General features: G+C 42.1%; 2 protein-coding genes and 1 long non-coding RNA gene across 5 annotated transcripts; 1 reads left to right on the forward strand and 2 right to left on the reverse strand.

The window, feature by feature from the left end:
- Positions 1-19,166: 19,166 nt before the first annotated feature.
- Positions 19,167-28,221, reverse strand: NOPCHAP1 (NOP protein chaperone 1). 2 transcript variants are annotated; one of them, XM_075856649.1, is made up of 5 exons: positions 28,066-28,221; positions 27,448-27,621; positions 26,403-26,489; positions 23,873-24,006; positions 19,167-21,828 (listed from the first exon to the last, which is right to left on the reverse strand). In XM_075856649.1, the coding sequence occupies exons 2-5, from the start codon at positions 27,521-27,523 to the stop codon at positions 21,661-21,663; spliced, it is 465 nt and encodes a 154-aa protein (XP_075712764.1). In that variant the 5' UTR covers positions 27,524-27,621; positions 28,066-28,221; the 3' UTR covers positions 19,167-21,660. The 2 variants fall into 2 exon arrangements, with proteins under 2 accessions (XP_075712764.1, XP_075712762.1); XM_075856647.1 differs by having other exon boundaries at positions 27,448-28,221.
- On the forward strand, positions 28,066-104,883 carry SLC41A2 (solute carrier family 41 member 2). The gene is made up of 11 exons (XM_075856646.1): positions 28,066-28,267; positions 59,327-59,895; positions 65,022-65,129; positions 68,579-68,650; positions 69,690-69,834; positions 71,393-71,539; positions 74,471-74,618; positions 80,857-80,936; positions 89,336-89,467; positions 90,200-90,348; positions 103,442-104,883. The coding sequence occupies exons 2-11, from the start codon at positions 59,377-59,379 to the stop codon at positions 103,625-103,627; spliced, it is 1,686 nt and encodes a 561-aa protein (XP_075712761.1). The 5' UTR covers positions 28,066-28,267; positions 59,327-59,376; the 3' UTR covers positions 103,628-104,883.
- LOC142749080 (uncharacterized) lies at positions 54,950-68,784 on the reverse strand. 2 transcript variants are annotated; one of them, XR_012882369.1, is made up of 4 exons: positions 68,714-68,784; positions 67,907-68,008; positions 55,777-55,918; positions 54,950-55,072 (listed from the first exon to the last, which is right to left on the reverse strand). It is a non-coding gene; the product is annotated as an uncharacterized LOC142749080 (long non-coding RNA). The 2 variants fall into 2 exon arrangements; XR_012882370.1 differs by lacking the exon at positions 55,777-55,918.
- Positions 104,884-144,179: the final 39,296 nt, after the last annotated feature.

The raw sequence follows: 144,179 nt of genomic DNA on the forward strand, positions 1-144,179 counted from the left end.
CCGTAATTATGGGCGTTTTTACGTTCGTGTGCATGGGCAAGAATTACCTGCCTTTTTTTTTTGCTTCTGATAGCAGCTATACACTTCCAGGTCCAAGTAGGTGGAAGGATAAGCCCGCTTACATTAATTTGTAGTATTACACGAAGACCATTCAAATGCATGACAACCTTTTAATACATGATCGTATCAAGTTTATCAGAGTGGGAGCAGCTCTTTGCAGAGACTCACTGCTCTAGCTAATAGAGGGTGGGCTAAAGTGGAGGCTTTTCTTCTAAGATGTCCATATGCCCTAATAGAACATATGAACAGGAGTTTAACGCTTCTAGGGTACACTATCTGTATTTGGTTCAGTATGGCTCTCATTCACCTTAAAGTTTATGTACACTTTTGAAAACTTTTTTTTTTTAAATAAACGTGTATCAGCGTGTTTGGTGCAACTTTCGAATTCCTTTTTAATAAAAATACTTTTTACTTCTTGAGATGCAGCTGCTTTGTATCCTGTATACAGAGCAACTGGATCTAGCACTGAGACCTGAATACGCCAGGTCAGCGGGACTTATGGGTTAAGTGTCAGCGGGTCCTGTGTCTCTGACACACTGGTTCCACCTGTAATCAATCACATCTAAGTTACGAACTTAGATGTGATCGGTAAGGGTATGTTGACACGGCCTATTTACGGACGTAATTCGGGCGTTTTACGCCTGGAATTACGCCCGAAAATACGGCTTGAAAGCGTTGACAAACATCTGCCCATTGAAAGCCATGGGCTGACGTTTGTCTGTTCACACGAGGCGTATATTTACGCGTCGCTGTCAAAAGACGGTGCGTAAATAGACGCCCGCGCCAAAGAAGTGTCATGTCACTTCTTCAGACGTAAATGGAGCCGTTTTCCATGGACTCCATGGAAAACCAGCTCCATTACGTCCGTAATGGACGTGGCGTTCAAGCGCCTGCACATGCCGTTACGGCTGAAATGACGGGGCTGTTTTCTCCTGAAAACAGCCCCGTCATTTCAGCCGTTACGGACGCTGCCGTGTGAACATACCCTAAGGCTGGATTTACACGAGCGTGTTCGGTCCGTAAAGGACGGAACGTATTTCGGCCGCAAGTCCCGGACCGAACACACTGCAGGGAGCCGGGCTCCTGGCATCATAGTTATGTATGACGCTAGGGAGTCCCTGCCTCGCTGCGGGACAACTGTCCCGTACTGTAATCATGTTTTCAGTACGGGACAGTAGTTCCACGGAGGTCCGGGACTTGCGGCCGAAAAACGTTCCGTCCTTTACGGACCGAACATGCTCGTGTGAATCCAGCCCAACAGCTCGATACTGTGTGTCCGAGACACAGGACCCGCTGACACTGAATCCTGGCGTATTCAGGTCTCCGTGCTAGAAATAGCTGCTCTGTATACAGGATATACTCAAAAAGTAAAAAGTATTTTTATTAAAAAGGAATTCGAAAGTTCCAAACACAAAGATACACTTTATTTTAAAAAAAAACTCTGAGACTTCCGGTTCCGGCGCTGATATGTGAGGACGTAGCGAAGAACTCTCCTGATCTACCTGACAAGTTAGACCGACTACCATAGCACACAGGACAGAGAAGACACACCATCGCTAAAGGAGGTGACCGAGAACACACCGAAAGAGACTACGGAGCAGTCTTGAGGAGACAAACACCCCACAAACAGGAGCGCAGTGAGTAGTATCTCCGGCTCGCGCTGCAGAGCAGAAAAGAGCAGGGGAGACTGCACGAGACAAGGAGACAAGTGAGGGAAACCTCAGACCCCTAGGAGAAACGAGCAAACCGGGCAATAAAAGTAGAACTCACCGCATATAACCCGAACGGTGGTGCCGACGTCCCGCCTCACAGCACCATTGTCACGTGCTCTTCCCCCTTCCTGCTGGTGACTGGCGCCATCTTGCACACGTGTCGAAGCTTACAGTGTGACTGCACTGAACGACAGAGATTTATATTGTCAAACAGCACAAAGCCAGATACAAGGGAGATTAAAAACAGTTGAGTCTCAACGGCCAAATATGCCGCCAGTGACTCGCAAACAGAAACAGACGTTAAGCCGTCCTTCATCAGACCTCGAGGATCTGCCATCGGATGAGGAGGGGGTAAAAGCAGAGTCAGTGTCAGGTATGGCGACGCTGATAAATTATAAAAAACTGGCAATTGAGGTGGCGAAGAGAATAACGCCGGACATTCAGGACACCCTGGCAACTGCAATAGCAACTTCCCTGCAAACACTACAAGCAGATATTGCCCAGCATGGCACGAGGCTAGATGAAGTAGAACAGCGCGTGTCAATGCTGGAAGATGAAGCCGCAGACACGCATGAGAAATTACAAGAGCTGCTAAATGAGAAACAAAAGATGGCTATTAAACTAGACGACCTAGAAAATAGGTCAAGAAGAAACAACATTCGAATAGTGGGCCTCCCAGAAAGCATACCAGCGCTACATTTAAAACGCATATGTGAATACGACTTACCCAAAGTCCTAAATATGAATGGCCCATGTAAGGTTGAAAGAGCACACAGAGTGGGTCCGGACCGCCAGTATCAGCAACCTCAATCTGGTTTCAACAACAAAAAGGCCAGACAGGTCATAGTGCGTTATTTGGACTATTCAGACAAAGAAGCCCTATTACGTGCGTACAAAACGCGACAGGGACCCACAAAGTTGAACGGAATATCAGTGATGCTATTTGGTGATTACTCGGCAGAAGTCTCTAGAAAGCGCAAGATGTTCAGCAAAATATGCACTGCATTCCATAAAAAGGGACTGAAATTTCAGTTACAATATCCGGCGATTTTGCGAGTCACTACTCCGGGTGGAACCCTACAGACCTATAGTGACCATCAAGAAGCAGAAGAAGTGTTTCGGGACCTGCTCCGGGAAAATACCCAAATCGATACAGGAGGAAACATAGACAAAGATCAGAGGGTGAAGACACTCTCGGCAGTAGACCAAACACCAAAGGAAAAGAGACAAGTGCAAACTCCGCGGTCAACAACGCAACGAGTGTGAAAAGATCAAGAAACAATGGGACTGTAGCAAGCTGGAAACTTTTATTTATTCTTCCATATGCAAGGGTAACAGGTAAGGAAAAGGGAAGAATAAAAAAAAGAAAAAAAAAAAAAAGGGGGAAGAATAGAAAATATACCACCTTTATGCATGTTTGTAGTACTTAATGACAGGATATGCGAGCAGGGCCGCCATCAGGGGGGTACTGGGGGTACTGAAGTGAGGGGCCCGGGCATAAATTTAAAAAAAAGGGGCCCGCACTTTGCCGCTGGAATTAATATACTCACGGCAGTGTGGCTCTTACGATTTCATTTCGGTGAAAGGAACAGGTCCCATCACGAAGCAGGGGCCCGTTCATTACATCAGAATGAAACCGTAAGGGCCCGCTGGAGAGTGAGATGTGCCCGCCCCTCCTCCGCCACAACAGAGTGACAGGATGTGGGGAGGAGACAAGGGGTGGAGACATCACAGCAGCGGGAGTTATGAGCTCAGCCTCGGAGGATACGTCCAGCAGCAGCAGCAGTCGTCGTCGTCTTCAGTGAGTACTAAGTTATGTCTGTGTCCGGCTGCTGCTGCCCGGAGCCTCCTGAAAAAATCTCCTCCTGCCCCCATAGAAAGTAAATATCTTACCCACGTCTGTATTATGTTAACACCGCAGCATAGGATTGTATCAGCTCTACGGCTCTTATCTCCCGCCCTGTGTAACATGTGGCAATAAACCTGTCTTCTCCCTCTGTTTACACAGGACAGGAGAAAAGATCCGTTGTAGAGCTGAGTGATACAATCCTATGCTGCAGTGTAAACTAATACAGACGTGGGGAAGAGTTTTGCTTTCTATGGGGATGGGGTAGAGTTAGATGATAATGGGGGCAGGGAGATGATAATGGGGCAGGGAGATGATAATGGGGCAGGGAGATGATAATGGGGACAGGGAGAAGATAATGGGGCAGGGAGATGATAATGGGGGCAGGGAGATGATAATGGGGCAGGGAGATGATAATGGGGCAGGGAGAAGATAATGGGGCAGGGAGATGATAATGGGGGCAGGGAGATGATAATGGGGCAGGGAGATGATAATGGGGCAGGGAGATGATAATGGGGGCAGGGAGATGATAATGGGGCAGGGAGATGATAATGGGGCAGGGAGATGATAATGGGGGCAGGGAGATGATAATGGGGGCAGGCAGATGATAATGGGGGCAGGGAGATGATAATGGGGGCAGGGAGATGATAATGGGGCAGGGAGATGATAATGGGGCAGGGAGATGATAATGGGTGCAGGGAGATGATAATGGGTGCAGGGAGATGATAATGGGGGCAGGGAGATGATAATGGGGGCAGGGAGATGATAATGGGGGCAGGGAGATGATAATGGGGCAGGGAGATGATAATGGGGGCAGGGAGAAGATAATGGGGGCAGGGAGGTGATAATGGGGGCAGGGAGATGATAATGGGGGCAGGGAGACGATAATGGGGCAGGGAGACGATAATGGGGCAGGGAGACGATAATGGGGGCAGGGAGACGATAATGGGGGCAGGGAGACGATAATGGGGGCAGGGAGACGATAATGGGGGCAGGGAGACGATAATGGGGGCAGGGAGATGATAATGGGGCAGGGAGATGATAATGGGGGCAGGGAGAAGATAATGGGGGCAGGGAGATGATAATGGGGGCAGGGAGATGATAATGGGGGCAGGGAGATGATAATGGGGGCAGGGAGATGATAATGGGGGCAGGGAGATGATAATGGGGACAGGGAGATGATAATGGGGCAGGGAGATGATAATGGGGCAGGGAGAAGATAATGGGGGCAGGGAGAAGATAATGGGGGCAGGGAGATGATAATGGGGACAGGGAGATGATAATGGGGGCAGGGAGATGATAATGGGGGCAGGGAGATGATAATGGGGGCAGGGAGATGATAATGGGGGCAGGAAGATGATAATGGGGGCAGGGAGATGATAATGGGGCAGGGAGATGATAATGGGGGCAGGGAGATGATAATGGGGCAGGGAGATGATAATGGGGCAAAAAGATGATAATGGGGCAGGGAGATGATAATGGGGGCAGGGAGCTGATAATGGGTGCAGGGAGACGATAATGGGGGCAGGGAGACGATAATGGGGGCAGGGAGACGATAATGGGGCAGGGAGACGATAATGGGGCAGGGAGACGATAATGGGGCAGGGAGACGATAATGGGGCAGGGAGACGATAATGGGGCAGGGAGACGATAATGGGGCAGGGAGATGATAATGGGGCAGGGAGATGATAATGGGGCAGGGAGATGATAATGGGGCAGGGAGATGATAATGGGGCAGGGAGATGATAATGGGGGCAGGGAGATGATAATGGGGCAGGGAGATGATAATGGGACAGGGAGATGATAATGGGGGCAGGGAGATGATAATGGGGGCAGGGAGATGATAATGGGGGCAGGGAGATGATAATGGGGCAGGGAGACGATAATGGGGCAGGGAGATGATAATGGGGACAGGGAGATGATAATGGGGGCAGGGAGATGATAATGGGAGCAGGGAGATGATAATGGGGGCAGGGAGATGATAATGGGGCAGGGAGATGATAATGGGGCAGGGAGATGATAATGGGGACAGGGAGATGATAATGGGGGCAGGGAGATGATAATGGGGCAGGGAGATGATAATGGGGCAGGGAGATGATAATGGGGCAGGGAGATGGCATTGGGTAGGGAGGGAAATGATGCTAGAGTGGGAAGGAGATAATAATGGAGGGAGGATTGCACTTGAGTAGGGATGCACGATGCATCAAAACTTCGATACGGTTTCGATACCGTGCACCCCCAAACGGTTCGATACCGTTATTTCATGTATTTTGATACTAAGCTGTGCGACCGCACAGCTCAATATTGTAATACATGAATGTATGGGAGCGGAGTTGCGGCTGTGTAATATAGTCACGGCCCCGCTCCGGAGTCCTGACATGTGCGCGCCGCCAGGATTATGTGATGCGGCCAGCACTGCACTAATGAGCGGCGGCACTGAAAACAGAACATGGCGGGCGCACTACAAAACACCCCCACATGTTCTGTCTTCAGTGCCAATCATGTACCTTACACATTAACCCATTATAATTGAGGAACATGATGGGGTTAATTACTATTAATGTGAGGCACATGGAGGTTAAATTTACCATCACACCTCGCGCCTCACATAAGAAATGGAAGAACTGTTTTGTTTTTTTATTACTGTTGGCAAAGTATCGCTTTGTTATCGAAATCGCAATACTACACAAAGCATCGGTACCGAAGTCCAAATTCTGGTATCGTGACATCCATCCACTGGAGGAGGCATTATACAATGGGGGGGGGGGGGGGGGGTAATAATTGGGTGAAAAGTGATGATATCTGAAGGGAGGGGAGAAATTATACATGGGGAGGGGTAGAGGAAGGAGAGAGTATACCTGGGTAGGGGGAGAAAGCTTATACCGGAGGCATAGTTAGCAACAGTCCTGAATTTGCAGGAACTGTCCTGAATCTACAGAGGCAGTCCCGGCAAATTACTGTCCCAGACGTGTCTCAGCCACTGCCATATTCAATTGTATCTGCGTCCACAGGATGCAGATACAATTGAATACTATGGCAGAGCAGGAAAGTATCAGCTTCCTGCTCTGCCATTCACCCATCCAGGAGCGGAATCCCCGGCCAGAGAGTTGCCGACATTATGGCCGGGGATTCCTCTCCTAGAGGTAGCCCCTGAGGTCACGGTCCATATATGGACAGTGAGGTCAGGGTCTCCTCCTGGACTGGAATCCCCTGTAGAAAGTGCCACACACTCCCCTGTAGTTAGCGCCGAACATACCCCCTGTAGATAGCGCCACACACACACTCCCCTGTAGATAGTGACACACACTGCCCCCTGTAGATAGCACCACACAATCCCATGTAGATAGCGCCACACAATCCCATGTAGATAGCGCCACACAATCCCATGTAGATAGCGCCACACCCACCCTGTAGATAGCGCCACACACCCCCCCTGTAGATAGCGCCACACACAGCCCCCTGTAGATAGCGCCACACACAGCCCCCTGTAGATAGCGCCACACACAGCCCTGTACATAGCGCCACACACACCCGCCTGTACATAGCGCCAAACACACCCCAGTACATAGTGCCACACACACCCCTGTAGATAGTGCCACACACCCCCTGTAGATAGTGCCACACACCACCCCTGTAGATAGCGCCACACACCCCCCCTGTAGATAGCGCCACACACAGCCCCCTGTAGATAGCGCCACACACAACCCCTGTAAATAGCACTCCACACCCCCTGTAGATAGCGCCACACACACCCCCCTGTAGATAGCGCCCCACACCCCCTGTAGATAGCGCCCCACACCCCCCCCTGTAGATAGCGCCACACACACCCCCCCCCTGTAGATAGTGGCACACACACCCCCCTGTAGATAGTGCCACACACCCCCCCCTGTAGATAGTGCCACACCCCCCCCCCCCTGTAGATAGTGCCACACACCCCCCTCTGTAGATAGTGCCACACACACCCCTGTAAATAGTGCCACACACAACCCCCTGTAAATAGCTCCACACACAACCCCCTGTAAATAGCTCCACACACAGCCCCCCTGTAAATAGCTCCACACACTGCCCCCCTGTAGATAGCGCCACACACACTCCCCTGTAGATAAAAGTCTAAATGCTAAACTCTGGCCACAGGTAGGGGTCTGGTGGAAAGGTGTCTGAATTACCTAACAGGTCTGGTCTAGGATCTGAATTTTTTTCTGGTTTGGTGTCTGAATTAATTTTGTTGTGTGGTTTTTACACAGATAACGTGTGTGCAGCGTGTGAAGAGAATGCAAAAGCATCATCCAGGCATGCCCGTGGCGGTGGGAGATCTTAGGGACTACATTTTGGTGAGTGACTCTGCTGTGTATAGGGCTTCAGTGCAATGATTTTTGTTTATATTGCCCTCCTACACCCTGACAGATTCTATACACACACATATACACACACACACACACACACACACACACTTTCCCTTTTTGCCCCCCACAGAGCCGCTGTCTCTTGTCTCTTCCCTGTCACTCCACAGAGCCCCTGTGAGGTTGCGTCTCCCCCCTGGCTACCACTGCTACCTTCAGTTCTCCCAGCCCTGGCACTTAGTCTCTCCCCTTTGCCCTCCGACACCCACCTCCTGTCTCTGCCCTGCTCCTCCAAAGAGTTTTCTTTTTAATGTGCCCTACCTCCTGCCCCTTTACATTTCACCCCCCCTCCTAATAACGAGGGGGGCGGGGGCCCAGACTCATTGGCAGTATGGGGCCCAGAAATTCCTGATGGCAGCCCTGTATGCGAGACATTGTGTGACTTAACGGGAGAATATATCCGGAATATGCGCTTTTTGTTGAGGGGGCAGGCATGGAGAGATACTGAAACAACATATTGATTGATGTGAGGTCATGTGTGTTTGACGTTTTATATCTCAAGGTAGATTGGTGAAAGTCACATGTCAGAAGAAAGTGAAGTACAAGAATACGATGAAGCGGGGTCCCTGGAGGACATAAGGGACGGTTATATTGGTGTTAACAGTTTTGGTTTAATGTTAAATAACAGACATATAGAGAAATCTAACATTGAATCATTGAGGCAACAGGCATATATCGTTATATTAACAAGGTACAAGATTAGAACCAAAGCAAACTATCATACCTTCATACGCGTGTGTCTTTTATGAAAATAGTGTCTTGGAATGTTAAGGGACTATTGTCCCCTCATAAGAGATCTATGGTACTGAGACACCTAGCAAAGTTGAAGGCAGATATAGCCTTACTTCAGGAGACACATCTGGAGGAGACATATTTTTTTCGCATGCGGAAATATTGGGTGGGAGAGATTTACAGATCATCAGCTAGCCACAAAAAAAACGGGGTAATGATTCTGATACATAAGAATTTGACATCCACGTTACGCTCTAAACAGGTGGACTCAGAGGGACGCCTTATACAGATCTTATTAGACACACAGATGGGGGAACTGAGTATCTATAATGTATACGCACCAAATTCAAATAATCGACAGTTTTTCCAAACACTTCAATGTTTTATTTTGGCGGACACAAACGCGAAGAAAATAGTGGGGGGAGATTTCAACTCGGTCGTGCAAATAGATGAAGACAGATTGCGCAGTGCACCAGCACAACCACTGGCCACAGATAGGATATTACCTGACCTGTTACGGGTCACGCAATTGCGAGATAGCTGGAGACATACACATCCTGATGGCAGGGAATATACTTATTATTCAGCATGTCACAAATCTTGGTCCAGACTGGATTATATTTTTCTAAGCTCGCATTTATTGCAAAATCTGGAACTGGCTGACATTACGGACTTGATCATATCTGATCATGCCCCTATGTGTTTACTTTTGGCCGATACTTACCCAAAAGGAGGAGATTTTATTTGGAGATTTCCAACCTTTCTAACAACGGATGACAATGCAGCCCACAAAACAGATCAGGTCTTGTTTTGGGAAACAGCTAAAGCAGTCCTGCGGGGGAGGCTCATCGGTTATGTTTCATTCAAAAAAAAAAAACAGACATATCAGAAATACAGGGAATATGGCGATGGGCTTAGAAAGGCCTACTCTCTCTTCCTGACAGATCCGTCATCAGACAATAAATACAAGTGGTTAACAGCCAAACGAAACTTCGAAGAATGGTTAGACAAGAAAGAAAGATTCGGTAGATCAATTTACGAAGCCGAGTTGTTTCGCTTTGGAAATAAAGCAGGGAAGCTGCTGGCAGGGCTCTCCAGAGGATATCGCCCAAGGACACATATAACAAAGTTGGCAGATCACACAGGGCATTTACACACTGACCCTAGGAAAATAAATGACACTTTAAGGTCTTTTTATCAGAAATTGTACGAAACAGATCTATCAGTAGAGGACACAAGGGGGAGCCAGTTCCTCTCAAATTTAGACTTACCTAATGTGACATCGGAGCAACTAGAAAATCTGAATGCTCTGATAACGGTAGAAGAGCTGCAAAACACTATAAAAGGCTTATCAAATGGGAAGGCCCCGGGGCCTGACGGATACCCGGCTGAATTTTATAAGATATTATTACAACAATTAACCCCAACTTTATTGGCCTACTTCAATTCATTATTACAGGGTACCGACATACCAGCAGCGGCAAATACTGCATACATAAAAGTCATACCCAAGGCAGGAAAAGATCTCACACAACCAGGGTCGTATAGACCAATTTCGCTAATAAACCAAGATCTGAAACTGGTATCCAAGATCATGGCGGATCGACTTGCAGCTCTGATGCCCCAGCTGGTGGGATCATCCCAGGTGGGATTTATTAAGGGAAGAGCTGCGGTGACTAACATTAGGAAGGTTTTGGGGGTCATGGATGAGATCAAGGCTTGGCCATCGCCATCCAACCATCCAGCATTAGTGCTGCTAGACACAGAAAAGGCATTTGATAATGTTGAGTGGCGATGGCTGAACAAGGTGCTAGATAAGTTTAATCTAAAAGGTAGTTTCCGAATGTATTTAAAAGCACTGTATAATACTCCCACGGCAGCGGTGTGCACACCGGGATTTCGATCCCAAACTTTCACATTACACAAGGGAACGCGTCAGGGATGCCCTCTGTCACCCCTACTTTTTGATCTGGCGTTAGAACCATTAATACGTGCGTTAGAACGGGAGGATCTGTTTACTGGTATAGCAATAGGGAGAAAAGAAGTGAAAACCGCAGTTTTCGCGGATGACATTCTACTCTTTCTCTCGCATCCAACACAGCATTTACAGAGAATCTTTGAATTGTTTCAACATTACAGGTCCTTTACGGGGTTCAAGATAAACCCAAATAAATGTGAAATACTGAGCTTGTCAGCGTATAATCTCTCTAGAGACCGAGAAATACAGGAAATGGGCATTAAAGGGAATGTGTTGCCAGAAAAACATGTTTGTTTTTTTTTAATTAAACATTTAGTGTGTAGGTGATTAAACATTGTTCAAATTTTTTTTATTTTTTTCACGAGTCAGGAAATATTATAAATTAATTCTAATTTATTATATTTCCCATTGCTGGTCACTAGATGGAGCTATTCCCAAAATTGCAGCATTGCAAAATTGGGTAAAAAGCCCTCGCTCTAGTGAGCTCTCAGCATCCCCCCCTCCTTTATCCTGGCTAGTGCCGGGATAAACGAGGGGTTTGAACGGTGTATCCTCCTACACTGTGTGTCGCCATTTTTTGAGCTAACACACAGTGTAGTAGGTTTACATACAGTAGTAAACGTACACAAACACGAACATACATAGAAATCTCTTACCTGCTCCTGCCGCCGCGGCTCCCTCCGGCCCGTCCGCTCCGTCTGCTGCCGCTGGTCCAAGTGCACAAGTCTGGAAGCCGCGACCGGAAGTAGTAATCTTACTGTCCGGCCGCGACTTCCGGTCCACAGGAAAATGGCGCCGGACGGCGCGCATTTCAAATTGGACTGTGTGGGAGCGGCGCATGCGCAGTTCCCACACAGACGGCGTACACAGAAGTGGATGGGACGGGACCCGTTCGCAGTCCCTATGGGACTGTGGCTGCCGTATTCCATGTCTGTATGTGTCGTTAATCGACACATACAGAAATGGAAAAAAAAATGGCAGCCCCCATAGGGAAGAAAAAGTGTAAAAATAAGAAAAAGTAAAACACAAACACACAAATAAATATAAACGTTTCTAATAAAGCACTAACATCTTTAACATATTAAAAAAAAAATTGTGGTAACACTGTTCCTTTAAGGTTGCAAAGACTCACATCACATACTTAGGGATTCAGATAGGGAAATCACCAGGATCCCTGTATAAATTAAATTTTGAACCGTTGTTTTATAAAATAAAAGGAGAACTGGAGAGATGGGTGACATTACCGCTTTCAATGTTTGGGAGATGCCACTTGGTTAAAATGATATCTTTTGCAAGATTATTATACCCACTACAAACTATACCTGTTCTCTTGAAACATAAAGATGTTAAAAATTTTAATACTGCTATCTCAAAATTTATATGGCGGAATAAACGTCCTCGCATCTCCTTGGCTAAGTTACATGGCTATCATTGGCAGGGGGGTTTAAATATTCCGCATCTGAGGGGATATAATGTGGCCAGTCTCTTCCGGCATGTCTTGGATTGGATGCATCACACCGAACATTATTCAAATTGGGCACTGGAAAGTGCGCTAGCAGGAAAATATGATCTCACCGCATTATTACACACCAAGCTAGCATCTCTCCCAAGACATGTGAAGGGCTCTTTACTATTGAGGGACACCATTATGTGCTGGAAGGAAGTGAGAAAACAGTTAGGGTTATCATTCCAGCTATCCAAGCATCTGCCACTGTGGTCTCATATAGATTTTGCGGCCGGGAGTTCCAGCTCCCTTTTCACCAGGTGGAAACAACAGGGGATACAGACAGTAGGTCACGTTTTGCATGCCACAGAACCTAGATTAAAAACTTTGCCTGAGTTGGTGGGAGAGTTTGGGATATCACCGTGTCATTTCTTACAGTATCTGCAAGTGAAGTCCTTCTGCACTAAATTAGTAAGAAACCTGGAACCAGAAATTATAGATAATTCCTTTGATGTGATCATAGGAGAAGGAACACATAGGAAGTCGTTGTCAGAACTTTATAAAACAATTAAAGATTTATATACAAAAATGAGCCCGGGGAACCATTTCCCTTACTGGAGACGCATACTGAACACACCAGACATTAATACTTCCATCCTGAAAGGGTGGGAAATGGTTCGAAAACATGTAGTGAATGAGGTGTGGAGGGAATCACAATTCAAACTAATGTATGCGGCCATTTACGCTTTTAATATACCACCCAATGTAGACAATCTCGACAGACTGCAAGCATGTCCGAAATGTAACCAACCACGCACTGATTTATATCATAGCATATGGTCATGCCCGGAGACCCAGCGATACTGGAAAATAGTGTTAGATTACATACAAACGCTATGGGGGACTGCACTCCCAATGGATCCTATGAAAATTCTCTTTCACCAAGCGAGCTCAACTGACAAGGTGGGAGAGGGACTTTTGACACACCCCCCCCCCCTGGTACATATCATACCTAAGAGGTGTTTGTTGAGACATTGGCAGGAATCAGACATACCGACTCTAAGGGTATGTGCACACACACTAAGTACGTCCGTAATTGACGGACGTATTTCGGCCGCAAGTACCGGACCGAACACAGTGCAGGGAGCCGGGCTCCTAGCATCATACTTATGTACGATGCTGGGAGTCCCTGCCTCTCTGCAGGACAACTGTCCCGTACTGTAATAATGTTTTCAGTACGGGACAGTAGTTCCACGGAGAGGCAGGGACTCCTAGCATCGTACATAACTATGATGCTAGGAGCCCGGCTCCCTGCACTGAGTTCGGTCCACTACTTGCGGCCGAAATACGTCCGTCAATTACGGACGTAATTAGTGTGTGTGCACATACCCTAACACAAATAACACAACAAATGAGAATTTGTCTGTTTTCAGATAAGATAGAAGCAGCAAAGCACAAAGGGGAAAGGACAGCAGGTTTTTTTTGGGAAATGGAAGCCCGTTCTTGGACAATTACCAGATGCGGAGATTGGGGAGGTAGTAAATAGCTTTAAATACACAAAGTGGTATCTCATGGAAGATCTAAAAGGAACTTTGGGCAAATTAAAAAGGGCTTAACGAAGCTAGGCCTTGGCACTTAACCCCTTCCCCCTGCTGGCATTCTGGGCCCTAATGTCCAAGCCATTTTTTAGATTTTTCCATTGTCACATTCGAAGAGCTGTAACTTTTTTATTTTTGCGTCGGCATAGCTGTATAAGGTCTTGTTTTTTGCGGGACGACTTGCAGTTTTTATTGGTACCATTTGAGAGTAGATGCGACTTTTTGATCACTTTCTATCACATTTTTTTTAAGTCAGGATTAACAGAAAACAGCAATTTTTCCATTGTTTTTTATTTTATTTTTTACGGCGTTCACAGTGCGGGTTAAATAATGTAACAGCTTTATAGTCGGGGTCGTTACGGACACGGCGATACCAAATATGTGTAACTTTTTTGCTTTATTGTAGTTTTTTTTAATAGTAAAGCATTTTGTAAGGGGAAAAGCTGGGTTTTTCATTTATTTTTTTTCACTTTTTTTTAAAATTAACTTTATTAAACTTTTTTTACTTTTTTACTAGTCTCACTAGGGGACTTCCCTATCCTCCGATCGCTATTATAATACACTGCAATACTTTTGTATTGCAGTGTATTACTGCCTGTCCGTTTAAAACGGACAGGCATCTGCTAGGTCATGCCTGCGGCATGATCTAGCAGGCATTCGCTGCAGGCAGACCTGGGGGTCTTTATTAGACCCCCGGCTGCCATAGAAGACACAGACACTCAGCGATTTTATCGCCGGGTGTCAGTGAGATGAGAGGGAGCTCCCTCCCTCTCCAAAACCACTCAGATGCGGTGCTCGCTATTGTGCACCGCATCTGAAGGGTTAAACAGGTGAGATCGATACTAATATCGATCTCACCCGGCAGAGCAGGGACGCTCCCAGCCCTCAGCTGCTTCTGGCAGCTGAGAGCAGGGAGATTTCACGGCTCCCTGCTCTGTTTACTTTATTCTAATGCAGCGACGTAGTTTGGCGGCGCTCTAGAATAAAGCCCACTAATGACCGCCGTAAAAAGACGTATCGGCGGTCATTAAGGGGTTAAATAAGGTTGGTTTCAGAAAGGGGAAGATTCACAACGGTAAAATAACGTTTTGGACAGAAGGGAAACTGCACAGTAGATCATTGTTGTGAGTTGTATTAAAAAAGACCTTGCTTTTGTTTCTACTTAATGCTATCCAATGTAAAATGTCTGTTTTTGATAAATGTATTTGTTGTTGATTTGTTATGTTTGAAATAATAAAAAATTGTTTTTAAAAAAAAAACGCTTTCCAAGGTGTACATAGTCTTTAATAGAAACACTATTGAAGGGAGTGCAAGTCGGCCCAGAGTAAAGGACAGGACTACAAAGAATTTTAACATGTACGCAGGAACAGAAAATTGGTGTTTTATTTTAAACAATTATAGGATATATTGAGAAAATGCTTTTTAAAGGTTACCCTATAACAGCCAATCAGATAGCATTGCTTAGGAGTATGGTTCTCTTTCACTGCACAGACCCTTTAGGGTATGTGCACACAGGGCGGATTAGCTGCTGATTTTCCGCAAGGGATTGAAGTGCAGAAAGTCTGCAACTTATCACAGTAGCAGCATAGTAGCGTAGATTTGAACAAATCTCATCCTCACGCTGCGGAAATAAATCAGCTGAGAAAACGTTCATAAATTGAACTGAATTGCAGATTTTTAATCCGCTGCATGTCAATTTGTGCTGCAGAATCGTTGCACTTTTGTTGCGGATTTTCCCTACTCAATTCATTGGGGAGGTAAAAATCTGCAAATAGCAAATCTTGCAGGTTTTTTTTGCGCCGGAAAAGCTGCAAATCCGGCATAATAATCTCAATGTCTGAGACAACGAAACAAAACCTTTTTCCTGTTTAAAGTGAATATTTACCTCCCTGGCATTGCTACAGGTGGCCAGGCTGTGGGGAGCAGGGATGTGTCGCTATGGCAACGCAGGTGAGGCAAGTATTGATTTTTGTTTTTCCCCCCTCGGCTCTACATTCCGCAGTAGCAACTCCGGACGAACATCTGCACCCAGGGCAGGACTGGGACTTCAAATCATCCCTGGCATTTTTATGCACACAGGTCCACCGCAGGCCATACGCAGCCGCCAGTGTTGGGCTGGAGTACATGGGACCACCTTTCATCTATACAAGACATGGGGAGATTTATTAAAACAGGTGTAACTTAAAAGAGGGATAGTCCTGATAGCTCCAACTCCAAATAATCCACTGCTTTTCCATGAGAATAATGTACATGCTCATTATTCTAGAGGATTTTTTTGTATATAGTGCCCCACATATAGCCCCCCCCCCCTGTAGATGGTGCCCCAAATATAGCCCTCCTGTAGATCGTGGCCCACATATAGCTCCCCTGTATATAGTGCCCCACATATAGCTCCCCTGTATATAGTGCCCCACATATAGCCCCCCCCCGTAGATAATGCCACTCACACTTAAGTGGGAAAAAAAAAAAAAAGAACAAAAAAAGCACAACTTTACATACTCACCTCGATCCCGTGCCCACGTCATCCTATGTCAATGCAGGCCTGCTGGGAGTGAACCACGGCGCTGATTGGCAGGGCAGAATGACTTGCCCCGTCAATCAGCGCCTTTCAACAACAGAAGCGGTGCGATATAGTCATCGCGCCGCTAGCATCGTTGAAAGGCGCTGATTGGCGGAGAAAGTCTTTCTGCCCTGCCAATCAGCGTCATTGTAAGGCAGGTACAATTAGTGCATGAGGGGCCAATTCTAGTTTTTCTGCTTTAGATTTGATCTATAAGGGTATGTTCACACGCACTATTTTGCGGACGTAATTCAGCCGTTTTTTTCTGGAATTTCGGCCGAAAATACAGCTTGAAAGCACCGGCAAACATCTGCCCATTTTTTGAATGTGTTTTACGATGTACTGTGCCGACGGTCATTTTTTTTTACGTGCCACTGTCAAAAGACGGCGCGTAAAAAAAAGACGCCCGCGTCAAAGAATTGCCTGTCACTTCTTGGGACGTAATTGAAGCCGTTTTCCATTGACTCCATAGAAAAACAGCTCCAATTACGTCCGTAATGGACACTGCGAAAAATGCCTGCACATGCCATTCTCCTGAAAACAGCTCTGTAATTTCAGCCGTAACGGACGTGCACGTGTAAACATACCCTTATAGGTGGAACCTGCGTGTCCCACGCACCGGACGTGTTCAGGATTCAGCGTAAGATACAGCTGCTCTGTATACAGGATACAGAGCAGCTGTATATCAAAAACGAAAAAGATTTTTTTTAATAAAAACAAATTATAAAGTTGCACAAAACACACTGACTGACATTTGATTAAAAAAAACAAAAAAAAAACACTTCAAAGTGAAAACAATCAGATCTTTACTAACAACCATCGTCCAGTACAACACGCAGCACATGCAGTTTTACCAAAAGTCGGTGCGGTTTTCAAATGATTGTTATGGTTTGCAAAAACCTGCATGGACATAGGCCGGGTAAGTATAAGATTTACATTTTTCCTGAGCTGCGATTTTTTTGCTTCAGAATCGCTGCGTTTACGCCGCAAAAAACATCTGCTATTTGTTGCGGGTTGTACGTCCCATTGAATTAAATGGGGAAAACCCGAAACAAATAAGCAGCGTATATGCAAATACGATTGACATGCTTCAAAAAAAACGGACCACAGGTCAATTTCCAAGCTTTTTTTCCCGCTCATCGTGTGCGTGAGATTTGTTCAAATCTCACGCTCTGCTGCTACTGCATTAGGGCTTGTCCACACGTAACGGAATTGCTGCGTATTTTCCATCCGGAGTTGCGGATGGAAAATACGCAGAACACAGCAGCAAAGTGGTTGAAACTTATCAAATCCTATCCACGCGCTGCGTAAAATTTCTGACAAGAGGTTTACCTGCGGTGCGTATTTTTCGTACATGTCAATTCCTGCTCCGGAAAGTGGAATGAATTGCTGCGTTTTTCAGAGATGTCACCATCTCCCAACATTGAGAAAAACGCAGCAAAATCCACTCCATTTTCTGCAGCAATTCCAATATGTGTGGAGAAGCCCTTGTGCTGCGGATTTAGGGCTTGTCCACACACAACGGAATTGCTGCAGAAGATTTCTGCAGCGATTCCGTTTGAAAGTGAAAGGCTTTCCGCTGTGGCAAAAACGCACCATTTCCTGCGGTGTTTGTGACAAAAAATGGTGCGTAAATTGCTGTGTTTTTCTCAATGTTAAGAGATGGAGACGTCTCCTATGAAAAACGCAGCAATTCTGCACTTTCCGTAGCGGGAATTGACATGCTGCGGTCTGTAAATTACGCACCGCAGGTCAATTTCAGCTCGGAAATTTTACGCAGCGTGTGGATGAGATTTGTTAAATGTCCCCCACTATGCGGCTACTGTATTCTGCTGCGTTTTTTCCGGCTGGAAAAAATGCAGCAATTCAGGAGCGTGTGGACGAGCCCTTACGACAAAGAAATCCATTGGTAAAATCTGCAGTATTTAAACTACGAGTGAAATAAATACAACAGCTATAGCGCTCTCCACATATATATATATATATATATATATATTTATATACACACACTATATACACATGTACACTTCACATACACTATTTTATGTGTATATATTTTTTTTAAATAAAAAGATCAGTATTTGGTGCGACTTTATAATTAGTTTTTATGAAAAATTATTTTTACTTTTTGAGATACAGCTGTTCTGTATTCTGTATACAGAGTAGCTTATAACTTATGCTGAATTCTGTACCTGTCAGGTCCGCGGGACAGACTGGTACAGAGACAGCGGGTCCTGCGCGTCTGACATTCAGGATCCATCTGTAATCTATCACATCTAAGTTATAGACTTAGATGAGATTGATTTACCGGGGGATCCTGCGTGTCAAAGACATGCAGGACCCGCTTTCACTGAACCGGTCAGGTCCGCTGGACTGACAGATTAAGGTCTTCGCACACGATACAGATGCTCTGTAAACAGAATGCAAAGAAGCTGTATCTCAAAAAGTGAAAATAATTTTTAATCAAAACTAAATTCTAAAGTTGCACCAAACACACAGAATTTTTTTTTTTATATAAAAAAAAACACCTTTCGAAGTTGTACACAGCCTTTCATTTTCAACTGTTAGCGAGTGACGAGTATCAGTTATGTAAAGCAAAAATAATGCATTTGGGACCACATACATCTTTCTCTGTACAGGATACAGTGAGCCTCATTGGTAAAACTAGTGCTAGGGAAAGGGAGGCAGACAACCGGTTCCAATGGTCATTCTAAAGCATGTTCTAAAAGCAGTAACCTGATCCTATTACCAACTTCTCCACTTTTTCAAAATGAAGCCGAATGAGTTAGGACTTACACACAACCGTATTTTGGATCAGTATCACACAGAGCCCGAGTAAAATTAGTTTTTTAATAAATAGTATGTCACACAACTATAGTTGGATCCCAAATATGGTAGCAATGCATTTCAATGAGGCCATGCTAGGTCAGACTAAGTTTTTCCCTAGCAGCATGAGGCCCTAGCTTTAGTAACAACCCCGCAGATTGATAGTTGAAATGTTTCCGTAAACATTATACTTGCTCAGATATAGAGTATTTATAATATATTTCCAAAATTTTTTTTTATTTTAAGCAATAAAGAAGAGACGTTACCATGGTGGAGATGTAGATGCCCAATGGTGACATTCTTGAGGGATTCTTTCACCTCATACCACTAAAGATCATTCTCAAGTATGATGTTACCATGGGGTATGGAGCATTAATATTACAAAGCATATTATATTCTGGCATCCACATCTCAGACTACAGTATTAGGCGCTTTTACATCACGTTTGGGAGATCTGTTCTCGCAGCTCAAGGAAAAGGGGAAACATTTTCCCAATATGTCCTTAGGGAATGTTTCCATCTGATCTAAAAAGACGTACGGGAGAAGGGATCTCCTATACACGATATAAAATGGGTTTTAAAAGATGTTCTTTTTTTTTTTATTTAGGTGGAAAACCAGTTCAATGGAACAGATACGATTCAACAGGAAGTCACAAAAATAACATTTAATAAGAGTAAATTGAATGTACAATTCGGTATAATGAAAAAAAAAATAAAAAATACAGTGGAATCTGTTAGGACAAGAGCACATTTAGGTTAGGGCTACATGAAAACTTTGGCCACGACACAGGTAACTTAGACAAAGATTTATTTTGTCGCCCTGCCTGCATTGCAGGTAATGAGAGCCAATGTGGTTACTTTGCCATAACTCCAATCGAAAGGAAGCCAAACTCGCTGGACGTCTTGTGACTGTGGTGTCACGGTAAGGGTATGTTCACACGGCCTAAACGCCCGAAAAATCGGAAGAACGCCTCCAAACATCTGCCCATTGATTTCAATGGGAAAAACTGCGTTCTGTTCAGACGGGACAAACGGCTGCCTAAAAAAACAGCCACGAAAGAGTGCATGTCACTTCTTGGGACGTTTTTGGACCTGTTTTTTTTATAGACTATTGAAAACAGCTCCTAAAACGGCCATAAAAAACACAGCAAAAATCACGAATGGCTTAAAATCCGCCTGAGAATCAGGAGCTCTTTTTCCTTGAAAACAGCTCCGTATTTTCAGACGTTTTTGAGTTTGTGTGTGAACATACCCTAACTTGCGGGTCGCAAAACTAACACATTCACTTGCGATATACGCAGTGTAACGCTGGGTTCACACGACCTATTTTCAGACGTAAACGAGGCGTATTATGCCTCGTTTTACGCCTGAAAATAGGGCTACAATACGTCGGCAAACATTTGCCCATTCATTTGAATGGGTTTGCCAACGTACTGTGCAGACGACCTGTCATTTACGCATCGTCGTTTGACAGCTGTCAAACGACGACGCGAAAAAATACAGCCTCGTCAAAAGAAGTGCAGGACACTTCTTTCAGACGTAATTTGAGCCGTTCTTCATTGAAGTCAATGAAGCACAGCCCAAAATTTACGGCTGTCAGAGAAGCCTCGCAAAATGCGAGGAGGAGCATTTACGGCTGAAACGAGGCAGCCGTTTTCTCCTGAAAACAGTCTGTCATTTCAGACGTAAAAGCCGTGTGCACATACCCTCACAGTTCTCTTTGGACGTACGACTTATGCCGCGGCCAAAGTCACCTTGCAGCCCTAGCCTTAATGTTCAATCGCCAGTTTAGGATTGAAACCTTAAAGTTATTTTTACACAAATCTGCCTCAAGCAAATATTACATTTCTGTAGGTGAAAATGTAAATGAAAAATCTTGTGCTTTTATAAAAAGCTAACAGCCATTTCCCTAATAAAATGATCAAAACCACTAGATATCATTATTAGTGAACCAGTCACCTACTCAAAATGTAGTTATTGTGTTTGTGAGTAGCACGGACTGTCTAGGTCCATATTTACACTTGAGGGCTCCACACAGAAAATCCACTGTACTTTTGAAAGGTTTGAGAGTATCCTAAAGGATTTTCATTGTTTTATTCTTTTGCCGATTTGTTCAGGATTTTACCTTTAGAGAGTGAAATCCCCCGCCAAATTTGGATGTCAGTAATGCAGATTTTGGCCAAGGACGTGTTGTGAATTTACTGGCCTGTTAATTTTCCCTGCATGCGAGCATAGCCGATCAGTTTTCTAGAACCCCTTCTGAGTAGGACAATGAATGTTCATGAAGTCTATTCACACTGGTTCTTACATTTACATTCTTCTGAGAATTATATAAACCCACACTAGTATATGAAGGATTCAGGTCCAGACCTTCTTACAAAGCGACTCCACCTTTTAAGCCCATGGGTTTGTAGAATTGTCTTCAGACCTCACCTCCACACCAGGGTCTCTCGGAAAACCAGTGCAGAACTCAGGGATGTTTAAAATGTGTGTACGTCTTATCAATTAATTGTTTGGCGCCAGTTCCTCTATCTTGCCTTTCTTTCCTTTTTCTCTCAGTCTGATGTTTTGCGTTGTAACTTCTCCTTCTGAATCAGAGTCCGAGCTTCCATCTGAACTATCGGACTCCTCTTCACTTGAGTCAGAGCTGTTCAGTTCAACTAAGGCCACATTCTAAAAGAAAAAGTTCCAGTATTAGATTTATATGCAGTAATCTGAAGAGCTATCAAACCAGATGTCAGCTTCTACCTGCACATTAATCTAGTGCTACTATTCACCTAAAAAAAATAAAAAAAATAAAAAAAAGCAGCCAAAAAAAATATTCTGGCCAGCTGCAGATATATAGCATTTGTTGGACTTCTCGGTCTAAAACTTGCAAGGCAATATGTGAAACTGTAAACACTGAACACTACGGCTATGTTCACACAGAGTTTTTCTACGCGGAAACTCGTCAAAAACAGCCCGTTGATTTCAATGGGAGGCGGGGGCGGGTTTCTCCTGCGAGCAGTAAAACCGCCTTGCAGGAGAAAGAAGGGACATGCCCTATCTTCGGGCGTTTACGTCTCTCACCTCCCATTGACATCAATGGGAGGCAGAGAAAGCGTATTTCGCGGCGGTTTATGCCCGCGGCCCTCAATGGCCGCGGGCAAAAAACGCAGCGAAAATCGGCGTGCAGGGAGAGGAAAATCTGCCTCAAACTTCCAAACAGAATTTTGAGGCAGAAATTCCGCCTGCTAAAAACTCAGTGTGAACATAGCCTAAGGGTATAGTCACACAAGGCTGATTTGTTGCAGACATTTCTGCAACTGAAAATCTGTTCCATACATTTTAATAGGGTTGTTTCTGCAAGCACCGCTCAGATGAATAGGAGTTGCAAACATTTCTGCCGTGTGAGAATTACCCCAAAGGTCATACCTCCAAACTCAAGCAATATTTACCCACAGAATAAAGCTTTATGGAAAACAACAGGATCCTGAAACAAGATTTTGCCAAGTAAAATCCCCCTACAGGCTCTTGACTCTTTCCATAGTCATACTGCAAGGCTTTAGGTCATGTGGCATAAAAGATTGTTATGTTGGTTTTTTTTAGAACGATCAAGGTCACTTATTACAAAAGCAAAGTCATATCATTTTACAAGGGTGACCTCTCCAGTGGTGTTCTAATCATACGAGTCCTTGAAAACTGTACAGTTCTCAAGTTAGGCCCAATGATGCATCTTTGGTAAGTGATTTTCCCACCAAGTGCAGAGATTGTCAAAATCAAGTCTGTATAGGAAAAAAAGAGTAATGGTAAAATAGAACGTTTGACATACATTCACTGGCATAAAAATGTATGTATCATGGTAGCAATAGCCACTAGAATGTTGAAACAACATTGTAACAGAATACAAGTAGCACAAAGCCTGCACGATGTGCAGGAAAGCACTAAAACAAACCGCAAGAAATTATTTCTAATTTTTTACTGGAATTTGCCTAAAGAAGGATAATGTAGTGACAGACACACAGATTTTAGTGTCAGTGACTCATTTGCTTAAGTTAAGCCATTTATGAGAACTTACCTGCAGAGCCGGGCCAGCCCCGACAGAGATGAGCCCCTGTAACTAGCCCTGCCCACTTTCTGCTAGCTCCACCCACTCACCACTGATTGACATATCTCCCTATGCACCGTAATAGGGAGACATCGGTTTATCAGCAGAGTGGGCAGAGCTAGCAGCAGCTCATCAATACGCCCGACTCAACTCTTGCAGGGCTGGTCAGGCTCTGCAGGTAGCTCTCATAAACGGCTTAACCTAAAGGGATTGTTTGGGCACAAGACGTTCTTTTTCATACTGATGACTTATCTACAGGATAGGTCATCAGTATATGATCAGTGGGTTCCTGACACCCGGACCCTGCACCCATCATTTGTTCCGGGCACCAGATGTTATGCAATGGTTGGTGTCGGAAGCAGATGGCTCCGTACACTGTATAGCGGCCGTGCCGCAGCTCTGCTCCTACTCACTTGAATAGGAGAAGAGCTGCCGTACGGCCGCCATACTGTGACATCTGCTTCAGACACCGGCCACTGCATAACATCTGGTGACAGGCCGTTTAAATTAGAATGTCTGTCACTACATTATGCTGCCCTTAGTGAGGGGAGCATAATGTCCATGACCGGTTCCCTTTAAATTATTTGGGGAAAATAAAATTGCACTTGGTATTTTAAGTATGCCACTTACCATTTCTATTATGTTTTCCTCACCCTCAATGTTTTCTATGTCAAACTTTCCATCAGAACAAGACTGAATTTCCCTGTTGAGAACATCATTGGCTTGTGCCATTTGAGGCAGGAAGTTCTGTACTCTATTAAGTACTAAATTGACAAGAAGATAAAAAAAAGATACAAGATGAAGATAATATCGTAGTAAGACGTCCTAGCCTTTAAGTGACACCGGGATCAAATCACTTTAATATTTCGGGAGAATCACTAGTTAGAAGTGAAAGAGCAGGATGAAAAGTTGTACTACGTGCTAGCTGTGTGTCCATGTAGGGCGTGTGAAGAGTTGCAAGTGGGAGCAGGATGTAAGAACAGAGTCTGTAAGGCTGAGTTCACACAGAGTTTTTTTTAAAGGCAGAAAATCTGCCTCAAAATTCTGTTTGGAATTTTGAGGCAGATTTTGTTCTGCCTGCACGCAAATTTTTGTGGCGTTTTTCGCCCGCGGACAAAAAACACAGTGAAATAAGCTTTCTCTGCCTCCCATTGATGTCAATGGGAAGTCAGGGACATAAAAACCCCCCAAGATAGGGCATGTATATTCTTTTTCCCGTTAACCGTTTTTTCCGGGAGGCATATTTGGCCATTTTTTGGCACGTTTTCCGAGTCAAAAAACACTGTGTGAACTATCCCTTACTGGGATTTCTACCACTGTACAGCCTTCTAATGACCCCAGGAGTGTGATACATGAACTTTTATGTTATGACCCACACCCCTCTTTACTAATTAGGGAGGATACTTGCTCTCCGAATGTCACATTGGGATGAGGTTAGAATTTGCTCTTTAAATCCTTTCCCCCAGCCTACTATGTTCACTAGCATCTGCATTGTGGAGATTTTTGGTCTTTTCAGTTTTAATGACTCTGTGCAGATATGTAAACGTAGACATAGGTAATGGAATGTATGAACTCTGCACCTTTAATTTAATTTCTTCTTTTTTTTTTAAGGAGATGTTGTATGTTCAAGGCCCTGCTTGGGTTAGACTAAGGGCGTATTTAGACGAACGTGTAATACATCCGTGCAACGCGCGTGATTTTCACGCGCCTCGCACAGACCTATGTTAGTCTATGGGGCTGTGCAGATTGTCTGAGTTTCCGCTGCGTAAAACTCACAACATGTCCGATATTTGAAAATCACACGCAGCATACGGAAACACTTCTGTGTGACGCGCGTGATTCGCGCAACAGCAGTAAAAAGTATGAATGAAAACAAAAGCACCACGTGCTTTTCTGTTTCCAAACATACAAACAGTGTGTCATAATGATGGCGGGGGTGCGAAAATCACGCAGCCACGCATCACACGCGGCTGACACACGGAGCTGTTAAGCGCCTTTTGCACGCGCAAAACGCTGCATTTTTTGCGCGTGCAAAACGCACACGCTCATGTAAATCCGGCCTTATAGCCACAAACATGACTAGAGCGTCCAGGTGTCCATAAGCGTAGAGTGCTGGTTGTCATTTTTACAATGTGCCTGGTGTCTACTTTCAGAAAAAAATATGCGTATGGGGGTATAATATGATTTTTGACATTTAGCAAAAGGGTTAAAGGTTATGCCAACATGTAGACACAATATAGAGACAAAACACTAGCTTAAAAGTTGCGTAACTTTATAAATAAACACCATTTCATATCTTGTACTGATCCTGATTCTTATTATAGTGCATCACAATTCAGACTGTTACTATTGGAAAACCGTAGACAAGCTTGTCAATAAAACCCCCTCAAGTTCAGATAGTGCTGTTTTTTCCTACATAAGATCAGGGCATAATGCCTGTGGTCAAAACTACACCCCCCAGAATGCAAATCACTAGAGCAAGTTCAGTGCAGGCACTGAGATAGAAGGGGGTGCTGGATCAACGGTGACTGCAGTTGAATACTAGAATACAAACTGTAACTCAGTCTTTACCCAAGATAAGAATGTATTTACTAAGTCTTACTTTAAAACCTTTGGGTTCACACAGAGTTTTTAGCAGGCGGAAAATCTGCCTCAAAATTCCGTTTGGAATTTTGAGGCAGATTTTGCTCTGCCTGCACAGAGATTTTTGTGATTTTGAGCTCCGCGGGCAAAAAATGCCACAAAATACGCTTTCTCTGCCTCCCATTGATGTCAATGGGAGGTCAGAGACGTAAACGCCCCAAAGATAGGGCATGTCGCTTCTTTTTCCTGCGAGACGGTTTTTCCGCTCGCGGGAAAAAACACCTCCGCCTCCCATTGAAATCAATGGGACGCATTTTCGCCCGTTTTGCGACGCGGTTTCCGCTTCAAAAATCTCCGTGTGAACTGGCCCTATGTAGATTCATTCTTTATGTAAACTGCGAAAAGGAGTTCCAAGGTATGCATACACTTTAAGAATGTGTTTTAGATATAAAATACATTAGTATAAATGCTTGAATATACATGACATTGTAACCACCACATCTCTAGATCGTGATATAGTAAAATACATGCAGCACTATAAAGAATAGCGCAGAATACAACTTGAAAATCCACTTACAGCTGCTTCTTGGCATTCTAGTTATCGTAGGACAGGAACCACTTTTCTTGTTCTCCTTTGAATTTATAAGTAACTTGCTGTACAAACCTAAAAGGGCAAAGAATTGAAAATGACATTAATCTGTAAACCAGACTTAAAAAAAATAAAAATGGAAAAGTTCCTTTAATCTGGCATCTAATAGCTCAGAAAATATTTAATTACTGGGAGCCCCCAGTCCTTAGCTTCCTCCTCATCAGCATGGCCTCGGTGCGGAGAAGGTTGTATGGGGCGGCGATCTCTATGGGAGTTATGGAAACAGGGTTATGTTATATAACTAAATTAGAGGAACACTAAGCATAGAAATGAGAAAGCTTTGGTTTCAACTATTTTATGTTGTGTCCCATACAAGTCATTTAGGCATGTTAGAAGATAATAATCGATGGAGGTCTGTGGCCCAGAAGATGGTTAAATAGACATATTCTGAGTTGGCAGTGGATGGAGAGTTATGGGAACAGATAACTCTTAGGGTCTATTCAAACGTTGCGGTAAAAAACGTAACCGCATAGAAATCCGCAATGTGGGTCTCTTCCCCTGTTCAGCAGATGCTGCCCGGAGGAGTTCACAGGACCTCCGATCTCCCCAAAAGAGGTCTAGCAAATAGGGCAACAATAGTTGATCTGAAGACGTGTAGATATTTGCTAGATTTTCATACAGACCCACAGATATGCCACAAATGTCTAAGAAAACCCCATTTAAGGAACGTGTTTTAAAGGAGCTAAGCCGCATTATTAGTCGTGTGTCTCACAACAAGCTTATCAAGGCAACCAGCAGAACTGTGAATGCAGCTCTGGACTACAGAATGGAACTCAGGATCAGTACAAGGTAAGTAAAGTAAGTTACAGAACTTCTAATGTACTTTATATCTATAGATCAACCGTAAAATGGTCTCAAAGGTGAACATACTAGAGTTTGCCATGTCGGGCGATATGGAAATGTTTCCACTGTTGGGCTACTGCTACAGCTCCATCAATTCCTCCAGTGATATTCTATGCAGGGTTTCACTCACCACCGACCGAAGATCCGACATCCAGCAGTTCCCCGGAGCGCACAGGCTCCACTCTCTGTCCCTCAGCTGTCTCCATGTCTAACCGTGCAGATCCGTAATGAGAAGCATGGGAAAGAGAAGCAGCACCAGGACCGGAAGCAGGCAGCACAGTGATGACGTCACCGAACGCAAAGCCTTCCATGATGATTATGGGCAGAAATCGAATACAATTATTCATTAGAATATCTAGAATTGGATAGCATCGCTGTTCATGTAAAAGTAGCAGTGTTATATAAAGACAATAATCTGATGCATATTTTTATTTCTCCAGTAGAAATATTTTATAAGAAAAACTAGCAAACATTGAGGGCCTCTGCTGGTCAATTGTATGTAAAAAAAATAAATAAATAAAAAAAAAATACAAAAATGACACTGCTGTCCTGGATCGCAGACCCGTGTGAAAGCAGTACACAGTATCTGATTCTCCTGTGCGCCTATAAAACTCGATTGTGATTGGCTGGTATGGGAACAGTGTAATGTAGAGTAACGTATAGTGTGCACCGTTTCAACGAGGTGGACACAACTAGATCAGCAGTAAAGCTCATCTCTTGTTGCTCTGGGTGACGTGTCAGTGGTTACCAGGATACACAAGCCCCGCCCATACGCGTGGATCCTGGAATTGAGAAGCGGTCTAGTGACGTCATTGCATTTCACTACGCCTATTCCCCGTACGCCTGCGTAGCGGTGAGCCGTCAGTTCGGCTGTCTGGTCACCGGAGGAGAGGCATGACCTGGGCGGATAACGGCACCATGGAGCGGGAACAAGCCAGGTTATCTGTGAGGTAATAGCGAGATAACGGGTTCTGTGATATCTTATAGCGGATACTGCTCCTGTCCCTGAATACTGCTGGTAGATCTGTCATATAGAGAAACCCTGGCGTGTCCCCCGCTGTACTGCATGGTAATGGACACTACACCTGTGTACTGGCTCCTGCCACCTGTGCTCATGTCACTAGTTCCCAGCTCGTGATGATGGCGGTGCCCCTTTACATGCTTCTGGTCACTACACACGTCTTTATGCCCATGCTTTATCAGCTTCGTATATGAGAGGAGGTGAAACTGCCAGTCACCTCTTCTCTTTGTGTAACCGTGGTGGTGGGAGATGTCACTAGTGCCTAGTTGATAATTGTGACAATGGTGGTGCCCTCTTCCATACGTCTTCATGCCAATGATTTGTCAGCAATGCATGACGGGAGGTGACAGTGACATTCACATTGTTTGTTTTGTAACCGCTACGACCTGTTCCCGTGTCACTAGTGCTTAGCTGACATTGGTGATGACCTCTTGCTGATAAATTCACATGTCTTTTTGCCAATGATTTATTAGCTGTGTATATGCCAATGAATTTTCTACATGGCAGAAATCCCCACCACGGCTCATGTATGGCACAGAGTCCCTGCAGGTCCTTTTTACATACTCATAGGCATCCCTTCTCTGTTTTTCTGGCAGAAAATATTCACCGTGATACAGTCGCAGAGAAGTGGATACGATTTTAACAAATAAAATATCCAGTACGGTAGTCAAAACGACGTAACCCTTGCACAACGGCGACAAACTGAAACCATTGGCACCGGATCCGTCACCATTGAAATCAATGGTGATGGAAACGGAAACCTCTGGTTTCAGCTTGTCGGTCAGGGCTACGTTCCGATGGAAAGCTCAGTCGGAACGTAGCCCTGACGCAGATGTGAACGAAGCCTAATGTAGTAGATGTAACCTGCAGTCCTATGTAACGGCACAGATAACCGTGATAACACTGAGTACAGATAATGTAGTAGATGCACACACAAAAATACACATACAGATCCGTATATAGGCACTTAGACACGCAAATCCACACACACACACACACACACACACACACACACACACCTGCAGTCCTGGCACGCGTTTTTCCGTTTCGGAGTCTCGCTGCGTGAAAGCTCATGCATGTGTGAACAGCCCCATTGAAATCAATGAGTCCGTATGCTGTGCATTGTTTCAACGCACAGCATACGGATGTGATTCACGCTCATCTGAATGAGGCCTTAGTGTTCCCTTCATTCCTACGTAACACCGCAGATAATACACAGTATTAACTCTCTGATTACAGATAATGCATTTGTGTTACCTGCAGTCCTACGTAACACCACGGATCTGGTGCAAATGGTCTCCGTTGTGCAAGGGTTTAGTCGTTTTGACTGAATCAATACCGTTGTAGACTACGCTATTCATTCCGTCTAAACAACGGAACCCTTACACAACGGGGACAAACAGAAAACATTTGCATCGGATCCGTCACCATTGAAATCAATGGTGATGCAAACGGATACTCCGTTTGGTTCAGTCTAGGTTCTGTTCTGACTGCATCGTGTGAACGCAGCCTTCGGGTATGTGCACACGACCTCTTTTCAGACGTAATGGAGACGTTTTACGCCTTGAATTACGCCCGAAAAGACGGCTCCAATATGTCGGCAAACATCTGCCCATTACTTTCAATGGGTCTTACGATGTTCTGTGCAGACGAGCTGTCATTTTACGCGTCACTGTCAAAAGACGGCGCGTAAAATTACGCCCGCGTCAAAGAAGTGCAGGACACTTCTTGGGACGTAATTGGAGCCGTTTTTCATTGACTCCAATGAAAAACACGTGCACTTGTAAAAACGTCTAAAATTCAGGAGCTGTTTTCTCCTGAAAACAGCTCTGTAATTTCAGACATATTTGTCGTTGTCGTGTGCACATACCCTTAAATGTAATTACAAAGTTGCACCGAATAGATTTTTATAAAAAAAAAAAAAAAAGATTACAAAGGTACATAGCTTTTAACAGGGTTTAAAAAGGCAACAAATGGTAAATGTGCTCTATGAAGGCACTGAATTCTGTGCCCATTTGATATTTATTAACACTTTAGTATCCTTCAGTGCCACCATGGTGCCCATTTGCCACTTATTGCCTCTTTAGCGTCCTTCGGTTTGGTGGCCCCTTGATGCCCATTTGCCATTTACTGCCCCTGTAGCCTTTAGCATCTTTTGTGACAGCAGAACAATAAAGGGGAAACAAAATGGCAAATGGGCATCAAGGGGGAACTCAATAGAAGGACACTAAAGGGGCAATAAGTGGCAAATGGGCACCAAGGTGGCACTGAATCCTCTGTACATTTGCCGTTATTGCCCTTTTTAGACCCCTATCAGTGCCCTGATTCAAACAAAGCCCACAGTCACTGACTGAACCACTGGGCTTCTGAGAAACACTGCAGAAAACGTTATTAGCATATAAGCTTTTTATGTCTCAGAGCAGCATCTCTTAAACCCTGAATTTTATCCCAAAAATCATTAGTGTCTCTAAGACACTGTCCAAGTGTGAATACGATCTTCTGCAAAAAAAGAATCAAGAAAAATAGCCAAGGGTTGTAGTACGGATCCCACACCTAACACGATAGGACGTCATGGGGGGATCGATTAGACTCTTCTGCACCTTTAGGAAGCAAAGAATAAATTAATATTTGTAAGTACATATAATAGGTGTACAGTAATAAAAAGTATAATGTGAAAATAATGGGGGATATTAAAACAAGACCCCAAATATCGATGACGGCGTGCAATTTACAGTTCATAAATTAAAATCCATAAGCGACCATCTCATTAGAACTGATGCGAAAAAGAGAGGCCGTATGAAAATCTAGACAAAAAAAAATTTCAAAGTGACATTTGCATGTCTCAATTGTCAAAATTTCCACTCCTTTATGAAGGGGAGTGAACATATCGCCCACTTAGTGGAAAAAAAATAGCTATTAACGGATTCTTTACATGCAATACATGTTCGGTTATATACCATTTAAAATGCCCATGTGGATGTCATACGTGGAACAAACGTCCCGAACCATTAAATTCAGGTAGTATAAACATAGATCAGCAGTAAGGTTATACAAAGAAAGATGGAATAAGGGCTTTATTAAGGATTGGGATAAAGTAGACTACGGTATTGATTCTGTCAAAACGACGGAACCCTTGCACAACGGAGACAAACGGAAACAATTTGCATCAAATCCGTCACCATTGAAATCAATGGTGATGCAACCAGAAACCTATAGTTTCCGTTTGTTTCCGTCAGGGTTCCGTTCATGGGTTCCCCTGACAGAAGGCTCCGACGGAACCCCTGAACGAAACCCTGAACGGATCCCTGACGCAGATGTGAACGAAGCCTAAGTGATTTGCGCTGGCAAGTCCTACAACACGTTGAACCAGTCTCTGGGAATGTTAGGGTTAATAGCATGCGCCTACCGCAACATGAAGTATTTTGGATCCAGCATCTTGAAATGCAGAGTCCAAAGGGCATAAATGAGAAATGTAACTTTGATGTTTTTGTAGAGGAATGTTGTAACTCTGGATTGAATGTTTTATCAAATTGGCTGTGTAGTGTAGTAATGCGTAAAAATGTGAAGCTTAGTGACGCGTCCACCTTTGATAAAGAGGACGTGTTAACCTGGGAACGTCTCATGTTGAGTGTTTGCTGCCCGAACGCTAAACAGACTGGCTTGATGGTCTGAAGGGTGGGACCAGGCTTGATGTCCAGTGAGGGCACGGTGATGGCATAGTGAATGCACTTGTTTCGCTCCTCATAAGAAGTGTTGAACACCAAAGGATTGAGGTCTGCTATTTTATTACCTTTTTGTATTATGTGCATGTTTGCAATACATGGCCCTTGTTTAATAACAAGAGGTGAAAATAAGAATAAATATTATCACATGAAGAAATGATTGAGCTTGGATTCAGGACTGTATTATATTGTTTGGATAGAGGGAGCTGGTGGGGACTCTGTCGGTGTTCTGTATAGCACCAGGTCACATTACTCTAGATTGGAGGACAGTTGGCTGGAGATGACATTCGGAGGTAAAATGTCTTTAGGGCAGTAATAAGGTTTTGTTAGCTTTGGATGTCACTTTATGGTGTGTTATCTTGTGTGTCTTTTTATTTGCACATGAAAGTATTTGAGGTTTACGTTTGTTGCTCTGTGTATCATGCGGGTGTGCTGCGGAAGACTGTTTACTCTCTGGAACAGGTTGACACTATACTAATAATTGTGAATTAGGTCAGGATCACACACACGCCGTTTTTGGCTCCGCTTTTTAAGCTAAACGCTGTAATGTACACAAGAGAAAGGAGATGTATTAGTCTTTTCTTTATACCTTTCCTTCCTTTTGGATTCACTTCTGGCTTTGGCTAAAAAAAAAACGGAGGAAAACACTGCATCAAATTTGCGTGTTTGATTCTGGCCTTAAATGCTATGTAACTTTTGTTAAGAATTTTTATTTTTTAATTCAATGTTATGTGTTTTTGAGCCATTTTCAAATAGACTTTTTCTAAAACCTTTTTTACGGTGCATTTAGATAAGAAGTTTTTGGCCGCACAGTTAAAAATACACATCAAAAATCACGGCAAAACCATACACCGTATGGTAAAATAAATGTGTTTCACATATTAAAATCACATAGGTGAAAACCACAATGCAAACACATCAAAAAAATCGATGCAAAAACGTATGCAAGTTTTTTTATTGCGTGGCCAAAAAGTCTCCTCTAAATGCACCCTTACGATACAGCTTCTATCTATACTGTATAAATAGAAGCTGTATCGTTCTCTCTCAGCCGATTCCATCAGTTCAGCTGAACTGACTGTTCGGCTGAGAGCGGGTTCTGCGTGCGTCTAACACACAGTATCCAGGTAATAACAATCACATCTAAGCTCACAATAAGGATGTTGTCGATTTTATAAGGCTCTATTCACACAACAGGGTCCGAGTGTCGACCGATAAAACGGCCGTTTTAGATCATTTTTCCCGGGCGTTTTGCATCCGTTCCGGTTCAAGTTGCCGTTTTTAACGGCCGATTTTGACCTGTTTTGCATTCGTTTTTTTCCCTGTTCGTTTTAAAATCGGATGAATTTCATTTGTCAATTTTTTTGCCACACTCTTCCCTCTGTAGATAATGCCACACACTGCCCCCCCGTAGGTAGTGGCACACTGCCCCCCCGTAGGTAGTGGCACACTGCCCCCCCGTAGGTAGTGGCACACTGCCCCCCCGTAGGTAGTGGCACACTGCCCCCCCGTAGGTAGTGGCACACTGCCCCCCCGTAGGTAGTGGCACACTGCCCCCCCGTAGGTAGTGGCACACTGCCCCCCCGTAGGTAGTGGCACACTGTCCCCCCGTAGGTAGTGGCACACTGTCCCCCCGTAGGTAGTGGCACACTGTCCCCCCGTAGGTAGTGGCACACTGTCCCCCCGTAGGTAGTGGCACACTGTCCCCCCGTAGGTAGTGGCACACTGTCCCCCCGTAGGTAGTGGCACACTGCCCCCCCCCCCCCGTAGGTAGTGGCACACTGCCCCCCCCCCCCCGTAGGTAGTGGCACACTGCCCCCCCCCCCGTAGGTAGTGGCACACTGCCCCCCCCCCCGTAGGTAGTGGCACACTGCCCCCCCCCCCCCCGTAGGTAGTGGCACACTGCCCCCCCCGTAGGTAGTGGCACATTGCCCCCCCCCTCCCCGTAGGTAGTGGCACACTGCTTCCCCCCCCCCCCCGTAGGTAGTGGCACACTGCCCCCCCATAGATGGCACCCCCCCTACCTGTCTGTAGATAGCGCCACCGTTCCAGGAGAAGTCCCTGACTTCAATGTCCATATATGGACTCCGTGAAGTGGGGACTTCTCCTGGAGCGGAGACACCAGCCACAGGGTCGGGGATTCCGCTTCAGAAGTGCCTTACGTCACTGTCCATATATGGCCTAGTGAAGTCAGGGACTTTTCCTGGGGCGGAAACACATTTCATTATTTATTTTTTTTGCACAAATTCAATTTGAATCCATTTTTTTCTGTAGCACAAAGTGTTAACAGAAAAACACAACTCGTCATCTATTGCCCAGATTCTGCAGTTTTCAGAAACATCCCACATGTGGCCCTAGTGTGCTACTGGACTGAAGCACCGGCCTCAGAAGCAAAGGAGCACCTAGTGGATTTCGGGGCCTTCTTTTTATTAGAACATACAGTTAGGTCCAGAATTATTTGGACAGTGACACAATCTTCATGATTTCTGCTCTGCATGCCACCACATTGGATTTGAAATGAAACAACTGAGATGCAATTGAAGTGTAGACTTTCAGGTTTAATTCAAGGGGTTGAACAAAAATATCTTGTGAAACGTTTAGGAATTGCAATCGTTTTTCAGGGTTAAAGGGGTTATCCTGTGTCCAAAAATTGCTTTGCATTCATATTTTTATGTAAAAAGAAGTCGCTTACTAATGTACTTAAATTAAAAATGTTTTTTTTATGTTTTTCGCCTGATGAAGAGGTCGCTCCGACCTCGTAACGCATAGCTTATTCTGATTAAAACATATAGTATTTTATCTCCTGCCTCCTATGGACTGATTGCTAATATACACTCTGCATGTGCCTTCTATGCAAAGAGACCACGCTGGGGAAGTATTCCTATTTTTCTACCTCCTTCTACACTTTTCATAACCCGGTGCCCATGTGGTTCCCGGATGGAATCCTAGCTGCAGTCTCCTATCCTGTCAAGCACAAGAGGGTGTTGGGCCCCCAGCACAACACCTTTTGGCAATTGTAATTCTTACCCCCAAGCCCCTATTGCCTTTCCGTTTTAATGATGTGCGCAGGGCATTCTCTTTCTTTTTTTCATTCCTGCGCCTTTTAGATATTAATTAAAAAACTGACCTCTCCTGCCCTGCTTGCCTCCTACTCCCCAGTTCTACTAGCTGATGCTCTGCCTGGGGACTCGCGTATTGCTGCCGACATCACTGTCCATATATGGACAGTGACGGTGACGTTAGCCGCAATTCTGGAGTCCCCAGGCAGAGCATCAGCTGATGCTTTGCTCGGGAACTCCAGTTATAGGAAACCCCTGAAGTCACTGACCAAATGTCGGGAGCAGTGCTGGAGTCCCGAGCAAAGCGCTAGCTGATGATCTGCTCGGGGACTCCAGCAATAGGCAGTGTGACGGCCCCTTGTGGTCATGCCATTGATAACACGCCGACACGAACAGCACAGGAAGCAAGCCCTTAGTCACGTGGGGCCGTGTTGGCACGTCGTCAATATTAGAAAAGCTCCAGGACTTCTGGGAACAGCACCGGGTTTAGTACCGAATTTTTTATTAAAGTACGTTAGTAAGTGACTTATTTTTACATAAAAATATGAATGCAAAGCAATTTTTTGAATTTTTGGTCCCCGGGTAACCCCTTTTAAGTGCAGGGGGAGAGAAGTAGGAATAGGGGGAGAGAAAGGGTTACATGCAGCGTTAAGCTCGTTGGTGCTGGGAGTGTCCGTGCAGGAAGAAGCAGGATGATGTCCGTTGGTGGAGCAGGAGGCAAGCAGGGCAGGAGAGGTCAGTTGGTGGTGCTGGGGTGCAGAAGAATGGCTCGTCGGTGGAATGGTGAGGGAGGCAGTTTTCAGCTACTGAGCGTACCGACGCGGGGCTATTTAAACCCTGCCGGTACGCTCGTAACTGGGTGCGAGTGGCGCTCGCCCCTGGCTAACATGGGTCGGCGCGGTGATATGACCTCACCAGCCCATTCATGAGCGCGCGAGTGCCCACGAGAGCACCCGGGAAGTTTAATATGGTAACAGGAGATTAAAGGCTTTGTCTCCTGTCTCCATCGGTTTTATCCAAAGCAGGACAATAACTAATTGTCCTGCTTTGTTGTGAAGCAGTTACTCATGCTCAGGGCTGTGTCTCCGTATATAACACTGGTGGTATTGAGCTATTGGAGCATGCCACATCTAGCTGCATTGTTTACATTGAGTTGCAGGCACCAGTGGGGGCCCGGTACAGAAATTTGATTATTTAATTAAGAGGTACTTGACATTATATCCCTAAAGTACTATGGCTGGAAAACACCGTTAGGGTATGTTCACACACAAACTCGAAAACGTCTCAAAATACGTAGCTGTTTTCAAGGGAAAACTCCTGATTTTCAGACGTTTTTGAAGCCACTCGCGATTTTCGCTGCGTTTATTTACGCCCGTTTTTGGCGCTTTTTTCGATAGTCAATGAAAAACTTCTCCCAAAACGTCCCAAGAAGTGACCTGCACTTCTTTTTCGCCGCGTGTTTATATTAGCATTAACAAAAATCACAACCACGTGGTTTTCTGACACACCTTTGTACTGTTCTGTTTGGTAGGCGCATCTTTGCACAGTTACTAGTATTACCCCCCCCCCCCCCCTGTAAAATAACTCTCCTATCGTCTTTGGGAATTAAGTCCCTGACCAAGCGCAATTTAGCAATTTCTAACCACCTCTCTGCCTACGCTCTTTCTATGGCTACCACCACACCGATATTTGGCCATAACACAGATCACCCAAGTTGTCTAACTGTATCGTACAGTTTTATCTTTATATGTGGTTCGTCTGTTTGGATAACTTAATAAAGATTAGTACTAAACCAGAATTCAATATTAGGATCTTGTATTTGTTAGTTGGGAAAAACGGGCCTTATTTGCCTTTTGTCAATAAGCGCTGTGATCTGTGACTTCAGCTTAGGCCTTATTCACATGTGTTTCTCTTATTTGACGAGTGTCGCGAAATGTTTTTTTTTATATCAATTTGCTTTTAGTGTTTTATTAAAAAAAAAAATTATTTATTTGTGTTTGTGTTTTACTTTTTTTATTTTTTAACTTTTTCTTGTCTATGGGGCCTGCCATTTTTTTTTAAATCTCTGTATGTGTCGATTAACGACACATACATAGATGGAATACGGCACATACAGACTCATAGTGAATGCGAACGGGGCCCGTTCCATCCACTATGCTGTACGCCGTCTGTGTGGGAACGGCGCATGCGCCGCTCCAACACAGTCCAAATTGAAGGTTTTCGGCCGAGCGACGTCTGGCGCCATTTTCTTGTGCACTTGGAGCGGAGGGAGCAGACGGACCGAAGGGAGCGGCTGCAGCAGGAGCAGGTAAGTTAGGTCTGTGTATGTACGTGTTTTAGTGTGTGATTACTACTGTATGTAAGCCTACTACACTGTGTGTTCGCTAAAAAAATGGCGACACACAGTGTAGGAGGTTTGACCGTTCAATCCCCTCGTTTCTCCCGGCACTAGCCAGGATAAGGGAGGGGGGATTCTGAGAGCTCACTAGAGCGAGTGTGTATTCTCAAATTTTGCAGCATAAAGCAATGTGGTTGCTTTACCATATGCCAATGCTGCAATTTTGGGAATTGCTCCATCTAGTGACCAGCACTGGGAAATGTTATAAATTAGAATCTAATTTATAATATTTCCTGACTCGTGAAAAAATTCGAACAATGTTTAATCACTTATACACTAACTGCTTAACTAAAAAAAACAAAAAATTTTTTTTTCTAGCGACACATTCCCTTTAACTGGTTGCCGACACAGGACGAGTATGCTCGTCCTGAGCGGCGAGCACTTCGCGCATTAGGACGAGCATACTCGTCCTGTGTGACAGCCGTCCCTGCCGTCTCTGTGTGTGCGATCGAGAGCGGGGCAACGGCTGTAATACACAGCCACGGCCCCGCTCTGACAGCGGAGAGGAGAGAAACATCTTCTCTCCGCTGTTAACCCTTTGAACGCCGCGATGACAGCTGATCGCGGCGTTCAAAGAGAGGGGACTGCACATTGATCGCGTCACAGAATATAACTGTGACGCGATCAAAGCCCACAACTCGTATGGCCAGACAGCCCAGGGTCCAGTGAAGGACCCCAGGGCTGTCTGAACATATTTCCTGTTGTTAGGGCATACTGAGGTATGTCCTAACAACTGCCTGTGTACGATCAGTAACAGGCTAATGTACTGGCATATAGATCTATGCCAGTACATCACAGTTACAAAATAAAAATCAAAATGATAAATCCCTTTATGGGATTAACAAAAAAAGTTAAATGAATGTAAAAAAAAAATAATGGTAAATAAATAAATAAAAAGTCAAAAAAATACAGAGAAACACACATTTTTTATAATAAATAAACTTTTTAAAATATAAGTCCCAAAACATGAAATAATATAGACATATTTGGTATCGCCACGACCGTAACAACGTGTACAACAAATGTATACCATTATTTATGATGATCGGTGTATGGTGTAAAAAAAAAAATATTAAAACTGCTGCGCAACTGCTTTTTTTCTTCATTTTAATCTAATTAAAAATTTATAGAAATTAAACGATAATGTATTTGTACCAAAAAATGGTACGTACATAAAGTACAACTCGTGCCGCAAAAAACAATGTCTCATACAACTATGTCGTACAAAAAATAAAAGCGTTATGAGCGTCGGGATGCAAAGAGGGAAATGTAAAAAAAATTGCTCTGTCCTCAAGGCTAAAATTGGCCGTGTCCTTAAGGGGTTAAGTGTGCTGTCTGTTTTAACCCATGCAATTCATCTTTGTTTTTTTCATGGAGCGTGTCTGTTGTGAGAAATTCACTGCATGTCCTATTCTAGTCCATTTTTGCGTACCAGTCTCGCCTATAGGTGCGTGAAAAAAATAGACCCCACACGGAGGACATCCAACAGCAGAATGATTCTAACGTACAAACTACTGAACTACCAGTGAGAAAAAGACGAGCATCATGTAATTGTCACATATACTAAGGAAAATGATCCCTCGTCAGGGGGAGCCTAGAGGGTCGCTTCAATATTTCCTGAAAATCCTCAATAGGGAAACTGCAAAAAACATGAGGTCATTCAATTAGAGAATGGACTATAAACCCACCATTCTGGGGATGGCGCTTTGAGAATATCAGCAGGACGTCATGTTCACTCTTGACCCGCGGTAAACTTGATTGGTCACAGCCTAATTTTAATCTACAAGCTCCACCCTATAGACTTTTTCAGAATGCAGGCAAACCCTATAGATTCTTTCGCTCTGAATTCCTATATTAGGCTGAAGACCATGTCAGTGCAAGAAACAGCCAGGTAGACCATGTGTCTAGCATGGCTACTAGTGCCAAAGTTTTTGGATTGTCTTATGTTGATGACTTCTAGCATGGCCACTAAAAAAATCACTGACTCCTGAACTCCTTATGTCCCAGATATAGAAAGGATCATGATTGGATACACTATAAAAATGTGAATTTGTAGATGGAAGGTTATTTTGTCATTGAGCCAGGTCTTAGTAATGCGCACAGATCTTAGAATAATACTGACTAACCACTAAGAACGCTTCTGGTTTTCCTTTGAACTAGTTCTCAGAAATGAGTGTTAGGAAATTTCTGGTTTTACCACTTTTTGACCTGTTTTTGCCTGTGGGCCAACATACTGTGATCCTGTCTGTGTGAATTTATAGGAACGGATAGCTTGCAATGATAGATATGTATTTTCTGCATTCTTCTGGTGTATTTGTGGTGTCAGTGCCACTTTCTGGCCCCATAAATCATGGACTATGCCCTAGAGCACAGTTTATTAATAGAGAGGACTGTAGCATACTTTAGACTTAGGGGATCACAAGAGGGGGTCTCAAAGTGTTTATATGCATATTGCCAGGGAGGAAGCTAGGCTTTTTCACTTTAAAAACACAGTTTTGTGTCCCTATCCCACAAGGTAATACATACAATCCCTGTATGCTGACCGGCATTCATGAGTTTGTACTTCAGTAGCCCAATTATTAGTCTGCCGTGCTCCAGTACTAATGCTGCCCGGTGGTGGCCCCACTCTTTCACCAGGCAAAGTGAGTGTGCTGCCGCAATAGTATGTATTAACCTTAAAACATGCCAGCAGTGCTGCCACCTACACCCAGCTCCAAGGGCTTGTCTTTACAGCCGCTCCCCTTGAACAAACCTGAATAGGGCACACTCAATATTTTATGCTTTATTTTTAAAGATTGCATTAGGATATTTCCACCACCAAGTCTTTTTAGATATTTGCCCCACAATATAGTACTTTAATCGCTCATGTGTTCAGCTGAGTAGCAAGTCGGACTGTAGGGTTGTTGGACCGGCTAAGACTTTACCATTTGAAATATGTTTGTTGTAAGATGGATTACTTTGGAGTTTAGGAGTTTGGCGGTGTCTGGAAGAATAGCTCTGAAAACTAGGTAAGAAATCCGATTTACAAGGTGCTCTTTAAGCTGGAACAGCTACAATATGTTCATGAAGGGTTAACCTTGTGGCTACTCACTATAAGGCTAGATTCCATTTTGCGTCTGCAGAAAGCGCAGCTTTTTTCCTGCGTTGCAGTCCCGTGTGGCATCGGTGTGTGTGTTCCTTGGGGCACCAGTTTTTAATGTTCGTGTTGGTGCACATTTTGAAAAAATGTTTTCTCTCCATTTCTTTAGCAACTGGTGCGTGTATCACGGACGGCACACAGAAGACGTTCCTGTGCTGTCCGTGATTTTTACGCACCCATTGACTTCAATGGGTGCGTGATCCGCGAAAACACACCAAAATAGGACATGCACTGAGTTTCATGCAACGGAAACATGCTGCGTGAAAAATCACGCATATCTGAATAGCCCCATTGAGTTGCATAGGTCCGTGTGCTGTCTATTGTCCTTATGCACAGCACACCGACGTATACAACGTTCATCTGAATAAGGCCTAAGAGTACAGTCACACGTAGTGGCGTGCCAATGCGACCGTAACCCTGCTCATTTGTGTTGGCCAATGACCGTGCTATTTTTGCCGGTATTAGTCTTCGTTCACATCTGCGTTGTCATCCGTTTTAGCAGGTCCATTGAAGTAATAAAAAAACGGACAGACTGATGCCAGACTGAATTCAACGGAATGTACTGCTTCGTTCACATCTGCGTCCGGGTTACGCTCTAGTGTTCCCTCGAAGCTTTCTGTCAGAACGGAACCTTGACTGACACAAACGGAAACCATAGATTTCCGTTTGCATCACCATTGATTTAAATGGTGACGGATGCGGTGCAAATGGTTTCCGTTTGTCTCCGTTGTGCAAGGGTTCCGTCGTTTTGACTGAAAGCTCTGACGAAATGCCAGAGTGGAACCCTGACGGAGATGTGAACGAAGCCTAAAATGTTAGTTTTTTTTTCGACGGATACGGTAAACTGATCTGTCCAAAACAGACTCTCTTTTCTTTCATTTTGTCATCGGTTATACTCCGTTTTTAACGAATCCGTTTTTATCTTTGCATCTTTCTTGCCTTCATTTTTAGTCTGCACATGTGCAGAAAAAAACGGATCCGTTAAACGTATGCGTAACTGATCCAAACGGATGCCATATCGGTTTGTATTTGTCATTTTTATTGATGGAAACAATAGTGCAGCATACTACGGTATTTCCTCTGTCAAAAAATGGAAACCTGTGAACCTACAAAGAACCTCAAAACAGGTTAAAGCAATAGGTTAACCAAACAAAAGTATAAGTAATATATAATTTAATATTAATAAGTACAATAAATAGAGATACTTATACAAAAAAAAAATATATATATATATATATATATATATATATATATATATATATAAGATAAAACGGATAATAAATGAAATAAATAAATAAAACACATGTAAATACAATGTCTAATCAATACATAATAGATCGATTTGAAATTTCATATAATTCATAAAGTATAAATATATAAAAAATATATATAAACAAAATATAAATATATGCAAAAGGTGACACAAAAAATGTGTGTATAAATGTTACCTAAATGTGAAAGTGTATTATTAACACAATAATAAAAAAATAAAAAATAAATAGTGAACAAGAGTTGTATATAATAGGATAACAATAAAAGATAGCAAAATAAGAATGAACGTGAATGTAAAAAAGAAAGTGAGACATAAATAAAAATGGAAACCTGGCAGAACGGAGCCTAAGGCCTCATGCACACGGCCGTGTCCGTAATCACGGCCCACTATTGCGGTCACGGCCGACCGCCAACTGCCGCAGCCAGCATTTTCGGCCCATTCTCCCATACAAAGTATGGGAGCACGGCCCATAAAATATGAAGCGTATAGCGTTACGGAAAGGTGTCCGCGGCCAATAGAACTGAATAGGTCCATATTTGAGGACCGTATTTCAGTCCGCAATTACGGAGATTTTTTTACGGTCGTGTGCATTGGGCCTAACTGAGCACAACTGATGCAAAAATAAAACCCATTGAATTCAATGACTGAAACGTTAACTTCCGTTCTTGTGGTCCTCTTATGGATACGCTAGAACGGAAGTCACAACGCAGATGTTTTCAGTACGGGACAGTTGTCCTGCGGCGAGGCAGGGACTCCTAGCATCGTACATAAGTATGATGCTAGGAGCCCGGCTCCCTGCACTGTGTTCGGTCCGGGACTTGCGGCCGAAATACGTCCGTCAATTACGGACGTAATTAGTGTGTGTGCACATACCCTTAGATCGCAAATTACAGCCGTAATAGGACATGTCCTATCTTTTTGCGGTCCAGGCTCCTGGGCAATGCACGGACCGTGGAAATGATTGAAGTGAAAGGGGCCGCAATTTACCCACAGATTTGCGGGTGAATTGCGGCTGCAAAAATACGTTTGTGGGGCCTTGACAAAGGCTGCATTGAGCAGCTGAAATGTTGCATTCTATTGCACAGATGGGTGAATAAAAATCCCTTTTTTTGACCTTTGGAGTGCTGCCTCTATTTCTATTCTGCCTTTCCATATATGGACAATGGCGTCAGGAGAGCGGAATCCCCTGCCAGAGCGGGCAGGGGATTCTGCTCCAGGAGTAACCCCTTGACGTCACTGTCATATATGGATAGTGACGCCTGGGGCTTCTCCAGGAGCGGAATCCCATGCCAGAATGGGGTATGGCCGCCTACAAGGAGCTACAGTGGTTCTATATATGGGGGGGGGGGGGTGGGGTGGGGTGGGGGAGGCTGGCTATCTTAAGACGGGGGGGTGCTACCTACAAGACTGGAGTCCCCGGCCAGAGATCTTGCGATGCTCTGGCTGGGGATTCCTTTGTTGAAAGCCCTGACTTCGCTGTCCTTATATGGACAGTAATGTCAAGGGCTTCCCCGGGCTCAGCGCTCAAACTAGCGCTGTGTGCGGGGAGTCGTCGGCCAGGGTCAGTTTTTATCGGCCGTTACAAGGATTGATTCCTGAAAAATGGCTGGTAAAAACGGATCCATGATGGCCAATATTCACGGGCCATTAAAAAAAACAGCCATGTGAATACACACCATAGAACGTCATTGTTCTGAAAACGACCGTATGACGGCCGTTAAAAAAATGTCCGTCACACGGCCGTTACTCCCTGTCGTGTGAATGTAGCCTTAGGCCTTGTTCACACAGTTTTTTGGCGCTGTTTTTGACTCGGAAACTGCACCAAAAAACGGCTGAAAACACCTCCCATTGATTTCAATGAGAGACGGGGGCGTTTTTTTTCCCGCGGGAAAAAACGCTCACGGGAAAAGGAAGCGTCATTCCCTTTCTTCAGGCGTTTCCGTCACTGACCTCCCATTGACATCAATGGGAGGCAGAGAAAGCGGCAAAAAAACATAGTGTGAACTAGGTTTGATGCAGTTTTTGGATCAGGTTTTTTTTAGCCAAAGGCAGATGTGGATACAAAAGGAAGGAAAGGTATAAAGACGCATCTCCTTTCTTTTGTGTCCACTCCTATGTTTGGCTCAAAAAAAACTGATCGAAAAATTGCGTCAAAACAGTGTGTGTGATCCTGGCCGAAATGTATATTCCCATTGTGGTGCAGTTAAAAACTGCATAAAAAATTCATCTGAAAAACCGCAAACTTTTTTTTACCGCTAGATGGGTCGTGTTTTGATGCAGCTCAGATCTTAACCGCATTGAAAAGCGCACCAAACCAAGGTAAAAAAAAACATGCGTTTTTTCAAGTGCATTTTTGATGCCATTTTCAACCGCTACGTGTGATTATATCTTTACGTTTAGAGGGTCTGTATAGTGGGTGTGGTAAGTGCCCACTAGGTTGACCCTTCATTGGCATCATGTAGCTGTCACTGTTTAACCCCTTAGTGACCAACAGTACGCCTTTTTACGTTCCTCACTAATGGGCTTTAGGCTAATGCGACGCCTTTTAACGTGATCGCATTAGCCTAAAGTAGCGCCTAAATTAAAGATCGGGGCTCCGTTCTCTCAGCTACCGGAGGTAGCTGAGAGTTCGGGGCAACGACCAGAGACCATAACGAGTGGTCTCTGGTCACGTGATCGCCGTGAATCGCTATTTCACGGCGTTCACGCTAAACCGGCGGATAATCGCCATTTCTCTCTCCTCTCATGGAATAACTCCTTAGAGAGGAGAGAGAACGGGTAAATAGTGCGCCCCCGATTCCCCTTCATGTCCGATTCCCCCCCCACGGTCCGATCCCCCCCCCCCCCCCCCAAAATGGCGCCCGAGTGCGCTTTGCATAACTTACCTGTGTCGTCATCTGGCACAGCAACAATCAGGGACCGTTGTGACTGGTCCCTGATCAGGTGATCTCTGTGATAAAACCTATCACAGAGATCACTGACAGTTATTTTCAAAACACAGCCAGGACATGGGCTGTGTTTCTCTCTCCTCCCATTGTAGTTGTTCTGAGAGGAGAGAGAAATCAGTCTAAGTCCTGTGCTGTGAAGAAAGAAAGTGATAAAAAATCATAGTTCTTATACATACATATATATATATATATAATATATCAAATCTATATTAGCGTCAGCGCTAGTTTAGCGTCAGCGCTAGTTTAGCGTTAGCGCTAGTTTACCGTTAGTTCTAGTTTAGCGTTAGTGCTAGTTTAGCGTTAGTTTAGCGTTACTTTAGGGTTAGGGCTAGTTTAGCGTTCGTGTTTAGGGCCGTTTAGAATTAATTTTACGTCTGTTATATAAAAAAAAAAAATATAAAAAAAAAATATATATAAAAAAAATAAAAAATAATTTGTGTCGTTTTTAGGATTTTAGGTTTACTTTAGGGTTAGGACTTATAGGGCATATATATATATATATATATATATATATACATACACATCTATAAATATGTCTCAGCGTATGTACAGCGCGGAGCAAGCCTACGCCTTGCTATGTTCCGACACTTCTGAAAGCGAAACAGACACCGCTTCAGAATTTGTTCCAGACAGTGACAGTGACGATTCTAATTCCACCGCTGAACCCCATAGTCCTATGGTGGTGGATACGTCAGTCGCTGTAGAGGTGTCAAGTGCAGGGCCGAGTGTTGCAGTCCCTCCCGTGATGTGGGATCCTGCACTATCATTTTCCCCCCAAGTACCCCAATTTGAAGCGACCCCAGGAATTAGTGTCGACGTCCAAAATTTTACCCCCTATAATTTTTTTAATTTATTTATATGTGATACGGTCCTAGACTTGATAGTCCAGCAGACTAATCTGTATGCTAGGCAGTTTGTTCTACAAAAGCCTGCGTCTATGTACTCCAGAATGTGGAGCCCCACAAGTGTCCCAGAAATAAAAAATTTTTTAGGCATTACCCTCAATATGGGTTTGGTTAAAAAACCCTCTGTCCGGTCCTACTGGACTTGTAGTGCTGTCCACGCTACCCCTGTATTTGCAGCAGTGATGTCCAGAAACCGCTATGAGGCCCTAATGCGATTCATGCATTTTACTGATAATTCCCAAGTCCCCCCAAGAAGTGACCCAGCTTATGATCGGCTTAATAAATTAAGGCCATTAATCACCCTTCTAAATGATTTATTTTTAAAGTTGTACACCCCTGACAAAAATTTGTCAGTAGATGAATCGCTCATGAGCTTCAAAGGGCGTCTTTCCTTTCGTCAATTCATCCCTTCCAAACGAGCCAGATATGGGGTGAAATTGTACAAAGTTTGCGAGAGCACAACGGGTTACACCTGCGGTTTCAAAATCTATGAAGGCAGGGACTGCCAAATTTATACCCCAGGCTGCCCAGAAACTATTGGCACCTCTGGCAAAATTGTGTGGAACCTAATGGAGCCATTTCTGCACAAGGGGTACCACGTCTATACAGACAATTTTTATACCAGCGTTGCCCTTTATAAAGCCCTCCATGCTGCAAATACAGGGGCCTGTGGGACAGTACGGAAGAACAGAGTGGGACTCCCACAACAGTTGGTGTCCAGGCGTTTGGGAAAGGGAACATCCATGGCCCTTGCAAGTCAGGAATTGCTTGCAGTGAAGTGGGCCGACAAGAAGGATGTCTACATGCTGTCCACCGTACACACGGACACCACTGTGGCAATTACGGAGAGGGGGGCTACCACTGCAAAGCAGAAACCTGTCTGTGTAACAGACTACAACAAATTTATGGGGGGTGTAGACCTTTCCGACCAGGTGCTTCAGCCTTACCTGGTGAAGCGCAAAAATAAGGCCTGGTACAAAAAGGTAGCAATCTACCTCATCCAGGTTGCTACCTATAACAGTTTTGTTATTTTCAAAAAAGCCCAAGGAACGCTCACTTTCCTTCAATTTCAGGAGAAGGTCATTGAGCATCTCCTTTTTGAGTCCACTATACCGGCACAATCCTGCGAATCTGAGGATGTGCGCAGGCTTTCAGAGCGCCACTTTTTACACCCTATTCCCTCCACTGAGACCCAAAAATATCCCCAAAAAAGGTGTCGGGTATGTAGCAGGCATGGCAGGAGGAGGGATACCCGCTTTTATTGCCCCATGTGTCCATCAAAACCAGCCCTTTGTAACTACCCCTGTTTCGAAACCTTTCACACGGTTGCAAATTACTAGAATTTAACACAAAAAAAAAAAATGGGTTGGGGGCCTTTTTAGGGAGTCAATTTCTTTATATTTTCTTTTTAGTTCGTGGGCTTTCCAAGTAGGGATTATTTCTTGTGGGAGAGGTTGTAGAGCACATTTTTTTCAGACCGTGAAACTAATTTTACCCCTTATGATTTTTTTTATTTATTTGTGGGTGATCAAGTGCTGGAATTAATTGTCCAGTACAAAATCCCACATCCACAATTTTTTTATTTTGACTGTTCTTATGACTATGTCCTGCCACATACGGCTGTTACATTCCTAATTCTGTACCGTGATACGGGCATGATCTTTTTTTTTTATTTGGAGGATCTCTAATAATTGAGCTGTTCCTTATCAATACACCATGGGCTTTGTTACGGTTCTTCTGGAAATACTGACATCATTTTGGGGATTAGTGATCCTTTACTGTTCCTATAGATGGTTTTGGACACTGTCCTTTTATATATTCTGTAGGTGATTGGTTGTTTTGTGCACATAGCGGTTCCTACCTTGCCGGGCAGGGGTCTGTTATGGTGTACCGCGTCACTTGGCACATTCGTCCCTCATAAGGATTGATGGAGCTAAAGAGATGTTGTACAACCAGTCACTGAAAAAAAAAAATCCTTGTCATGACAGCCCTGCAGGTGTTCTTCTATCTAGTGAACAGACTCGAGTTTGCAACATAGTTGGATACATTTTCCTCCATTTGTTTGAAGATATTGCCCGTCACTCCAGTACAGTTTATTTTTTCCTCTCTGACTGATTTTATATTAGGACAGAATTCTGTCCACAATGACATCATAATGGCACCAACTGCTTCTTCAGCAAGACATAGTCATAAGTACAGGCAAATACGTCTATAGCAACATGTATCCGTTATGAATACACGGCTTCACTTCTATTCTGTGCCGCACAAATTTATTAATGTGGCGTATTTCTAACAAAATAACCTTCTACCACGTCTCCTCTATTTCATGTGGAAACGTAATAAAAGCTTGAAGAAAACATTATATACCTATAGTGTCTGAAATGATACCCATTATTTCCTCCTTTAAAAAATTTTTGGTCCGCATGCCCACTACACCACTAGATGAATACCTTTAGGGGTTTAGTTTTTAAAATGGGGTCATTTCTGCGTGTTTTTTTTTTGTTCAGGCAGCTCAATGCCTCTAAATGCATGATATGGGGCCTAGAATTTATTCAATTGTGCCCTGAAAGCCAAAGGGTGCTCCCTCTCTTTTTGGCCCAGCCACACGTCTAATAAGCAGATTATGGCAACAATGAGAGTATTTTTGAAAACAGGAGAAACGGGGTGATAGATTTTGGGGTGTGTTTCTTCATTTTCATGTTCGCTTTACAAAGAAATCGGTCTTCAAAGTGATACTTTTATATAAAAAGTGATTTTTTTATTTTATTTCACCAGCTATGCATTAAATTTAGCAAAAAACTGTGGGGTCAAAATACTCACTACACCCCTAGATAAATACCTTAAGGGGTCTAGTTTTCTAAATGGGGTCGTTTATGGGGAGTTTCTATCGTTCTGGTAGTTCAAAACCTCTCCAAATATACAGTGGGGCCTAAAACATTTTCAAGCAAAATATGAGTCCTGAAAGCCTCTGGGTGCTCCCTTCCTTTCAAGCCCTGCTGTGTGTCCAGGCAACACATTAGGGTCACAATGGGGGCATTTTTGAAAACAGGAGAAACAGGGTGATAGATTTTGGCGTGTGTTTCTTCATTCTTATAGTCGCTTTACACAGAAATCGGTCTTCAAAGTGATACTTTTATTAAAAAAGTGAATTTTTTTTTTTTTTCACCTGCTATGCATTAAATTTAGCAAAAAACTGTGGGGTCAAAATACTCACTACACCCCTAGATAAATACCTTAAGGGGTCTAGTTTTCTAAATGGGGTCGTTTATGGGGAGTTTCTATCGTTCTGGTAGTTCAAAACCTCTCCAAATATACAGTGGGGCCTAAAACATTTTCAAGCAAAATATGAGTCCTGAAAGCCTCTGGGTGCTCCCTTCCTTTCAAGCCCTGCTGTGTGTCCAGGCAATGCATTAGAGTCACAATGGGGGCATTTTTGAAAACAGGAGAAACAGGGTGATAGATTTTGGGGTGTGTTTCTTCATTCTCATGGTCGCTTTACAAAGAAATCGGTCTTCAAAGTGATACTTTTATGAAAAAAGTTAAATTATATTTTTTTTATGCCTGCTTTGCATGAATTCTTACAAAAAAACTGTGGGGTCAAAATACTTACAACACCCCTTAATAAATACCTTAAGGGGTCTAGTTTTCAAAATGGGGTCACTTGTGGGGGTTTCCACCATTCTGACACCTATGAGCCTATGAAAACCTGGCTTGGTGCAGGTAAACAAAATGTACTACAAAATTTATAAAATTATTACTTAACTTGTAAGTCCTCTAAATTGCTCAAAAATTATTTTTTTCAAAAGTGCTGCCAAAATAGAGTAAAGAGATGGAAATATATATTTAATAAAAAAAATTGTACAGTATGTGTGTACATATGTGACATATTGCAGTTAAAAATAGGGAAAAATGATAATTTTTACAAAATTTCTTCAATTTTTCTTTTTTTTAAGTTATTTCCGCAAATCGTATCAGTCTACTTTTACCACTAAAATAAAGTACAACATGTGACGAAAAAACAATGTCAGAATTACTTGGATATTCAAAACTTTCACAGAGTTATTCTCTGATAAAGTCAGACATACCAGATTTAACAAATCTGGCTTGGTCATTAAGGTCCAAACAAGCTTGGTCACTAAGGGGTTAAAGTGTCCTTCCCTGACCCCCAGCTTTCGCTCGTTTACATTTGTCTCTCATACTGCGCTAGAAATCTCCAGAATGTCTTCATGTCAGCTGTTGCTAACGGTGACTATTCAGGGATTGCGCCCTAGGGAATTCCATAACTCAGTAAGGGGGTTAAGGCGAGGAACAGGTGATCCCTTTGCTCCTTGGTCTAGCCTATGCCAAACCCGTAAGTGACCCAGTGAGTCCGTCATCTGTCGGTCGGATTCTGTGGCCATAAGAAAACTGGCGTAATTGCATTGATAAATATGCCCCAGTGTTTTTTTTCCATTGCTTGTATATAGTGTTAGCACGGTTTTTGTATCTTTTCAGGTGTTTTCTTTTTTGGCAGGTAGTAGTCAAAGAAAGTGATGCAATAGGTCATGATACTGGTAACACTGTCACCCTATGAGCTGTATGTGTAATTGTTTGGTGCGGTACATGACGTTGTTTGTACAGACATGGTTTTGCAGGTATTAATGCGTATTTCAATAACAGCCTATTTGTATTATTAATACTCCAGTCAGTAGTGATGAGACGCTTGACCTCTTAAATACAGGCGTGTAACTGTCCAATGCGTTTCTGTTGCCGCTCCTTATAACCTAGTGGTTGGTTAATGATAGTCTTGTACTCCGAGTAAACAGTATGGATTCCCAATTGTCATTGCATCAAAGTAAATCAGAGAATTAGCTTTAAGTCCATGCAAACAGTTTTGAGGTCATTTCATAATGTAATACTGTATAGATGCCAAAAATAACAGCTGTTATCCCTCACACCAACAGTTTAGGTCACACACTTCTCTGATGTCTTTTATTGGATCTTAATATTCCGCTTTTGATAAGTTCTTGTCGTTTCTGGTAATGTAGTTGCCGTTTACCTCCTGTACTTTCTTAGGGAATGTTATACTTAGTGTGGAATTACCTGTAATATGTTACTACTTTGTTACTGGGTCTCGTGTATATAACTAGTACAGGCAAAAAGTGGATGGATTGAATATAGGGCAATAAAATTAATTAAAAAAAATCTCCCAAATAATGATTTGCTTGTTTTCGTCAGCAGGAACTTTTATGTGTGAGACCCGCTACCTCCAGATATTGGGGCTCCATTAGCTGACCGCATCCCATACCAACAGTCTGACTTTCAGAGTCATATTAGAAAGTTTGTGTTCACTCGTCAGCCAGAATGTGTTCTTGGCAGCGAGTTTACGAATATTGTGGCAAAAACACGCTTTGAACACGACGTGTGAACACCACCTAAGAAATCAACTGAGAGCGCTTCCTATATCAGGAGAGGGGCGTCCTCAGCCTTTATCTGCTTTGTAACCACAGCTGCCCATATTGGACCCCAATTTGCACCTAGCCATTCTGCAAAAGTGGTTGGTAAAGATGGCTCCTGTTGCTGCTGGCCTCAGTGCCCAGACCAGACCCCCTCATAAACTTTTGACATGTCAGAACTTTATTGATATGATCAGCCTAATGCCGCGTACATGTGCGCGGCCACCTCTACTTTCATTCCGCCCAGGATAGTGATGAGGGGATCCCTGTTTTGGAAATAGGTGCAGGTCTCAGAGCAGCATCTATCAGACATTTATGGCATATCTGAGGATATGTCCTGAATGTCAAGATTTTTAAATACTCGCTTCCAGCCCGGTTCTAGGTGCCAGCAGTGCCCAAGTGTCTACAGCGCATGCACAGGAATTGGGAAAAAGCAGGACCAAAATTTTAAAGGTGGCGAAGAGCCAACCATCCCTGGTTCTACTGTGGAAAGAGTCGTAATTTCCCATACTAACAACGAACCGTGAGTAATATAACACACCAAATCATGTCACCTGAGAAATTGAAGACCTGTAGGTGTTGTTTGTGTTGGCCAATAAGTGGCATTGAGGAGAGGAGTTGACACACTTTTTACCAACCATATACACATGACTGCTGTATTCAAAAGAGGGGCACAAATGTATATCTAAAAATATGTACAATTTTGTGACGTTAGTGGCATTGTCTTTTTTAACCCCTTCAGGACACAGGCTGTTCTGGCCTTGTGGATACAGATGATTTTTTTCAAATCTGACGTGGGTCTTTATGTGGTAATATCTTGGGAATGCTTTAACTTCTCCATGCGATTCTGAGATTGTTTTCTCGTGACATATTGTACTTTGTTAGTGAAAAAATTTGGTCGATAAATGCAATATTTATTTGTGAAAAACTTCAAATTTTAGCAAAAATTTGCATTTTTGTAAATGTATCTACTTGTAAAACAGATAGTAATACCACACAAAATACTTACTAGTTAACATTTCCCATATGTCTACTTTATGTTTGCATCAGTTTTTTTTCACGTACTTTTATTTTTTCTAGGACGTTGCAAGGCTTAGAACTTTAGCAGCAATTTCTCATATTTTCAGGAATGTTTCAAAAGGGTATTTTTTCTTTTCTTTTGTTTTTTATATTTTACTAATTGTACAAAGAAAAGACTTTGTTAAAAAAAGAAATAATTGTTTTGTGTCGTCACATTCTGAGAGGCATAACTTTTTTTTTTTTTGGTCAATTGAGCACTGTGAGGGCTTATTTTTGGTGGGACAAACTGTAGCTTATATTGGTACCATTTTATGGTACATCCAACTTTTTGATCACTTTTTATTCCATTTTTTTTTTTTTTTTTAGAACTGAGGTGACCAAAAAACAGAGATTTTTTTTGCGTTTTTTAAATTATTTATTTCTTACGGCGTTCACCGTGTGCAATAAGTTAGATTTTACTTTACTCTGCGGGACGGTACGATTACGGCAATACCATATGTATATAGTTTTTTTTAATGTTTTGCATCGTTTGCTCAATAAAATTACTTTTCTATAAGATGTATTTTCTGTGTCGCCATATTCTGAGAGCCATAGCTTTTTTTATTCAAAAAATCTTGGTGACCAAAAAATAGTGATGCTGGCAAAGTTTTTCATTTATTTTGTTGGCAGGGTTCACCGCGCGGGGAAAAATAACGTTTTTATTTTTCTCCTATAATCAGTGACTTATTATAGGGGAAAAAAAACCTTTTATAAAACATTTTTATTAACTTTTTTCTGTTTTTTCTTTTTACACTTTTTTTCTTTTTTTTTTACCTGCAGCTCTGATCGCTGCTAGAATACATTACACTACCTAGTAGTGTAATGTATTCCAACTGTCAGTGTGACGTCAGTCACTCTGAGGGTATGTTCACACACAAACTCAAAAACGTCTCAAAATACGGAGCTGTTTTCAAGGGAAAACAGCTCCTGATTTTCAGACGTTATTTATGCCACTCGCGATTATCGCAGCGTTTTTCGCTGCGTTTTTTACGGCCGTTTTTGGTGCTGTTTTCAATAGTCTATGAAAAACGGCTCCAAAAACGTCCCAAGAAGTGACCTGCCCTTCCTTTTAGCAGCCGTTTTTTATGCGGACGTTTTTCAAAACGGGCGCATAAAAAAACGGCACATCGGAACAGAACGCCGTTATTCCCATTGAAATCAATGGGCAGATGTTTGCAGGCGTTCTGCTTCCGATCTTTCACCTGTTTTTCTGGCGTTTACGGCCCGAATAGCGGCCGAAAATAGGCCATGTGAACATACCCTGACAGTAAGGCTGGGTTCACACGAGCACATACACGTCCGTAATGGACGGACGTATTTCGGCCGGAAGTCCGGGACCGAACTCAGTGCAGGGAGCCGGGCTCCTAGCATCATAGTTATGTACGATGCTAGGAGTCCCTGCCTCTCTGCAGGACAACTGTCCTGTACTGTAATCATGTTTTCAGTACGGGACAGTAGTTCCACGGAGAGGCAGGGACTCCTAGCATCGTACATAACTATGATGCTAGGAGCCCGGCTCCCTGCAGTGAGTTCGGTCCGGGACTTCCGGCCGAAAAACGTCCGTCCATTACGGACGTTAATGTGCTCGTGTGAGCCCAGCCTAAGTCTACGAGGCTGGTCCTCATAGGCTTCCATACATGGCTGACCCGGAGGCAATTGTCTGGCCTCCAGATGCCATCACAAGCATTAGCAACCCCCAAAATTGCATGGGGGCTGCCTATGTGCTACAAACCCCCTAAATGTGGCGATCGCAATTGATCGCCGCATTTAAGGTGTTAATTGTCTAAATTAGTGGCGATGAGCCGCTGATCGGCAACAATGGAGTGTCTGCTGTCGGGGACAGCTGACCTCCCGGTTCCCGATGCACACTTTGTCGCCGACAGTGTGTATCGGGAACGACACAGTGACTATCTCGAAGCCTATCGGGACCAGCCGGAGGTCCTGATGGGCTTCCGTCCATGGCAGACACGGAGGCCATTGTTTGGCTTTCGTTTGCCATGCTAACTATCGGCAAACCCCGTGATTTCAGACCGGTGTCTGCCGATATCCTAGAAACCCCTAAAATGCGGCGATCGCAATCGATCGCCGCATTTAAGGGGTTAATTGACTAAATCAGCGGCAAAGGACTGCTGGCCGGCAAGAGTGGAATGTCAGCTGTCGGTGACAGCTGACCTCCCGGTGCACACTGTCGGCGACGACTTATAGTTACTGCCAAATCCGGGTAGGGGTTTATGACACCGTGTGAGCTTGGTGGTGGTCTGTTTTTTTTTTTCTCTGGATGTGGATCCCTAGTATAATGATTATATTTTCCGCTATTTATCAATTGCACTATTGGTAATAAGTGTTCAAAACGTGCAGGGTTAACAACTTGTAATTACTAGATTGTTTTATTATTGGTTATTTCACTGTATTTTGTTTTGATGCAAGCAAGCTACTCTTGAGGGGAATACTTTTTTTTTTCTAAATTTGTGGAGTTTTTTTTTTTTATTACGGGGATGTAGATCTATTTACTGTACTCACAGAGAAGACCAAATAGAGGTGTGTGTGTGTGTGTGTGTGTGTGTGTGTGTGTATATATGTGTGTGTGTATATGTATATATATATAAAATATTTTTTTGTACTAGAACGGTGTGTTATTTTTATGTTGAATTATATTTATATGGTGCTCCCAAGGAATACTGTAGCTGATGGTGATTTATTCAGTATTGGTGCCTAGGCCAGCGTAACTGTAAGTAAAACACAACATGTCCTCGTTGAATGCAGACACTCTATGCTCCTTATGTCTAAAATTTTATCAACCTATGGATGAAAGAGAAACAAAACCAAAGAAACGGGTTAGAAACATGAGAAGACTGCAGAAAGACAAAATAAATTTCTGTATAACAAAAAAGAGATTTGTTAGTAGAAAACAAATAGGGATGTAGATAGAATACAGGTGTGTAAAGATAGTGAAATTTAATAAAATCTTCATCTTTTATAGTAAAAAGTTGTGTTTTCTTTCTGGTTATGTAACTTTGGAGTATATTTATAATTCTCTTTTTCCATTCATAATATATAACCTATTTTAACATAATCTTGAAATGGCATTATTGCCTTATATCTCCTCCAAATAACTGCTTAGTCCATAAATAAAGTAAAAATAGTTATTTCTTTAACATTACATAAACTATAAATACAAAATATATTAATAAATTCAAACATGAAATAATACTATGTACTCGAATATTGAGACATTTCTAATTTTACATCTGATTTACGGACTATTGAATTAATGGATTGGTATATATATATTAGAAAACTCCTACATGGAAATAACAAAGGGAGAAAAATAGGGGACCTTTAACCCTTTACTAACAAAATTTGTTGAAACATTATGAAAAACCTTTAAACAATCAATTTCTCTAATATTCAATGTGACACTCAATGCTTGTTTTGAATTATTTACACATTTTTAAATCTTCACGTGTTTATAAAATGTGGTATATTATATTGATTACAATTACCATAGTCGATCACTACTTAAACGAGCACGGAACGTCTGACTGGTATGCTTGAGAAAGGGGGCGGTCTTCTGAAACGTCGCACAGGTGTTGTCAGACGCCAATCCTCCACACGTGGTGTCTCTTATCGGTAAGAGCCCTGGATCTAACGGAGAAGACTATGAAGGAACTCTAACCAGGACATTTCCAGGACTCTAACCTTTAGATGGGTGATATATTTGATTCACATTTGGCAATTGTATTGAATTTGTTTTCTATAAATTGACATTGAAAAAAATATAAAACACAATTTTCTACTTTCTGATATTACGGTCTGAACTAGTGCTTATTTCCCCATACGCTGTATCTAAAAGGTTGAAAACACCTTTTGTTGCACTACCTCACCCACAGGTTAGTTCACTATTAAGGTCCGAAACGTCATACCTAAATGTTTTCTTTCTGGTCGTCACAATTTCCAAAATCTTGGCATATAAATAAAGCCCTATCCAATGCCATAACTAGATTGTTTTTTATTCAGTTGGCACTTGATGGGCCGATCTCTCTTTCTGCTTCATATGAATTGTTCAGGGAAAGGAGCAGCACAGTGTTGTAACGTACCTTGGACTCTTGAAAAACCTACTTTGTCATTGAGATGAGTCTCTCACAAACTGATAGTATATTTGTTATCATAGGTCATGGGGAAATTGCTCCTGTGGATGGTCCATAAAGGGCAAGGTTTCGCTGCTATTGACTGTTGTATAGTTTTGCGCTGTAGTGTGTGTGTGTGTGTGTGTGTTAACTGTGCTGGTGTATTTTAAAGCTCATGGCAAGGCTTACGGAAAGTGCGAGATATATATCTGGGTAGATGAGAGAGTTATCTTGTGTATTTGTTTGTGTTTACCAGTGTCTTGTCTTGTTTTTGTTATTTGTATTATAGTTATACTGCAAGATACTATATGCACCTGATAAATCAAGGGTCTGTACTTTTATAAACATTTGGATAATACTAGAGCGATATGTAACTATTACCACTCAAAACGACGGAACCCTTGCACAACAGAGACAAACGGAAACCATTTGCATCGGATCCGTCACCTTTGAAATCAATGGTGATGCAAACGTATGGTTTCCGTTGCCTTCAGTCAGGGTTCCGTTCATGGGTTCCCCTGACGGAAAGCTCAGACAGAGCGCTTGAACGGAGCACTGACGCAGATGTGAACAAAGCCTTAGACACACTTCCCAATGTTTTTGTGTATTTCTTGTATCCTTTCTACAAATGTTAATAAATATTTGTTATATTTAGGTATTTGCGATTTTATTTTGGAAAGTTTAATACGCAAATTGAATTTATAGCCTCAATAAGTATTATAACATGTATAGGACGGTGGGGATGTTGTACTATAACTTTTTATTTGAATCGCTCAGTAAAATATGATTTGTCCATTTCTGTTATCTTTCATTGAAAACTTCCCTCCGACTGCCGCAGTTTTTTCATTTAGCATGATCTTCCTTAGGCTATGTTCACACGGAGTATTTTGGGGGAGGAATATCTGCCTCAAAGTTCCAAACGGAATTTTGAGGCAGATATTCCTCCCCCAAAATACTCCGTGTGAACAGCAATTATCGCGCCGTTTTTCGCCCGCGGCCATTGAGCGCCGTGGGCATAAAACACGCTTTCTCCTGCCTCCCATTGAAGTCAATGGGAGGTCGGAGGCGGAAGCGCCCGAAGATAGGGCATGTCGCTTCTTTTTCCCGCGAGGCAGTTTTACTGCTCGCGGGGAAAAAGACGCCGACGCCTCCCATTGAAATCAATGGGAGGCGTTCTCGGGCCGTTTCTGCCGAGTTTTGCGACGCGGTTTCCGCGTCAAAAAACTCGGCAAAAGACCCCGTGTGAACATAGCCTTACTCCTCGCACCTAGGTATAAAAAAGTTTTTATTTACTGATGCTGGGTCAGATCTTCAGTTTGGGAGGTTCTGGCTGCTTGTGGGTGTTGGGAAACAATCAATGGGTAAATGGCTTAAACCAAATTAGCAGAGGAGAGCGTATAGCAAGCTAAAATTATAAGTGGTGTACCACTTTAGAAGCTGCTTAGAGTATTCGCATATTTGTGTCTTCCTCATTGCAATACTTATCAGCTGTAATATATTCCTATCTATTTAGTTAGGCCTCATAGGAGGCCCTGCAGCACTGTATTATAGCACGATAGGGACTATGTGTGCTGTCGTTTGATGCTTTCCTGAGGGCAGTGCGTTGGATATATTCTCCCTTAGAAGCAATGCTGCTAGAGAAGAATACCTGTCTAATATGACATGCGACGGTGTGAAGTTTTATTTTTATTTGTCTGAATCGTATGTTGTCTGAAAAAACCTTTCTATGCCTTTGTATGAAATTGGGGACATACGAAGGTACAGTAAGTTCCCATGCACCCTTATGGTTGCCCTATTCTGGCACTGTACTACACAACCATAATACAGCCATGTGCATGAGTCCCATATCCAGTATAGTTCTTACTGTTGGTTGACTGTAAGTTCACTTATTGTAAACTATGGATAACCACAACCTTGTTGCTCTTTCCTTGAATTCAAAATCATTTCTGTAGGTATCCAGATACATATATAAAGTATATGTACGCAGTGATGCTTTTGTTAGATTAAATAAGGCAGACTAGAAAGGATTGGTAACCAAGAAAACACACAAACCACTATATGAGATTAGTACATTTCTATATGAGTTTTAAAGATGTATCCGTTAAAGGCTTGTTCACACAGTGCCGATTTTGCAAGCATAATAATTGGGTCCAGGAGAGGAGACATTTTAAGTCCCTGCTTTATATATTTTTTTTCTGTTTTAGGTTTTGAAATAGAAAATAATTACCACTACCAGCCACTTCTTTTTCTAAGGCCCCATGCACACGACCGTAAAAAAAATTCAGTTTTTTGCAAAAACTGACTCATTTCATTTCCATTGAACGCGGACACCTTTCCGTATCGCTACGGATGGGTGTCCGTGCCGTAGAAATGTTCAGAAAATTATGGAACATGTCCGTTCTTTTGCATTTTACTTAGTATGGGAGCACGGTCTGAAAATGCGGGTGGCAGTCGGCGGCAGGGCGTGCCCGCAATCGCAGGCCGTGATTGCGGGCACGGCCATGTGCATGGGGACTTAGGCCCCGTGCACACGACCATAGATTTTTTTTTTCTGTAGTTACGGTCCGTAATTATGGATCCATTCATGTCTATGGCCACCTGACACCTTCCCGTATATCCATGGGAAGGTGTCCGGGCCGTAGAAACCTTGTGTCTTTTTTTACAGGTCTTGCTCCCATACTTTATAATGGGAGCACGGTCTGCAAATGCCGTCCGTGCCCGTAATCACGCACTGTGATTACAGGCACGGTTGTGTGCATGTGGCCTAACGCTGTATATACACCTTAGCTCATACCTTATGTCTATAAGTGTTTACAAGTACTATAACAAAACTGTGGAAAACACACTAATGGCGTTAACCCGTTCATGTGTACTTATTTTGTAACTTCACACACATAAAAAAATGTTTCTGTTTGTTTTCGTTTAGGGACCAGCTCAACAGTCTTTCACCGTTCCTAAAAGGGACATTTCAGCAGAATGAGTGACAGCCATGGGAGCTCATATATGATATTTTCAAATGAAGGTCCAGTGGACTGGAATGTTAGCTTGAAATCAGTTCAGTCTGACAAGTTCTTATCTCTTCTTCTGAGCATGGTTCCTTTAGTGTGCCACAAGGGCCAGGAAGACAGACTGAAGAAAATCAATGGCTTGTCACCAACAGGACATGCTTTTAACCTCCGAGCTGACCAGAATCTTGAGTACCATCACTTTTCTGAGCCAAGCTATCTTGGAAATGGCCCACACTGCTCAAATATTTGCAGTACGAGCTATGACTATGACACTTATGATTACTGTGATGGGAGGGATGTCTCCGAAACAGATGCAATGCTGCAAGACAGTCGAAATCCTGGAGACGGGGACACTGATGCCATACTTGAGGGGGGGAAAAAAGTGCCAAAAGAATCTAGCTTTACTATGGCACTCCAAATACTTGTGCCATTCCTCTTAGCAGGGTTTGGAACGGTGTCAGCCGGAATGGTTCTGGACATTGTACAGGTCTGTATACATATGCATTATTTTTTTTTAATTCTTAAATGCATGCTCCTACATTTTATGTATGAAGTTATGGGGAACGAAGTTCCTCAAAGTTTTCTTCTTTGCCAATTCTCACTCTCCTAATCCTTTCAGATTTTTTTTTTTTGTTTTATTTTCTTTGTTTAATTTTAAATTAATTTTATTAAAGTGACTATAATCTGTTAATAAACTATGACGTTTTGTTTTTTGCATTATTTTGATGTGTTCCGTCATTTCCCTGCAAAAGTTGTATCTGAAATCTTCTGGTCAGTAATGGAAAATATTTTTTTTTCTAGTATTAAAGGGATATTCCAGCTAGAAACATGTATTGCCTATCCACTGGATTGGTGATAATCTTAGCTTGGTGTGATAAAGTCCTTCGACAACTGCAAAACCACGGTGGGGAGGAGTTTGCATGCAGGGGTTGAGCATGCGTGCTGCCAATCAAAGCAGATTCTGTGGGCGTTATGGAAAAACAGCTGAGCGCAGTTCCCCACACAGTGACTCAGTTGGGCCTCCGCACAGTACCGTGTACATTGCAAGAAAGGCAACAAATGTCCCCCTTTTGTAACCCTGCTTTAGCCACAGCCTCACAATGAACAGGCAACATCTCCAAAATCACACCTGTTATACAATGTCTATGTCCAGAAAAAAGCGGCCATAACATAGACGTAAAAAAACAAACCATTGTATACACAACCAGCAGCTCTTTCTGGTTGTGTATACCATAGTTTTCCTCCCAACTTTATTGTATGAATTCCTTGGTGTACAGTCCAGCACCTCATTTCATTAGTTGGGCCCACTCCTTTTACCATGTATCAAGAGAACGAGGAGCACTCACCATATCCTGTGGATATTCCATAAATGTCTAAGTTGGGAATAACCCTTTAAAGCATACATAACTTTTCTGAATAAGCTGCTATGTGTGTACATGAGGCATAACACTATTTCTGGCCATTCTATGACTTGTATTCTGCATTTATTCTTAGCAGTTTTCCCCTCTGCAGGCTCTATCTCTAATTCTCAGTAGTCTCTGAGCTAGTGGGTAGAGATTAAACGGCTCTGTCACCACATTATAAGTGCCCTATCTCCTACATAAGGAGATCGGCACAATAATGTAGATGACAGTAATGTTTTTTATTTTAAAGAAACGATCTATTTTCACCACTTTATTAGCGATTTTAGATTTATGCTAATGAGTTGCTCAATGGACAACTGGGCGTGTTTTACTATTGACCAAGTGGGCGTGTTTTACTATTGACCAAGTGGGTGTTACACAGAGGAGTGTATGACGCTGACCAATCAGCGTCATTCACTCCTCTCCATTAATTTACTCAGCGCATAGGGATCCTTTTAGATCTCTATGTGCTGTCTTATACTAACACATTAACAATACTGAAGTGTTTAGACAGTGAATAGACATTCCACGGGATGTCTATTCACAATCCCTGCACTTCGTTACGGTTTCTGTGGTAGTTACAGCAGCGCAAGCGTAATCTCGCGAGATTACGCTGTAAATGACAGGTTACAACGAGATTACGCTTGCTCTGCTGTAACTACCACAGAAACAGTAACGAAGTGCAGGGATTGTGAATAGACATCCCGTGGAATGTCTAGTCACTGTCTAAACACTTCAGTATCGTTAATGTGTTAGTATAAGATAGCACATAGAGATCTAAAAGGATCCCTATGCGCTGCCTAAATGAATGGAGAGAAGTGCATGATGCTGATTGGTCAGCGTTACACACTCCTCTGTACAACACCCACTTGGTCAATAGTAAAACACGCCCAGTTGTCCATTGAGCAACTCATTAGCATAAGTCTAAAATCGCTAATAAAGTGGTGAAAATAGATCGTTTTTTTTAAAATAAAAAGCACTGCTGTCACCTACATTATAGCGCCGATCTCCTTATGTAGGAGATAGGGCACTTATAATGTGGTGACAGAGTCTCTTTAACTGCTGTCATGTCTCTTATACTTTGTACACATAGAAGAGGAAAATCCTGCTCTACTATCTCTAGCTATCACATATATAGATATATAGAAGCTGCAGCAGCATGGAGGAGATTATACAGCAGTGTAGCTTAGAATCCAGCACTGGTGTAACGTATAAATTTTACCAGCATCTGCAGCATGTCTGAGTGTGCCTGTGTCTTTTACTCTGCTCCTGCTACCTCCTCCTGCACCCTCCTTCCCCCTCCATAGACTTGCATACAGCATGTCTGTGTCTAACTCAGTCTTTCTCTGCTCCCACCTCCTTCTCATCCCCTCTCCATAGACTTTGATGGTCAGCTCTCTCACGCTTATCCTGCATTACCTCCCCTCTTCATAGACTTTTATGGCAGCATGTTTTTGTTTCTTTCTCTCCCAGCACCCCTTTCTTCTCCATAGACTTGTATATGCATGCAGTGAAGAGACCCACCCTCATCTTCTGCAACCCGTCAATTCTGCTCTGTAACTTGAGATGGATTTTTCCTGATAATGGGGGTTCAGCAGATTACAGGAAGGGAGACACCTAGTGGCAGTAACTTTACACAGAATTTGCATGGATAAAACTACATTTTAATAACACGGCCCGATATGGGTACATGAAAACGATCAAAGAGACAGCTTGTTGATCGTCACTCATTTGCCCCTTTCACAAGGAGCAATGCTGGGTTATGTGTAGGAATGAGCGATCCTTACTACACAGGGAGATGTGCTGCCGGCAACGATGATTTTTAGTGCTGCATAAACTATACAATCAGCCGATGAACTAATGTTTGCTTATCATCGGCTGATCGTAGCCCTGTGTAAACTGGAATGAGCGTTCAAATGAATGCTTGTTTGCCCAATAATTGGCCCATGTAAATGGGATTTAAGTAAAATAAAAAGTTGACATATCGGGTATACTATTAGATTAGAATACGTTGTTTAGAAAGTTAGGGTCCGTTTAATACTTCCTCCTTGGAATTTACTAAACTGGAGGGGCCTACAATAAAAAGCTACATGCAGTATGACAATCCCTATATTAATAATCTTTAGTTATATAGCGCCAACATATGTACAGACAGCATCAGACTTTACATAGTGAAAAAACGAATTAATTCAAATAAGCTGGGTGAGTACCCTGCTCGCAAGAGCTTACAATCTATGAGGAAATAGGGAGTGACATGAGGTAAAAAATGCTTGTTTTGTACAATGGTCTAGGCATCTTTTATACAAAATAGGAAAGTATACCTAAAGCTGCGTGAGCTGGACACCAGCCGTTATCTGTGTGTGAGAGCTATAAAGTGCAAGAAGTGTGGGGGATATTGCGGAATGAAATAAGCGTTTCGGATTCTGAGTAATAATGTGGCCCCACTAAAATGGAGAGTAGTCGAATTAGGGAATGTGATGTGTCTCCCTAAGGCTGGGTTCCAGGAGTGTGGACGCAGTGCGACTGAGATGAGCCGCAGTGTGGCTGAAACCGCACCAACATATATATCGGCGTGTTTTTCAAATTCACTTCAGGGCATAGCACTTTCATTGTTAAAGGATGCGCGGTTATGCAGCTAGACTGAAGTTTACCGCGCAGCCATTAACATTTAACGTTCTTTCCCCTGCAGTGAATTTAAAAACTGGTTTGGCCACATCATGGGCTCATCTTGGCCGCGATGCGTCTGCATTGTCAGAACCCAGCCTGAAGGGATATATTTTCAGGGCTCCTTTAAAGCTGAGGATGTTGGGATCTATCCAGATTGTCTACGGTAGTGCATTCCAGAGAAGGTGTTTTCCAAACCATGTCCTGAGGATTGCTATAGAGAAACCCGTGCTGATTATTAATTTAGTGAAACTAATTAAATCACCTGTGCGATATTCAGAAAACCCTCAAGACATGACCTGTAAGGCTGGGGCCGGATTTAGACAAATTTTTTTCTTGTAGTGAGCGATTTAATCGCTGTCCGTAGGAATGCATCAGGCTAGGGTTACACACCGAGTATCTCACTGCAAAAATCGCATTGCGTAGCCTGAAAATCTCTACAAATTGGGAAACCCTGCTTTACATAAATGAACACACAAAGGTTAAATGCATACGTAGCAAAAATGCTGTGGATAGAAAATTTGCAGCAGATTACATTACCAGCCATATGGATGAGATTTGAACAAATTTTATCTACATGCTACAGAATTTTTTCGCACAGTAATTTACCTGCGGTGCAGATTTTTAAATCCGCAGCGCGTCAATTGCTATTATGGGTTTTCACCGCGTATCTTTCCCCTTTCAATGAGCGGAATGAAACTCTTTGTTTACATATAACTGAAATTTTGTTAAACAGGTGCTGTATAAAAAAAAACCATAAAAAACAATGAAACTATAGTTTGGTTTATATTCATGCATACATAAAAATTATAAACGCCACTGGCGAATGGATGTTGCATGTATTGACATCTACAGTACGGTAGTACTGCATTGCTGTCAGATTGAAGTCCCGTTCCATGTTTACATTTAGAAATAAACTGGAAAAGAACATATTCATTTACATAGAATCTTAGATTGCAGCCCTCCATGTGTTGGACTATGTTCACACAGTGGATTTTTTAGATGATCTGTAACTGAACCTCTGATTTTTTTCCTGTGGATTGGCCAGCAGATCTGCATGTGGGTAAACCCCATTGTATTTCTAATCCGCAGCTTTTCAGCCCTGGAGCCGCAGCAATAATGAACATTGTTTATAGTATAAAATAGATGCCATCATTGCAGGCGGATTGTCAGGATTTAGAAATGGAATCCGCACCTAAATCCTGACAATCCTGAATGTGTGGCCTAGCACCTTCTCTTCAGAATGGCTGTTGTGTATAAGCAGAATTCCATCAAGGGCTCAACCATACGGCCGTGCGTAGAAAACAGAATCCCGTTAGAACGATTATAAACTACAGGCAACTAAACCATCGGTAAGTAAAATATTATCAATATTCGGTAATTGCCACACACATACGGAGGCAAATGTGCTCAAATAAAGGAGGATTTTGTTTATTGGCATTCTCCCTTTTTTTTTATTTTTTTAATATAAGAATACTTATCTGTTACTAATCATAAAATAGGTGATGACTTACTAATATATTTTATTTATTCGTTCTTTCAATAGCACTGGGAGGTGTTCAAAAATCTTACAGAAGTGTTCATCTTGGTTCCTGCATTGCTTGGCCTTAAAGGAAACCTAGAAATGACATTAGCATCCAGACTCTCAACAGCAGTGAGTGAATATTTAGAAAAATGTTGATATTTTAAATATTTCTCATGAATTTCAATAGTATGTCTGAAACCCACAGTACTTGTAGGTATTAGTATGCTTCTAACGTTTGCTTTTTATTTATTGTAACTTCTCTACGGCTTCACATTAAAGGTTATGTACACCTATGCAACCAATGTATCAAAAATAATAAATGATGCAACTTTAAAAATAGTCTTTGTTAAAAAAAATATATACAGTTCCTATATGTTTCTATGGTTACAGAATACAATTACATTCGGTGTGTAGTCTGATTCTGCACTCATGTTACTTCCTTTCATCTGCTCCCTCCTCTTGCTGACCTAGAGATGGTAGAAGTGGTGGAGGAGATGAAGGGCTGTTTGTAGTCTATATCCATGGGGATATGCTGATTTGCATAGGAGCCATATACCTAAAACTGTAGGATATTTTTTAGTAAGGGTTGTTTGTAAAGTTGCTTCCTTTTGATTTCATTGTGCATTGGTGTAATAATAGTTGCAAAGGGGTAAATAGCCTTTAAGACTTTTAAGGCCCCATGCACACGACCATGTATTTGCATCTGCATACTATCCGCAATTACGGATAGTATAGGGCACATTATATCCTATGGGCCATCGTTTCACTACCAAGGTTTCCACAATCTGTGCATTGCACGGAGCCCAGATCGCAAAAAAATAGGACATGTGATTTTGCGGTCCGGGCTCATTAAACGCAATGCGCTCTTGTGTGTACCGGTCCGTGATTGCAGACGGCCCACGGATGAGACTGCAACTCGGCCGAACATGCATGTTTATGTCAATGAGGAGAGGGAAATAAGCTGCCACCAGACACCTCCTCTTCCGTTGGAATAAAGGATCGTGCGAGTTCATATCCACTATGTCTGATCCTTCTTTTTCCCCCGATATCTGCCGCCAGGGAAGAGTCATGACAAAGAATATGAAGGGACCTCTGATTCCCTGTGATTTTTCTTTCCCTAATCAAATCAAATAGTGGCTCTACAGGTCCAAAGAGACAAAACGTTTTTAGTTTTTGTTTTTTAAACCCACATGAAAAAAAAAAGCAAAAAAAAAAACCACCAATGACCAATATGGTCCCGTCGTCTCCCAGATAGTCACAGGGACATCTAAAGAAGCTCTGTAGTGCTTTCGGCTCTGTACTATGTATCCGCAGGGGCATTGTGTGCCTCCGGATAGCCTCTTGCACACAGCAGTACGCTATAACACAGAAAATGCATCTGTTTACAATCTGCTTTCGCAGTAAAAATTAGGTCCACTTTTTTTAATCATAATAGAAAGTTGGAAAAGTTCAACATACATTATTTTTCCATTTGACCTTGGAAAATACAAGACATGGTCCAGTCTATTATGGATGTTGAAATGCCTAGACTTCTAGTGATTGGGTAGAATAATATGTTGCTGTCCTGTAATGTGCTCAGGGGAGAGCATCTTTACGATTTCCAGAGCCACGTGAGGCAGATTGCGGACACCATAACAAGAAGGTTTTACTGCCATTCCAGCCTCTTGTTCACAGTGGAAAAACTGATTTGTTCAAGGTCACCCTCGCAAAGACAGGCATTGTGGATGGAAATACAGAGGCCAGCAATTTAATCATAACTCCTCTGAAATGGCTCAATGCTAACACAATGCTACTCACGTCTAACATGATCCTGACAATATGTTATATGTGCGGCAGAAACCTATCGCCCAGAAAATCAATGCTCCAATTAATTGCTTCAGGTAACAAATGCCGGCAGGTCCATTTCTCTTTTTAATGTCTATGCCCCCCCCAATCTTGCCAACAAATGTTTGTATCTGGAGGTACGAGATAATGGCTTATGTATGTTGGATGATCGCACAAATTGTTAAACAAAGGGATCACATGAAATAATCAATCTCACAAAAATGCTTAGCAGACATGGAGTAATTCCCAAGAAAAGCAGTCAAATGAATTATGGCGCATAATGAAATAGAGGGATTTTACATTTGATGTATTACGCTCACTGGACTTAATATCCGCTGCTGGTATGGGTTTGGTAGAAAGTTTTTAGGTAAAGTGATACATTTAACAACATTGGCTAAGAATCTTTTGAGGATCAAACATAAAGTGCCTGTGTTATGGAGCAGTATGTAGAAGTTTTTCAGTATAATTGGCATTTACATCCCGTAGCAGAAAATTGGGCCTATCTGAATGGTGTGTGTGTGTGTGTGTGTGTGTGTGTGTGTGTGTGTGTGTGTGTGTGTGTGTGTGTGTGTGTGTGTGTGTGTGTGTGTGTGTGTGTGTGTGTGTGTGTGTGTGTGTGTGTGTGTGTGTGTGTGTGTGTGTGTGTGTGTGTTGAACTATGGTAGTGTTCAAATATAAATGTAATCTAAAAATGATCTATAAAAGATGATATTGACTTGTATAACTTGTCGAGTCCTGTATATTTGAAGAGTGCCATAGTTCACATGAATGATGAGGACTTCCAGGGGCCATCCATGTCATTCTGAATTTTCTTCTATGGGATCTAAGAGCAAGATATACAGATAAAACATGTTGTAAAACTTCTACGTACTGCACCATGGCGTGGACACTTTGGGCTTGATGTGGAACATCTGAGTAAATCCGGGATTGCCGATGTTTTTCCACGTGGAAAGTCCTAAAAATATTTTCCCATCTCAAGCAAAACCTTTTCATTCTTTGTAGGGGCAGGAAAGCAATCCAGTGCTATATAATGAACCAGATTCGTTTACTGCTTTGCTTACGCTCAAGTAAATGTCTCTTACACGAGTGAGATCACTGCCATCTCTACTGTAAAAGTGATAGGCCTTGCCAGTGCCTTCTCCTGTAGAATCCGTCAACATGCTTGGGAACATGGTTGTGAAACCCTGAAGAAAAAAAATACATGTAATTGACTATTTAGTGTTCAGACTACACCACGGGCTCTCTGATTTCACTATTTTGCTGGCTAAACCGTGTTATGAGACGTCTTTTATTATGCCACTTAGGACTAGTTGCAAATTATATTTTGGGTACATGTTCCCCTCTTGTCCATACATTTTTTTTCTATTTTTTTTTTAACAAAATAGGGAATGGATTTTTTTGGGAGGAATGAAGGGAAACCTTTCCAAGGGGGAAAAAAAATGGCATGTTTGAACAAGTTCTTAGTGTGTGGAGCTCAATTGGTTCAGTTTAGATACCATACCATCAAGAGGGCTGATATCACTGGTCGTTGAAAAGTTAACATTTGTTGCAGAAATTTCTGCGACTAAAAAATAATCATTTGATTTATGTGCATGGGGTTGTTTCTGTAGCATGTACATGGATTTCTACAAGCCCCATTCACATGAATGGGACAGTCGCAGACATTTCGGCAAACAATCTGCCACGGGTAAATATACCCTTCTAAGATTAGCAATGCATTGGTAAAAGTGATGGCATATCTGTGTTTATTTTAGGTTAATGTTGGGAAGATGGATTCGCCTATTGAGAAGTGGAATCTTATTATTGGTAATCTGGCTTTAAAACAGGTAATTCAACTCTTATTACATCTATTCATTTATATCTTATCAGTTTATATAGAATTTGATGACCTTATTTTCCTTTAGTGTTTAGACTACAGGAGGAACTTGATTGATGCCTATATACACTATATATTTCTCTTTTCAGCATATCATTAAATCTTTTACTGCTTTTATTAGTGTTAACGTGAATCGAACCTAAGTGCTAAGAGTTCTACAACTTACAACAGGCTATCAATGTTTTATTAGTGGGGATCCACATAGAATTGTCCATATGGGCGGCCGTGACGGATACTGACGCTCTGACTGATTTACTGGAATTGGAGCACCATGACCCATTTATTGTGCTGATTGGCAGGGGTCGGACCCCCACTAATAATACATGGTCTTTACTAAGGATAGGTCATTAATGTTTAGGTACCAGAGAGCTCCTTTAAGGACTGAAGCTAAACAAGCTGTAGTTCAGGTGATCCACTATGTGCTGCAAATGAAACGAAAAACAATACTTACTTATCCTTACCCCGGCAATCCAGCGCTGTCGCTTCGGTGGTAGTCCCAGTGCTTGTTTACGTGCACATAGCATGTGACCGCTGCAGCCAATCAATGCTCAACTGGGCTCTCTGGTAATGAATCAATGCCAGAAATACAACATTCAGCCGCTGAGCCCTCTGATTGGCGGCATGAGTCACATGCTACATGCATGTAAACAAACGCCGGGAGTACTACCGGACTGACGTCGCTGGATCGCCAAGGGCAAGGATAGGTAAGTATTGTTTTTTTGTTTTTCATTTGCAGCACCTAAGACAAAATGTTCACATCCTGAATAACTCCTTTAAGCCAAGTGCTAATTAAACTTCTGTAAAGTACAGAAATTAGGGGGGGGGGGGGGGGGGGATTGGATTGTCTTACAACCTGACATGTAGCTCTGTTGTAAAACATTGAGAAATGAACATCGAACATTCTACAGCATGCTGTTCCAGCCAAGATGAGAATGCATAGTCTGTTTTCAATAAAACATAAACAGCTGTTTGTTTGTCTCTTTTTGTAGGTACAAGCGACAGTAGTTGGGTTTTTGGCTGCTGTTGCAGCAGTTATATTAGGCTGGATTCCAGAGGGCAAATACCGCCTAGACCATGCAATACTTCTCTGCTCCAGCAGCGTGGCCACTGCTTTTATAGCTTCACTTCTTCAAGGCAAGTGTGCTGCCAAACAGAATCTGGCTAATCGATGCCAGCCTGCTACTCTTATTAGGATTTCTCGTTAATGATGTGTCAGTATGTGATATGCCACTAAACGGAAAAGGAAACATTTCACAGGGTGTAAAGAGGCTGAATTTGGTATTTGTGTGTGTGTGTGTGTGTGTGTGTGTGTGTGTGTGTGTGTATATATATATATATATATATATATATATATATATATATATATATATATATATATATATATATATATATATATATACACAAAATCAAGCAAATAGTAGGAGCAGCACAGTGTAAAAAAACAAAAAACGGTTGGTGCTAGCTTCAGATATCAAGGAGTGACGCACTCCCCATGAATATACCAAAAATAGAGCCCAGAAGCAGCACTCAATAGCAAAACATATGAATTTATTCACCCAACACCGCAACGTTTCACTTCCTCCATGGAAGCATTTTCAAGCTTGAGTGCTGCTTCTGGGCTCTATTTTTGGTGTATATATATATATATATCGGTGCCCCCCAAAGCTCCGGAACACCCTCATAACTTTTGAACGGCTCGAGGTAGAGGGTTGAAATTTGGAGGGATTTAACAGGGTCATAAAATCTACCAGTTAACGCAAAAAAAAAAACACCCCCACCACCTTGAGGGTGGACGGGGGCATCTAAATCCTAAATGGCACAGGGGGTGGAGTGGGGGCTCATTTGAAAGCACTTTTCAATACAAAAACGATTTTATTTTTTTTAAATGTTACTAAAGTTTTCAATAAACATAATCAAACATTTTGTCATATCTCAAGTGAAACATCCACATATCCTATGGGATAAACAATGGACCAGTTGTTGTGCTGGACCTATCCTCTGCCCCACCCTGAGACCCACTGGCGTCAGATGTTATATGTTGTTACTCACTGTCTTTGAGACTGCTTGATACCTTACTATAATATGACCTGATTAATGTAACTTGTATAATCGAAGCTCTCTGACTGTTTCTTAGTTCTTTGATTTTCTTATTGTCATAGCTGGTGCGAAACCATCTACTGTCTGAATGCAATATCGATCTCTAAATGTACTACTGTTCCATTGTTTATCCCATAGGATGTGTGCATGTTTCACAAAAACTGTTTGATTATGTTTATTGAAAACATTAGTTACATTTAAAAAACAATTAAATCCCCAAAACAATTGCGGGATTTTTTTTTTCCCCTAATCCCTTTAAAAAATAAAATAAAATGAATGCACTTCTGCAACACATATATTTATTTTTTTATATATATATATATATATATATGCCCCAAAATGGTGCCATTAAAAAATACATATTGTCCCACAAAAAACAAGCCCTTATACGGTTAGTTTGATAGAAAAATTTTAAATGATGGTTTTCGGAACGTAGAGCTGAAAAAAATAAAAACAAATAAAAAACGCTGCATCCTTATCCAAAATAGGCGCGTCCTTAAAGGGTGAATATACGTTCCCATGGTAATTTCTGTTTGTATAGTTTATGCATATTTTGGATCTATATAATATACATTTTTTTTGTGTGATATTTTAGGTATAATTATGGTAGGAGTAATTGTTGGATCCAAGAAAACCGGAATAAATCCAGACAATGTTGCCACGCCTATTGCTGCCAGCTTTGGTGATCTAATCACGCTTGCCATATTGGCATGGATTAGCCAGGGTCTTTACAGCTGCATAGGTAAGATTATTTTACTTTAATAAAAGCATAAAGTGTTGTATAATACAATGCAAGAAGCATGTTTTGAAATATTCAGACATTTATATTGCTAGGACTAGATGTGGTAGATCAAAGGGAACTTGTTACCAGACACAATTACTTTAAATATCGGCATCGGTAAGATGCACTAGTTACGATAAACCAGTGGTAACTAGTAATGCTAAGTGCAGTGCCTTTTTGTCACCAGACGGCTCTTGGGCAGACATATGGTTAGCCATTAACTATAAGGGGCTGACCATGTGCCAAGCAGACGTGGCACAGCACTTTCCTAGCACAGCTGCCACTTTGTTCCAGTAATGAGGTGTCACTTAGTGATATGCCATCAATGTCTATCCTGAGACTAAATAAATATCTATCTGTCTATCTAGATATAGAGATTTATATATTATGGTATGGATTCCCTTTAGGAAAATTTCATTTTTAACATTCCACTAAAAATATTTCATTGTAATTCTTTCATTGTGACGTTTAGTTGGATAATAAAGTAAAATAAATGGTAAGTGGCAAATAAAACATTTATTAGGTAGTGGATGTACTGGCTAACTTTGTTTTTCGCATGATCAGTATCTGAGTCAGTTTTTTTTTTTTTTTTTTTTGAGGGTGTATAAAATGTCTAAATGCTAACTTTGACATCACATTTCTAGAAAGCCAATTTCATGGAACGTGACCCGACTGGAAGTAGATTTTTGTTTTCTTTCTCTACCACTGGAGGTCTCTATAGTCCATATGACATGCACAGTTGTGCGGATTCAAGTTCCACAGTGGCAACAAGATCAATCTTCTACCAACAAGAAACAGGGTTTTTAGAAATTGTTACTTTCTCCACAGCTTTATGTACTTCTGTATATGACTTTAGGCTCTGTTCCTATCTATATCATGGCTTCCATTTATCACAGAAGCTGTAACGCAGTGCTCGATCCACCGTGCGATACATATCACATGAGCGGAACCCGTTGACTTTTATAATAGGGTCCGTCCAGGATTCATTGTCTGTTATTTTGACCAGAAGCTATTCTGACTTCGGCTCGCTGCTGGATGTCAATGAATGGAAACATTCATTATTTACATCCAGAGCCTGAGAACCTTTTCTGATCATCTCCAGCAATTAATGTTTTACCTTCTCAGACACTTAACAGAGATCTTAAACATTGTGATAGATTAAAACAAAAAGTTTCAATTCCATTTAACTGCTTCACATATATAGTTGGCCTGTGTCCTATAGAAATTACATTTAACATGGGACAATTGTTTCCTTTAGTCATTTTAGACAAGAAAATTACATTTTATATAATTTATTTACTCCCCCGCCATTGGCCTAGGGCTTTTTTATGCCTTTGGCGTCTGAACTAAAAACTTCTATGTCATGTGACATTTCATGGTGCTCTGTCATTGAGACTGTTTTAGTATAATCACGAGAATATTAGTTCTTCAGGCTCCAGATTCGGCTAAATTCACACTTGCGTTGTATAATCCGTTACTCTGATCCATTTTTTGATCAGACTAAGGATAAAAACGGATCCGTAAAAAATTCCATTGAAATTAAGAGAACGGATGCAAGTGGATTACAATCCATTTGTATCCGTTTCACTTTCACACTAATGATAAAAATAACCCATCCGTTAGAAATCCGTTTTTCTGCACTTTTTTTTTTTTTTTCTCCGCCCCAAAAAAATGGATGACAAATATAACGGATGCGAACGGATGCAATTAAAAATCCCATTGATTACAATGGGATTTTTAACAGATTCGGTGTTATATTGCTCTACAGCCCCTGAACCCCTATTGACCTGAATAGAGGCAATAAAGCAATTTGCGTTTAGAGCTGAAATCCAGAGGTTGTCGTTTCTGCGCCCCAATTCAAAATCTGCAACAGGGTTGCCCAACTATCGTGTCATTTTTAGTACTGGTATGTTTATGTGGCAAAGGGGCCCCCTCCAGGCACAAGACTGTAACTTCTGCACCCTCTATAGTTTAGCCTCTCTTAAAATATAAATGTTGAGAGAGGTCTGTGCGGATATTTTCGTCGGTAACTACGTGTCTCAATGCCTTGTCTAGGTATCACAAAAACTGTGGTGGCCGGATCATATCTAGCAGAAACTATATAGTTCTATAGATCATTCCAAGTCCTGATTCGTACCACAGATGTAGCGCTAAGGCCCAGGAGAGGCTGCACACTATTCTTTTGCAGTAGTATGCATGTCACATGCAGCGTGCAAACTCTGGCCCACAGTAGGGATGGGCGAGGATTACTGTATGGCAATAGCCTTGCATCATCTATACGAAACAAGAAGAGGCCTTGATGAGATTGAGTGACAACAGTCGAACACTAAGCGCTAAGAAAGTTGTCCCCCAGTGCATTCTTGGATTGATGCTTGGCAATGGCCCAGGCACATTCTACCTGATATCTTATTATTCAGAAGCCTAGAAGATACATAAGTGACATCAGATCGTAAATTATGAAGATCTGCACTGAATTGGCATAAAATACCTTTATTGTATCCATTTAAAAGCGACAAAGAATTGCATGAGAAAGTAACCGATCCAGCTGACACGTTTCAGACTGACGTGGTCTTTATACATAACCTGAGATATCGTGATTACAGGTGTGAATTCACATAGGAGACCACCTTTTTAATCAAGCAAGGAAAGGGAAATTAGCATCCGTTACCTGAAGATGGGAGCCATAGCCCACGATCACTTTGCCAAGGAAGGAGGATGTCTTTTTGTATAGTCCCCTTCAGTAAGACTGTATAGGAGTGCCTCTTTTGACGATTTGGGTCTGTGCTTTTGTTCTAGATTTGTACATATAGCTATGATATTAGGTAATTGATTGCAAAGTGCTGAATCTTGGCATGGAGAATCCTCATATTTAATATTTGTACTCTGTTCTAGATTCCTACTCATTTATTTCACCCCTGGTTGGTTCTTTCTTCTTTGCACTAACCCCAATATGGATTGTAGTGGCATCAAAACATCCGGCTACAAAAACTGTTCTGCACTCTGGCTGGGAGCCAGTCATTACTGCAATGCTTATTAGCAGGTTAGTACTCCCCTACTTTTTTTTTTTTTCCCTTTGCTTATTTTCAGACAAATATATAAATATTTTTATTGTTAGTTATTAAATTTAGGCTATATTCACACGACCGTGCCCATGTAGATAACACCAAACCCTGTGGGTAGCGCTACACCCCCTCTTTCTAGATAGCGCCATTAGGGCTACTCTAGGAGCGGAATCCCCTGCCAGAGCATTGCCGACGCCCTAGTTGGGGATTCCGCTCCAGGAGGATCCCTTGACATCAGTCCATATATGGACAGTGACCAGGGATTATGCTCCTAGGGAGAGTCCCTCACAGCAGAGCGTTGCCGATGCTCTGGCCGAGGATTTCGGCATCTGAAATCCCCTAACTCCACTGTTCATATATGGACAGTGACGTCGAGGACTTTCCCAAAACAAGAATCCCCGGCCAGAGAGCTTGCGATGCTTTGGCCGGGGACTCCATAGTTGAAAGCCCAGACATTACTGTCCATATATGGACAGTGACGTCAAGGGCTTCCCCGGTCTCCGTGCTTAAAGTACCAAAGTGCCCTGGGAGTCCTCTTGGCCAGGATCAGTTTTTAACGGCCGCCATGAGGATTGATTCCTGAAAAACGGCCAATAAAAACGAATCCAAAAAGTTCTATGGGGCCGTCTGATTGTGAAAAAAAAAAAAGAAATGGCCGGGTGAATACAGCCAAGGAACTACGTTGTTCTGAAAATGTTTTTGCTGTCGTGTGAATGTAGCCTTATGAAAAACCAGACGGTGAAGTTTCTGCGCATTATATAGCACATTCATGAAGCTGTGGTGTGTTGCCTAAAATATCCAAAAATAATCCAATCCCATTTTTACTTTGGATGCCACTCATTTTAGTTGGTGTGCACTATTTTTAGTAAATAGCAGTGGGGTATCCATATTTCATTTTGAACTACGCATCTCTTTATGTGCCTGTACAACATGTCGCTATGTAAATCTCAGCCCATCAGGAGGCCGCTGATTCATGCGGCTATATACAGATGACAAATATCAATAAATATATAGAGATATATTCACTTACTTTTCCTAGCATATGGTTTAACTCTCAGCAGGAGGCAAATTAAATCACTAATGTTTTTACAACCATAGTCATGTTCTTACATTTGTCATACGATGTGACAGATTGACAGGGGCTGTTTATGTAGTATATATAGGAGACCATAAAAGTGACATCCTCTATTCTTTGCCTGAGATGTGTTTTAAAGGGGTTGTCATTTTCCTAGGGCTATGTTCACATCTGCATTTCTTCTGCTGCAATATGAAAAAGTGAGTTTGACCTGTATTTTTGAATGGGGTTTCCCATCAACAGCTCTAATAAAGCAAGTTGCGGTAGCTGCCAGAGCATTGAGACAATGTAGGCGAAACCAATCACAGCGCAGCTTTCATTTCTTATATGCTTTTGAAAAATGAAAGCTGCAATGTCAATGGTTGCTATGGGTAACAAAGATCGGTTGTTAGACAATTTGCATAAATCTTGCCCAAAGAGCTTAAAGAGGACCTGTCACTAGATCCTATACAGTCGAGTCACATTATTATGACCACCTCCTACTTTCGACATCAGCCCATGCAGGAAGTAATGTGTTGTGGGCTGGAATGGTGGGTATATAAGGTGTGTGGTAGGCTGTCTGATCACATATACCATTCAGTTCTATTGGTCGCAGACACCTTTCCGTATCGCTATGGATAGGTGTCGGTGCCGTAGAACTGTGGCGGGAATTATGGAGCATGTCCTATTTTTCGTACTTTGCGGGCCGTGCTCCCATACTTTGTATGGGAAAACGGGCCGAAAATGCTGGCTGCGCCAGTCGGAGGCCAGCAGTGATTACGGGCACGACTGTGTGCATGAGTCCTTAGGCTCCGTTCCGTCAGGTTTCCGTTTTTTTTGACAGATTAAATACTGTAGTATGTTGCGCTATTGTTTCCACAAGCGTGTGCATGAGGCCTAAAAGGGGTGATTTATCAGAGTTGCAAAAAGTGATAATTATTGGCTTCCGGGCAATGGGTGGCACTATTTATCAAACAGCACAGTTTGTGAACTGTTTCTTCTACTGCTTTTGTGAAAGTGCATGGTGAGTGGCAAATGGCACCATTGTGAATAACTCACGTGGATACTGCAGAGCACTATGTGCCAGTGATGTGAGAGGTGAATGTTGGCTACGTAGGTGCGTGAGGGCCGGATAACATGCTACAGTGGAGCATCTCACCGTGAAAATCAACCAGGGGGCTACTAGAGGTGTGTCTAAAACAGTTCAGCGAATCCTACTGCGTATGTGGCTCAGAAGCAGACAGATGGTCACTGCTCCTATGCTAACAAAGGTGCATCGGAAAAAGGCTTCAATTTGCAAGGCAGTATTGGAATTGGACCACCGATGATTGGCAAAGCGTTGCCTTCTCCGATGAGTCACGTTTTCTGCTTCATCGAATGGATGGACGTCGGCATGTCAGGCGAGAAACATCAGAGAACAAACAACCGCTTTGGGTATGAATCCATCATTGCCGATCACGTCCACCCATACATGCTGTTAGTCTTTGCTGGGGCAGATGGTATCTTCCAGCAAGACAATGCGACATGTCACATGGCTATAAATGTCTGACAGTGGTTGGAAGAGCACAACCAAGACTTCCAAGTACTTCCCTGGCCCCCTAATTTGCCAGACTTGAACCCTATTGAGCATCTGTGGGACCACCTCAATTTTCTTGTTCGTTTTATGGATCCTCCCCCACGCACCCTAAAACACTATGCCAGAACTGCTGTTTTTTGGTCACCTTGCCTCCCAAGAAGTCCGATAAAAAGTGATCAAAAAGTCGCAAGTACCCCAAAATGGCACCAATAAAAACTACATCTCATCCCGCAGAAAAACAGCCCTCATACCACTACGTCTATGAAAAAATGTAAATAAGTTAAGGCTCCAATAAGTTAGGAATGAACAAATATGCAATTGTACAGGCTCAAAGGGAACAATTCTTCTGTTTCAAGAGATTATTTATCATGGCCCTAAAATTAGGGAACCAGGAAGGAGAGGGCTCAAACATATCTCTGCTGGAAGCGAGGGTGCACGTATTCTACCAGGACAACAATTTCCTTGCGAAATTCCCCAAACTGCAAAGGTGCAGAGTGTGTACGAAAATGGGGATAAGAAAATACATCATTTATCAGTGCAACAATGGCCTGTGCAGAAAGGATTGCTTCACAGCGTAACACACATCTATGGATTATTTTATTGTTTTGTTTTTTTAGCCCATTATTATATAACCTGATTATGCCCTGATGTACTCTGCACAGCTTACATATGTCCCCACATTAATAACTGAAATACCAGCAATACACTTATGAGCCCTACACTGTTCCCAAACAGGAGTTTACTTCGACATATATGGCATCGCCATACCCGGGAGGACCCTTTTAACAATTTTTGGGGTGTCTATCTCCGGTGGCACAAACCTAGCACAATATGTTTGCACTTGAAATGGCATATCTATGGAAAATGTTTTACTTTTCCATAAAATGACTGCGCTGCGGATGGTGCAAAGACCTGTGGGCTCAAAATGCACACTACACCCCTTAATAAATGCCTTGAGGGGTGTAATTTCCAAAATGGGGTCACTTCTCAGAGGTTTCTTTTATGATTTCACATCAGGGCCTCTGCAATTGTGTTCCAATACTTTTTGTAAATCGCCAAATCAGGTCTCCATTTCGCATGGTACTCTTTCACTCCTGAGCCTTGTTGATTGAATGTCCAGGCAAAAGATTAGGGCCACATGTAGGGTGTTTCTAAAACCCTAACCCTAATTACGGGAGGACCATAGACTTCTATGGGCCTGCCCGTGCCGTTATTACGGCCTGAAATAGGACATGTTCTATATTTTTCAACGGCACGGGCACCTTCCCATAAGCATACGGGGAGGTACCCGTGGCCAATAGAAGTCTATGGGCCCGTAATTACGGGCGTTTTTACGTTCGTGTGCACGAGGCCTCACTCTGCAACATTGAGTGCACACTGATTTCTGGGAAAAAAATTGTGGGGTTAAAAAGCTCACTACACCCCTAGGTGAATACCTTGAGGGGTGTAGTCTGCAAAATGAGGTCACTTCTGTGGGGTTTCCACTGTTTTGGTTCCACAGAGGCTCTGCAAATGTGACATGGTGCCCAGAAACCAATCCAGCAAAATCTGCACTTCAAAAGCCAAATTGCGCTCCTTCCCTTCTGAGTCCTACTGTGTGTCCAAACAGCAGTTTATGACCACATATGGGTATTGCTGTACTCAAGAGAAATTGCTTTACAAATGTTGGGGTTATTTTTCTCCTTTTTATTTGTTGAGAAAATGAAAAATGAGCTAAAGCTACATCTTATTTGAAAAAAAATATTTTTATTTTCACTGCTCCATTCTAATAAAATTTATGGAACACATGTGGGGTCAAAGTGCTCACTACACCCCTAGATGAATTCCTCCACGTGTGTAGTTTCCCAAATGGAATCACTTTTGGGAAATTTCCACTGTACTGGTATTGGTGCCGAGCAACCAATCCAGCAAAATCTGTGCTCCAAAAGCCAAATGGTGTGCCTTCCCTTCTGAGCCCTGCCGTGTGCTCAGACAGCAGTTTATGACCACATATGGCGTATTTCCGTACTCTGGAGAAGTTGATTTACAAATGTTGGTGGAGTGGCTTTTTCTGCTCTATTCCTTGTGGAAATCGTTTTTTTTTTGTTTTTTTTAGTTAAAACGACCTTCATTTTCATGTTCAAATTCTAATAAAATCTGACACACCTGTGGGTCTAAATTCTTACTACACCCCTAGATGATTTCCTTGTGGTCTGTAGTTTCCAAAACTGGGTATTTTTGGGATGTTTCCTTTGGCACCAGAAAACCTCTTCAAACTTGATGTGGTGCCTAAAATATAATAATAATTAAAAAGGCCCCAAAATCCCCTAGGTTCTCCTTTACTTCTTAAGCCTGTGTTTTAGTCCAATAGCATACTATGGCCACATGTGGGATATTTCTAAAAGCTGCAGAATCTGGGCAATAAATATTGATTTGTGTTTCTCTGGTAAAACGTTCTGTGTTAGCGTAAAAAAATGGATTCAAATTGAATTTGTGCAAAGAAAAAATTATTGAATTTGTAAATTTCACCTCCACTTTGCTTTAATTCCTGTGAAACGTCTAAATGCATAAGAAACGTTCTAAATGCTGTTTTGAATACTTTGAGGGGTGCGGTTTTTAAAATGGGGCTATTTATGGTTGCTTCTAATATATAGGCCGCTTAAAGCCACTTCAGAACTGAACTGGTCGCTAAAAAAATAGGCTTTTGACATTTTCTTAAATGTGAGAAATTTACAGATACGTTCAAAATGTAGAGAAAATTTGCAAAAATAAACCTTTTTCTCAATTTAGTGTTTTTCACAAATAAACGCTGAATGTATCGGCCACATTTTACCTCTGACATAAAGTACTGATAGTCACAAGAAAACCATTTCAGAATTGCTCGGATAGGTAAAAGCATTCCAAAGTTATTACCATATAAAGTGATACATGAGGCTCTGTCAGAAGGTCAAAGGTGGCTGCAGCGAGAAGGGGTTAAACAATAAAATATTTTTCATGTTAAAAAGCGTGAGTATTCATTTTTAAATAACCTATATTATAGGTTTTGTTTTTCATTCTTCAATGCAATAGCTAAAATAAATATATAACAAATGTTATAAATCTAGTTAGAAAATACACATTGAGCAGGTACACTTTAATTCATTAGGACATATGATTGAAAACATGTAAATATACTGATTCGTCATTCTTTTAGACCAAATACAGTACCATGTAAATTATTTGATGTGGGGTTTCTGTGTCATCCCTTAGAGCCTATGTTTTTCCCAGACCACCCATTTGACTTTACCCTGATATAAAATAGTTTAATAGTAGCTGCAAGACACACTTTTGAAGGTTTTCTATATCCAGTCCTTATCTTGTAAGTTACTTGGCTTTGCTCTGCCGTTAATTAAGAAGAGGCCTGCAGCCGCTCGCACATCCCGGAGACTGACTACAAAGGAAGTCTCACATCTGGTAGCATAGCTTGTCACACAAGCTCAGGGAATCCCACAAGATCTACCATCTTATTTGAACTTGTAGCGCTTTAAGATAAAAATCAAGTTGTTAAATAAATGATTAAGTACCTAGTGCGATCTGCTTCATTAAATGAGTAAAATTTGTTTTTCAGTGTTGGTGGCCTTATACTAGACACAACTGTATCCGACCCCAATTTGGCTGGGATTGTTGTCTTCACACCAGTAATAAACGGTACGATTGCAATTTACTGCTCTTTATTGCCAATATATTTTTCAGCCGTTCTACGAGTATGATTACTAAAATAATGTGTTGCTTTATGTATGAATTGCACGCAGGTATATGAAGTGGTCCCCACTTACCACTTATGTGTTTATTCAAGTACTGTTAATACAGTATGTGCCTGTGAAAGAACTGAATTTCTCAAAGAGCTACCACAAATAATTTACAAGCCCCTCACCCGCACGCATAAAGATAACATTTGTGTCACAGCTGGTGAGGGAATTTTCATAACCATCAGCTCCTTGCCATGCACTGTGATTATTGTGCTGTAGAAAGCAAATCAGGTTATCAAAGAAAGAAAGAGAAAAAAAAATCAGTCTGTTCAATGTTTTACTTGAGGGCTGGTTAACTGGCTTATTCATTCAGAATCTGAAACTATTCTGCAAAAAAAGGGAAGCAAACGTATGTAATAGAAACAGTATAAAAATGGATACTGCTATATAGGCTTTTTGACAGTATGTATATGTATGTATGCATGTGTGTGTGTCTATATATATATATATATATATATATATATATATATATATATATATATATATATATATTTACTCGAAGAAACCACGGCACTCAGTATAGAAGGGTGCTCAGGTAGGGTTCAACTATAGTATTTTGGAAGAAATGCCAGGTTTTCTTCCAATAAAAAAATAAATATGTATGTGTATATATATATGTGTGTGTGTGTGTGTGTGTATATGTATATGTGTGTGTATATGTGTATATATATATATATATATATATATATATATATATATATATATATTTTTTTTTTATTTTTTTCATATTCTAATATCTTTTTGGTATTGATCTGACGTAGGCCACAAACCGAGCTATTAAGACCTAGTTCACATCATGTTAAATGGTCTACATTTGAGGTAATCCCTGGGAAAAGCTCCCAACGTACATGGTGAACTTAGGCCTTGGCGGATGTCCTGACAGTATTATCCGTCACCGTAGACTTTAATGGCATCTGCTAAACGAATACATCATGAACTGGGGTCATGACATATCTGTTAAATGGATACAATTTATATTTTATGGATGACTAATGCCACTATTAGGGTAAGTACATGCGTAGCGTTAACACTGCTGCGTAATATGGTAGCAGCAGGGTGGATGAGATTTAAACAAAACTCATTAAGGCTAAGTTCACACTAGCGTTAGTATACGTTTTACCTCTCCTCCGTCAGAGGAAGAGAGGATCGAAAGACTAAATGGAAAGAAACGGTTCTGTTAGAATTACCATTGATTTCTTTTCTGTCAGTTGCTTTCTGTTTGTCTCTGTTCGCCAGGTTTCTGTTTTTTTTTTTTGTTTGTTTTTTTACGCAGCCCAGTCTGCAGAACTTTTGCTTCCGTGAAAAAAAAACAGAAACCTAGCAAACGGCGACAAACAGAAAGCAATTGACATAAAAGAATTACCTTTGTATTCCATGGTAATTCCAACGGAACCGTTGCTTTTTAGTCTTTCGATCCCCTTTTCCTCTGAAGGAAAGGAGGTAAACGTATACTAACGGTAGTGTGAAAGAAGCCTTACACGCTGCGTAAATGATGAGCGCAAAAAAACATTCAGAAATTAACCTGCGGTGCAATATTTTTTAACCTGCATCATGTCAATTGTATTTGCATAATCAATGCTTTTTTTGTTGTTGCAGGTTTTCCCCATTGAATTCAATGCGGGAGGTAAAAACTGCAAGAAATAGCAGATGTTGCAATTTTTGCAGCAGAAAAGCTGTGTTTCCACTGCAAAAAATCGCAATCTCAGGGAAAAAAAAAAATCTTATCCAGAATTCTGTACTTATTTATCCAGGCTGCACTCCTGGGATGACGTTTCATCCCATGTGACCGCTGCAGCCAATCACTGGCTGTAGCGGTCACATGGGATGAAACGTCATCCCAGGAGGCCGGTCTGCAGGACGAGAGTAAGTTTTTTTTTCTCTTCTGTTTTTCGCAGTGGACATTCCAGACAAAAAACTTCACCACAATTTGGTACAGTTTATCGGACGGAATTCCCTGCAGCCGCCAGGGCAGATACGCTGTGTACCTTTTACCCAGCGTATCCTCCTGTGTAAGCTTGCACTTAGGCATCTGTTTAAAATATCCGTCACCTATATACTGAACCTCAATAAAGCAAGAAACAAAATATTAATATAGAAAGGGCATAAAAAAAAACACAGATGTGGAACAAAAAAAAACCGGTTACTCTGATCCTTATGGAGTTTAAAAAAAAAACAAAACACCGTAAATCTGGTCTCCCATGAGTGTTAAAAACCCATCTTTACTTGAGTCTTGCATGCCCTAGTTATGTATAGATACTGGAGCTAGAGATGTATCGCTGCATAACGGCATATTTGTCAGCCAGGGTACTGCCAGAACTGAAGTGGCAGCTAGAATTAAGAAATGGTTGGACTAAAACCACGACTAAAGACAACAAAAGCACGTGTAAAAAACAAACAAAAAGAAACACGTTTTTATTATAACAAAAAATGCTCTTTAGTACGATAAAAACAGATTGAGGTGATCTAAAGCTGCTCGAAATGCTCTTTATAAAATGAAATATCACATCATAAGATAACATTTAAACTGTTTATGCTCAGACAGTGAGATTTACAGGCTGTCATTTTGAGCTGACAAAGCGCTTCCTTCACACACCGTTATCCTACCGGGCCGAGGTGTGAGTGACCCGTCTCAGAGATTTGTGCGTTGACAGGCTCCGCTCTTCTGCTCCATGTGAACCCAACATTCAGAGTCAATATTCCGTTCTATACTTAAAATAATTGGCTCCTGATCCATTCTAGAGGAACATGAGGAGAAGTGTTTCATTTTGAGTTTAGTAGGTAATAGTAGGAACATGTCTGTTTGCTCAAGTGTGTGACTAAACCTTGTTTGCTGTAGTTTGCATTTAGTAGGCGCTTATTAAGCAACATTTACATGTGTTGCTGGTAAACACCGCAAATTATAATGACCGTGTTTTAAATTTTCAGTAGCACTGCCCAATCCCACCCAGATGTCATGTGAGAGCTGACGTGACACCGTATAGAGGGCGAAAAATTGCCACCTCTCCAGGGGTAGTTTGAGATTCTAAGAGCATGGCTGCTTTCTTCCAGATATAACCCTACAATTGTCCATGGGTTGTGTCCGGTATTGCAGCCTATGCACAACACATGTACAAGAGTGGCGCTGTTAACGGAAGAAAGCAGCCATGTTTTTCTAAACCTATATAACCCCGGTTACAGATTACATTAGTAGCTCTTATATAATGAACATTTTTGTTGAAAGTAAACAAAAAGTAAATGTAAATATAAGTAATTGATTTGTCCTTATGTGACCTCTTTTATTCGGCTGCTCTGCTTATGTGTCAGTTTTTACTGTAGTTCTGACATTCTGTTTATGAACCTTAAAGCATCAGATGAGCAGTGCCATAGGTTCAGACTAGATAAGGGGTGTTAAAAACTTCTGCAGTTCAATGAGTTATGAGAAGTCTTAAAAAGGATCTGTCACTAGTTTATTAATTCCCTATGTCCTAACTAATCTAAGAGGCGCTATAATGCTGATAACTACAGGGTGATTTCAAAAACGTTTATTTGCAAAGTTATGTGCAGTTTCCTAAATATGTTAATATGGCTCTAATAGCCAAATAGGAGGTGACTTTCTTTTCACACTTGGTATAATGTTTTCTGTATGACGCTGTCCAATCAGCATACAGCTACTCCCCCCTTCCCTGCCCAGTAACACAGCCTGATCATATAGTATACAGCTTCCATTCCCGACTGTGTTTTCTCCGGTTGTTTCACAGCTAAATCTACTTTTTCATGTGACACCAGAACCGCTGTTCTAGGTGGTCCACAGCCCAAGATATGGCTATTTGAAGTGTTCCCCCTTCCCTCCAGCCTCAGTCTCTCACACTGTGTGAAGCAGCTTCATGCTGATAGGACAGCGTCAGGGGTTGTGATATAGCTCCACCTTTGGAGAATCGCTGGTATTGACACCATCTTGTCTAGTATAAACTCATTTGCATATTTAGAAAAAGGCTCATAACTTTTAAAATAATAAAATGTTTTGGGACACAATTTCACTAGCATTATCTCAGCGCCTATTAGATTAGCTAAGAGATATGGTATTACTAAACTAGTGAAAGAGCCTCTTTAACCCCTTCCCGACGTTTGACATATCCATACGCCAAAGTCTGGTAGGGGAAGTATGAAGCGGGCTCACGCAGTGAGCTCGCTCCATACGATGCCGGTGTCAGCTGTATGTTACAGCCGACACTTCAGAGTAACTAGCGGCATCGCGCTCGAGCGCGATCCCGCTAGTTTAACTCGTTAAATGCTGCGGTCAATACCGACCGCAGCATTTAAATCGTCAGAAAGAGGGGGCGACCCCCTCTAACAGCTCATCGCACCCTCCGCAATGCAATCGCGGGGGGGGGGGGCGATGGTTGCTATGGCTGCCTGGGGGTTCAATGAAGGTCCCCAGGTCCGCCATCTTTGTACACCTATTAAGCCTTGCCTCCGGCAGGGTTTAATAGGTGCCTGTCAGAATCACGATATACTGCAATACATTAGTATTGCAGTATATCGTGCAAGCGATCTAACAATCGCTGGTTGAAGTCCTCTAGGGGGACTAATAAAAAAAAGTAAAAATGAGTTAAAGAAAGTTTTTTTTTTTTTTTTGTGTCAAAAAAAATAATTAAAAGTTCTAAAAAAAAAACCTTTTCCCATTCTCCCCCTAGAGCATAGTAAGAAAATAAATAAATAAACAGAATTGGTATCGCCGTGTCTGTAAAAGTCTGAACTATTACAATATATCATTATTTAACCCGCACGGTGAACGCCGTAAAAAAAAGAAAAAAAATTGTCTGTCTGTTTTTTGGTCACCTAATCTCCCACAAAGAATGAAATAAAAAGTGATCAAACCGTCGCATGTACCCCAAAATGGTATTATTAAAAACCACAGCTTATCCCACAAAAAATAAGCCCTCATACCACTTAATCGATGGAAAAACAAAAAACTTATGGCTCTCGGAATTTGGCGACGCAAAATTAATTTTCTTTTTTACACAAGTAGTAAAACATAGAAAAAACGATATATATTTGGTATCGCCGTAATCGTATTGCCCACAGAATAAAGTTAACATGTTGTTTTAATTGCACAGTGAATTCTGTAAAAACGGCGCGCAAAAAACCATGGAGGAATCGCAGTTTTTTTCATTTTCTACTCCACAAATAATTTTTGCCCGTTTCCTAGTACATTATACGCCAAAATAAATGGTGCTACAAAAAACTACAACTCGTCCCACAAAAATCAAGCCCTTATAGTACTATATCGACGGAAAAATAAAGACGTTATGGCTTCTGGAATGTGGGGAGGAAGAAATGAAAATCTGAAAGTTGTTTACGACGGGCAGGGGTTAAGAACATCAATTTAAATAATCGAATGAAAAGGAATCAAAATAACATGTGATTATAATCCGTAATGAAAGTTACAACCATAGCTGCATCTATGGGGATCACCTTGAATAGTTCTTTAATAAATGTGACTTCAGAAGTCTATGAATACTTTATCTTAAAATAGATACACTTCCCAAGGATCATTCCATGATATGTGTTGTATCTGTCTGGAGCAATTCTCGGGTCATCCGCATTTGATCTTCAAGTAACTCTGTGACGAAGTGAATGTCAGGGCATCAAAGCAGCATCTGTTCTGGTCCCTTATGTCAGTCTGAAATGTTTGACTTTCCGCAAACCTCTTGAGTGGCTCAAGAAGATAGTACTTATGGTAAGAAATGCAGGTTCTAGTCCAACTCCATCTGTAATTTAACACCTAACTTCTTTTTTTTTTCTGCGGTTGGCAAGATACAACGTATATTTATTTATTTCTGTTACTTATATAGCACCAAAATATTCTACAGCACTGTACAAAGGTCCACCCTTACTGTACCCATTGGGGCTCACAATCTAAGTTCCCGATCAGTATGTTTTTGGGGTGTGGGAGGATACCGGAGTACCCGGAGGAAACCCACGCAAACACTGGGAGAACATACAAACTCCATGCAGATGTTTGATTTGAACCCAGGACCCCAGCGCTGCAAGTCAAATAATGCTAACCACTGAGCCACCGTGCTGCCTATAGCAGTCAGCCCCTGTTCATACACAGATGTAGCAGGGTTGGATTTTTTCATATAAACGTTTCTTATTCGCACCATGTAGTTTCATAAAGAACAATGTGATGTGAATCTCCAATTTTCTACATGTTAATGGCTGTTGTAATTTACATTTTTTGCACTTTCAAAATTCTATTTTGATTCTGTATATATTACTTTGTTTTCTGTTCACATTACTTCTGCTACAGAAGAACTTTACCTGTCTGTATAGAAGTTGACTGTATAGGGTGTACTGGAAGTGCTTTACATATATCTGTTATTTTTTTTCCTAGTACATAATGTTAAAACTTTAAACAGAGTCGACACTAGGACCGCAGCGAATGAGAACAATCAAGGCTGTGGCACGCACAGGAGTGCCACAGTCCCTTCATCGTGTTAATCAGAAGGGGTCTTTTGAGGTTATAACCCCCCCCCCCCCTCATTTAGATATTGATGGCCTGTCATTACATATTTACATAAATCTAAATGGGTGCCGTGTAATACCACATTTCCACTGCAGTGGCTGCCCGCACCATCAGAGCAAAGAGACCCACGATGATCAGCTCATGCCTGGGATGGCTTCATTTTGGAAAGCCGTTGTACAATTGGGACAACACCTTTATATCATGTTATGTGGACAAGTAACAAAGAGCAGGTGTCATAAGATGCCCTAATAAAGCTGCACTAGTTACTGGCGTACAAAGATTTTTATGTGCACGGTATGCAGATGGCGCTCCACATATTAGTTGCTGAGATGATTTCATGCCCTTCAGACTTGTCCATACTATGAAGTGCTTTAAACAAGTCTGAGGGTGTCATGTGACCACAGGTTCCCTATGCCCAAAACTGCTCATTGACAAACGGAGCATGCTGTTTTTATTTTTCATGCGCTACATGTTGTGCTGCTAATTTATTGGCTTCTTTTATGACTGTTTAGTAGATGCAATTGCATCTCCTATATGTTTTTATCTGCAGGAGTATGTCTGTTGTTCTTAAAAAAAACATTTATCAATTTTCTGATCTAATAAAGGATTGGCAGAAGAAATATTTAGCAAATTTTTTTTTTTATCACAAATAACGATCTTTTAACTTTTGTATGTTATTGTAACTCCATTTCGCTGATATAAAAAATGTAGAGCTTTCTTGTTTACATCTTTATTAGATCACTCCAGTGAATTAGCGTGAATACATCAAAGCTAAATTTCCCAGTACAATAAAACAGGTGTAAAATGCTACCAGTGACACAATGAGACAATACACCAGACAGTACAAATTATTGACCTGTCTGCAGCCACTAGTCTTGCTGCTGCTGTACTGTCTCCTGTTCAGCAATATGTTAAGCCTGGCTCCGTGGCAGACTGCCAGCCTACTTATTTAGGCTACTCATGATCTAAACCCAGCGTTGGCAGATGACCTATATGGAAAAGGATAAAAAGCTTAGGATAACAACAACTGAGAAAAAGGATGCTTTCAGCATCAAAAGGAGGGCACCCGCTATCATCTGTACATACATAACAGGATGCTTTGCACTGAGGATTAAAGGGAAGAGGCTTCAAATATTGTTTGAAGCCAACTGGATTCTTTCGTAACATACCACCGGCAATTCAGATGAAACATAACATATGGATGTAATGAGCAAAGAAACAGTTGTCCAATAATGTGCACTGGCCACAATGGAAAAAGCACAACGTGTTAATGTCCCTTCAACGCCATGATATCATGAGCGGCGGTCCACCTGTACAGGCATTAGAATCTTCCGGTGTCATTTTGCCTGTGCTCGTAATTCTACTGGACCAGACTGGTTTACGTAATATCGTCCTCTTCCATGTAGCTCATGCTGCACAGTACAGCAGATTTAACGTCTTCTCTTTATTACATCCTCTGAATGGGGTTTGGGGGCTGCAGATTTGATGGCGTGCCTTTTCCAGGTTGTTGGCTGCTACCGGGCCTTGTAGCAGTAGTTACTCCCCTGCTGTGTGGCGGTACCGTCTCTTAGACACCGTGTATGTTTGTACTTTTTGGCAATTTTTTATTTTGTACTGTGTGAGAATTTTTTAAAAAAATGCGCAATGTTCTAAAGATTCTACAAAAGTGATCATTCACTATTGGGGTCTGCGTTTGGTTTCTTTTAGCACCATATGTTAAAGGTGAAAGATATGATTACTGTATAAAATCTATTTACTATGATTTATTAGTCTCTTTCTAATCTCCGTAGGTATTGGAGGAAATTTGGTAGCCATACAGGCCAGCAGAATTTCCACGTATTTGCATTTACACAGCATTCCTGGAGAGTTACCTGATGATACCACAGGCTGCTTCCACCCTTGCAAGACCTTTTGTGGAACAGGTAAACTGAAAATGACTTCTTTCTTTTGTTTTTCTTAATTTTATTATTTTTCTTGATCAGTGGGACGATGACGACGACTAGGTATATATATCTCCTTTTTGATGACATTTGTGATGAAAACACTGTATATACAGTGCATTTGGAAAGTCTTCAGACCCTTATGCTAATATAAAAAGTATTCAAATTTTTCTCCACTTTGCACTCAATACCCCATAATGATAAAGTGAAAAAATAATTTTAGAAATTTTTGCAAATTTAACAAAAATGAATAACTCAAATTTCGCATGAACATAAGTATTCAGACCCCTTACTCAGTACTTAGTTGAAGCACCTTTGGCAGTGAGAACAGCCTCCAGTCTTCTTGGGTATGATGCCACAAGGTTTGCACACCTGGATTTGTAGATTTTCTCCCATTCTTCTCTGCAGATCCTCTCAAGCTCTGTCAGGTTGGATGGGACTGCCGGTGGACAGACATTTTCAGGTCTCCAGAGATGTTCGATTGGGTTCAAGTCAGGGCTCTGGCTGGGCCACTCAAGGACATTCACAGATTTGTCCCTAAACCACTCCTGTGTTGTGTTGGCTGTGTGCTTAGGGTCATTGTCTCGTTGGAAGGTGACCCTTCGGCCCAGTCTGAGGTCCAGAGCACTCTAAACTAAATTTAAGCAGGATTTTGTTACATTAATGACTTTATGACCTGCAGATTTGTAAATGCAATTAATTTTCTTTTCACAGGGGTGAATAAGAAATCGGCACAAGTTCTTCTCTCCCTTGTCATCCCTGGACACTTAATTTTTTTATACACCATCTATTTAATGAAGAGCGGCCACACATCCCTGACGCCCATCTTTATATTGACTTATTTACTGGCAGCTCTCCTACAGGTAGGAAATGTGACATTGCAGTGTTTTGGCGGTAAAGTGTCCTGTGTCGCTTCTCGAATCTTCTGTTTACTTAATGGGACATATCAGAGTATGTGTGTCTGTTATTACACTGCACAACCAACCCTCTCACTTCTTCCGAGTGGCCCCCGTAACTTGCAATAACAGATACAGGTTTGTTTCTGATAATATCTATTTAATTGATTTCGGCTAAGTTCAGAAGTGGCAAATATTTTCTGCTGCAGGCTTTGCCACAAATAATCAGTCAATCTGTGGTGAAATACATCTTTTATAGGTGGATTTTGCAGTGGATTTGACCCTTTGCAATGCATTAGCTTTGGAAATCTGCATGCCCTAAAATCCCCTTGCATTTATTTTATTTTCTTAATGTAGCGTGTCAATGGGGTTTTGTATGCAGAAATCCTCTATGGATACTGTCATAGATGTCATTTAGTATTACTGGTTATTGCCAAGAGGTTATCAGGAACTGCAACTACAGGCTGGTGCTGTTTTGTTTTTTGTGGTTTTTTTTTGCAGACCACTATATGGACTTGAATATGTAAACAAATATAGGTACACTTTTGTACACACTGGTTCCCTAGTTGAACCCGTTAGTGACCGGCCCATCGTGTTTTTACGTCGGTCACTAACGGGCCTTATTCCGATGTCATAGCCTTTTTACGTCGCGGCATCGGAATAAGTAAACAGAGCAGGGAACTGTCAGATCTCCCTGCTCTCAGCTGCTAGAGGTAGCTGAGGGCTGGGAGCGTCCCTGCTCAACCGGGTGAGATCGATATTAGTTTAGACAGCTGTCTTTAATGCAGGCACCAAGTTGATTTGAAGCGTGTAACTGGTCTGGAGGAGGCTGAACTCTTAATGGTTGGTAGGGGATCAAATACTTATTTCTCTGTGCACAATGCAAATAAATATATATAATTTTGACTATGTGATTTTCTGTTTGTTTTTTTTTTATATATAATCTATCTCTCACTGGTAAAATTAACCTAGCCTAAAAATTCTAGACTGTTCATGACTTTGACAGTGGGCAAACTTACAAAATCAGCAAGGGATCAAATACTTATTTCTATATATATTATGCAAAATTGGTGTCATATTCCCGCCCTTTGTGGTACCATTCCCTTCGAGCATAAAATCAATCCCTAAATGGGAAATCTAGTGGTTCTACGCCATAGTTAAGTAGGCGGATCACAAACTTGACTACCGCATGGGGCAAACCAACCTCATTAAGTGTAAGAATCACTGTTTTAATTCTGGCCTCATTTTCCATTAATGTGTAGAGACTGCTTACATCAAATGATACCAACCAGCTTTGTTCAGTGATGTTTATATTTTTCAACCTGGACAAAAAAAAAACTTTGCAGAATAGCATAGCCCCTTAGTACCTGATCTTTAGAGCATGAAACTGGACTAAACAGAGTCTGTGCCTGCTACTATAGGTCATTCACGGTTTTGTTTTTTTTGTTTGTTGTTTTTTTTAAATTAGGTGGTGTATTGGTGTATACAGGACAAGGGTAATTGGATTCTGTGGTACAAAGAAGCATTTCAAATCATCCTCCATAATCTAATCGGCATGTGCTTGTTCAACTATCTGGTTGATTTGTTCCCGGATATAAAATTTTGGGTCACAATCAAGTAATGCATAGCCCTCAGGAACAGACCAATAATTCAATACCTTTAGTTATATAATTATCCCTGTCCTAGACTACAAGGGCACCCTTTTTTTCAGCGGGTTTTACTTTTACTGCCGTGTTTTTAGACAAACGTTACAAAGCTTTTGCGCAGAAGAAATAACAAGTGGTGCTGAGGTCTATTTTCCCACGTCTGTTAATTAAATACTTGCATTCCCCATTAAACTAACAATGCTGGAACATTTTTTCTTAGAACTCTGCGTTGTTTTGTTTCTCATTCATTCAACATGGAAATGTATAAATAAACTGAAAACTAGGTATTACCATTACCCTAGATAATCGTGCTGTCACTGTCCGCACTGACTTGGTAGTGTCATTGTGCAGTGATATGCCCTATTGTCAAGGGAAATAATAGCATGCATTTGTCGATTTTAATCACAAATTTCAAGGAGGAATAACAGAGGGCTGGCACAATACGGAGTTCTAAGAAAAGATGCTCTAGAGTTGATATATTATGGAGACTGCAAGTATGTACTAAAACAGACATGTCACAGCATCATGGTATGTAATAAATTAAAGCTTTTATGTTAGTGTGAACAGAGCCTAATGTCCACTGTAGTATTTTTGCTAACAATACAGTCAATCTTGTTTTGAGGCTTGTCAAAGGTATAGCAGCCAGGTTAATAAATGAAGAATTTTGTTATGTACATATCCCATCTACCTTTATTTTGTAGTTTTGTATTATTCTTACTATGTACAAATGTTCTATATATTTGTTTTAAAAAAAATATACATATAATCTAAAAATGAAAAAAAAACAATTTGGAAATCATAATGAAGATTGTACCTTGATTTTTAAGGTGACTAAATACGTGTAACCTTATGGAAAAGAATCAGAGTGTAGAACTGTTAAAATCTGATCCAGACACAATTTAGATATTTTGCATTTAAAAAAAAACCACTGAATTATAGCAAGAAAGGCTTTGAGCTGGGCGGGATATTAAAGCCATTTAGCTTATTCGTGTCAGGAGCGAGACACTTTATTTTTTTTAATTTTTCAATGGTTTTTAACCAGAAAACAAAGTGCTTTCCATAGAAAAAAGAAGAATGGCAGTAATGATACAGAGGCTACAGATGCTTCACGTGGGCCCGCTAAGTACTGTACCACTTATATTGGTCCTTACAGACTTGTATGCTTTATTATTCATAAGACGCACCTGGGCTGATGTGCCCTTTTATCTTGTTTATTATTCAATGTTTTAGTTCCTTTTCTCTGGGAAAGCAACCTTTATAGTGTATAAATGTGACCGCACTTGTTTAGCGGTCTATTCCATATGCATGGGCTTCAGCACTGTGGATCATCTTGCAGAAAAATACTTCTCTCTCCTTTTTTTTTATATATATATATATATATATATATATATATAAATAATGCAAAATTGGTGTCATATTCCCGCCCTTTGTGGTACCATTCCCTTCGAGCATAAAATATATATATATTTATTTGGATTTATTAATCTTTAGAGGTTGGGATAAGCCAACGTTATCTAACGGATATGGCAGTGGTAACAAGCTTGTACGTTTAGTGAATCTTATCTGGATAAGACCGAGAAGATACAGTGCTATATGTCATAGTAGTATATTTACTTCTAATGAACAAAGATGTATCTCCAATATAGACTGTAGATAAATAAGGAATGGGGCTTGGGTATTATATATTAATGATAAGTTTGTATTTGTAAGTATGGCCTTTTTCGGTGTTTTTGAATAAATGTCCTTGTTTTTATCTGTTTTGTCTATATTAATGATAGTCTGAGCACCAGATTTGCGTGTGTGCGTGCGTGCGCGTTTGTTGCCGGGAGATATACATCTAAAACTTCTGTCTTTAGACAGCAGAGCCCCGGCTCCAGCCTGCACGGGACACCCGTGCAGGGCTTAGACTGGGCCACCGTGAAAAGGCGACGGTCTAGCCTAAGGCCCCTTAGTGACCGCCATGAAAAGACGTATTGGTGGTCACTAAGGGGCTAACACTGCGGTCGGTCAGTAAAGCACAACAAACTGGTGGTAAATATTCCTATTCTATCAATTGTCTTCAAAGCAGCTTACTCTTTTTTTGATTGAATCTATATACTGTAGAACACAAGTTATATGGCAGGCATACTATAAAGATCACCAGAGGACATACATTGAAACGTCTAGCAGTGGAAGCTCTAAATTTCATCTGGACTATCATGATCCCTAGGTAAGCTGCATGCCAATCCCCTAGAAGGCTCTTTGCTCTATGAAAGGTCCTCAGTCTTGTTACAGATGGCTGCTGAACTTTGTCAGGCTGCATCAATCAATATTAAATTCCACATTTTACAAAGTGACATCAATAACGCGCAGGTTACGTTTTTAGAATTGTGGCTTTACTCGTCTTCGCGGATTATCGGAGCTACAGAGTGTACAGAGTGTATGGCATTGATTGTATTGTATTTTTGTAGCTAATGCTATATGTGTTCTAAAGATGATTTACAGTGTGTTCTAGAATAGAAACAAGCCATTATTCCTTGTTCTAGTGCACTTTCTATTCCAACATCTTGGATCTCCACATTGATCGCAAATGATCTTTGAGCTAAGGGCCCTTTTACACCGGCCAATTATCGGGCGTTCACAAAATGCTTGTTCCTGATACTTGCCCTGTGTAAACAAGGCAAAGATCAGCCAATGAACGAGCAAACGCTCATTCATCGGCTTTATTGTTTACGCAGCCTAAAATATTATGGCTGTCGGCTGCAAACAGGGAGATGTTCTGCTAAAATTATAGAAATGCAAGGGGGCGAGTCATCGGGGTAACGAGCGCTCGTCCCCATACATTACTGATGATTGTTCCTTGTGAAAGGAGCAAACGAGCACCGATCAACGAGCTGTCTAGTTGATCAGCGCTGGTTTACGCAGCCCTCGTCGGGCCATGTAAATGTACCTTAGGTGTCAGCTGGCATTTCTAGCTTCATTCTTAATTTTCTTATTTTGTAATTAAGGCCTCATTCACACGGCGGGGTTTCCCGGCCGGGTGCCGGCCGTTCATAAATCACCCGGCTGCATTAGGAATAATAGACCCCTAATGGGGCTATTCACACGACCGATTTTTTGACGGCCGGGAAAACCGGCCGTGAAAAAATAGGACATGCTCTATCTTCGGCCGGGTACCCGGCCGCACGGCTCCCATAGAAGTCTATGGGGCCGGGTATTACACGGCCATCACCGGAATGTGTCCCGAGTGATGGCTGGGTTTTCCGGCGCTTGCGCTCTATCTCCTCCTCCTCACAGCGCAGAGTGCTTGTGAGGAGGAGGAGTTGATGCCATTCGGACGGATGCCATCGCTGTACACTGTGTGGCCAGGCCGGGGTGTACAGCAGGTGGAAGGGAGCGCTGCGCTGGCTCCCTTCCCCTGCTTGTTTTAAAAGCACCCTGGCCCGGGGACACCTTCGATGGCGCCGCTAGCAGCTGCTGCTGCTGCGGCTGCTACTACTGTAGCGACGCCACTATAGCAGAGCGGGGAGGTATCTCTCCACTCTGCTATGTGCTAGCCGCACTTTAGCTCCTTGAAGGAGCGGAATCCCCGTGTTTTCGGGGATTCCGCTCCTGGACAGAGCGCTTGATGTCTCTGTCCATATCTGGGCAGTGACATCAGGGGAAACTCCTGAAGCGGAATCCCCGAACACATGGGGATTCCCCTTCAGGAGTTGCCGCTGATGTCACTGTCCAGATCGGCCCGGCACGGATGCAAAACTTAATTCAAACCGGCCGGGCAAAATGGCCGATTTTTCCGGCCGACACTCGGGCTCTGGAACGACCCGGTCGTGTGAATCCCGCCTAAGACTTTCACCTTTGAAAATTATGCTTGTTACTGTTAATCAATATTATTAGGTCTAGTTCACACTGAGTTTTTTGACCGGCAGACAAAAATGTGCCTCAAAATTCCTTATGTAATTTTGAGGCAGATTTTCAATTGCCAGCGTTTGATGCTTTTTTCCCCGCGTTTTTTTTCCTGCGGCCATTGAATCTAATACAAAAAACATGGGCAAATGAGCACTGCCTCCCATTGAATTCAGTGGGAGGTCAGAGGCAGAAACCACTCGTAGAAAGAGCATGCCACTGCCTCCCACTGAAAACAGTGGGGCGTGTTTTGTGGCGATGATTCCGATGCGGTTTTCGCATGAAATTCAGCGCCAAAAAACTCTGTGTAAAACCGGCCCTTAGGAGAAGCAATTGTAGTTGAGCTTAAGAACTTGGAGTTACAGCCCAGAAGAGTCAGCAGGAATTGGTTGGGAACTATGAAAAAAACAAAACACCTTGATGTTCTAAAGCCCTAGCAGTAAGTGACTGTCGTGATTGATGAAAAGCCATTTGGGGAAACTGTTAGTGCTTTTGTTGTTGGGTAATAGTCGTGTGATCGGTACCTACATTCTTTTACACCCCACTAGTGGCACCACACTATCTGAATCTTATAGCGTCTTCTGTGTGGACATGAAGTCAGTCGCTCTATTCATTCCCATAAGACGCGCCTTGAGGCTCTCATAGGAATGAATAGAGACTGACTAACTATCAACACAGAAGACGATGTAAGATTTATTCAGTCCCACTGGGGGTCATGTGACCAAATGGCTGCCGCAACGTAGACTGAAACTACGACAAAGCCATAGTTCAGCTTTTTGGGATTTCTTCTTTAATCTCACAGAAAACTCATAACTCATTTAACCCCTTATTTTCCAGCTCTGTGTAACCTTCAAGCCTGAATCATACTTATCTCTCTAGTGTTTTTCTAGACTGATTGAATATTTGCAAGGACAGTTTGATAATGACAGTGAGTTTTAAAAATATTCTGTGTTTGTAAACAGGTATATGTCATAAGATTGGGAAAATTGGTGCGGGTGCAACTGCTGGGAGGTCTCTGATTCTTAGGATGTTGTTTAATATAGCCCAATATAGATGCATTATTTAAAAAAAAATATATATATATATATATATATATATATATATATATATATTTATTCTCCTTTATTTAGCTACATGTAAATGGGCTGATACAACTTCACATAATCGGCATAATTACTGCATTAAAAAAATCCACTAAGTGTTGCAGGTCCAAATACTGCTAGTGAGCATGAGCATTAAGGCCTATGAGAGAGAAAATGCCATCCTGTACATTATAATATATGCGATGCCACCGGATAGGTTATCAGTGTATGATCGGTGCGGGTCCAACACCCGGACCCCGCACCGTTAAGCCGCTCCGGCTGACTCCAGACACAGGACGTCCATGCCGGAAGCAGATAGGTTCCGGGTCATGGAATAGCGGAATTGAATAGGAGTAGAGCTACAGTTCTGCAGCACAGCCTCTATGCAATGTAGAGGGCCAACTGCTTCCGGCTCTGTACATTGCATAATGTGCCATAAAAATCCAGTGCCCGCAGGCCACCGGAGCAGCTGATCGGTGTGGGGTTCAGGTGTCGGACCCGCACCGATGATATACTGATTACCTATCCGGAGCATAGTTAATCAGTTGTCCGGTAGTGGACAACCTCTTTAATAGAGGGGGTCCCGTGTTCAGGATCCTAATTTTTTGGCTAGTGTGGAGAGCGGTTACAAAGAGTGTCTCTTGCTCTGAAGGACCTGTCCTGTCCTCCATTACACAGACAGCTCATTAATTTGAGTGGGCACTGTGAATTGCTAAACTTCCCCTGTGGTGGCGCTACAGGAAAATTAACTGCTTCCTGCTAGGGTCCCCCACAGATTACTGCTGATCACTTGGGTTGATATTGACAATAAGCAGATCACAAAGTGGAGAAACCCTTAAATAAGATTGTGTCCGTTTGACTGTTCGATGTAACTGGGTACGAGGGTACTAAAGTTCAGTTCCACTTATCACTTTAAACATGTCACAAAGATTTAAAATAGTAGGCACCATCTCTGTATTTGAAGTGCATTTGTCTCTTGACAGATGTGCTGTAATATATTTTCAGAATGTCACATACAGTGTTGGTCTGTAATCATGAAATATTGCAGTGTCTTGTACATAGCATAGCAGTTTATAGACTTCAATTTGTCAGTGGGAGAAGAAAGAGTGGAGTCAGCGTCGCTGAAAAGGTTCTCCAAGGTAAACATGCAGTTAAATATGTCTTTGGACTTCGGTCAGCACACCTTAACACATGCATAATGAGTTCGGCTCCAGCTATGAAGAAGGGCTTGTGTGTCAATGCAGTGCCACAAGATGACATCGTATAAAAGCAGGATTTTATTTAAAACACAAAGTATATAGGAATGTAGATCTATTTCACTAAAAGAAAAGGAAAATTTTTAAAATCTAACTTTTTTTTTGAATCTCCTCAATTAAATCCTAATCATATAAATAGACTAAAATACACACAATCTAGGGTGCAGGTTGCCAATCGCAACCAAAACAAGAGGTTGGTACAGTTCCTATGAATGAGGGGCATGAAATTATCAATGATACCTGAGATGAGTATAGAGGTCGCCTATTATACAACAAAGTAAATCGCTGTGGGTTAGAAGGTGCATTGCCCATCCACAAAGTGAATACAAATGTGCACTCCAGTCAAAGTGAGTTTCCCCTTTGCTGGTCCTTCAGGGGTCTTTAAACCTATTCTAATAATACAGTGAGTAGACCAACCTCAGCCCCCAAAACCTCACTAACCAGTCAAAATCAAAACATAACTTAGTAGGTCTAATTAACCCCTTAACGACTGCCAATACTCTTTTTTAACAGGGCATGCAGTGCTGTGTTTTTACAGCGCTGCGGAATTCGTTCTGCACATACTGCCCTAGAGCGGGTGCTCAGTTGTCTGACAGCAGAGCTCCTGTTTTAATAGCAGGGATAGAAGGAACTTCTTATCCCAGTAATTTAACCCTTTAATCGCTGCAATCAAAAGTGACCTTTTGGGTATTATGTGGGCATTATCAAAGACGACTCGTAGTTAAGTCTGCTCACCGGGTTTCCCAGTGACACAATTGGAGACTAGTGGACCCCTGTGCAGTCTATAAAGGGCAAGGCAGTCCACTAGGCCTGGTGTTAGAGCACACTAAGGCCTCATGCACACTAGCATGAATCCCATCCGTGTGACGGCCATTAAAACAACGGCCGTCACACGGACTCATGCATTTCAATGGGGCCGTTCACACGACCGTTGTTTCAACGGAGCATGTGAACGCTCCGTTGAAAAATAGGACATGTCCTATTTTACTGCGTGTCATGCATCCCTACATGGACTGTAATCTGAGGGGGAACAGTGGCAACTTGTCCCGCACGGGTCCACCTCGGACGTGGAAAACAGCAGTTTTTCACATACGAGGTAGGCTACGCTCATGTGAAGGAGCCCTAAATGTTGCCCCTTCAGCAGCCTCTGACATAGTAACACAAATCATAATGTATTAGCATACAGGAGTATGCTAGTAGGTTATAAGTTTAAAGCAAACGTAAAATAATTCCTCAATGGGATATAAAAAAATGTTCACACAAAAAACACACTTGTTTTGTGCATACATTACATAAAACCCTTCCTCTCTGACCCGATTGTTGTCTCTATGTAATGCTGTCTGCCGTCTGCTGGTGAAAGGCAAACACCTCCAATGAAATGTTCACCTTTTACCATCAGATAGCAGACCGTATTACTGTCTATACAATAGCCCGAGGAGGAGTGAGGGCACAAGAGGGAGATTTTAACCCCCCTTGTGTACACCTCTGCATGCCTGTATTATGTCCATGCCACCCAACTGCCAGCATACCCACCCGCTCAGACAACCGTATCCAAATATAGGCCGGAGGAGCGGTCATGCTGCTCAGGCAATACATAAGAATGTAGATATAAGGAAGTAGGATGTCTATGATTTGTGAAGTGCGTCTGCTTTAAGCGGCATGTGATGTTCAGATGACAGATTCTGTAGTAGAATTGCAACATAAGAAGGTAAAGAACAAGAGCAGGATAGAAAAAGCCTTCCAAAATCATTCTGTAGAAAATGGTAGTAGAGAATAAGCGTCAATGATTGACAGCTTTTCTTGAATGATTGTTAACTGTTTATAAAGGTAGAGCTGTCAATCACTGTGTGGGCGAGGGATGCCCGACTCTCAGGCACTTTTAAGAGGTCCTGGCAGCATTTAAACAGCTTTTTACCTCTTACGTCTCTCCTATCTTATACTGCCCTAGGGTAGCATATGAGACCTGACCGAGCCAATAATTCCTTATCCCAGAATCAAGCCGCTGTCTTCCAAGCTGCCAGGTCTGAATGTGCTGGAGATGCACATCAATTTTTGATTTCACGTCCATTTTGGTGACAACACAGTATCTGCAGAGAATTGTCACCCATGAACTGTGCTCTATTGCAAGGCAGTGACACAAACATAGCCTTGTCTCTCACTGAGCAGCAGCTTGAATATAAAATTATACATTAGGTATTCTGAAATCCAGAACGACAAATTAAGTTTCCCTTAAACTGCTCTTTCTTTTTTCTCACCCCAACTGGGATGTGCTGAAGGAAGGTAAAGCATACACTGCGCTCGTGAAATGAACCTGAACTAATATATTATGGAATTGCATAAGCATCCCTATAATATAAATTTATTGTAAGTTTACCTTTTTTTCTAGAGTATTCCAATAATCTGCTCGCAGGGTTGAGGAGGAATCAAACTTCTAGGCATACTGTCTATTGAGAGGCGGCTTGTGCTAATGTGATGGATGGACAGCCACGTGGTATATGTTAGTCGAATATATTAGAGAGCTGTATAGATTGTAATCTAATTTATACGAAGTTCACGGTCCTTTTTTTTCCTCAGCATCTTTTTAAAGTGTACCTATAGTTTTGAAAGACCTAACATGTCGTAGAGACTGGTCAGACATTATCAATGGTGTCTATGTGCTGAGACCCAATTGAAGAAAACAGTAGCCCTTTCATTATAGCAGAGTGCTGTGTCCCCCTGAAGAGATAAGACCAGGTTGGGCAATTAATCAGAAAAAAACCTTAATCGAAATTCAGCGCATGTAACGGAGGTCATCTTGCACATTTTTATAATTTTTCTGGTTTGCGGATGCAGATACAGTTAAATCCTGTCGGAGAGCAGGGGGCCATCAATTCCCTGCTCTACTATTCATTGTATAATGCTGGCCGCTCACGGTTCAGCGCAGACAAACTGCCTCTCGCCTGTCTGTGCTCAGCCATCAGCGGCTCCACACGCATGTATTCAGAGTCAGCTACACTTCTGCCATAAACCGGCGTTTCAGGCAGCTTATTGGTCTACAGTCCCCTCATTACCCGCCCCATTTACTTCTTGATTAGCCTCAATTCCTGCCTGCCATGGAGAGCGGACAGTGCTCGCCCTAATGGTATATACATGGATGATAGGACCTATATACAGATGGGCGGACTGGTATATACAGGGATGATGGGAGTCCCTGTATATTACCCCCATCATTCATGTATATTACCCCCATCATTCCTGTATGTAACCCCCATCAACCCTGTATACAGGGATGATAAGGGTAATATACAGGGATGATAATATTCAGGGACCCCCCATCATCCCTGTATATAACCCCCATTATTCCTGTATAAAACCGCCATCAACCCTGTATATACCATTGGGACGGGCACTGTCCGCTCGCCGCGGCACGTGGACATTGAGGCTAAACAAGAAGTAAATGGGGTGGGCATTGAGGACACCGTGGACCAATAGGGTGCCTTAAACGCCGGTATATGGCGGAAGTCCAGCGAAATCTGAAAATATATGCCGAGCCACACAGACCAGAGCAGCAGAGGGATCTCCCTCGCACGTCGTTGGAACGAGCTTAGGTGAGTATGTATTTTATTAGGCGCTATTAGGGTTGCGTGGGGGCATTAAACTGCGTAGCTGCAGCTATGGGAGCATTATACTGTGTGAGGGGCAGTGTTGGGGTATATTATATACAGCAGGCTGAGAGGATCTATATTAATTCAATGGCGTGTCATGCAAAAAGATGTGGCGTGTAAAAGGGGCTGCGACCTAAAAATTTATTATTCGTAATAGAGGTTACTTGTTCAATTAATCGTGCTTTTGATTTAGGCCATAATCGCCCAGCCCTAGGCATTAGTGTCCATTAGTCAATGACCAATCTTTTTTTTGTTTTGTTTTTTTCCCTAAGTGAGACGAGCCACCCAGGAATAGCCCTTTAAAAAAAAAAGCACAGCAGCCCCTCAGTCTAGCGACCAGTGGGGGTCTTCACACAAGGACCTAACCATTGACTACTTCTGACATGTCTATGTGATATTTCAGAAGTTCTTTAAAACTGGGTATAAAAGAAAAGTGAAATCCATGGTCAAATCTGTATCAACCTAAATATTCAGCAACTTCCCGAGTCACCTCAACAATCTGCCCAGTGATACGGTACATACTAGACCGGGAGGAGGGGGATGCAGCTTGTGTATGCCGTGCCCATCAATTTTACAGGAATGGAAAGAGAAAATGTAGATTTACAGAAACCAGCAGAGGAAAAACAAAATATGCATGTTGTACATAACCGTTCTGGCTGCACTACCTCTTATGCACATCTACTACTGCCTAAATCCTACTTGGATTTTTTTTTCGTCTGAATTTCCCTTGGCTGAGATGCTAGGACATTGTGTTATAGATCAGTACATGTAAATAAAGATAACAAATTCCATGGACCTACTGCATACATCGAGCTGTATGGATACAGTGAACTGAATTTGAAGCTTACAAATTAATAAAACAATTTTATTGCTCTGAATATCTTCCGTATAAATAATGGTTCAGCATGAAAGACCTGACTAGCGAATGATACTTCTCATCAGAACGCCCAGCTAGTAAAAGTAGTAAACACGCCCCGATGTACGCACATAATACACGCCCAGTTGGACTTTTACTTTAAACACGCCCAGTTGGACTTTTGCAAGCCTCATTTGCATAAATACAAAAATGGTCATAACTTGGCCAAAAATGCTCGTTTTTAAAAAATAAAAACGTTACTGTAATCTACATTGCAGCGCCGATCTGCTGCAATAGCAGATAGGGGTTGCAAAATCTGGTGACAGAGCCTCTTTAAATTTGGTCAATTTTACCTTCTTATTTAAAAAAAATAAAAAATAAATACTTTTAATAAAACATTAAGGCTTCATGTAATGTACAATTTGTGTTCCCTGTAAACTAACTCCCTTCTGAAATCTAGCGATTTGCATATTTTGGATTTTGTATGAGTGATTTTAGGTTTGTACAATCTTTTTAATGGTGTTTTTATAAGTGGAGGCAAAACAGGCAGTCATTTACCTAAAGTAAGCCGCCTGTTAGACTCTCCCTTAGAAATAATGGAGGGCTTGTGTGCGTTAATCCAGGGTCTTTCCACAGGTAAACTGCGTACATTCACATATATTCTCTTCATTCAGTGACTTCTATCTTCCAGGTATTTGCTCTGCTGTGGATTGCAGACTGGATGGTTCATCACATTTGGAGGAAAGGAAAGGATCCAGACAGCTTCTCCATTCCTTATCTCACTGCTTTGGGCGATCTTTTAGGAACTGCTTTACTTGCCAGTAGTTTCCATATCCTTTGGCTTATTGGAGACCGAGATGGTGATGTTGGTGACTAGCACGTATATCTTGGACTTCTAGCCTCGTTGTGTGCCTAGATAATCATTCCTTGAAAAGAAGACAATGAAATATCAAATTACATATGAACCAATTACACAGAACAGGACATCTGTTTTTATTAAGGATGAAAATTCTTGAATTTCTACAAATTTTCTGTAATTTGTAACTGTAATATTAATCAACAAGAGCAGGGAAGGGGGTTGTGTGTTTTACTAAATGCACCTTACATTTGACTTGTACATGTTTTATGGCTTTATTCATTTCCAGAGAGAATTCATGTGTTTAGACTATTCCATGGCTCAAGGTGGGTTCTATCCTGATACGTATTTTTTTCTTTCTTTTATGTAACATTTTGACTGATTTTAGTAGCATTAATAATAATGGTACGTTTGTTATTGCCAACTCTGAGCTTAACATTTTTATGTAATTTATTGTATTACTTTTCCATTATCTGGCAACCATCGTCAACTTTAAAGATGACATCTAATGATAGTGTGCCAGTGTACTAAAGAATACAAGCTGGCATTGTTCCATCAATTCTAGGATTGCCAAATATTTGTTATGGCATTTCACTTACTAGATATCCAACAAAGATAATATATTTCTAAGTAACATGTATTGTATATAGAACTATTCACATACATTATGGGTCCATTTGCCAATGACGTCTTTTAGATTTCTGCTGTACATTTCCTACAGAATTACCTTATAGGGCAATGAGAATTGTATTGACTAGTTTGTGACTGTGCCACTTTTTCAATGTAAAAAATCATTACTTGTGCCAGTTTGGTCAGATGTTTAAAAAAAATCGCATATTAGTAATTTAGCACAAATACATCTTTGTACGGTACTAGCAGCTATAGTTTAATTTATTTCCAAATAGATGTTTGGGGGGGAATAAACCAATGATATGACATTTATGTTTCCCTTGTATAGGGTATAGTACCATCATTGGATGGTGTACAGTAAGCCATAGGAAATAATTTTTCTTGAGATAAGAACTCTGGGTTTAATAAAGGAGTCTAAATCGTAACCCCTTGAGTACCCAGCTCATTTTGGCCTTGAGGACCAGACCCATTTTTTCAAATCTGACATGTGTCACTTTATGTGGTAATAACTCCGGAATGCTTTTACCTATCCAATTGATTCTGAGATTGTTTTCTCGTGACATATTGTACTTTAGGTTAGTGAAAAAAATTTGTCGATAAATTTATTGCTTATTTGTGAAAAACACCAAAATTTAGAGAAAATATGAAGAAATTATGATTTTTCACATTTTAAATCTATCTGCTTGTAAAACAGATAGTAATACCACACAAAATAGTTACTATTTCACATTTCCCATATGTCTACTTTATGTTTGCATCGTTTTTTTAACATCCTTTTATTTTTCTACGACGTTACAAGGCTTAGAACTTTAGCAGCAATTTCTCAAATTTTCAATAAAATTTCAAAAGGCTATTTTTACAGGGGCCAGTTCAGTTCTGAAGTGGTTTTGAGTGCCCTATATATTAGAAACCCCCATAAAACACCCCATTTTGAAAACTGCACCCCTCAAAGTATTCAAAACAGCATTCAGAAAGTGTTTCAACCCTTTAGGCGTCTTACAGGAATTGAAGTAAAGTAGAGCTGAAATTTGAAAATTTCATTTTTTTTTACAAAATTCATTTGTAATACATTTTTTTCTGTACCACAGAAGGTTTTACCTGAGAAACGCAACTCAATATTTATTGCCCAGATTCTGCAGTTTTTAGAAATATCCCACATGTGGCCCTAGTGTGATAATGGACTGAAACACAGGCCTCAGAAGCAAAGGAGCACCTAGTGGATTTTGGGGCCTGCTTTTTTTAGAATATATTTTAGGCACTATGTCAGGTTTGAAAAGGTCTTGTGGTGTCAAAACAGTGGAAACACCCAAAAGTGACCCTATTTTTTAAACTACACCCCTCAGGGAATTTATCTAGGGGTATAGTTAGCATTTTGACCCCACAGGTATTTTGCTATGTTTATTGGAGTTAGTCTGTGAAAATGAAAATCTACTTTTTTTCTGGAAAAACGTAGAAGTTTCGAATTTTTGCAAGGAATAAAGGACAAAAAGCACCCTAACATTTGTAAAGCAATGTCTCCCGATTACGGCAATACCCAATATGTGGTAATAAACTGTTGTTTGGACCCACAGCAGGGCTCAGAAGGGAAGGAACGCCATTTGGATTTTGGAGTGCTGATTTTACTGGAATGGTTTTCGGTGCCGTGTTATGTTTGCAATGCCCTGGAGGGACCTAAACAGTGGAAACCCCCCAAAAATGACCCCATTTTGGAAACTATACCCCTCAAGGAATTTTTCTAGTGGTATAGTTAGCATTTTGACCCCACAGGTTTTTCGCTGCATTTATTGCAATTAGTCTGTGAAGATGAAAATATACTTTTTTTTCTGAAAAACGTAGAAATTTCGAATTTTTGCAAGGAATAAAGGACAAAAAGCACCCCAACATTTGTAAAGCAATTTCTCCCGATTACGGCAATACCCCATATGTGGTCATAAACTGTTGTTTGGACCCACAGCAGGGCTCAGAAGGGAAGGAACGCCATTTGGATTTTGGAGTGCTGATTTTACTGGAATGGTTTTCGGTGCCGTGTTATGTTTGCAATGCCCTGGAGGGACCTAAACAGTGGAAACCCCCCAAAAGTGACCCCATTTTGGAAACTATACTCCTCAAGGAATTTTTCTAGCGGTATAGTTAGCATTTTGACCCCACAGGTTTTTCGCTGCATTTATTGGAATTAGTCTGTGAAGATGAAAATATACTTTTTTTTCTGAAAAACTTAGAAATTTCGAATTTTTGCAAGGAATAAAGGACAAAAAGCACCCCAACATTTGTAAAGCAATTTCTCCCGATTACGGCAATACCCCATATGTGGTAATAAACTGTTGTTTGGACCCACAGCAGGGCTCAGAAGGGAAGGAACGCCATTTGGATTTTGGAGTGCTGATTTTACTGGAATGGTTTTCGGTGCCGTGTTATGTTTGCAATGCCCTGGAGGGACCTAAACAGTGGAAACCCCCCAAAAGTGACCCCATTTTGGAAACTATACCCCTCAAGGAATTTTTCTAGCGGTATAGTTAGCATTTTGACCCCACAGGTTTTTCGCTGCATTTATTGGAATTAGTCTGTGAAGATGAAAATATACTTTTTTTTTCTGAAAAACGTAGAAATTTCGAATTTTTGCAAGGAATAAAGGACAAAAAGCACCCCAACATTTGTAAAGCAATTTCTCCCGATTACGGCAATACCCCATATGTGGTAATAAACTGTTGTTTGGACCCACAGCAGGGCTCAGAAGGGAAGGAACGCCATTTTGATTTTGGAGCGCAGATTTGGTTGAAATGGTTTTCAGGCGCCATGTTGCATTTGAAGAGCCCCTGAGGTATTAGTACAGTGGAAACCCCCAAGAAGTGACCCCATTTTGGAAACTACACCCATTGAGGATTTTGTTTTAGGGGTGTAGTGAGCATTTGGACTCCACAGATGTTTCATAGAAGTCATAAACATTGGGCAGTGAAAGTGAAAATTTGCATTTTTTCCAATAAAAAGTTGATTAAGCCCCAAACTTTTCATTTATACAAGGGGCAATAGGAGAAAGAGCACTGCTCAATTTGTTACCCATTTTCTCTTGATTACAGCAATACCCCATATGTGGCTGTAAACTGCTATATGTGCACATGGCAAGGGTCAGAAAGGAGGGAGCACCATTTGGTTTTTGATCACAGATTCTGCTGGAATATTTTTCAGGCATCATATTGTGTTTTCAGAGCCCATGAGGTACCAATATAGAGGAAACTCACAAGATGTGACCCAATTAAGAAAACTACACCGCTCAAGGTATTCATCTAGTGGTATAGTGAGAAATTTTACTTTTCAGATTAGGAATTAAAACAAAATTGGTAGAATTTTAATTTTTATTTATTTTACAAACGCGTGGGTTTGATGAAACATTTTGGGGATGTATCAAGCACCAATGAGAAAAAAAAGAACTCACAATTCATTCATTTTTTTTTCCTGTGTTCATTGATACCCTATATAGGACCTTTTTGTATTGAGGCACACGGTGAGGCCCGGAAGTGAAGGTGTACCATGAGCCTCTTCAAGGCCTAGTTTTTGCTTGGGTGATTTTGGGCCACCATGGTGGTATTCATCTAGGGGTATAATGATTTTTTGTTTTGTTTTATATATCCAATTGGTGCACAAGTGGACAATTTTTAAATGAAGGTGACATAAAATTTAAGATGAAGTTTATATGGACATCCTGAAAATGGCATGAAAAAAATTAGTAGTCCACTGAAGAATGGTAAATTCTGAAACATTCTTTCATGCAAAGCCCTGGTTTGGAGGGGCAAGTGCTGCATTGATATATTGTATCCTTTCGGATACCCCTCTTCGCGCACACGCGACATCGTTTTTGTGGATGGCTCTTTTTTTCGGTTGGGGGGACTTCACTGGGGAAGTGCTGGCCAGGGACAATTCTATTTGCCTCACTTCCTGAAGCCCTGCTACTCGCTCCTTCCTCTTGGTCTTTAAAAATTAATTTTTTAATTACTTTTTCAAGGTACTCGAGGTACCTAGAACGATTGCCAGCACTTCGGTACAAAATAAAAGAATTGAGGAGGGCCATTTCAATTAAATATACGGACAGTTTTTTGTACCATACTTTCGTCTTTCGCATGGCACAGTATGGCTTCATTAGTTGATCTCCCAAATCCACCCCTCCCATATGCTTGTTGTAGGCCTGTATGCATACAGGCTTTGAAACAGTGGTGCTTGTTCCACGCACTGAAACTGGGCTTGTGGTGTTGCCATGCATGGTGGAGAGAATGAGGACCTCTTTTTTGTCCCTGAATTTTACCAGGAGCACATTTTCATCATATCGTGCCCTGGTTTCGCCAACTGACAGTTTCTCAGCAAGAAAAGGCTTTGGGAGGTATTTTAGATTCCTGCGAGCAGTGCCACAGGCCATTGTTTTCCTTTCAACAAGGCACTTAAAAAGCGGAACGCTGGTATAAAAGTTGTCGAGGTATAGGTGGTACCCCTTATCCATCAGAGGATGCAGCAGGTCCCACACTATTTTACCGTTTGTGCCAAGAACTGGGGGGCACTCTGGGGGACTAATCTGTTTGTCTTTCCCCTCGTACACACGAAAGGAGTGTGTGTATCCAGACTGGCTCTCGGACAGTTTATATATTTTTATGCCATATCTGGCTCTTTTGTTTGGCAAGTATTGTCGGAAATGAAGCCGTCCTTTGAAATGGACTAACGATTCATCAATGGCTATGTTTTTTTCAGGAACATAAACTTCTGCAAAAACCAAATTAAAATATGTGATGATGGGCCTAATTTTGAACAGCCTATCAAAATTTGGATGATCCGGGGGGGGGGGGGGGGGGGCACTGCTCATTGTCAGCAAAGTGCAAAAACTTTAAAAGGGCCTCAAAACGTTTTCGCGGCATCACAGCACGGAATACAGGTGTATCGTACAAAATATCTGTGGACCAATACGATTTGATGGTGGGCTTTTTTACAAGGCCCATGTGGAGCAAGAGCCCCCAGAAGGTTGCAATTTCATTTGCATTGGTTGGGTGCCAAGCTTGGGTTCTGGCATAATGGGATGTCGGATTTTTGCCTAAGAATTGTTGTGCATATAAATTTGTTTGCACAACCATTAGGTCAACTAAAGTATCCGAAAAAAAACATTTAAAAAAATCTATTTCCTGAAAGTCAGTTGGATTTATTTTTATGCCAGGGGCAGAGGTAAACGCAGGAATTTCAGGTGTGTAAGAGGTAGGCGGTAGCCATACGGGGTCACTGGTGCTGGGGTCACTGGTGCTGGGGTCACTTGTGCTGGGCTCATTCGGATCACTAGCCCTGCTTCGTTTCTGAGGGGGTTCCTCATCACTGGAGGAGGATAACACAAACTCAGATCCACCCTCACTGGCGCTATCTGTATCTGAACATAAAATGGCATATGCCTCCTCCACGCTAAATAGACGAGACATTACGGGTGTGTAATAACACTGCACTAACCCTGACGTGCAAAACTAAATTCCTGAACAGTATTGGCAAGGAAACTGTGACGTGCAAAAGTAGCACACAAAATTACTACTAAATTACTAAAACTTTTTTTGTATTTTTTTTTTTTGTTTTTTTTTTGTTTTTTTATATTTTTTTTATGAAGAACTAAAGGATAGGGCAGTAAAGAGGGCTGATGGGCACTAAAGGGGGCTAATATACTGATGGGCACTAAAGAAAAGTATTATATAGGTTTGATTGTTACTAGGGAGGACTGATGGGCACTATAATGAGCAGCAAAGGGGGCTGGTGGGCACTAAAGATTGCTGGTGGGCACTAAAATGGCTGATGGGTACTAAAGATGGCTGGTGGGCACTGGAGAGGGCTGCTGGGCACTAAAGGGGGCTAATATACTGATGGGCACTAAAGAGTATTATATAGGTTTGATTGTTACTAGGGAGGACTGATGGGCACTATAATGAGCAGCAAAGGGGGCTGGTGGGCACTAAAGATTGCTGGTGGGCACTAAAATGGCTGGTGTGTACTAAAGATGGCTGGTGGGCACTGGAGAGGGCTGCTGGGCCCTAATGGGCACTAAAGAATATTATTAGTTATATTCTGAGGGATGATGGGCACTATAAAGGGCAGATGGGAACTATAAAGGGCAGATGGGCACTATAAAGGGCAGATGGGCACTAAAAACGCTGTTTTTCCACTGTTTTCAACTGTAGTTCTGTCACTCTCCGATCTCCTCACAGTTCTCACAGAAATGAGGAGATCAGAGACGCTGACAGGAGCTTTCTCCGGTTTCCTACGTCATAGATAGCTGTCATTGGTCAGTCTCTAAAGACTGACCAATCACAGCAATCGCCGACATCGGGGCATGCAGATCTGTCCCCAGCACGGCAACAGAGGCGGTCAGCTATCACTGACAGCTGCCGCCATGTCGCTATCACTTTGTGATTTCACAGAGTGACAGTTTGATCCTTCGACGTAATAGTACGGCGAAGGTACGCTGGCATATGCGGCCAGCGACGTACTATTACGGCGAAGGTACGCAAGGGGTTAAATATGGTACTTCTAAGATGGTGATTTTAAATTTTTCATGTTTTTTTGCATATGGAACTTGCATGGTAAGAAATAATTTCACAACAAAGTGACTAAGGCTATGTTCACACGGAGTATTTTGGGGGAGGAATATCTGCCTCAAAATTCCGTTTGGAACTTTGAGGCAGATATTCCTCTCCCTGCACGCCGATTTTCGCGGCAATTATCGCGCCGTTTTTCGCCCGCGGCCATTGAGCGCCGCGGGCATAAAACAGTGAGATATACGCTTTCTCCTGCCTCCCATTGAAGTCAATGGGAGGTCGGAGGCGGAAGCGCCCGAAGATAGGGCATGTCGCTTCTTTTTCCCGCGAGGCAGTTTTACTGCTCGCAGGAAAAAGACGCCGACGCCTCCCATTGAAATCAATGGGAGGCGTTCTCGGGCCGTTTCTGCCGAGTTTTGCGACGCGGTTTCCGCGTCAAAAAACTCGGCAAAATACCCCGTGTGAACATAGCCTAAGGAGGCAGTGTTGCGCATTCTTCATCTCCATACTGCAGTTGTATACCTTCATTATATTTTGTATTAACTTTATTATTGTTTGAAATGAATACATGAGAATGTTATTTGACAAATGTTATTAATGTACAATGTTGACTTCATCTTTTGCCAACTCGTCTGTTGACAATACATCATTTTATCAAAAGGTTAAGCATATAATTGGAATTACTCACCAAACTGGGCATTAAACACCGCAAAGCCCGATTCTGCCAATAAAGTCTGTGAGACACATTGAATATTTAGACTTTTGGATTATTTGTTCAGATTTAAACACGTTCTGTGCATCTATATAGGTGTTAAATGTATTATTTCAAGTATGTGATATTATGTGATGCCCTATTCTTTCTATTTAAAGAGGAACTCTCACTTCCTGGGAAACCTCATGAAGTAATAGACCAAAATATAAAACCTTTCTTGAATATTTATTATTAGGAGAACTTTAAAAAAAAATCCTGTTTTAAGAAAGGGAAACTACTTCAGCTGAAGTCTCAACAGTCAAAATCTCACCTGATTGAGGGGAGACTTTAAGTGCACGGCATGTGTACAGGGAAGATCTCTGTTTCTACCTTACCTCATACTGGATGTTGTTATATTAGCAATAAAAGATGGAATCCTGTATCATATGGAGCAGTAGGAGGAAAAGGCTAGAAGCGGCAGAGGTAAATCCTGTCGCAGCTTTCTCCTCAGCGTGTGGCTACTGCCGGCTCTGTGTTTATGTAGTGAAAGACACAGATTAGCCCTTTACAAACAACCATATCTTCCTTTAGCAGATTCCCTATTACAAGTAGCTGTCTCCTCCACCTCTATCAAATTAACCCTTTATAAGTAGCCTCCTACTCCTCTAGCTTGGCTGCATAATCCAGAGAGGGATCTCATTACATGGCTGTTTAAAAAAATTAATTATTTTCTATTCGGTAAAGTTCAGAGGAAAAATTTTGCCCGATTTTTGAGTTTCACTAATTCGTCATCTACTTCAAGGCATAGGGGGATTTACCAGGTTTGAGAATCGCTTGTAGTTAAATTATAAGAAAAATAGGGTAAGCTATTCTCCTATTGTTTTCTGTGACGCAGCAAATCAACAAAACAGGCAAATTTGCTTACCCCTACTCCTGGCCTGATCTGAGCACAAGGCTCCATTCCCCCCCCCCCCCCTCACAGTTGGTACCTCCTAGAGAATCTGAGGTAAACTGAAAGTAAAAAGTATGTCCTTTAATACTGTGGGAAATCCACTGTTCTGCTAGTGATATGTATAGCAAATAATTCTTATTTCATATACTGTCGCTTTTTGTGTTTTTTCTCACAACTGATAGGTCTTTAAAGCAATAATGGATCTATATGCAAACTGGGGCACTCCCTTTTTTTTTGTAAAGGCTTAGGACTAAGTGGAGAAGTGAAGGAGATAATTGAGGATAGAGGGGGAAACACAGTTTTTATGCTGCTCATAGAAATGAGAAATATATAGATTTCGTATATATGGGTTACAGAAGATCATAAATCGCCCCCATCCCTTGCTAAACTTAGATCAAAATTTGTCTCTGGCTGTAGGGCAACTGGCAATCTCTCCCCCACTGCCTTGTCCACAATAGGAGACTAGGCTTGTTAAGCCTCCACCTGTCAGGATTTGGATCCAGAAACTCCTAGGTATTGATTCTTTTCATTGAGCTACAAGTGCTGCTGGACAGCTTTCTGCCTGTAGTCTAGTTCCTTTCTGCCTTCCTTTACAAACTGTTGCTGCTCATCTCTGTTCTGAACTTGAATTGTTTCCTGACCAGGTCTCTACCTCATGCTACAACCTCTTGCAGCTTATCTGTGTACCAAACCTGGACTATTACTTGACTACTCTTGCTGTGATCACCCTCCTGCCAGATCGTTTCAGCCACCGGACTGCCGAACTTCTACAGACCTTGACACCACCCCTCCATCCAACCGCCAGATAAAAATGGAAGGGATCAGGAGGGTAATAACACTCTACTTTTATTATTCATTTTTAGGTTAAGTGTTCCTTTTAACATCTTTACTACACAAATAATAGCTACTGCATCTTGTAGGCAATAATTTGGACATGAAGTGTGAATTTTCATATCTGTTTGTGTTTGCTGGCCACTTTTACACTCCCAATAGGAAAACTATTAAATGAAAGGCCATTTCATTTGAGATCAAAAGACAATTTTCATGAATATATAGCTGAGAACTTGTTTGTTTAACTCTGTGTATGTTCCATTTAAACCATATCCTTGTTAATGAAGCTTTGCTTATCGTCAGTTATTGATTCTATCCGCTGACTACAGTGACAAAATAACATCTAAAAACCCTTTATCTATTTTTTTTTTTTTTATTTTTTTTTTTTAGTTTTATGGTTTCAAGTGTTTACAGTACATTCATAAAATAAAATTATTAGCCACTCACAAGACTTGCACTGGTTATGAAGATAGACTTAAAATCAATGTTCTACAATATCGAAGTGTGTTTTCCTAAAACATTGGATCGACTGACCAGGTTTTTTGTTTTTTTTGGTCACCTTAACGTTAAAAAAAAAATTAAATAAAAAGTGATCAAAAAATCGTATGTACTAAAAAACAGTACCAATAAAAACTACAGCTCGTCCCACACAAAATAAGCCCTCACACCTCTCAATCGACGGAAAAACAAAAACGTTATGGCTCTCGATGTGGTGAAACAGAACAAGTTTTTTGTTAAATAGTTTTTTCTTTGTAAAAGTAGTAAAATATAAAAAACCTATATAAGTTTGGTGTTACCGTAATCGTATTGAGACGCAGAATAAAGTTAAGTTGTCGTTTTTACCGCATAGTGAAAGCCATGAAAACAAATGGAGGAATTTTAGTTTTTTTTTACAATTCTACCCCAAAAAAATTTTTTTTTCCGTTTCCCAGTACATTATATGATACTTTAAATGGTGCCAATAGAAGCTACAGCACCTCCCGCAAAAAATAAGCCCTCACACCACTCTATTGATGGAAAAATAAAAACATGGCTCTTGGAAGGCGGGGAGTGAAAAACTAAAACGTAAAAATGAAAAATTACTGGGTCAATAAAGGGTTAAATTAAAAATGCCAGTTTTTTTCCCCAGCATTCTGCACTCAAAACTCTATAATTACAAAGTAAAAACAGTTTTAGAAATTTTTGAAAATTTATTTAAAATTAAAAACTCTAATTCTGCATGGACATAAATATTCAGACCCTTTGCTATGACACTTGAAATTTATCTCTGGGGGCCTCCCATTTCTCTAGATCATCTTAGAAATGATTTTACACCTTAATTCGAGTCCTCCTGTGGTAAATTAATTTGATTGGACATGATTTGGAAAGACACATCCCTGTCTGTATAAGGTCTCACATCTGGCAATGCATATCAGATTAAAAACAAAGCCATGAGGGGGAAAATACAGACTGTAGAGCTCAGAGACAGGATTGTGTGGAGGCACAGATCTGTAGAAGGGTACACTAAAATCTATGCTGCACTGAAAGTTCAGTGGCCTCCATAATTATTAAATGCAAGAACTTTAGAGCAACCAGCACTCTTCATAGAGATGGCCGCCTCATCGGGGGAGAAGGGCTTTGGTAAGAGAGGTGACCAAGAACCCAATGGTCTGGCTGAGCTCCAAAGATCCGGTGTACAGATGCGAGAAACTTCCAGAAGGTCAACCGTCCACTAATCTGGACTTTATGGCAGAGTGGCCAAAAAGAAGCTTCTTCGTAAAAGACATATGAAAGCCCACCTGGAGTTTGAACAAAAGCACCTAAAGGGCTCTTAGACTGTGAGAAGATTCTGTGGTCTGATGAAACTAAGATGTAACTTTTTGGCCTCAATTCTAAGCATAATTTCTGGAGGAAAACAGGCACTTCTCATCACCTGCCCAATACCATCCCTACAGTGAAGCATGGTGGTAGCCGCATAATGCTGTGGGGGTGCTTTTCAGCGGATGGGACAGGGAGACTGGTCAGGGTGGAGGGAAAGATGAATGGAGCAAAGTTCAGAGATATTCTTAATGAAAACCTGATCCAGAGTGCTCTGTACATCAGACTGGGCTGAAGATTCACCTTCCAATAAGACAATGATCCTAAGTACACAGCCTAAATAACACAGGAGTGACTTAGGGAGTGACTTAGGGACAACAACTCTGGGTTCAAGTCAGGGCTCTGGCTGGGCCACTTAAGGACATTCACAATCGAACATCTCTGGAGAGACCTGAAAATGTCTGTCCACCGACAGTCCCCATCCAACCTGACAGAGCTTGAGGAGAAGAGTCACAGAAAATCCCCAAATCCAGGTGTACAAGCCTTGTGGCATCATATCCAAGAAGACTAGAGGCGGTCATCACTGCCAAAGGAGCTTCAACTAAGTACGGAGTAAAGGGTCTGAATACTTATGTCAATTCAATATTTTAGTTTTTCCTTTTCAATAAATTAGAAATGTTACTAACATTCTGTTTTCACTTTGTCATTATGGGGTATTGAGTGCAGAATGATGGGGGAAAACTTTTTTATTTTTTATTTTAGCACAAGTCCTCAACATAACAAAATGTGAAAAAACTGACCGGGTCTGAAGACTTTCCAAATGCATTGTATGTGTTTATTATGTTAATATCTCATCCCATATATCTCGGGATATGTTGGGTTTAGAGATAAGTTAAAGAAGGGCACATTTGTACAGTAAAATTTCTTTAACCCGGCATATGATGGCAAGGGCGTATATACCGTAGAGGCAACCCGGTTCAGCTGTTATGGGGTCTTGGAGAGAGGGAGTCCAGCTTTGGTTGCGGCCTTCCCCTTTAGTTTTGGGTAGCAAATATCCCCTCTACGCAGCAACTGCATTGTCTACAAATAAGGGGTGGAGAATTGGGCCAAGTTTATATACTGGTTTATGATCATCTGATGTCCCATTAATGCCAGATTGAAGGGTTTTAGTGTAATAAGAATTACTGTAGCAGTGCACCACCATTTTACATCAATTCATGCTGGCAGCTTTGTTATAATTCACGCAGCACTGATATGTTTTGCTTCATTGCTAGTAAGAATTATACTAGTGGACCTGGTAACGTTTTCAGCATGCTAGCATATTGACGGATAGGCAGGAAACCTGCAGGGAATTTGAATTTCTCCTATACCCCTGCAGCAGAATTATCCTGTAGATAATTGTTACTTTATCTATTGCAATGATAACCGTAATGTTTTTTTAATCAAATCAAAAGTGAAGCTACACTTTATCCGCTTCTGCCCTGCGATGTACTGTAAAGTTGCAACAGCAACAAGGTTGGTATTGACGCAGCATTAATGACCAGTACTATAAAAATAAAATGTTATTCATCCCACGCAATGTCTTTAAGAATGTGGTGATACAGAAAATTGTTGTTTTTTTCCATTGTGCCCCCACAATTTTTAAAAAAAAAAGTTGTTCAATACCCTATAAATACACTGAAATGCCGATACAAAATGACAACTTGTTCCACAAAAAAAAAAAGCCTTTAAACTGCAACGTTGATGAAAAAATAAAAAGTTATGACTTTTGAAATGCAGAAATGAAAAACACACAAATCGCTGTGTCATTTAGGGGGTGCAAAGGGTTGTCTCATGAAGGGGCATAACTAGGAAACACTGGGCCCCATAGCAAACTTTTGACTGGGCCCCCCTCCCCTGGGTAGCGCACACACAGCCTGCCCTTGTAGATAGTGCCCCCCTGTAAATAGTGCCATACAGCTCCCTCCTGTAGACAGTGCTATACAGCGCCCCCTGTGGACAGTGCTATACAGCGCCCCCTGTAGGCAGTGCTAAACTTTCAAGTATTACAAAGAGGGACAATCGTTGCGAGCGCAGCGGCAAATTTTTTTTCAGCAACGCCTCTAATCCCACCCAATCCCCGCCCATACACACCCAGTTCAGCCAACACAGTATCAGGTTCCCATAGAGCCCGCCACACCGTATAATGCACCATAGCTGCCACCATACAGTATAATGTCCCCATAAAGTATAATGCCCCATGCAGTATAATGCCCCCCTTAGCTGCCCCCACGGTATAATGCTCTCAAATGCTATAATGCCCTGCATAGAGGACCCACAGAGTATAATGCCCCCCATAGCTGTCCCCACAGTATAATGCCGCCCATACAGTATAATGCCCCCATATAGTAAAATGCTCCCATAGCTGCCACCATATCCGCCCCCCTTTCCCTACCCAGTATAATGCCCCATAATGCCTAATAAAAAATAATAAGAACATAATTACTTACCTATCCTCATTCAGAGTGAATGCTGGAACAAGGAGCCATCTGCTTCTTGCTCCAGCATTCAGGAAGCCGGACCAGCGCGGTCAGAGCTGTGTGGCTACGGGTGGCTTAGGGACCCAGTTGCAATAGTCACTGTTGCCACCCCTAGAGCTACGCCACTGTTTACAGTATCTTATGGCAGAGCAGCGAGATACCTCCCTGCTCTCATAGTGATCAATAGTATCTGCATCCGAAGAACGCAGACACTATTGAATGTGGCATCGCTGCAGCAGCCATAGCAGCTTCTAGAGGAGCCTCCGGGCATGGGGGGGGGAGCCGTGCCGTGCCGGCACGCGCCCTCTCATGCGGTGGGACCCGTAGCAGCCGCTATGGCTGCTACAGCGGTAGTTACACCACTGGTCTCATGAATACAACCTCTTTTTAAATCGAAGCCGGGCCGGTAATCAGCTGATTACTAAAGAGGAAATCTGTAGTAATATAAAAATATATTTCCTGCAACAACTTGTTTTTAATCCAGTGATCACCTCTAGGGATCAGTTGGTTTAATGGCCATGCTTGGTGTGTATTTTATGGTATATTTAGATTTCCTTGTGCATAGGTTACTTTGCCTGGTATCTGAGGTGGGCAGGGCTAGTGACAGCCTGTATATTTTAGATTACCAGTATCATTATTTTGACCATACATAGATCTACTTATCATGCGGTATACATTAAGCAGTAATACAGCACTTTTTGCTTATTTCCCATCATCCTAAAACTACGTTCTAGGAACATCCAGAGCTAGCAATTTTGCAAAATTCATTTTTTTTCGTTACTTTACCCACTAACCCAGGGGTGGGCAAACTTTTTGACTCGCGGGCCACAATGGGTTCTAAAATTTGACAGAGGGGCCGGGCCAGGAGCATTTGGAGGGAGTGTTTGGGCCGGATATACTAAAGCATTAAATGTAGTGTGTGCAAACCTCATAGCACAGTAAGAACACTACAACCCAATTTATTAACTGTCTTTCAAATGTGAAAAATAGCCCTTATCAGTTAATAAATTTGTCTCAAGGAATATGCAAGATATGGCATTTACATACTATTTCGCAGATACTGGGAGGAGGAAATGTAAATAGATTAAAATAACATACGCACTGTGATTTATCAAGAAAAAAGTTCTGTTGACTCTGTAAATTAGCTGCCAACCTCTGAGCAGTAGCCGCCCGTTCTTGTGTTGACTGCTTGCTAGCATAGTTTGCATGCTTCGTGGCAAAGTGACGGCTGATATTGTACTCTTTGAAAACCGAAGGGCTTAATGGTGACGTGAAACGAAGTGAAAATTAAAGTGAAATAAAGAGAAATACGCGCCACATTAACCCCTTAATGACTGGGCCATTTTGCACGTTAATGACCAAGGATTATTTTTTGTTTTTTCATGGTCGCATTCCAAGAGTCGTAACTTTTTTTTTATTACGTCGACATAGCCGTATAAGGGCTTGTTTTTTCCGGGACGAGTTGTATTTTGTAATTGTACCATTTTTAGATGCTTACAATATATTGATTAACTTTTATTAACTTTATTTTAGGAGAGAATTGAAAATAAGCAGCTATTCCAGCATTAATTTTCACGTTATAAATTTATGCCCTTTACTATGCAGCATAAATAACATGTTACCTTTTATTCTACGGGTCGGCACGATTACGAGGATACCAAATATGTAAAGGTTTTATATGTTTTCCTACGTTTGCACAATAAAAACCCTTTTAGAAAAAAATTACTTGTTTTTGCATCGCCGCGTTCCAAGAGCCGTCATTTTTTTATTTTTCCGTCGATGTGACCGTATGTGGGCTTGATTTTTGCGGGCCAATGCGTAGTTTTCATTAGTACTATTTTGGGGTACATAGGACTTATAGATTAACTTTTATTTTATTTTTTATGGGGGGAATGGGAGAAAAGAGAGAATTTTGCCGTTGTTTTTTGCGGGTTTTTTGGACGCCGTACATCCGGCGGTTTAATTAATGTGTTCATTTTATTGGTCAAGTTGTTATGATCGCGGGGATACCATATATGTGTATGTGTTATTTGTTTTGACACTTTTACTGAATAAAACCACTTTTTGGGCAAAAAAAGTAGTTTTATTTGATTTTGACTGTAATTATTTTATTTTTTTTCAACAAACTTTATTTAACTGATTGACATTTTTTTTTTTAAGTCCCACCAGGGGACTTCACTATGCGATGTGCCGATCGCATATATAATGCTTTGGTATACTTAGTATACCAAAGCATTATTGCCGGTCAGTGTAAAACTGACAGGCAACCTGTTAGGTCATGCCTCCGGCATCGCCAAACAGGCAGTTGCGGAAGACAGACCTGGGGGTCTTTGTTAGACCCCCGGCTGTCATGGAAACCCGACAGCGACCCGCGATTTGTTTGCGGGGGCGCCGATCGGGTGACAGAGGGAGCTCCCTCCCTCTGTCAAACACATTAGATGCCGCTGTCACTATTGACAGCGGCATTTAATGGGTTAAACTGCCGGAATCGGAGCGCGCTTCGATTCCGGCAGTTGCAGCAGGAGCCAGGCTGTGTATAACAGCCGTGCTCCTGCCGCTGATCGCGTGGGTACAGTCTCAGTACCCGCGCGATCACAGGACGGATATATCCGTCCTCCTGCTCGAACTAGCAGATGCTGAGGACGGATATATCCGTCCTTCGGCGTTAAGGAGTTAACAACGGTCAATGTGTTTTGAGTGCGCCATCTATTGGGAAAACGTGGGCATTGCAGGGAAAGGGGAAAAAAAAGGAGGTTTTTACTATGATTTGGACAAGTTCGGCGGGCCGGATTAAAAAGCCTAACGGGCCGTATGTGGCCCGCGGGCCGTAGTTTGCCCATGTCTGCACTAACCTCATCTAATCTAATGTCACCCTCCTGATGGGAAAATTGAAGTACATGTAATGGAAGGTTTTAAATTGCAGTGAATGGCTTTGCGTTTTCACTATGTAGAGATTTATCTGACAATCTTGAATATGGAATGATTGGTTTAAAATAAATGGTCTTCTGAACATGTCTCTCAATCTAAATTGTTAATAAACCACTATTTGGAATGTTCTAATACCTTGTATGCACCTATGCCTAGTAAAAAATAAATAAATAAATCACTGAATATGTTTCGAGAATGTGACTGTTCTCTATAGCTGGCCATACACATCAATAGTAAATTGGCCAAACCTGCCGACCATCTAATGTGTATGTCGGCGGCAGGGCCGCCATCAGGAATTTCAGGGCCCCATACAGCTAAATTTTCTGGGCCCCCCTTTTCCCGCGTCAAAAAACTTGTCAAAATAATCCGTGTGAACATAGCCTTACACGTATAAATTCCCTGCGTGTGGTGCAGCACCCCAGCCTACTGTATAATGACATTCTGCAGCTTTCTGTCTTCCTGCTTCAGTTCCTCATGATTTTCAGGATCTCTGCCTGCTGTCTGTGAATGAGAACATTAAAACCAGTCCTGGCTTATTACTTTCACAGCTGATGGTCTTGTTACAATGTATCAGTGTAGATAAGAGCCATCTGCCTGGAGTCCAGCACAGGAGAGGGGTTTGTGCTGTTGCTGCGTTTAGCTCACAGATGATTGACTGATACATTGTAACAAACTTTGTTATATACAACTTTAACGCCATACAGCCCCCACTGTAGATAACGCCATACAGACCCCCTGTAGATATCTACAAAGGGGGCTGTATGGCGTTCTCTACAAGGGGCTCTGTATGGCGTTCTCTACAAGGGGGGGGGCTGTATGGCGTTCTCTACGGGGGGTGGGGGGGTGTATGGCGTTACCCACAGGGGGGGGGGGCTGTATACCCCCCTGTAGGTAACGCTATACAGCCCCCCCTGTAGGTAACGCCATGCAGCCCCCCCTGTAGGTAACGCTATACAGCCCCCCTGTAGACATCTACAAAGGGGGCTGTATGGCGTTCTCTACAAGGGGGTCTGTATGGCGTTCTCTACAGTGGGGGCTGTATGGCGTTCTCTACAAGGGGGGGGGGGGGCTGTATGGAGTTCTCTACCGGGGGGGGGGGGGTGTATAGCGTTCTCTACAGTGGGGGCTGTATGGCGCTAACGTCATACAGCCCCCCTGTAGGTAACACCACACAGCCCCCCCTGTAGGTAACGCCATGCAGCCCCCCCCTGTAGGTAACGCCATGCAGCCCCCCCCTGTAGGTAACGCCATGCAGCCCCCCCCTGTAGGTAACGCCATGCAGCCCCCCCTGTAGGTAACGCCATGCAGCTCCCCCCCCCTGTAGGTAATGCCATGCAGCCCCCCCTGTAGGTAACGCCATGCAGCCTCCCCTGTAGGTAACGCCATGCAGCCCCAACCCCCCCCAAAAAAATCTGACCTACAGTGTGTCCTACAAAAGACATGTATCCCCTCTCCACAGGTTCTCCACAGGATAGGGGATACATGTGTGATCGCTGGCAGCGATAGGGAGAACGGGGGACTGAAAGTCCACAGAAGTTCTCCATGACTAACCTCTGAATTCCGGCGTCTGCGCAGCTCAATAAAAATTAAAGGAGCGCTGGTCACGCATGTGCAAAAGCGCGACCGGCGCTCCATTCATTTCTACGGAGCTGCCGGCACAGACCCCGGAAGTCCGAGGTTAGTCATGGAGAACTTCAGGGGACTTTCAGTCCCCCGTTCTCCCTATCAATGCCAGCGATCACACATGTGGATAGGGGATACATGTCTTTTGTTTAATGGCAGAGCGGGGAGATACCTCCCTGCTCTGCCGTAGTGTTCAGTGGCGTCGCGCTGTAGCAGCCATAGCGGCTGCTAGCGGAGCCTCTGGCCGTGGTGGGGGTACTTACAGAAGTACCCCTAATACCCTGATGGCGGCCCTGGTCGGCGTCCCGCCTCTGCCCCGACAGCAGAAATCTATGGGTGTCCTATTACAGTTCTGTGCTACTCAGAAGTTGTACCGAGCTGTAATACATCTGTATGCATGAGGCCCTAGTAAAATGTTTACAGTGAAGTTGTTCTAAGTGTTTGAAGCATAAGTACAACTGTATCTGGAAGGTCCAACTACTGACGATAACCCTAATCTTGGCCAAAATGATGAAAGCATTAGGTAATTACGCACAAATTCGTTCTTGTGATGAGACGAATTGAAGAAACGCAATTGTCTGCCTTATTGTCTGTTCTTTTCTTCTATTATTTGTTTTCTATTTTTCTTTAGGTGAACTTATTTTCTGCTGTAAATTGTTTGAAAACAAAACTTTCAATAAAAAAATAAAGAAAAAAGAAACCAGGGGGCGCTCCCCCTGATACCAATGTAAGTTGTCTCTGCAACGAAAAATGTTGGCGTTGTTTTAACTTCAATTCTAATATTTTTCATGGGATAAACCCTTTACGCCAATCATTAAAAAAAAACAGTACCTCACAGCTTTAAATCTAGGTGCACCACCAATCACCACTTCTGTGGGCAAATCAAGAAATCCACGTCTAAAAACTCATTCTGCAGGCAGCTTCAGAGCAACCAGGCACAACATGAGCTCGTCTGAACAACCCTATCTCTCGAGATCTCGATGTGCCTGGCGGCTCTGCAGATTCCTTGCACTGATTGGTCAGCGTCACTAACTACAGCAAATTAGCAGATAGGGCACCAACACAATGAGGTGCCATATCTAGAATGGGAGGGGGGTCTAGGGAAATTTAAAAAAAAAAACAGCGCTGGAATCAGGGTGACAGTGCTGTTCAGGTCAGTTAACCAATTAAACTTATATGACAGTGACCGTTTGACAAACAGCATGTGGCAGACTCCTTAAACACATGGAAAAAGCTTCTTTGGTCAGAAGAGACTGAAATTCAACTTTTTGGTCATCATGAGAAATACTATCTGTGGCGCAAACTCAACACTTCCCATCGCCTCCAGAACATCATTCCCGAAGTGAAGAATGGTGGTGGTGGCAGCATCATGCTGTAGGGATGATTTTTCATCTGCAGGAACTAGAAAACTGGTTACAATTGAAAGAAATATGGATGGCAGTAAATACAGGGCATTTCTTGAGTGAAGCCTGTTTCAGTCTGCCAGAGATTTGACAGCGGGACAATGACCCAATTGAGAATGTGTGGCATGACTTGAAGACTTCTGTACACCACACACCCCATCAAACTTGAAGGAGTTGGAGCAGTTTTTCCTTGAAGAATGGGCAAAAATCCCAGTGTCTAGATGTGATAGGGTATGTGCACACGAGAACTGTCTTTTACGTCTGAAAAGACAGACTGTTTTCAGGAGAAAACAGCTGCCTCATTTCAGACGTAAAAGCTCCTCCTTGCTTTATGCGAGGCGTCTTTGACGCTCGTAAATCTTGAGCTGCTCTTCATTGACTTCAATGAAGAACGGCTCAAATTACGTTGCAAAGAAGTGTCCTGCACTAATTTGCCGAGGCAGTCATTTTACGCGTCTTCGTTTGACAGCTGTCAAACGAAGATGCGTAAATGACAGGTCGTCTGCACAGTACGTCGGCAAACCCATTCAAATGAATGGGCAGATGTTTGCCGACGTATTGTAGCCATATTTTCAGACGTAAAACGAGGCATAATACGCCTCGTTTACGTCTGAAAATAGGTCGTGTGAACCCAGCCTTCAGCTAATGGAGACATACACCACGAGACTAGTACATATAATTGCAGCAAAAGGTGGCTCCACCAAGTATTCACTTTCAGGTAAGACTTCGTTCACATCTGCATTGGGGTCCTGTTCCGTCAGAGCTTTCCGTTTCCATCACCGTTGATTTCAATGGTGACGGATCCGGTGCCCATGGTTTCCGTTTGTCTTTGTTGTGCATCGGACCCGTCGTTTTGCTGGAAGCAATAGCGTAGTCGACTATCCTTTGCAAGACACTGTTTAGATGATGAACAATCTTTCGATTGCAAAGCTAACGGAAGTCATTTTGTCATAATTAAGGTGTATATTGGTGTTATTAGTCTTATTTTATGGAAATGCTCACATCATGACCCCTGTGAGGTGCACTCTAAAATATCTTTCCTATTAGGTGTAATTTTTTTTTTTCTTGCAACACAAAATACCAGGCAGATGATGGTTCAGCGTAATTGAATACCCAGTTTGTCCTCCTGCAATTTGGTAAGCTTCAAAAAGAAAGCAGACAGTTTGATGGGATCTGTCTAGTTACTCACGGTAGTAAATCATTCAGCAGATGTTGGTGAATCACTTACACAACATATGTAAGTAGGTCTGTGGGGCATAGTTGTTGGGGGCCATATAATGACTAATGCTTTGACAATGGAAGTATATATTGCATGTGAGAAAAATCTGTAGATAATAAACCCCTTGAGGTTGCGATTACCGTATTCACATTTTCCTACATTGTGACCTTACATGTTAGTACTAGATTTCAGCCCGAGATGAGCAAGTGCTTCATATGGCTGGAAAACTGCCAGTATAAAGTGCTGACCTAATAGAGGCATTCTGGTTGTGTCATCCTATAAGTACTCGTATACCGCAGCTCAAACAGTAAACTAAAAGCTAGTGAATCTTTATTTTCACATGAAAAGTATGGTTATTGCAGTCTGAACTGGATATATTGTAGGGAAAATGCATGTCATCTACTTCCACAGAACGGAAAGGGAGAACTTGTAAGTGTCCTTGCAATTGGCCTGAGGAAGACGTCAGTTCGACGTCGAAACGCGTAGCCTGTTAACAATAAAACCCTATACACCTTACCTACCACGTTGGTTGTGTATTATCTCTGATCAAAGCAGCGCCGGTGGTCCCGTTTTTCCTACTCTCAAATCGTACTGTAAATCCTGGCACATAGGTTTTAGTCTTCTTTTGGGAGAACGTGTATCCTACACGTTAGATATATTCCCGTCTGATTCTTTGCTTTCCTTTGGTATAAGTGGCACTAGAGGTGCCCAGTGGCGGATCCAGAATTGAAATCTAGGGAGGAGGTGGAAAGAACATGTAGTGCGCTGCAGAAAATTTGAACTTGAAAGTAGGGGGTGTAACTCTGTTAAATATGTAATCCACCCCATCAACACAAGAAGGAGAATAAAAGTAGAACATATAAATAATACAGCCATATATAGTGGTCAGGTATTCGCTCTACACAGATGGTCTGCAGAGTATGATGGCGCTGAAGACTATAAAAATGAATACAGTACTCATCAAGCAGTCACTGGTATCTCTGGCCCTTGCTGCTGCAGCCCCTTCTCTTGCTCTATAGCAACAGAAACCCCCCATCTTGCTTCTACCACCAATGGTGTGCCTGCTGGTGCCCCCATTAGTGTACCTATTGTTCTGCCCACAAAAAAATATATCTAATGCCGAAATAATAATTTGTGAGGAGTTGAAAGCAGGGGTGTAACTAGACAATGCTGAACCCCATAGAAAAATTTAGATGCCCATCCAAAGGATTTACCAGAATCCATGTGAAAGTTAGGGAGAGGGCACCCTTCCCATTAAAATAAAAAAACTTCTATGAACGTACCACTTGCAGCACGACGTGACAAAAGTTCATCATTAGACTACAATAAGAGTTGTAGTTTCACAGAACAGGTAAAAAAAAGCGCTTGTGAAACTACAACCTTCAACATAACGTAACAAATGAGCATGCTGAGGGATGTAGTTCCACAAAGAATAATTGTAAAAAGATTGTGGCACTAAAGTCTAAACGTGGGGTGTTTATCCAACAAAGCATGTGCAACGTTTCGACCCCAAAGAGGTCACCTACAAGAACCTCACCTACCTTCAGTCCGCTCAACGACTAAATCCCCGTCAAGCCAGGTGGTCGCTGTTCTTCACCCGTTTCCATCGTCACTACCCAATCTTGCTGACAGACTCCTCCAGTGTCACCATACAATCCTGCTGACAGTCTCCTCCAGCGTCACCATAAAATCCTGCTGACAGTCTCCTCCAGTATCACCATACAATCCCGCTGACCGTTTCCTCCAGCTTCACCATACAATCCTGCTGACAGACTCCTCCAGCGTCACCATACAATCCTGCTGACAGTCTCCTCCAGCGTCACCATACAAACCTGCTGACAGTCTCCTCCAGCATCACCCTCCAATACTGCTGATAGTCTCCTCCAGTGTCACCATACAATCCTGCTGACAGTCTCCTCCAGCGTCACCATACAATCCTGCTGACAGTCTCCTCCAGTGTCACCATACAATCCTGCTGACAGTCTCCTCCAGCGTCACCATAAAATCCTGCTGACAGTTTCCTCCAGCTTCACCATACAATCCTGCTGACAGACTCCTCCAGCGTCACCATACAATCCTGCTGACAGTCTCCTCCAGCGTCACCATACAATCCTGCTGACAGTCTCCTCCAGCGTCACCATACAATCCTGCTGACAGTCTCCTCCAGCGTCACCATACAATCCTGCTGACAGTCTCCTCCAGTATCACCATACAATCCCGCTGACAGTCTCCTCCAGCGTCACCATACAATCCTGCTGACAGTCTCCTCCAGCATCACCCTCCAATACTGCTGACAGTCTCCTCCAGCGTCACCATACAATCCTGCTGACAGTCTCCTCCAGCGTCACCATACAATCCTGCTGACAGTCTCCTCCAGTATCACCATAAAATCCTGCTGACAGTCTCCTCCAGTATCACCATACAATCCCGCTGACAGTCTCCTCCACCTTCACCATACAATCCTGCTGACAGACTCCTCCAGCGTCACCATACAATCCTGCTGACAGTCTCCTCCAGCGTCACCATACAATCCTGCTGACAGTCTCCTCCAGCATCACCCTCCAATACTGCTGACAGTCTCCTCCAGCGTCACCATACAATCCTGCTGTCAGTCTCCTCCAGCATCACCCCCCAATACTGCTGACAGTCTCCTCCAGCGTCACCATACAATCCTGCTGACAGACTCTTCCAGCGTCACCCCCCAATACTGCTGACAGTCTCCTCCAGCGTCACCATACAATCCTGTCAGGAAGAGGCATGTAAAATGCGCAAAAAAAAACACGTGTGAAATACACGCCGTGTGAAGCTGTCAACTGAAAAGTCATTCACTTCACTTTCATCATTCTAAGGGTATGTTCACACGCAGTGTTTTCAGACGTGTTTTAGGCCGTAAAGATGCTGAAAAATCGGAAGCAGAACGCCTCCAAACATATACCCATTGGTTTTAATGGGAAATACGGCGTTCTGTTCCGACGGGGCCATTTTCCAAAAGCGGAACGTAAAAAGACGCCAGCCAAAAAGAAGTGCATGTCACTACTTGGGACGTTTTTGGAGCCGTTTTTCATGGACTCTATAGAAAATCAGCTCCGTAAAAAACGCCGCCCAAACCGCGAGTTTGATTAAAAAATGGCTGAAAATCAGGAGTTGTTTTCCCTTTGTTTAGTAAGTGTGTGAACATACCCTTAGCCTTTTGCTGTGTCCTATAGCTGCATTTCAACAATCACACCCAAAATGGCAGCCGGAAACTGCTTAGCAATTTAAAGGGAATGTGACGCTAGAAAAAAATTTTTTTTTTTTTTAGTTAAACAATTAGTGTATAGGTGATTAAACATTGTTCTAATTTTTTTAATTTTTTTCACGAGTCAGGAAATATTATAAATTAGATTCTAATTTATAATATTTCCCAGCGCTGGTCACTAGATGGAGCAATTCCCAAAATTGCAGCATTGCATGTGGTAAAGCAACCACATTGCTTTATGCTGCAAAATTTGAGAAAACTCACTCGCTCTAGTGAGCTCTCAGAATCCCTCCTCCTTTATCCTGGCTAGTGCCGGGAGAAACGAGGGGATTGAACGGTCAAACCTCCTACACTGTGTGTCGCCATTTTTTGAGCTAACACACAGTGTAGTAGGTTTACATACACTAGTAAACACACAGTAAAACACTTACATACACAGAAATAACTTACCTGCTCCAGCCGCCGCTGCTTCCTCCGGTCCGTCCGCTCCGTCTGCTACCTACCGCTCCAAGTGCACAAGTCCGGAAGCCGCGACCGGAAGTAGTAATCTTACTGTCCGGCCGCGACTTCCGGTCCACAGGAAAATGGCGCCGGATGTCGCACAGTTCAACTTGGACTGTGTGGGAGCGGCGCATGCGCCGTTCCCACACAGACGGCGTACAGCATAGTGGATGGAACGGGCCCCGTTCGCATTCACTATGGGACTGTATGTGCCGTATTCCATGTCTGTATGTGTCGTTAATCGACACATACAGAAATGAAAAAAAAAAATGGCAGCCCCCATAGGGAAGAAAAATAAAAAATAAAAAAAGTAAAACACAAACACACAAATAAATATAAAAGTTTTTAATAAAACACTAAAATCAAACTGATGTAAAAAAATTTTTTTTCGTGACACTGTTCCTTTAAAGACACCTTTTCCTGGCTTGTAGGAGGAGGGGGGGGGGGGTAATATTCCCTTCCACATTTACGGCAGCTGTGAGTCAGGTTGCTTTGCCTTATTCACCTTGCTGTAATTCTGGGAAGTGCTCCCCCTGGTGGCCAACATAGGAAAACATGTCACATTTTTATTTAATTTTCACAACTTTCCACCATGTGGAAGAAAAAAAAAATACAGCAAAAAAACGTAAAAAATATAATAGAAATAAGTAACTTACTTAAAAAAAAGGTTTAACTCCTTCCTGACTGCCCACTGTCTTTTGACGTCAGGCGGTGCAGGTCCCGAGCCTACAATAACGTCTTTTGGCGTCGCTGTAGGAGAGGCTGATGAGCGCTCGTGTGAGTGCTTACCCTCTAAGCAGGAGCTGTAACTTACAGCTCCCGATCTTAGAGCAGCCTCCTGAACACAGCTGGGGTCGGAAAACATTCGGACCCCAGCTGTTTACCCTTTGATTACCGCGGTCCGTGACCGCGGCATGATCAAATGGAATTCCCCTCTTTGATTGCATCGCCGGGATTCCTGGTGATGCGATCAAACACCGGGGAATCCCTCTGCAGTCAGCCCTGGGGACCTACAAAGGACCTACAAGGCTGTCTGTTCCGTTTGCCTGCTGTTCGGGCACACTATGTGCTGTCCGATCAGCAGCCTGTGTCATATTGACACAGTGTAATGTATTAGCGTACAGAAGTATGCTAATACATTACAAGTAAAAAAAAAAAGAAGTTACAAATAAAGTTATCCCTTGATGGATTAAAATAAACAACAAAATAAATAAATAAATAAAAAAAAGTCCCAAAAAGAGTCTTTATTTTGCATAAAATACATTTTATTGCCCCTACACTAAATAAAAACAAAAAACCTACACATATTAGGTATCTACACGACCGTAATAACCTGAAGAATTCATCTAATGGGTTATTTAGCGTGAAACGTGAACGGGATAAAAAATAAAACAAGAAAAACTATGGCGAGAATCGCTTTTTCCTATATTCACGCTGCAAAAAAAAATTTTTTCACCCCCAAACTGTGGGGAAAAAAAATACTATGTCCCTCGCATAAAACAAGGCCTCATACAGCCACGTCAATGAAAAATTAAAAAAGTTATGGCTGCTGAAAGGCATAGAGGCAAAAACAGAAAAATTGAGCTGGTCATTGAGGTCTTTTCAGGCCTGGTCATTAAGGGGTTCATTCGCGACACATTCCCTTTAATCAAGCAATCCCATAATGCAAGTGTCAGTTATTTATGCCATTACGTATGCAAATGAGCAGTTAACTGATTCCCGACCGCCCACAGTAAATTCACGTCGGCACTTGCTGGGCTCAGTGCAGCGCCAGCGTGAATTCACAGTGGGTGCTAAAAACGAGATCCGGGTGTCTCAGAATAGCGCTGACAGCCGGATCGCGTTGTTAACCCCTGCCTCTGGTCCCGGAGACATGATCGGAACCTGATTGGTTCAGGTCCCGATCATGTGATCGCATGGAAAGTTTGTTGTAGCAACGAACTGGAGGCTTGTCCTCATAGGCTTCCAGTCAGGGTGACTCTCAGCGTCACAATGACAGTTTATAATACGTTACACTACCTAGGTAGTGCAATGTTTTATAGCAGCTATGAGTGCTGCAGGTCTTCAAGTAAAAAGTAAAAAAAAAAAAAAAGTAATAAAATGTTTTATAAAAGTGTAAAAATAAGTTATAAGTCACATAAACAAAAAATTATTTTTGTCCTATAATAAGTCTTTTATTATAGGAAAAAAATGCAAATGTAAAAAAAAAAATACACATATTTGGTATCACCGCGTTCATAACGACCCAAACTATAATATTAATTTTCCCACACGGTGAACACTGCAAAAAAAAATAATTAAAAAACAATGTCAGAATCACAATTTCTTTGGTCATCAACCCTCCCAAAATATATAATAAAAAGTGATCAAAAAGTCACATGTACCCCAAAATTGTACCAATAAAAACTACAACCCGTCCCGCAAAAAACAAGCCCTTACACAACTTTTTTGACTGGAAAATAAAAAAGCTATTGTTCTCAGAATATGGTGACACAAAAAATAAGTAATTATATCGAAAAGTGATTTTATTGCGCAAACGCCACAAAAAATAAAAAAACGATACACATATGGTATCACTGTAATCGTATCGACCCGCACAATAAAGTAAAATGTCATTTATAGTGCATGGTGAACAATGTAAAAAAAGAAAAAAAAAAGACAAAATCATTGTCAGAATTTATGTTTTTTTTGTCAATTTGCTTGCCAAAAATTTGTAATAAAACGTGGTAAAAAATTCACATGTACCTTAAAATGGTACCAATGAAAACTACAGATTGTTCCGCAACAAATAAGCCCTCACACAGCTCCGGTGAAGAAATAAGAAAAAAGTTCTGGCTCTTAGAATATAGCGACAGAAATTGTGCAGTGTCCAAAAGCGGATAAAATGGGGCGCCATTTATCAGTGCGACACTGGCCACATATCGACGAATTATTTATTTACCACATGATTATACCCTCTTCTTATACCCTGATGTACCCCACACAGCTTACATATACCCCCACATTATAAACTGAAATACCAGCAAAACCCCAAACAGAACTATTACCAAGCAAAATCTGCGCTCCAAAAGCCAAATGGCGCTTCTTCCCTTCTGAGCCCCACAGCGTGCCCAAATACCAGCTTACGTCCACATATATGATATTTTATATCCGGGAAAACCCGCTCAACATTGTATGAGGTATTTGTCTTCAGTGGCACAAACTGGGCACAATGTATTGTGCATTAAAATTGCATATCTGTAATGACGGGGGTGGGGAGACAGACAAGTGAGCCCTAATCTACCCGCCACTCAGTCCCTGCCTACTTGCAACGACCCGCCCTAGGCGACGGCGTACAACTGGGCGACGGTCCCTACGCTCAATAAGTGCACAACAGACAAGGGTACACAGAGCTAGGGGGAGAAAGGGGCAGTTGCCCACGGCAACACCGTGAGCAACAAGAGAAGTGAACAAGCCGAGTCAAACCAGGAGAGTACGAGGTGCCAAACGAAGAGCAGGAGAGTAGTGAACAAGCCGAGTCAAACCAGGAGTGTATGAGGTACCAAACGCAGAGCAAGAGAGTAGTCAGCAAGCCGGGGTCAATATGAAGCAAGGACAATAGTACAAGAAGCTGCAGCAGGGCCAGGAAACCAAACGAGAAGAATCACAAGCAAAGGAGGAACAGGAAAGGCAGGTATAAATAGACAGAGGGCGGGAGCTAGCTCCGTCTGGCCAGGCTGTGATAGGTTCTCCCACTCCTAAGCCTGCCACCCTGAGTGGTGGAAGATGGAGTCAGTCTCACAGACATAGAAGCAGGTGCAGACTGATTATCTATGGGCGTTAACCCCGAAGCTGTGCCTGGCAGATCCTTTACAATATCAGTGGAAAATGTTAATATTCACTTTGCACCATCCGCTGCGCATTAACTCCTTTGCGCACCACGACTTAATAGCATGTCGTGGTGCGGGGAGGGGGGGTTACATATGGAGCGGGTTCATGCCCTGCGTCAGCTCCATATTCCGCAGGTGTCAGCTGTGTATTACAGCTGACACCCGGGACTAATGGACAGGAACAGCGATCGCGCTGTTACAGGAGCCTGTAAAAATGAAATTATACTGCAATACATTACCTAATGATCGCTCGTTCCAGTCCCCTAAAGGGACTAATAAAATGTGTACAAAAAAAAAAGTTGAAAAAGTTATTAGTGAAAAAATATATAATATATTTAAAGTCCAACAAATCCCCCTTTCCCATGTTTCCTATAAAGTAATGTAAAAAAATAAACAAAATTGGTATCGCTGCATCCGTAAAAGTCAGAACTATTACAATATACCATTATTTAACGCGCACTGGGAAAGCCGTAAAAAAGAGTTTAAAACGCCAAAATCGCTGTTTTTTTGGTCACCTTAGTTTTTATTTTTTTTTTATAAAAAGTGATCAAAAAGTTGTATGTAAAAAAAAATGGTACCAATAAAAACTACAGCTCATCCCGCAAAAAAATAAGCCCTCAAACCTCTCAATTGACCAAAAAATAAAAAAACTGATGCCTCCCGGAATGTGGTGAAACAAAACGTTTTGTTTTTTTAACAAACAGTTTTTACTTTGTAAAAGTAGTAAAATATAAAAAAAACTGTATAAATTTGGTATCACGTAATCGTATTAAGTCTCCGAAAAAATTTAAGTTGTTGTTTTAAATGGTGTTACTAGAAACTACATCTCCTCCCGCAAAAAATCAGCCCTCACACCACTCTAGTGATGGAAAAATAAAAAAGTTATGGCTCTTGGAAAGCGGGAAGTGAAAAACTAAAATGTAAAAGCAAAAAAATGGATCATTCCTGAAAGGTTTAATTAATTTTTACTGATAAAGCATTTATGACCACATTGGGTATTGCCGTACTTGGGAGAAAATGCTTTACAAATGTTGGGGTGCTTTTTCTCCTTTATCCTTTGTGAAAATGAAAAAATGAAACATTTTTGTGGAAAAAATGTTGATATTCATTTTCACTGCCTAAATTCTGCAAAAGACCTGTGGGGTCAAAATGCTCACTACACCCCTAGATTAATTCCTCAAGGGGTGTAGTTTCGTGAGTCGAGTCACTTTTGGGGAGTTTCCACTGTACTGGTACCTTAGGAGCTTTGCAAAAGTGACATGATCTCAAGAAACCAATCCAGCAAAATCTGTGCTCCAAAAGCCAAATGGCGCTCCTTCTGTTCTGATCCTTGCCGTGTGCCCAAACAGCAGTTTATGACCACAAATGGGGTATTGCTGTAATCAGGACAAATTGCTTTACAAATTTTGGGATGATTTTTCTCCTTTATTCATTGTAAAAACTTAATATTTCTATGTTTTTTCAGAAAAAAGTAGATTTTAATTTTCACTGTCTAATTACACTAAATTCAGCAAAAAAAACTGTAGGGTCAAAATGATAACTATACCCCTAGAAAAATTCCTTCAGGGGTGTAGTCTCCAAAATGGGGTCACTTTTGGGGGGTTTCCACTGTTTTGGTCCCTCCATGGTATTGCAAACGCGACATGGCACTGAAAACCAATCCAGCAAAATCTGCGCTTCAAAATCCCAATGGTGCACCTTCCCTTCTGAGCTCTGCAGTGGGTCCAAACAGCAGTTTAGTACCACATATGGGGTATTGCTGTAATCAGGAGAAGTAGCTTTACAAGTTTTGGGGTGGTTTTTATTCTTTATTCCTTGCAAATATTATTTTTTATATATTTTTTCAGAAAAAAGTAGATTTTTACTTTCACAGACAAACTCCAATAAATATAGCAAAAGACCTGTGGGGTCAAGATGCTAACTATACCTCTAGATAAATTCCTTGAGGTGTGTAGTTTCCAAAACTGTTTCACTTTTGGGGATTTCCACTGTCTTAGCCCCACAAGACCTCTTCAAACCTGACATGGTGCCTAAAATATATTCTAAAAAAAGCAGTGTAAAGGATCTGCCAGACACAGCTTCTGTGTCGACGCCCGTGGTTAATCAGTCTGCACCTGCTCCGAAGTCTGATAGAGTGACTCGATCATCTACCACTCGGGCTGGGAGGCTGAGAAGTGGGAGAGCCTATCACAGCCTGGCCAGATGGAGCTAGCTCCCGCCCTCTGTTTATTTATACCTTCATTTCCTGCTCCTCCTTTGCCTGTGATTCTGCCTGTTTCCTGGCTCTGCTGCTGCTGCTTGTACTATTGACCTCTGCTTCATATTGACCCTGGCTTTACTGAATACTCTCCTGCTCTGCGTTTGGTACCTCGTACACTCCTGGTTTGACTCGGCTTGTTTACTACTCTTGTTGCTCACGGTGTTGCCGTGGGCAACTGCCCCATTTCCCTTAGCTTCTGTGTACCCTTGTCTGTTTGTCTGTCGTGCACATATTGAGCGTAGGGACCGTCGCCCAGTTGTACGCCGTCGCCTAGGACGGGCCGTGCAAGTAGGCAGGGACTGAGTGGCGGGTAGATTAGGGCTCACCTGTTTGTCTCCCTACCCTGTCTTTACAAGCAGACCCCCAAATCCTCTAGCTGCTCCTTTGCTTCTGAGGCCTGTGTTTCAGTCCATTACCACACTAGATCCACATGTGAGATATTTCTAAAAACTGCAGAATCTGGGCAATAAATATTGAGTTGCATTTCTCTGGTAAAATCTTCTGTGTTATAGAAGAAAATGTATTACAATTTAATTTCAGCAAAAAAAATAAAAAATTTGTACATTTCCCCTCTTCTTTGCTTTAATTCCTGTGAAGTGCCTAAAGGGTTAAGAAACTTTCTGAATGCTGTTTTGAATACTTTGGTGGGTGCAGTTTTTAATATGGGGTGATTTATGGAGTCTATCTAGTACATAAGGTCCTCAAAGCCACTTCAGAACTGAACTGGTTCTTAAAAAATAGCCTTTTGAAATTTTCTTTAAAATGTGAGAAATTGCTGCTAAAGTTCTAAGCCTTGTAACGTCCTAGAAAAATAAAATAATGTTCAAAAAACTATGCAAATATAAAGTAGACATATGGAATATGTGAAATTGCTCTGTCTAAATCTGTCTAAAAATGTGTAAAACAAATAATACATATTAGTCCATGGTAATGCATCCATAGGATATCTGAATGGACTAAAGATGGCATCAGCTATGTGACCCACCACCCACACATCATGCATATCTCCTAACTTTTGAACTCGGAAAAGAGGGACATTTTAAGCCATGCCCCCTAACCACGCCCAATATCCCGCATAAACACATCAAATCACGGCCAGATCCTTCTTCAAATAACAAGATCATATTCTCACTGCGGATCTCTAGGCTTACAATTACAAAAAAAAACTATGGATATCACGAATATTATGGATCAGGTTATATCGTCTTTATGTTACTTTTCCTAACTTGGGTATAACATATGCTCATCACGGCGGCAGCAACTGCAGGACAAACCAAAAGGCTGAGAACAATGAAAGCCTGTAGATATCGCCACACACAGCCCCCCTGTAGATTGCTCCACACACAGCCCCCTGTACATAGCACCAGATACAGCCCCCCTGTAGATAGCGCCACACACAGCCCCCCCTGTACATAGCGCCACACACAGCCCCCTTTTGTACATAGCGCCACACAACACCCTCCCCCTTGTACATAGTGCCAAACAACCACCCTTCCCCCTTATACATAGTGCCACACAACCACCCTTCCCCCTTGTACATAGTGCCACACAACCCCCCTCCCCCTTATACATATTGCCACACAACCCCCTTATACTTTGTGCTACAATGCCGCCAGAACGGATAGTGGTAGAGGTAGCCTACTGCTGCCACTCTCCGCTCTGCTTTGACGTCACTCGCCATCAGAAGAAGGCAGGAGTCTTGCAGCGGCGTTCTCACTGGTGTCGATACCGGCCCGGGAGTGGACCAGTTCAATCACCTGACCTGTCACCTGCCCGGTGAGGTCAGATGACAGGTCAGGTGACTGGACTGGTCCACTCCGGGACTGGCATCGATCCCAGTCAGAACACCGCCACAAGACTCCTGCCTTCTTCTGACGCTGATCGCTGCTGCAGTCGTCTGGCATGCAAGGGCGCCTGTCTGCAGAGATCAGCTGTTTTGATACAGCTGCAGCACCCAGCGGGACATTTTGCAGACCGCCCGGGATGGCGGGACCCCGGTGAGAAACCGGGACTGTCCCGCTAGATCCGGGACGGTTGGGAGGTATGCATCATGTGACCACTGGTATTCAGGTAACAATGTCCAGGTATCTAACAGGTTAATAGTATTTTACTGAGGAGTATAAAGTATTGCTACTTCCGGCAGAATTGTATCATGTCTGTCAATGTCTCTGTAGGAACTTCATATTGTTCTCCCTGTCTCTTTTGTGTGTTGTGTAGTTTTTTTAATAGTTAACTTTATTAACAACATGGCAACATCACCTAGAGACAGGCAGCCATTTTATGAATCATCTAGAGATAGCAAATACACGCACAGTGAAGTAGTTGTTCATAGTTATTTCACCATTAGTCCTATTCACTTAGCCTATGGATGTGTCCTCTATGTTGCCCCAACACATCTATGTCATGCAACCCTGTTTCTAACTAAATGCTAGGGGTCACATTATGTGTGTGGGGGGTCTCACATGATCGACGCTATATTTAGTCATTCAGTTAGCTCATGGATGTATTAAAGGCGTTTTCCCACGAGGGACATTTATGACAAATCCATAGGATATGTCATAAATGTCAGATAGATGCGGGTCCCACCGCTGGGACCCGCACCTATACCAAGAACGGAGCCCCTAAACCCTGTTCTACCTCTTTGTGTTCCGGCTGATTTCCAACCATGAAGGAGAAAACAGCGAAGCTCGCTGAGCTACGCTGTTTCCGTATGCCCCATAGAACTGAATGGTAGTTACAGAAACAGCATAGCTCGCATGCTACACTGCTTCCGTAACTGCCATTCACTACTATGGAAGTAACGGAAACAGCGTAGCTCAGCGAGTAACTCCCGACCATGTAATCAGGAAGTGACCAGGAGTCAGGGCGAGCAGAAAAAGCTAGAATGGGGTTTGGGGGGCCCCGTTCTAGAGATAGGTGCGGGTTCCAGAGGTGGAATCCGCATCTATCTGACATTTATTACATATCCTGTGGATATGTCATAAATGTCCCTCGTGGGAAAACCCCTTTAAATTTTACTGTGACATGGGCCTACTATAGTGATATATGAAAAATATGTGAGCAGAATTTCCAATACATGTATCATAGAAAACTGTAGGATTTCCTCTTCTATACATAAATACAAAAATAGAAATAAAAGCTGGACAACCCCTTTAAGTCTATTAGGCTATCTCTACCTTTAAAACCTATTTTATTGCTTCATTGCATCTAAAAAAATAAGAAAAAATAAAAAGCTAAGCACCTTTGCAAATAGCCTTAATGAAAAATATCCTACTGTTTTTGTATTTTTTGCAGACCTATGTGTCGTTACAGACCTCAAACAAACCATTTGTAGTCTAGTCCTACGGTCACACTCACTTTTCCATCTGTCCCTTGCTTCTTCTTAACTTACTGAATACATGTTAGCAAGAAGCAGGAGACATCTGTAATGCATCCATCATTTTGTGTATAAAAATAGATCTGCACTTGGAGTGAATAACTTTGTGGTTGCTGAGTCGGGAACCCTGTCTGCAGGTGTTCTTCAGATAGTGACAGAACTCGCCTGTGGTTTCATGATTACAGAATCTTCTAAGAAGGGGATTTTCTAATGACGAGCTTTGGTTTTACGTCTTTGGTCATAAGATAGCTGCAGTTGCAGATAGTTTGATCAAATACATCAACAACTTTCCTGGTGAACATCAGGATTTATAATGAGGCCTCCTTTGAAACGATGAGTCATATCTTCTGAAAACATCAGATTTTGTAGCATCCTATCCCACACAATGCTTGAGTCATCTCTTATCATACAAATCTGAGTTGATAAGGGATATACAATTAATACTCATCATAGGTCATATGTCTACTCCACATTGTCATTAATGGTTTATTTACAATTCTACATTAGAGCTGGAATCTGGTTGCTATGGACAACACCACTGCTTGTATTTGTACCCCCATGCACGCTTTACATCAGGACAGTATTTATTTAAAGCATATATAACTTTCAGGTGGTTTTTCAGAATAAGCTGTCGTGTGTGTGTGTGTGTGTGTGTGTGTGTGTGTGTGTGTGTGTGTGTGTGTGTGTGTGTGTGTGTGTGTGTATATGAGAAACAACACTATTTCTGGCCATTATATGACATGTAGTCTGCGTTTTTTTGTTGCTGTTTTCCCTTCTGCAGACCCTATTTCTCAGTTGTTTCTGAGCTGCCAACAGTCCCGAATTTACCGGGACAGTCCCGAATTTACAGAGACCGTCCCGGCAAATTACTGTCCCGGTACGTGTCCCTGCAACTGCCACATTCAATTGTATCTGCGTCCTCAGGACACAGATACCTACTCTTCCTGCTCTGCCATTCACTCCTCCTCTATATATGGACAGTGATGTCAGGGGCTCCTCCAGGAGAGGAATCCACGACCAGAGCACCAGCAATGCTCTAGCTGGGGATTCCCCTCCTAGAGGGAGCAACAATGGCTCGATCTACAGAGGTGGAGGGGCCCCATCTACAGGGGAGGGTGTCGTGGCACCATCTACAAGGAGGGGAGTGTGTGGCACCATCTACAGGGCGGGGAGTGTGTTGCACCAGCTACAGAGGGGTCTGTGTGGTGCCAGCTACAGAGAGGTCTGTGTGGTGCCAGCTACAGAGGGGGCTGTGCGGCACCAGCTACAGAGGGGGCTGTGTAGCACCGGCTACAGAGGCGCTATCTACAGGGCCTCTATGGTCCTATCTACAGAGGGCACTGTGGCACTAGCTACAGGGGGCCATGTGGTATTATCTACAGGAAGTAGTGGGTGGCACTATCTACTGGGCTCAGTCTGGAGCACCATCTACAAAGGGCACTGAGTGTGGCACTATCTATGCTGGTTTTTATGCTACCAGTATTGGTCAGCGCATATCACCAAGCCCTAGTGATAAAGTGAGACATCACCTGCCTAGCTGTGAACAACCCGATGACCAGAGAGATACTGGCCACCATAGTAGTCAGCCAAACTAGAGCAGAAATATTTGTTCGTTTGTTTGCAGAAATTCTGGGAAGAAAGCCACGCCCACTAGCCCCACCCATTCTATAAACCTTGCCCCCATAAGACACCCCTACCAAAGACGCCACACCCTAAATGTCCCTGAATTTTTTTTTTTTAAATGTTGCCAACTATGCACTGCACACATAGAAGAGGGCAGTACTACTCTCCTTTCTCTATCGATCACATGTATATAGAAGCAGCAGCAGCATGGAGGAGATTATACAGCAGTAATGAGCAGTGTAACTTAGAATCCAGCACTAGGGTGACATAAATCTTACTAGGAAGCTGGAGCAACCTCTTTGTCTTTCTCACTTTGTTACTGCTCCCTTCTCCATAGACCTGTATGGGCAGTGTTTCTGTCTCCTCTCTCTGCTCCCTCCTCCTGCTCTCACTCTCCTCTCCATAGACTTGTATGCTACATGTCTGTTGCTGACTCACTCTCTCTGCTCCACCTCCCCTCTCCATAGACTTGTATACGCAGGCAGTGAAGAGACAACCCCCTTCTACTTCCTGTAGTCTGTCTCCTATGCACTGTAATTTGGGACAGATTTTGCTTGGCAACAGGTGGTGGACAGCAGATTACATAAAGGGAGACACCTAGTGGCAGTAACTTCACAAAGAATTTGCATGGATAAAACAACAAAATTTTAACAGTAAGTTAAGTACAAAGTTGATATATATCAGGTATACTATTAGATTACCATAAATTGTTTCAAAAGTTAGTGTCCATTTAATAGTTTAAATGATCTTCAAGCTGTTCAATGTAAAACAAAATGTGTTTTATTAAAAATCAAGGTGTGAAATATACTGATTATTTGGAGGCCTACTATTAGTTGAAAAAAAGTCATTGCTTTTTTTCCCCCAATCATTGCTGTCAAGCTGATTTCCCCCTTCTATCAGTAAGTACAGTGCACATCCAGCATGACCTGAGCCATTTGCAGACAGACTTCTTACTATGGATACCCAGCCTAAGGGCATGACCAGACGTGGCGGAATTGCTCTGGAATTCCGCTGCGGACAGTCCACAGCGGAAATCCGCAGCGTACACGTTTCTCCATTGCCTTCTACAGCTTTTTAGTAGGGTTCGTTTACACGTTGCAGACAATTCCGCTGCGAAGCATAGGCTGCGGTGTGGAATTTGGTGTCCGCAGCATAGAATGGTTGTTGCGGACGTGTCGCGGACTTGTTGCGGACTCATTGCGGAATTTCTCCATTGACTTCAATGGAGAGTCAAAATTCCGCAATGAAGTCCGCAGATGTTATGTGTGCTGCGGAGCGTATTGGTTTTACTAACATGACATTTCTTCATTCTGGCTGGACTTATGTATTTCTAGGTCTACAGCCAGACTGAGGAAGTCAATGGGGCTCCCGTAATTACGGGTGACTACGTGTGTGCACCCGTAATTACGGGAGCGTTGCTAAGCGACGTCAGTAAATAGTCACTGTCCAGGGTGCTTAAAGAGTTAAACGATCGGCAGTAACTGTTTCAGCACCCTGGACAGTGACTTCCGATCACAATATACATCAACCTGTAAAAATAATAGACGTTCATACTTACCGAGAACTCCCTGCTTTTTCCTCCAGTCTCCCAGGATGACGTTTCAGTCCAAGTGATGGCTGCAGCCAATCACAGGCCAATTACAGGCTGCAGCGGTCACATGGACTGCCGCGTCATCCAGGGAGGTCGGGCTGGATGGCGAAAGAGGGACGCATCACCATGACAATGGCCGGGTAAGTATGAATTTCTTTTTACTTTTACTAGGGAAAGGGCTGTCCCTTCTCTCTATCCTGCACTGATAGAGAGAAGGGAAACCCTCTTCCCCTCAATACGCAACAGCTAGTCCGCATCAATTTAATGCCCATTTTAGGCAAAGCCGCAACAGAATCTGCAACGCAGATTATGTGCGGCATTGATGCGGACAGTGGCGGAAGAAATACGCCACGTCTAGGCATGCCCTAAGGCTTCATTTAGGATGCTATAATGCAGACACAAGACTACACATGGTTCAAGTCAACCCAACTCTGATCACCATAGAAACCTGTGGTGAACTATGTTTGGTTCACTTGAACCGCATGGGTCAGGGCCTTGCAGTCGTAAAACGGATGCTGAAATGCAGTCATATTATGTCTAAATGAGGCCTAACACCTACAGCGTGGTTGTCAGGCAGTGAGTTCTTGCAACCAGTCTGTCTCATTTCACTTGAGCTGCAGTCCCGGAGCTGATAACAGAAAGGGGTAAAGAGTCTAGACAATACTCAACAACGACTGCCATATTAATGAGACTTATGTCAAAATAATTGTAGAATATTTGAAACCTGCTGAAAATTGTAATGGCTTTTGAATTATTTACTGACCTAGATACAGATTGTTTTTCTGTTATACTGCAGTGTTTTCATTTGAATAAAGTTACAATGATTTTCCTGATTATATTGCACCATCTAGCACCTATACGCCTTTTACAGCTTGTTACTAAAATATTAATTTTATTTTTAAAATTAACTGTAACATCTCGGGTGAAGTAAAACTTTTCCCTCTTCCTTCCGTGGATTCTTTAGGCCAGAATCACACACACAGTTTTGATGTCGTTTTTGGTGCCGTTTTTGGCCCAGTGTTTTGAGCCAAAGCCAGAAGTGGATCCAAAAGAAACAAAATAAATAAATAAAAGACATGTATCTCCCTTTGTTTTGTGTACATTCCTGTGTTTGGTTTTATAGAAAACTGAGCCAAAAACTGCATCAAAACTGTGTGTGTGATCTTGGCATAAGTTATCTATCTTGCTGATGGCATGCTTTGCGAAAATTTATAGAAGCTTCTAGAGGCCACCTCTGTGCTCTATTTGACCTACGTTATACATCGGGAATCAGAACCCCAGCATTTCCTAACAGCCCACTCTCCGTTTGTTTGTTTTTGAGCATTCATATCCCATGTTGTGGATCAAGTGAAATCTCTAATAGAATGGAGATAAATGGAGCTTACCTAATTATTTTGATTCCTGACAGTGACAACTGGTAAATAACGCTTGACTTCCAACTGAAAAGATTTTTCCAACTCCGATTGAACAAGGTAATGCAGTGCAGAGTCCTTTTTAAGTGGAGCTTATCCCCTGGTGTGTCAACCTCAACACCGGATAATTGCAATATATTGCTGTAACAAATTACATTGTAGAAAGAAGGTTTTTGTGATGTCACAAGGTCTTTGATGCCAAGCTTTTTTGGTAGGAAACATTGAATTGTTTGCAGTATATCATATCTTTATTATGTTAGCATTGCTTATCGCACGAACGCACACACACACACACACACACACACACACACACACACACACACACACACACACGTCTCCTATACACAGCACACTTTCTTTTCCACTGTCAGATACTACCAAGCCACCAACAGCCTTTTTTACACTTCATGGCACTGAAGTTGGGGTACGGTGTGGCAGGTGTTATTTAGCTATATAGTTTTAACATGTCTTTTACCTGTAACTTGATTTTACTGAGCTATTCAGTTTCTCAACTTCAAAAAAAGAAGGGGCCCTACACACCATGTTTCACTTAGGGTCCTTGAAATAAGCAGGTTGACCCTGCATACTGCACATGTGATCTTACTGTATGTCTGTGACCTTTGTATCATAGCTATGGCTATTTACCTTTAACCTTCTTTTTGACCAACTATCAATTAAGCAGGAGAATTACTTCTCTATTAATGAATGAAGGTAAAAACCTCTTTTGCTTACACCCTTTGAATTGATATTGGGGGAGAGGTCCAAACAGAACACCCACAAAACAAGAGGTTTGTTCCTGTGGAAAAAAGAATACTGGGTTATTTTAGTACCAAATAAATTGATGTAAGGATATGTACAAGATGCTCATAGTATATTGTGAGTCTGTCAGTGACCTGTTCACTCCGTCTTCACTCACACGGTTGTATCAATGAGTTCTAATTTTGAAAGCCTGTAGCATTCACATGGACTATTCATATAGATGTGTGAATAAAGCCTAAGTTAATACACTCTGTCTAAAAGTATGTGGACATATGACCATCACATCCCATTCCAAATTCTTAGACATTAACCTAGAGTTGGGCCCCATTTTTCGGCTATAACAGCTTCCACTCTTCTGGGAAGTCATTTTCCAAGATGTGGCTGTGTGATTTTTTGCCAAAAGAGCATTTATGAGGTCAGGTACCGATGTTGAATGAGAAGATCTGGCTTGCAATCGGCATTCCAATTTATCCCAAAGGTGTTCAGTGAGGTTGAGGTCAGTAATTCTGGAACAGGAAAGAGCCTTTCCCAAACTGTTCCCACAAAGTTATAATCATACAATTGTCTAAAATATATTTGTATGCTGTATCATTAACATTACCCTACACTGGAAATAAGGGTCCTAGCCCGAACCATGAAAAATAGCCCCAGATCAGCATTCTTCTTTCATGAAATTTTACAGTAGGCACTTTGCATTCCGGTAGGTAGCGTTCTCCTGGCATCCACCAAAACCCAGGTTTGTCCATCAGACTGCCAAATCCAGTGTTCGTGAAACACTCCAGAGAACACGTTTCCATACCTCCAGAGTC

This window comes from Rhinoderma darwinii, chromosome 3 (assembly GCF_050947455.1).
Source record: "Rhinoderma darwinii isolate aRhiDar2 chromosome 3, aRhiDar2.hap1, whole genome shotgun sequence".
NCBI lineage: Eukaryota > Metazoa > Chordata > Amphibia > Anura > Rhinodermatidae > Rhinoderma > Rhinoderma darwinii.

Coding starts and splice junctions, on each gene's coding strand:
- NOPCHAP1 (XM_075856647.1), bottom strand. CDS start 27,664: ATGAATAATTGTATTCGATTTCTGCCCATAATCATCATGGAAGGCTTT. Junction 26,490..27,447: donor TGTCGGATCTTCGGTCGGTG/GTGAGTGAAACC, acceptor TTGCCCTTTTAG/GTTTGTACAGCAAGTTACTT. Junction 21,829..23,872: donor AGGAAAACATAATAGAAATG/GTAAGTGGCATA, acceptor TTTTTCTTTTAG/AATGTGGCCTTAGTTGAACT.
- SLC41A2 (XM_075856646.1), top strand. CDS start 59,377: ATGAGTGACAGCCATGGGAGCTCATATATGATATTTTCAAATGAAGGT. Junction 65,130..68,578: donor CATCCAGACTCTCAACAGCA/GTGAGTGAATAT, acceptor TGTTTATTTTAG/GTTAATGTTGGGAAGATGGA. Junction 74,619..80,856: donor ACTGCAATGCTTATTAGCAG/GTTAGTACTCCC, acceptor TTTGTTTTTCAG/TGTTGGTGGCCTTATACTAG.